Here is a 144,179-nt window from a genome sequence, read left to right as displayed (position 1 = left end):
AGGAGCAGTTAAACATCTTCCAAATCAACTGAAATTTAGAATGCCAACACAAAGAAAGCGGAAGGTGAGGGACATCCGGCCGAAAATGAGGGACATCCAGCGGCAACGGAGCAATCCCCTAAATGAATCGTCATCGATATAGGCTAAAATGAGCTACAGAGGCTTGCAAAAGTATTCATGCATCTTGAACTTTTCCACATTTTGTCACGTTACAACCACAAATGTTTTCATTGGGATTTTATGTGATAGACCAACACAAAACGGCGCATAATTGTGAAGTGGAAGGCAAAAAAGGAGTAGTTTTCAAAACATTTTACAAATAAAAAAACTGAAAAGTGTGGCATGCAAAAGTATTCAGCCCCCTTTACTCTGATAGCCCTAAATAAAATCCAGTGTAACCAATTGCCTTCAGAAGTCACCTAACTAGTAAATGGAGTCCACCTATGTGTAATCTAATCTCGGTGTAAATACAGCTGTTCTGTGAAGGTTTCAGAGGTTTGTTAGCGTGAACATTAGTAAACAAACGGCATCATGAAGCACAAGGAACATTCCAGACAGGTCAGGGATAAAGTTGTGGAAAAGCAGGGTTAGGTAGAACTGGGCAATATATCGATATCGTGATATGAGACTAGATATCGTCTTAGATTTTGGATATCGTAATATGGCATAAGTGGTGTCTTTTCCTGGTTTTAAAGGCTGCATTAGAGTAAAGTGATGTCATTTTCTGAAATTACCAAACTGTTGTAACTGTTTGCCTTTACCCACTTAGTCATTATATCCACATTACTGATGATTATTTATCAAAAATCTGATTGTGTAAATATTTTGTGAAAGCACCAATAGTCAACACTACAATATTGTTGCGGTATCGATATTGAGGTATTTGGTCACAAATATCGTGATATTTGATTTTCTCCATATCGCCCAGCCCTACATGGCTGTCCACCTAAACTGACAGGCCGGGCAAGGAGAGCATTGATTAGAGAAGCAGCCAAGATGCCCATGGTAACTCTGGGGGAGCTGCAGAGATCCACAGTTCAGGTGGGAGAATATGTCCACGGGACAACTATTAGTCGTGCACTCCACAAATTGGGCCTTTTATGGAAGAGTGGCAAGAAGAAAGCCATTGTTGACACAAAGCCATAAGAAGTCCCATTTGCAGTTTGCCACAAGCCGTGTGGGGGACACAACAAACGTGACGTCACAAAACATGACGTTGGGAGGAATGTGCTCTGGTCAGATGAGACCAAAATTGAAGTTTTTGACCTAAATGCAAAACGCTGTGTGTGGTGGAACTAACACTGCACATCACCCTGAACACACATGAAACATGGTGGTGGCAGCATCATGCTGTGGGAATGCTTTTCTTCAGCAGGGATGGGGAAGCTGGTCAGAGTTGATGGGAAGATGGATGGAGCCAAATACAGGGCAATCTTAGAGAAGAAAACCTGTTGGAGTCTGCAAAAGGCTTGAGACTGGGACAGAGGTTCACCTTCCAGCAGGACAACAACCCTAAAAATACAGCCAGAGCTACAATGGAATGGTTTAGATCAAAGCATATTCAAGTGTTAGAATGGCCGAGTCAAAGTCCAGACCTAAATCCAATTGAGAATCTCTGGCAAGACTTGGAAATTGCTGTTCACAGATGCTTTCCATCCAATCTGACTGAGCTTGAGCTATTTTGCAAACAAGAATGGGCAAAAATGTCAGTCTCTAGATGTGCAAAGATGGTAGAGACATACCCCAAAAGACTTGCAGCTGTAATTGCAGCAAAACGTGGTTCTACAAAGTATTGACTCAGGGGGGCTGAATACTTTTGCACGCCACACTTTTCAGTTTTTTTTTTTTTATCAAGGTCTCTTTTATTTTCAAATATAACAAAGATATACAATTCACACATGAAATAGTCAAGTCTAGTTCCTGTCCATACAAACAACCCAAACTACTCCCCAGTGCCCCCCACCCACAGGTACTGGGCCCCCAGCAAATTTCCATACATCCCGACAAGCTCAGATATGAGTCTACAGATTCATACATATATAATTCAAATATCTAAGTAAATAAAAGAAAAGACATCTTCAATAAATAATAAAAAAAAATAATTAATAATAAAATTATTAGAATAAAAATTAAAAAAAAAGTATGCTCACACAATTGGGTTACATGGAAATGTTAGTAGCTGCCGTGCCTTCTACAAAGGAAATACATGGCCGCCAAATGATATATAATTTTCTAGTGGACCCTCTTACAGTGTATCTAATTTTTTCTAAGTGAACATAACTCATGACCTCCCTAATCCATTGGCCATATGTTGGGGGGAGAGCATCTTTCCACCTAAACAGGATAAGCCTCCTAGCCAACAAAGAGCAGAAGGCCATCATGCCCAGGTGGCGCCCAGAAAAGGTGGCGTCCGCCGGAGCCACACCAACAGTGAAATCAGAGGAGATGGGTGTATTGTTCTTCCACATATTCCAGAGAATGCCTCAAAGATGGACTGCCAAAATTGTGTAACTTAGGGCACAACCAAAACGTGCAGTAGTGTGGCAGGAGCCTGCCTGCACCGATCACACGTAGGGTCAATACCCGCTTTAATCTTCGACAATCTATCCTTGGTCCAATGAAGACGGTGCCACACTTTTCAGTTTTATCTGTAAATTTTTTTTTAAAACCATGTATCACTTCCACTTAACAATTATGCGCCACTTTGTGTCTATCACATAAAATCCCAATAAAATACATTTACATTTGTGGTTGTAATGTGACAAAATGTGGAAAAGTTCAAGGGGTATGAATACTTTTGCAAGCCTCTAGTGTACCAAATAAATGGAGCATATGTAGCAGTGCAGTATATCAACACTGATTGTAGTCTGGATCAACAGAAGTACATTACCAGGATAAAGCCTGACAGACCTTCCTCCACAGCGCTGTGGAAATAGGTCTGGCAATGCGAAACTACACTGATTGTAACGTTTATTCATAAATTTAGGAAGTTATTAAGGTGATTTAGGTTTAGGTGTTTTGTTTCTCATTCTCATTAATCTCTTTTCAGCTATGAGCTCTCAGCTGCAGGTCTTCTCTCCTCCCTCCATCTCCTCCAGTGCCTTTTGCCGCGTTAAGAAGCTGAAGGTGGAGAGCAATGTTTGGGACGTGTCCACCACTGAAGCTTACAGCTCCATAGCAGGCCAGTCGGCATACACCTTTACCCCAGCCATGGCTGTGGCACCCTTTGTACCATCCCTGGTCTTCCCCCCTGTAGCACCTGGCTCCAGAGGTCAAGTGGTGGTGCGGGCAGCTGATAGCACTGGCAGCCTCCCCCGTGGAGCCAGTCGGCGTGTGGCAGAGCAGGCGACGTCTTCATCTTATGCCCATACTGAGACGTCTTCTGAAACAAGGGGGCACAGGCACGGGCAGAAAAGAAAGATTGAGGAGACCAATGAAAGCAGTGGGAGTGGATGTGGCAGTGTCCAAATATTGGAGGAGCTCTCAGCCCCTGCAGCAACTTACTCCACACGTACGGGTGGTGGTGGAGGAGGCACAGGACAGTCCATACCCCACTCAGCTCCAACCACCAAGAGCAGCAGCTCCAATGGTGAAGGGGATTATCAGCTAGTGCAGCACGAGATCCTCTGCTCCGTCTCCTGCAGCTATGAAGTGCTGGAGTTTTTAGGAAGAGGCACGTTTGGACAGGTGGCCAAGTGCTGGAAGAGGGGCACAAATGAGATTGTGGCCATCAAGATCCTAAAAAACCATCCTTCTTATGCTCGTCAGGGCCAAATCGAGGTAATCAAACATCTTTTTGTTGAGAAAAGATTTGTGTATCCTGCTTTGATAACCTGAGAAGGTTGTTAGAGAGCTTATTGTCCTACTGCAATGCTAGCAATGTGTGTGGCTCTATGTGAGATTTATATAGGCCCTGCCAATCTAGCTCGAGAAATGTTGAACAGTCGATGCTTCCGAAGTTATGCGACAATCCAACAAGCACTTATGCCTAACGGCAGCTTAACATCAAAGCTAATTTATTAACACTGCGTTTCCCTGTGTCAGAGGCTTCTTTTGTGTTAGAAATGGTCAGTTACACTATAAAACTAGGATCATAGTATTTTGTTCACATGGGATTCACTTTACCTGCAACCACTGTAACTGACCTACATACAATAGCATTATTGTGCACTTCCTTGTACTTGGCATTTTCTTGTTGTGCAACATAAGTGAACCAACTTTAACTGACAAGTTGCATGGCGTTATTTTATTTCTCTTTAATAGGTGGGTATCCTGAACCGGCTGAGCGCCGAGAACGCGGATGAGTACAACTTTGTGCGTTCATACGAATGCTTCCAACACAAGGGTCACACCTGCCTGGTGTTTGAGATGCTGGAGCAGAACCTCTATGACTTTCTTAAGCACAGCAAGTTCAGCCCACTCCCTCTACGGCACATCAGACCCATCCTACAGCAGGTTGGCAAATGTCTTGGCATTCATAAAACCTTTTTCAATTATTACTTTTAGTTTGTCATTGCTGCTATAAACCTTTCATTCTTAGTATTGCAGCCTGATTAATATTTGTGTGTTTTTATCTTAAGGTGGCTACAGCGCTGATGAAACTGAAAAGCCTTGGTCTGATTCATGCAGACCTGAAGCCAGAGAACATCATGCTGGTCGACCCTCTTAGACAGCCCTACAAGGTGAAGGTCATTGACTTTGGTTCAGCAAGTCATGTGTCCAAAGCTGTCTGCTCAACCTACTTACAGTCTCGCTACTACAGGTTAGTGGCAAGAAATCCAGCTGCATTTTGTTGATCTATATACATCTTTCCTTGTAATCTTATGAGGATGAGTGGTGACAAATGTGCTATGTTACTGTGACACAACTTTGTAACTCAGTTCTGGCACTAGTCCTTTAACCTTCTCTTTGCTGTCTAGGGCTCCAGAGATCATTTTGGGTTTGCCATTCTGTGAGGCCATTGACATGTGGTCTTTAGGCTGTGTGATTGCGGAGTTGTTTCTGGGTTGGCCTCTCTACCCTGGAGCCTCAGAGTACGACCAGGTCAGTACTGACGTTAGTGTTTCCCAGACCTTATATAAAAATGCTCAAATGCATGGGAAAGGCTAACCTATCAGATTGAAATAGAGGCCACATGTTGTTAGTTGAAAGCAGGTCATGAACGTACTGTAGGTGCTCCGTAGAACTTGTACTGAGAACTGCTAGTGTTGCAATAAGCCAAGAGATGCCAAAGTGCTGCAGAAAAACAAGCATAACTACAAACTATATGGGTATTGCAGGCAATCAGATTTTAGTCCTATCCATGGCCCTCACTGTTTTGTCTATCCTTTGATTCCTAAACTTGAATGTTTTTTTTTTCTGTTTCCAGATCCGTTACATTTCTCAGACTCAAGGCCTGCCTGCAGAGTACTTGCTGAGCGCCGGCACTAAAACCAGTCGCTTCTTCAATCGAGGACCTGACTCTAGCTACCCACTCTGGAGGCTAAAGGTTAATAAAACCTCATATTAATCCTACTCGGTATCGCTTATGTAAATGATTATTATAAGGATTATCAGAAAATGGCAATACATATAACAATATAAAGAAGTCTTGATGATCCTTCTGATTTGATTATTTTTTTATATTGAATTGCATCCGGATCACTAAATGTTTATAGTGATAGTTTAATGATAAACATAAATGGTTTCCATCTTACAGACCCCAGCAGAGCATGAAATGGAGATGGGTATCAAGTCCAAGGAGGCCAGAAAGTATATCTTCAACTGTCTGGATGACATGATGCAGGTAGATGGCTTTCTCTCGGAACATCTAATTAGGTTTTTGCGCTTCACACACAAACCCAATAAATCACATCACCTGTACCTCATATTGTTTGTTTGACTCATTTGGGTGTTATTTTGTATTCCAGGTCAACCTGTCCTCTCATTTGGAGGGGACGGACATGCTGGCTGAGAAAGCTGATAGACGAGAGTTTATAGACCTCCTGAAGCGGATGCTCCGTCTGGATGCCGACAAAAGGATCACGCCTACAAAAACTCTAGGTCACCCCTTTGTCACAATGAGCCACCTCATGGATTATCCCCACAGCTCACAGTAAGTGTGTGCTGTGAACTGTTCTTTTAGGCACTGCTGCATGCAAATGTGGGTTTGGTTGAGTCTCTAATTTAAATGTAATCACTAAAACACTGATGAACTCCATCCTCTCCAGTGTGAAGTCCTGCTTCCAGAACATGGAGATCTGTAAGCGTCGGAGCTCCTATGATAGTGGCAAATCCCTGTACTCCACCAGTGCGGTCCCCAGCGCTGCAGCGGGCAACCTCACTGTTACCTTCAGTAGCCAACTCAACCAGCATAACCAGGTATGACCCATATTTTCACCACTAATTCTTACACGTTTAAAGACTCCTCTAGTATTAATCCGATAATTTCTCTTAACAGGTGCCTTCTGCGGGGGGAACGATGCCTTTGCTGAACTACCAGCCAGCTCTGTACCAGCAGGCGACCATTAACATTCCTGGGCTTGCTCAACAGAGTGTCCCGATTCCAACGCGTCCTGCTGGGCTGTGTAGCCAGACAGAACCCTTCCAGCAAACTCTCATCGTCTGCCCACCCTCTACTATTCAAGGTAAAGGAAAAGGTTGCAATCAGACTGAAAAAAGACTGGTGTTGGAAATTAGCTTTGGCTATTTACACGTGTACAGTACATCAGACACAACTGTCAGTGTCATTCTGTATTTGTCCCTTTTATAAATAAACTAATGAATGAATAAAAGGCAAAAACAACACATGAGGTTGCGCCAGTGTGAAAGGTCTCTACCAACATGTATCAATATGTTATAATTTCCACATCACTTTAGTTAAAGGCATGTCTCTGCAGACAGCGATCATAAACCTTAGTTAGATGCTTACATGGCACATGTATTTTGGTGTTACTCATTGATATGCTTGTGTGGAATTGTTTTCCAGGGCTACAGCCATCCAGTAAGAGTTCCAGCTTCCCTGTGAGGATGGAGAACTCTGTACCCATAGTACCTCAGAACCAGTCTGCTCAGTCATTGCAGATCCAGCCAAGTATGCTCACACAGGTAAGAGTTTGTTAGGTATGTGGGTGTTTCATCACATTTCAAGATGTCTGTGAGGTGCTAACCTTCTGAATATTATTTTATTTAAATTAATTATTGATGTGATTTTACTGTGGTCCTCGGAGAAGAGACCTGATGCTTTGACAAAGATGGACAAAGAAAGCGTGCATGTATGACAGCGCGAGTGAATGGGCAGATTAAAAAAAAATGTGTATATATAGACCTGCGTCGTATATACATCTCCTGTAGAAATACTTCCGGGAGGTTGACTCAGAGAAAGGGATTTACCTTTTGTGAATACTGAGGTTTAAACTTTAATTTCAGCAATTCCATATGGATTTTATTGATGCAGTGGACATGAGCTAGACTGGGTAAACCCAGTCCGATCTGCTGGCGATTTGATTTCGCCCTGCAGCTCAGGCTGGAAACCTGTACGTTTATCTATCCTGCTTCCGTTACAATTTTGCGGGAACCAATCACAAACTGCCGTATCCACCTGGCGCGCTATTGGCGAGTTTAACACGATGACGATAGAGAAGCGACCAAGCAGCTTCTTGTTTACATTCAACATAGCGGCCACCGAAGCGCAGCAACCCGTTGATGCCGCCGTCGCTGCTAACGTCACCCAGATCGTTTTGGTTGAAGGACTATCCAATTGCGTACAGAGTCATTTGAACTATGCCCGTTGATCACACCACTTGTGCAGTAGAAAATAGAGAGCAGACTCCCCAGACTAATGTTCAATCTTGAGCTTTGGTCTGAGTCTGGTGATAGCCAGACTACACATGAGCACATGTTTTTATAATGTGGCATTTTGAAACCTAAACTTTGGGTTACATAAATCTGGCAACATCCATGAATGATATCATGTCATTAGTGCCAAGCTGAGAGCAATGATGCCCAGTTTTGCTTATTCAATGAAACACTGAGTGCATCCAAAAGGTATTTTCCTTTCATGTCCCCTTCTTATTTTTGCTGCCAGCAGAGCAAGCAGAAGTTTTGTGGGAAGCATGTAAAGACATTTTCTCCAATAAAGCTTTTCTCTCAGCGGATATGTTTGTTAAAATGTTTTTAGGCAACTGCTTTTTAAAATGACAAAATATTTGACTTCAGCAGCATAGTCCATGATGCTGCTGCTGCTGCTGCTGCTGTTGTATGTGTTTCTACTGATTCTCGCCTTAGATTTTTTTTCCAGGACTGATTGGGCTGCCACTCAGGGCCAGACCTTTCTTATTCCCAGTCTCCTATCTGGGATGAATGCCAGATGTTTAATGTGGGAGACTAATCTGGCTCGAAAAGCTACTTAATTGCCGTTTGCTAAAAGTAGGAATAATTGCTGCACACTGCAGAGGTCAGGTGTCCAGATGGCCAGTGGTACCAGTGTGCATCTCTTCAGATACAGCCTTTGAAGGACATTACTTTTCATCCTGACCCTAACACTGCCCTCCCCTATCCTCCCTCCCTCCTCCAGGGTTCCTGCACACCCCTGATGGTGGCCACCCTGCACCCTCCCTCAGCAGGCATAGCCCCCCAGTATTCTCTGCCCCTCGGGCTGGGCGCCGGGGTGGGTCGGCCCACCCTCCTGGAGCACACAGCCACAGTGCTGGTAAAGCAACAAGGACATCCCTGAAGAAAAAAATTCACATGCACACTACTTCTACCACTAACAATGCCATCTCTCTCCCGCGCCACTCCCCTTTTTCTTTTCATGCGTTTGCAATTTTCCCTCTACCTGTATGGGGCTAGTCTTCATTTTATCCATCATATTCCTTTATTTGGCCTTTTCACATGCAGACTTGTCAGAATCATGGCTCGGTGCTTATTCTTCACCTTTTTTGGTCTGGAATCACCATTTTCCGTCTTGATATTGATTTCTTTTTTTTTATTCCCCTTTGACATTAAATCAGAATTGACAAAATGTACAATCTCTTTCCACTCCAAAGGACACCCCCTCCCCACACCATTCACTCCCTCTTTCATTCCCTCCCCCACATTCTTTCCCCATAGGTGTGCTGAGGGCATGGAGCGCATGTGTTGCTGGGTTTGTCTGCGCTTTGCTTGCAGCTTCTCTTGTCCTGTCCTTCCTTGGTTTCAGCAAAGGAGGTTGCAGCTACAAAGTCCACTAAAATCCCTACTCAACAGCCTGACTCTGACACACATCTTTTGTTTCAGCCCCAGAAAATGTGGCATGCTTTTTCCCAAGACAGCTTATCAGCAGGACTGTTTGGCATCAGTGAACTAATCTTTCTTCAGTATCTCCTTTTTAACAGGCACCATGGTCCTGTGTATACTTTAAACTTGATTTGACTGTTTACAGTGCTTCATTGTTCGTGCTTTGCATGACATCATCTTGTGCATTTGTTGCAGGGCAATGCTATAATAAGGGAATGGCTTGGGAACGCTTATCTTTTTGTGCTTTTGCCTGTAGAAGAGATTGGCCAATTGGTTTGTCTCTTTGTCTTTGGTCCTTGGATTTATTTCTCAGCATGGCTCAGTTTGTCTGGCCCATTCCAGAAATCATATAAATTGTGTTGACTCGTTTAATATCTGATCCTTGATATTACATGTACTGAAGTGCGAGTGTCTGTTGTTTCTCTCAGCAGGCCTGGCCCACTGGCACCCAACAGATCCTCATTCCATCGTCATGGCAGCAGGTCCCAGGTGTGGCCATCCACAGCTCTGCCCACCAGTCAAATGTTACAGAATCACCCCTGGAAACGCTTCACGCCAATGCTTCCACGCAGCAGGGACACAGCTGGAGGTGGGTCAACCAACGACTGTTAAGTCCAAGCAATTTGATAATAGTTTCACAAATGTGAACTAGTATCCTAAAATTTGACATTTGAGAGATTTCTGTCATTGACATTACAATGCAGATGTGTATTTTTAAAAGATGCATTTTTGCTAAGTATCTTTTGTTAAAAGTGCACATTTTTACAGCACTTAATACCCATCATCTTTTTGGCTCATATGACTGATCATGATCATTCATATGAAATGATCATCTCAGTCTTACATTGACTTATTAGGGATAAGCACATAATGCACTGCAAATGTATTCTTGAATAACAGAGGAACGTGATTGTTGACCTCCACGGTAAACATGCTGTAGTTTGGTGATAATTTTCTGGCACAATGCTAGAAAAGTAAGCTTTCTTTGTGGTTATGTTTCGTGTTCTGATTATGCCAGTGGTGTCCACCTCTGAATAGTTTGATCTTTGGCCCTCCATAGGAGCGCAACTCAAGCCAGGACCCAGCAGGAGAGGAAGAAGGTGAAAGCCAGACGTGGAGAGAACAGAAACAGGTTGGTAGAGTGCTGAAGGGTTTAAGCTGTCACACCAACATGACAGATGCCTAAAAAGAACTGATGTCACACCAAAAACACACCCAGTAATGTGCATGACTTAAAGCCATGTCTAGAATGTTCACATATGTACTCCCAAATGTAGCTATTTATTACTCAGGACTAGTTAGTTTATCACTTTGCAACACATATATAAATGCATATAAAGATTGATAGAATGGAATATGAACTGTTAAAACAACTCAGTTTTGTTCAGGCAATGCAATTTCTGATGGTAGGTTGTAGTTTTATTTTTCTCGAATGGAGCAAGACTTTTGCACATTACTTTTATGTTGTGGTTTCTGTTTATCACAGCTGAAATCACATTTGCTTTGGGTGGGAAATCTCAACATTTGCTATTGTTTCTCTGTCTAGGGGTATATCCACTGCATCACTACTCTGCAGCAGCGGCGTGACCCCACCCAGCGCCAGCGCCACGTTGTCTCAGCCAATCGTCATCTCCGACACGCCCAGCCCAGCGGTCAGCATCATCACTATTCATAGTGACACCGACACAGAGGATGAGCGCAAATTCCATCCCTCCAGGTGAGGACAAGATACTCCACTGCACAATTTGACAGATCTGTGATTTCTAAAAGTCCCATTGGTGTCATACTTCATCCATCTTTGATTCAACTGCGCAAGTCTAATATTTGTAGTTCAAAAACCTATATGCTCCCATGACAATTTTAGTGGAGGATTAATGGGAAAACGGTGCGTTTTTGACTCTAAGATCAGACTAGTGCTTTATTCAGTTAGACTGAATAAATTTGATAGACCGTTTCTCATTTTCTTGTGAAATAACACGGTTTCTCTCATTACGTAGCGTTGGTCTGAGCCAGCGCGCAAACGTCATCAGCTGTGTGACGGTGCATGACTCGGACTCCTCTACAGCCAGTCCCCTGACTCCTCTGCCCCGCACACTTAACCCAGCTAGCACCATGTCATCACGCCAGGCCAAGTCTCTGGCAGTGGTGGCACCTTCAATTAAACCCCAGGGCTCTGAGAGAGGAGCCGTTTCACGTGGCCGCCTGGAGACCGGTGAGAGTCCCTCATCTACCTGCTGTCTGTGTGCTATCAGGAATTGTTTTTATTTTTGGTGTGAACGCAGTATAATTTAATACTTAAACTTCCTTTTTTAATTCACAGTGAACTACATGAAGCCTAAGAGATCATCCAACCGACAGCCCTGCAGCTCAGGGGTGAGCATGGAGCGTCACGGATTGGTGCCAAGCCAGTCACACCCCTTAAACCTCAGCCAGGTGAGGCTTCTTTTGTGTTTCACAAGCTTTGATGTCGCCGTTCTAACTTTTATTTGATTTAATTAAACTGTAGTGACAAGTTGAGGAAGCATTCCATTTATTTGACGGAGACAAAGAGACAGTAAACACTTCATGGGAAAGGGTGTGCACTCTTCAGTATCTTTATTACAGTGCTATAGAGAGAGCGTGCATTTAAATTCCACTGGAGGTGAAAAAAAGGACTTTTTGCTCTTCATTGATTTGTATTGCGTGAAGGTACCTCCTCGTCAATTTCGTTTGCTAGCAAACAAGAGAAAAATGCCTAAAAGCTGCTGTGTGGTGATATTCACTACCAACAATGTAAAGAACCCATAACTTAAGTTTTTATAAGCTGCCGACCTGAAAAACTGAGCATCACGATCCCACAGTCTTCCCATTCTTCCTGCTGATTCCTCACGTCTATATCAACTTTTGTCTTCACAAAAGCTCAGTTTTTCAGAGTCGGCAGCTTATAAAAACTTCAGTCATGGGTTATTTACCCTGTTGGTAGTGAATATCCCCACACAGCAGCTTTTAGGCATTTTTCTGTTGTTTGCTATCAGACGGAATTGACAAGGAGGCCCTTTCACGCAATACAAGTCAATGGAGAGCGGAGAATTGTCCCCCCCGCGGCAAACTGCAAACATAAAGGCAGTGGGATGTGGAAGTCAGGATCAGTGGTGGATAGGGTGTATGAATGCAATGAACAATGTGAGAAGCATGTTGTCAGTGTTAACAAAAGAAGCAACATAACAAAGGTGAACTCAGGCTGGTGCAATGCTTCTGACGATCTGGTTATTAAAGAGTTACAAAGTGTTGGAGTTGAAAAACAAACTGTTCATTGAGTCTGAAGTGCTCTCTGCTGGACATACAATGCAATGGCAGATGAGAGGTCGTAAACAAGTTTCGTTTTTTACACACAGGCCAATACGAATATATCTCCGATACGAGAGATAAATCTAAGGGGTCGCAAGATGATGAGCAGAATAGGAAAGAGAAAAAAATAAGCATTTCTGCTTCATATTTTTTCCTGACTTTTTCTTTGCTTTTTTTCTTGTGAAATAGTGGAGAGTTTTACCACTTTAGGACAGAGGCAATCTGAGAAGGAAACCATTTTTTATGTTTTATGTTACAGCTCTTAAACATATGCAATAGAGACAAGAGGTCATAAGGCATGAATTGGCTGGAAAGGTGTTATGTTTTTAATACGTAGAAGCATTAGCTGCTTCATCTTTTTAAATGTCACTAACCCACCAGTGTGTTGGTCGGTACAAATTCATGCTGTGCAGTCAAACTTTGCCTAAACCCACAAAGCTTTATTTAGCATTTTTACATAGATACCATAAATATCAGGCTGAATTTTGTGAAATGTGTCTAAAACAATGTATGATACATTTTTGAACGTTTCCATTTGAAGGACTAATGCAGCCATAACAAACATGCAGTCCAGGCTTTGAATGATATAAAGTGCAAGTCTAATCTAAACAAAAGAAACTGACCAACATGCTGTACAAGTAGGGATGTAACGGTGTGAAAATTTAACCTCGCGGTTATAGTGACCAAAATTATCACGGTTTTCGGTGGTATCGCGGTATTTTTAAAAGTGTGGTCAATATGTTCAGAAAGCACTGATAGGCCTACACAAGCTGAAATAGTTTCAAAAAGTGTAACAGTGTTTATTATATTACAAAAATATAGGCAAAACCTTATCAACAGTGCAACTTTTAACATCAAAGGAACAAGGGTTCGGCATGTAAACAGCTTATTTGTCAGGAACATTTCCAGTAGTGCAGGTTTAAATTATACAAGTCCAAACATTCAAGCTAAGACATAAAGAACAATATGTAAACAAATCAAAGAAACGCCACTAATTATATACTTGTTTTCTTCATAATCAAAATTAAAATATAAAACTGTACACATAAACACTTTAAAGTCAAATTAAATTGTCACGGTTTTCGGTATTAAAACGGTAATGGTTATCAACATTTTTATCACGGTTTACCATTACACCGGTAATTGTTACATCCCTATGTACTGACGTTCTTCCTTCTAGTTGCATATGCAGTTGCATGTATACTGAGTGTTGTTTCGTTTTTAGGTTCAGCCTGTGGTTTCTTCATCTCAGGAGCGTTCCCACAGTGACTCGTCTTTGCGTCGCCAGCCGACATTCCCTCCGGCCGTCTCCTCTCACTACAACTTCCCCGAGGTGTCAGCCCTGGCCTCCGCCGCGGCCCCTGGCCCCAGCCTGTACGCCTACCCGGCCTCCACCGCCCTCTCCTCAGCTTCTCAGGCCATGGAGCAGCTGCTAGGCCGTGGTCTCGCCAGCCACGGACACTCCCCCTCCGCCTATGCAGCAACGTACACCTCATCGTCGGCCTCCAGGAGAGACTCGGCCAGTCGTAAGGATTCTGTCAGTAGTCTGCTGCATGGCCTCCCCGCAGCCTACCAGCATCAGTTTGCCACTGGTTCTCCCTACGTTAGCGTGACGCCCCGGGCCGAGGCTTACAGTGCCTACCAGCTAAGCCCCAGGCGCCTCACACAGTACCCATACCTATAGGGAGTCTCACACACACTTTGAACAAAAAAAAAAAAAAAAAAAGAAAAATCGACTTCCCCACATACTATCTCAAATGAACATTTAAACTGTATTTCTAGTAGAATAACTGTTGGTCACTTATTTGTTTTGCTGCTTTAGACTCCAAAGCGACCAATCACCCAAACTCATTTAATACTCTTTAGGGTCGTTTTTGTGTTTTTAAAAATGTTCTTTGATATGTTTTTTTTTCCCTTCCCTTAACAATATTGTTTATAGCCTGTATTTTATCCCCATCTTGTCCAGATGTATAATTAAGGCATTGTGGTTCATGTATTTTACTCCTGTTTATCTTGAGGTTTTGTGTGAAGAGAGATTATCCTCCTGTCACAAGTTGCAACGACACTTTAGGCGAGCTTTTGAGACGCCTGACTCACAAGGCTAGTGAAGGGCTAGCTGACAAAAGTTTTTTGTTTTTTTTTGGCATTTCTGCTTTGTTGGATAGTTATAGCTTGGGGATAGACAGGAAAGGCAGGGGAGAGAAAGAGGGGATGATGGGCTGGAATTGAACCCGGACCGCTGCGGTAAGGACTCAGCTTTGATACAAGGCGCGTATGTTCTACCAGTTGAGCTACCGGGACGCCCGCTGTCTGAAAAAGTTACAAGTTATTAGTTACTCATGACCCTTGTTATGAAGTTTTCACACTAATCCAGTGATGCCCTGTGTTTTTAGCTAACATAATAATGACTATCTGTTAACTCACAAATATGTCTTTTACCATGTTTTAAATTATGTTTTTGTCAGTGTGAGAAAGGAAGAGGAAGGTTCATGATGTCTGTTAAGAAAAAAGATGTGATGGATACATGTTAATTTAAGTGCACATGTGATAGTCTGTTAATGTAGTGACAGTGTTTAGGCAGGATTAATCATGTCCTTAAGCAATAGAAACCTTTTTTTTTTTTAACTGCATCAACTGAGTGCTGAATGTATTTATGAAGTGAAGAAAGAGGGGATCACCATCCTGAGTAATGACGTGAAAAGCTTTTGTTTCAAATTGTTTAAAAAAAAAAAAAATAGAACCTTCTTTCCTACTTTTCTCTTCTTGAAATATAAAAATATCCAGTTTCACATGTAGAAAATATTCTATATCTGTGAATTCCAATTATGTAGGACCTGCTCATTTATTAAAATGGATTCATGGCCAGTTTTTACTGTTTATATGGGGGGGGGGGCAGAATTGTGTCCTGTTTTCTCCCCATGACACTTTAGAAATGCTCGCTAGTAAGTTGTACAAACTACCCACACCGCTGTACAATGACGAAATAAGATCATGCAATCTGCAATAGGCCTTCTGCTCAGTTACACAATGTCTGATGAGCCACTTTAACAGTCAAATGTGGTGCTGTCCACTAAACATAGTGTATTTCCCACTCTCAGAAAATATGCAGAAGTGGCCACATTGGCTTTAGTCTTGTCTGAATATAATATCCATTGTTTTTCACATAGATTACTCCAGTGTCTGAATACAGCTGATTTGTGGCTTTTCCTGCCACCGTCTTGTAGTTGAAGGTGAATCTCGAGGGGGTTTCTGTGGGTTATGAAAGCTTTCTAGTAAATCCTTCCCCGTTGTGTTTGCATCAGTTTTGTGTTGTAATGTCTGAATATTTAACTATTTCATCTTAACATAGTATAGTTAAGAGGCTATTTGGTAGAACTAATTCAGGGAAAAAGGTTTCAGCTCAAATAATCCACTGTCACTGTTTTCAATAAAAATAACCATAAATATATAATGGTTTGTTTCATTATTCCTCACCCCCTGTTCCAACATTAAACTCTGAATTAATGACTTAATTTCCTTCATTATTGGCCGGCATGAGCATAGACAATAAAACTTAAGATAGAGGCTATTTGGGCCTTTTCCAGGGTACATAAACCCAATGGGTCAGGTAGCATATTTTGTCTCTGCCTACAAAACAAGGAGCATTTGCAGAGAACACAGCGTGGGAAGGTTTGTCTTTCTGTGCGTTCATGGGCATGGACATTTTTCCCAGTGAAAACCATTCACGTCCCTTCCTGTGGGAATCAGAGGTGGGAAACTGCTAGATTCATGCTGTGTTCATAGACATCGGAAAAACATTTTTCCCAGTGAAAACGTCATCATTCACGTCCCTTCCTGTGGGAATCAGAGGTGGGAAACTGGGGCTAGATTTTTTTTTTTTGGCTTTCAAAAAACTTTATTATTCCAGTACAGAAACATACAAACATTGAAAACATTAAATGCATACATACATACATACAAACATGGAAAAGGGGCGCAAGAAATTTACATCAGGCATTGTAAATGTTCAGAGTCCGGATGGCTTTCTTATGTCAGTCCTTTTAAAGTTTCAAAATATAATTTCACGTCATTTTTAAATTGGTGAATATTCGGTTTTCTTTCAGACCATTTGCACTTATGGATATAAAATTTCTCAAATAAAATTAAAAGATTCAAAATGAAAATATGGCATTTATCCAAATCATTTCCTTCATAGTAAAAAATAATGTCTCTACTTTGTAATTTTATCTTAGAGCCACACAATACATAAAATACATCCTCCACATCAATCCAGAACAATCTGACATAAAAACATTCACAAAACAAATGTGCAATCGTCTCTGTCAAAACCCCACAAAATGTGCAGGATTCAGAAAGTTCAGGTTTATATTTCTTTAAAATTTGATTTGTTGGGTAGATGCAATGGACAATTTTGAAAAATACTTCCTTAACTTTATTACTAACAACATATTTATTATAATAGGTTCAAATCAAGTTCCAATTGATATTCCCAAAGTGGTTATTCCAATAATTTTTGCATCGAGCAACTGTGGGGCAATGTGTCAAATGTCTAAAATATCTATTATTGCACTTTTTATCCTTTATGTCTATGCCATTTAATAAGACATCCATTCTAAATGTTGACTGATCATTTGACACATTACTACTCTGCAGCAGTCTTATATAACCCGTGGGTATAGCATCAAACACTATGCTATATTCTCGTGCAATTATTGGAATATTAAACTTCATTCTGAATATGTAAGTAAGTGACCATTGTCATTAATCAGCTGGGAAATCAATAAAATGTTGTTTTGGACCCAATTGGGATAAAATATTGACTTGTTCTTACATCTTTATTATTCCATATCACATGTTTGTGGGGTGAAAAATTGTGTTTATAATAGGGCTGTCAAACAAATTTTCTTAATCGCGATTAATCGTTGAATTTCTATAGTTAATTTCTTATTATTTATTAGTTAATTTTTATCACATGATTAAAATTCTATTATTTTGCATTTCAGAACTGTTTTAAGTTCATATTAACAATGGAAAGCCATTCTTACCAGTATATCTTGATTGGGAATCAAATGAATGCAAAGAAAGTGACTTTATGAACTTGTATTTGTTTATTATTTATTTAATCTAGTCACACATATGAATTTAACAACAACTTTGAATGCACCACGAGGCTGTAAATTACCAGTTTTCATTGAAACTGTCTGTGTTTTTCCAACAACAGCAGCTGCAGATTGTTACATCCCGGCGTCAGACTTTACACCGTTTAGCGTTAGCTGTCAGCATTTTAACCGTGTTTAATCCAGCTACTAGCTAGCGGTAGGCTAACGTTAGCTGCTGTCGAGTATAGTGTTAACTAGAGTCACGTGCAGCGATGTTTCTGTTGCCTGTAACGTCTGTTTCAGAGCATCAGAGAGAAGTGCAGACATATCAGTGGCACCAGAATGAGGCACCGAAATCCGCGTTGCTATTCCTGCAGCAGCACGATGTGTTACGAGGAAATATGGCAAAATAGTAGCCTGTTAGGCACGACGCAAAGCCGAGTGAAGTGAAAATACATTAATAAATGACGGCATGCGATTAATACGATTAAAAAAATTAACGCGTTATGCTCGACCCTTAACCGCATCACGATTAACGCGTTAATGCTGACAGCCCTAGTTTATAAATAAGAAGCCGTTGTTGATAACTGACGTACAGAAACATGGCCGACGATCGTTCAAATGTGTTCAAGGGTGAGAAACTTTTCCTAAATATAGAACATTCACGCATGCATGTAATATATATTTGCCAACGTCCACAATGTGCTATCGATTTAGGTTGTAGTCGTCCATTGGTTTCAACAGAGTAACTTAAATTAGTTATAAAAGTTGTGTGCTAGTGCTATTGCCAGTAACAAGTAAACCAATTCAAGTCAAGTAGGCGCTCGCATAAGAAAACAGAAAAACAGCAGCAAATCTTTGTTATTGTGGCCTCTATGTTTTCACACACCTGATGCTCTAGGCTACGCCCAACAGTTGGTGGCAGTCATGCAACAAGTTGGTATGCCAAACGCCAATATAACAGAAGAACACGCATAGACAGTGAAGCACCCATAGACAGTATATAAGAATGGACCAACAGATCCCGTTGCTCTGGACAGAGACCAGTGAAGGATATTAGAAGCACTTTTCCGGTGATGGCTGAGCGTTACTGCGCAGCCTCCAACTGAGAGAGACGACGTAAATGTGCCGTGAGCAACCTGTCTGAAAGTTGGAAGTCTTCTGGTAGCTGTGCCAAGAGAAATCTCAATCATTCCCAATCTTGCAGAGACGGAGAGCGTAGGTATATGTAAGGAGATAACATGGACACAGGCTAATTATTGCTAACTAAAATGCTAGTTAACATTAGTAATTAAACTTAAACAGCTAATGTAAGTCCAAACTGCCTGCGAGCTTCTCCTGTACTATACGGTAATTCCTCTACTATGCGACATGTCGCGTGGTTATGACACATTCGTTAGCCTATTTTTACAAAAACATCTGCTACGGAGCCATAACGTGAGGTACAAGGTAATGGAGCCTTTTATACATTGTCGTGTTTCTTTAGAAATAAACAATGCACAAACAGAGTCTTTAAACGCTTCAGATGTAAAGTTATTCGCTGTCAAAGTGACGTCAAAATGAATGGCAGTCAATGGAATGCTAACGTTGGGTGATGGCTTTGTAGCATCAAAATGGCGCCATAGGAGGTTCGAGCTCTGAAGCGAACCTACCCCCTTGAAAGCACCCTATGTGTGAAGCACATGAACGCTGGCAGTCGGAAAAACAACCTAATCATGGGGGCGGTCCCTGATATTCCCAGGTGGCATGAACGTCAATGACGGTTCATAATCTGTTTTAAGGAATAGAAGCTTTTATGAGCTTTGAACTAAAGGCAAAGCTTCATAACCAAAGCGACATCAGTCACACTGAACCATATAGTCATCAGTGTTGATAAACAATGAAAACTGTTAGTTTAGTATATCTAATCAATAAAAAAGTGAAGTGAAAAGCCGCTATTGGATATCCGATGACTTATATACCTGGCCGGAAATAAATGCTAAACTACACTATGGGGTATACAATTAAACCAGTGGGTTTAAAAAATGTTTTCAGCTGACTTTAAAGTTTCCTTATAATGTTTACATTCAACAAATCAATTAAAATCGTTTTTTTATTTTGGGTGAAAAACATTTAGAAATTTGTGAAAAACCTTCACGGGATACGGATAAGGTCAAACTTTTGGTAAATGTGAGAAAAAAATTTGTTAAATGAGAACAAAATTCTTAATTGTGACTGTTAAATAGGGGTGTAAGAAAAAATCGATACACTTCAGTATCGCGATATTTTATTTAGCAATACTGTATAATTTTTCAAAAACGCAATATCGATTTATTTTAAATTTTTTTAGTTTATGTGCAAACATTTTCATGTAAGACAGTGGTTCATGTTTATGTTGTGTTTAAACCCCCTACCGCTAGATGCTGAGATGCACCACTAGTGTCCTTGCCTAACAGTGCCTAGCAGTGCCTGACTTTTTGCTAGAGGCTAACAATGTAGCTATGGCTGAACTTTGGCCTACTTTAGCATATACAAATTTGCTCACTAAGAAATTGTGAACCACAATCCCAAACTGGCAGTTTGATTTTCTGTGTAGCCTACTGAATTGTTTACCTAAAGTAAACTTCTTTGACTTTTATGCACATCATGTCTTTTTTTAAATATTAGTTTTTCTAAAATTATACTTAACAAAAAATCCCAATATATCGCCTTACGCATAGTATCAAAATATATTGCAATATATTGAATCCTGACCTATATATCGTGATACATAGTGTATCGCCACATTGTTGCCAATACACAGCCCTACTGTTAAACATGTTAAAATATATTTGAAATTCAGTATTTAAGGATTATATTTAAGCAAATCCAGGAACATTAAAACAGAGAACGTCATTCAGAACGTCATGTAGGCTATGACATGAAAATATAGCTCATAAGGTTCACACATCACTTTTCATCATATTTTATTCAAAATATTAATGGTATAAATAACACAATATTGATCGTTAAAAACACCTGATAAAATAACAAAACAGTAAAGGTTCTTATATGCTGTTATATTATCAGGATTTTAAAAAAGCTTGTTCCACCAAAAATACTGTACTTTCAATTTTAAATAGCAGAGCCCTGAATTAATGTACAACAGAAATATAATACATTTAAAAGGCTCATATTTATGATTTATGATTTCTGACTGAATGAATGAGAAAAAACTACTCTAGCCAAGAGAAACAATGAACACAAGTCAAGAGATACTTGTAAACAACTTTATTAAAAAGCTTCACATCTTTGGTTACTAGAACAATTTTCTTCATGTCCCCAAACAGTAACACTTTATTCACAGACGATTAAGCAATATTACACGAGAGGGTTTGATTTAACGTCATTATTGGCACAAGTGCCTCAGTCCTAGCCGCATCACTGAAGTGACATCACTGAAGTGACATCACTGAAGTGCCAATAATATGACTTTAATCAAACCCTCTCGTGTAATATTGCGATTATACAACAGCGGTTACCAACAAAATAAAAGTAAAACCTGTATTCATATTGTGGGGCAATTCACTCTCAAAATAAATAAAAAAAGCAACAGAGGGGGCGCCTGGGTAGCTCACCTGGTAGAGCGTGCGCCCCATGTACAGAGACTTGGTCCTCACTGCAGCTGCTGCTGGTTCGACTCCGACCTGCGACCCTTTGCTGCATGTCATTCCCCCTCTCTCTCCTTTCAAGTCTAAGTTGTCCTGTCAAATAAAGGCCTAAAAATGCCCCAACATTTTGTTTTAAAAAGCAACGGAGACGATTTCTAGTCCCTCCCTGTTTAGTCAGCCAGTCAACTTAAGCTAACGATAGGTTTGTAGAGATCATGGGAAACACACACACACACACACACACACACACACACACACACACACACACACACACAACAATAATTTACATAGCATCCCTTATAGCACTGAATTCATAAATATCCTTTGAATCAGAATAAGCTCTTCACACTTAAAACACACGTTAGCTGGGTATAGAAGTCAGCTTTGGGAAACAAATCAGAATTGATTGAATATTGATTTGTTATTTCACAGTTACTCTTAACAACAAATTCACAGATCAAAACTTCCAGTTTTAAACCACTTCAGAGTTCAGCATGAGGCTCTCATCAATTATGATAAAGAGCCTTGAGATGATTGTTTTAAACCTACAAAACCTCACACAAAGCTCTTCAGGTCCTTCGCTCCTCGCGAGTGTCCAGCAGGGACCGAGACGCAGGCCGCCTGAGAGGTCTGTCCTTTAGTAAGTTAACTGTGGTCCTGCAAACTGCAGGCGTCCTGCGCTGCAGACGCACTGCTACATTGGACTGTCAAGTTAAACATGATGCGAAAGGGAGATGCCGCTGCCATTTCTTCTGCTGTTAAACTGTCAGCAGGTGTCCATCTCTCCTCCTTGCAGCAGCCCACAGCTGAACATTTTTTGGAGTTTAGACATGAAACCAGAGCGTCTTGAATTGGGGCTAAAGAGGGATGGAGAGAGAGATTTGTTTAGATATAAGGCTTGCATAAAATAACACTGCAGCTACAAGTTTCTCTTACAGACATAATTTATTAGAATAACAACTGAGGATACACTTAGTTTTTTTTTTACATTACTTTAAAAAATACATTCAAATATACAGCATATACTGCAAGTTGACAATTAATCCAATGTTCAAATTCTCATGTTCAAAATAAAAAAAAAGATATTTTTACATTCAATTTGATATTATGATTGGTTTTACACAATATATAATGCATAATTTGAGTCCAAAAAGTAATTGAATGTATACAATGGTAAAATAAATGTGTTATAGATTCTGGTTGATAATTGCAAAAACTGCATTTGTTTTCAATATTTAACAATTTAGAAAGATGTGGCTTTGTAGGATATATATTGTGTAAAATGTAGAGATACACCGATTACAACTTTCTAGGCCGATTCCGATTTCTGATTTTCATTGAGTTAGGTCAGCCGACACCGATTTTAGCCGATTCCGATTTCATTTTTTCTAACCACTTTACAGCACACACAAATATTTATTTTCTATCTTTTCTTTAATAGAACATTTTGCACAGAACATAGAACATTTTTGAATGGATCACTATAAAATAGAACTATATAAATTACTCCTGCTGTGGGAAATTCACACACATCTAAAGTGCAATGTTAGAACCATTTCCTTCTTTTCACATCCAATATCCAACTAAATTAGATTTGGGTTTTTGTTGTCGTCCCTCCACGCCCTACTTTTTCCTTGCAGGTGTTGCATATTGCAAACTTGTCATCTTCTGCACACACGCTGAAGAATTTCCAAACAGCTGACATGTTGCAGGTTAATTCACGAGGTTCCCTACATGTTCAAGAATAGCGCGGACACGCGCTTCACACCGCGAGCGGGTATGCGCGACACACGGCGGAAAAGTTGAGAGAAAGGAAAAAGAGACTGTGCTGTCGCGTCTGTGTGTGTGTGCGTGCGTCCTTGAGAACTGTAACTCGTATAACTTATGTTGTCAGTTAATTGTAGCATTGACCGGCATGAAATCGGCATATGTCAGACTGACCTGCCGGTCGCCGGTCATGGCTGAGCACGTGAAAACCGGCCAATTCCGGTCACCGGCTGGTCTATCGGTGCATCTCTAGAAAATGTTGACGTGTTCTTTTATCTTATCGATAATACAGAAATGAAATTGTAATAGCTATGCCCTTTGCCAATCAGTGCCACTAAAAATGTTACTCCAAAAAGCTTTTCCTCTAGGAGTAATTTTCCGTCTTTCATGAAATGCATTACGTATATGTTTATTGTTAACATTCAAAATGTTAACACCATTTATCATCAAATGAGATTCTAACCTCAGTGCATCTTGGAATAGCAGATGATTTTTCATTCGACAGAATAAACCCGCTAGGAAGAGCTTTCGTTACATAATTAAGTTCTCTGCTTGTTACAGGAAAGGATTTAACCAGAAGGAATTTTTCATAACTAAACATACACTTACAGTGTTGTCTCAATGAGTTGGGTCTTTGTGATGTTGAAATCCTCCACAGCGTCTTGCTTCCTCCACTGCTGCTCCTCTAGAATCTGGTCCCAGATGTCCGTGTTGACCCACAGGGCCCCGGACAGGGTCAGGCTGACTGGGGTGCAGGTAATCCAGCGGCACAGAGGGCAGGAGACACAGCGTATGCCCCCATCCAGTTTGGACATTTTCTCCAGGCAGGGGGCGCAGAAGGTGTGGCTGCAGTGGAGGACCCGCGGGACCCGGTCGCTGCGTGAGTACTCGTAGCAGCACACGACACACTCGAGCTCTTCGTTTATGAACATGGTGGCTGAATGGTGTAGAGAAGATGTAGCACAGACTGGAAGCAGAGTGTCTCACTTCACCAGACAACCTGCAGCACATGACAAAAAGAAATCAGTAAAAAAAAAAAAAAAAAAAATTACATCAAATATTCAATATCATGAAGAAATTCTTTTCCTGATAATACATATTTACAATAAAATAAAACAATACAAACACATCTAGCAGCCCTTTTAGAAAAAGACTTACTTGCAGGATTGATATGATAGACTGCTTTACTACTGAAGGCAGTGTGTCTGCTGGGCTGACTGATGACTGCCTGGCTTGGGAGCTCTTAAAAGCATTCATGTAGATGACGTTGCGTGCAGATAACACCATTTCCAAAGAAGCACCGTCAGGTAAACAAGTTCTGGGGAACTCCACTCTGAATGTCACACAAGTAACACGTGCTCATAACTTCCAGTGTTATATAATCAAAAGAGTATAGCCTTTGTGAGCAATCTCGATTTGATTAAAATGACGTTTTTATTTTAAGAAAATAAAACTCTGACCTCATTATACAACAACTCGCTAAAATGTTTATGGACATATTAACAGTACGATTTGTCACAGAAACAGATTAAAGCGGGTATAAGTTAGCAGCAGGTTTGAAATTCGCCGGATATTCGTTTTCGACTCACCCCCGATTCAGTTTCTTCAATAAAATTCCACTACATTACGAGTGTAGTATGTTGAGGACAGTTTAGGACACTGTATAAAAAAAAAATGATAATGGTATTTCTCGTTGCTACCGATTTACGAGCGAAAACAGCACTTCAATCTACGTTCCGGCTGTTGGCTGAGTTAGGGACCGTCTACAAATTACAGTGCTCAGGCTGGTGACATATAGACTTATGGGATTCTTTCAGGAAAGAAATCACCAAAAATCATCTTTTGTAATTCTGATTACTGTAGTAGTAGCCAATGGTGGTCTGCTAGTTACTACAGGTCATATTTTTGTCATATGTCACATTATAGTGAAACAGGATGGAATTAAAAGTTTAAAATATTCACCAAAAATCAACAAAGGTACATTTCCTCATTCTGATTGCTGTAGTAGTTGCCAAAGGCAGGGTGCTACGTACTACAGGTCATATTTTTGTCATATGTCACATTACAGTGAAACAGTATGCAATTAAAAGATTAAAATATTCACCAAAAATCAACAAAGGTACATTTCCTCATTCTGATTGCTGTAGTAGTTGCCAAAGGCAGGGTGCTACGTACTACAGGTCATATTTTTGTCATATGTCACATTACAGTGAAACAAATATTCACCAAAAATCAACAAAGGTACATTTCCTCATTCTGATTGCTGTAGTAGTTGCCAAAGGCAGGGTGCTACGTACTACAGGTCATATTTTTGTTTGAATAGGGAGTAACTTATACCCACTACAGATTAAAAGGAAGGTTTCCTAAAATGCCCTGCCAAGCAGGGTAATTTATTTGCATTTACTATGAAAACATACAATGTCACACAAGATTAATTTGGGCATTTGCTGTACACAAATGCACTCCCATCATCATCGTCTTTTTTTAAGATGGTGCCATAAAAAGAGCTATAGAAAGGCAAATCTTCTGCTTTCAGACAATTTTTCTGTTGAAACAGATACACAGTAGAACCATCTTTACTAAATGCAATGCACAACAGTAAATTATCAGCAGTTACGTGAGCCGAGGAAAGTCTGTGCTTGTGTTTGCCCGCACTGCCCTGCTTAGCAATCACTAGACGTTTCCTTAGAATGATTACAGATAAGTACTACTACTTTTATTACATTGTTTGCAGTTGTAACCGTCTTTGTCGGTGAGTGCTAATGAGCTTTGACCTTTCATGGGTCATAAATCAGGTTACAAATCTTCCGTTACACTTACATGGAACACAAGGCGGTTCCTATGAGCTTCCATTTGTGCTAACAATACGCAGACATATTCTTGGTATATATAAAACCTCAAAGATTTTAGGCATGTCAACAGGGTTCGAATTACGATTTCGTCTTTGTGGGGGTCTCTTAAAAAAAAAAAAAAGTAGTCTATGAGCAGCAAATTTTGAGCATTAAACATTTCATTTCTTGTATTCTGGTGAATTGTTATGCACCTATTTACCTTTTTCTGAATCAATGTATGCTGCAAATATCTTTATGTAAAGGGAAAAATAGATTACAATCCAAATATAAAAACATAATGGAATATATTACAGTAAGGCTCTCAGGCATTGTGTATTGCTATGTATTCTCCTGTAGATCGACTTTTCTAATTATATCTCAGTCAGCACACATGTAGCCTAGATGCATCATTTACTCCTCCCTCCTCTTTTGCGTCTTTTGTTGAGGAAGTAACCTCCTTAAATGTGCATATGACAATTATTCACCTCAATGATACATGCATTCATTTTAATGAATTAATAAACTCCTGGACTGTAATATTTCAGATGTGTTTGAGCAAGATTTCTGCTCATGTTCAAAACTTTGTGCACATTCAAAATATAACTCATCCCATCTGTACTCTCTGTGATTTGGAGGAGTCGTGATATTTTGAGAAAAATAAAGTGATAATAGGCTATTACAAGAATAAAGTCACTATATTTCAGAAAATAATCTACCTGTACCATAGTCCGCTGTGCATTATGTGATTGCTCTGCTGAGACGGTAGATCTTGTGTGAAACACAAGTCACAAATTAGCGCAGAGTGATTTGTATCTGCAAACACAATTCACAAATGAATGCACAGCGATTTGTATTCGTAAATCTGTGTTGTATCTGTGTCTCTAATTTGTGACTTGTGAAACACAAGTCACAAATTAATGCAGAGTGATTTGTATCCGCAAATGTGTATCTGTGTCTGTGCATCTAATTTGTAACTTGTATTTCATCATTTGTAAATGAACTTAGTATTTTTCAATGAAAATATACGTGTAAATCTCCTATGTGTGTGGGTACTTTTGAGACTGTTTTTCCCGTATACAGTATATAAGAATGGACCAACAGATCCCGTTGCTCTGGACGGAGACCAGTGAAGGATATTAGAAGCACTTTTCCGGTGAGCGCTGAGCGTTACTGCGCAGCCTCCAACTGAGAGAGACGACGTAAATGTGCCGTGAGCAACCTGTCTGAAAGTTGGAAGTCTTCTGGTAGCTGTGCCAAAAGAAATCTCAATCATTCCCGATCTTGCAGAGATGGAGAGCGTAGGTATATGATGTATGTTGTTTTTGCAATAAAGGTTTCCTAAATGCCATGTATACATGTGATGTCAACTTACTAATTGATTGCGGGTTTTGTGTAGATTTGGACTTGTATACGTTTATTCCACTTTGTTTAAACGGCGAAGTGGAGAGGCCTCGTTCACCTGTTTAGAGCTGGCTGGTGAATGTGACGCCTTGCTGGATACACCGTGACTCTGTTTGTGGATCTACTGATCGCTGTGGATTACTTTTTTTTCGTGTCATTGGATTACGGCAAAATACGGATCTTTTTTCTCAACGTGTCTTAACGTTTTATGGTGAGTTTGGAGAGGCATCTCAACAGACTGTAGGTCCAACACTGATTGCTCACTGTTACATTTTAGTTGAATTTAAGCATCTGTCTATTGCGTTCCAAAACAGCCGTGCCGCGATTGGATTTCATAAGGGCGAATTGTTAAATTGTTACAATGTAATTTAAAATCTGCTTTAAAAATAAACATATATGTTTTGGAATATAATGTTCAGCTTCGGCAGCTTTATCTATGTGCTAAATATACGACTGAGGAAGCCTAGTGACGAGTCCATAGCAACCAGTGTTGAATTGGTTATTTCCCAGCGTCCTTTGCTGAATGCTGTTTTATTTCATATGAATACTAGTTTACTAGAGGAGTAACTTAGTATCTGAAGTAATGCAGTAATGCAGGAAGTGTGCATTTAGTTTCCATGCTTATTGTGTTTCCACAACAATGTTAGTGAGTAAATCTACTGAAATGGCCACCACACCATAACAGAGGAGTGTGATGTGTAAGATGAGAATGCAGAGGTTAACACATGTATGTCATGGCTATAAAAGATCAAATGGCATCTGTATGTCTTTGCTAGGTACAAGCTAGCACATAAGGGGAGGGTCATGCTTCTTTTTCAAATCATTTTGGAGGGTCATAGAAAAATGATTACTGGCGAGGGAAGGGTCAAGTCTTTTTAGCCTGAAGGTCCCAAAACTCCTCCAGTGGCCCCTTAAATAAATAACGAACAGTCCCTTAGCCTAAAGAAGAACTCAGCAGGAGGACAGTCTGGCCTAAGTAAATCCCTCCCCCCATGCAGCTTTGACGTATGTAAAAGCTAACTTTAGAGTTTGTAAGTAAGATTTTGCAAGGGAAAGTTTTGCATAGCCTCGGGGCTAAGCCCCCCCCCCCCCCGTCTTTCAATCCCACGTCCCTGGTAAGTGGTGTTAAATAATGTTTTCTGTACCGCTATCGAGGCTTATCCATAGGCAGTATATAAGAGGCTTATCTAGCGAGGCTTTGCTAGCTCGAATAGCATCCGTTCCGGGGGTTTCAAAATAAAAGCATCCAGCCGTTTTGTTAGTTGGAGGCTTTAAAGCGTATCATAGATAACAGGAAGTGTTGTCTGCGTTAGCGGTAACTTAACAGATGGGCGAATATGTCTGAGAATCCCTTAATAAGCGTTTGAATCCTTTTCTCTGCTTACATTATTGGAGTTTGAGATATATAGCCATATTCCGACTATTGTTTATATTATGTTTGGTAATGTATATTACTGCTTAAGGCGGAATGAGTGTATACATACAGTATGTTTCCTTTATTAATTTGTATTATGTTTCTCTCTTTATAGGAACCACACACACTCAAACTCAAACAAGAAAGAGGAAGAAATAAAGTGGTGTTCTGGCCAACATACCTGAGTGAACCTGGTGATTAACCCAGAACTAGCACCTAGACTGAGTGTCTACCCATTATCTTCACTACACTCCTTTATTCAAGACTAAATGTATGTGCAGTTGTACACCGTGATAAAAAATGATAGCCTAGTTCAATCTAACCCTGAATCTGCTGTTTTACTGATCTGACTGACCACTGATGAGGTGTACTTGGACCCACCAGACTCTCCTCTAAGTATGAGAAACCATCAGGAGGAAGTTATTGCTCGACAGGCGTCATACTTCTCAACTGCTCAGTAACTAAAGTATCAACTGCTACTGTACTGTGTCCATAGACATTGATCAGGCTGTGTGAAAGGGACTCTTGTTTCACAAAGTAACTAATAGATTTTCACTTGAAGTTTTTATCCGTCCATTATATTGATGCTGTGAAATGTTTTTCAAGCTGCAGATTAGATTTAATACCCTTTTCAAAATACTTTCGTTTTATTAATATTGTCATTGTTATGGTTTTGGGTTATTTCTGTTACCAGTTTGTTCTTTTCTGTTGTCTTTATTGTTTATTTGTGCATTTTCCCTGTGTTGTATATTTATTCTGTTACCTGTTTGGATATTTCTTTTGCCTTGTTTGTAGATTTCTGTATGTATCTTGTTTTGTATATTTCTGTTGTGTATATTTGTATTCCCTGTTCATTGTGTAGTTTGTTTACCCTGTTGACTGTTCTGTTCTCTGTGTATATTTCTGTTTCCTGTTTTATTTTGATAGTCTGTTTTCTGTCATGTCTAGTTTTACTTTTTGCCTTTGTTGATTGTCCTGCCCCGCCCTGATGTGTTTCACCTGTCGTGTCACCTGTTCCTCATTTGTTCATTACCTCTTGTATTTAACCCCTGTGTTCCCTTTGTCTCTTGTCAGATCGTTTTGTATTCCCCCGTGTCAGTGTGTGTGTGTGTGTGTCTGCGTCAGTCTCTCCTTTTTGCTCCCTGGTATTAGTTTTTGCCTGCAGCTCACAGGACTCCTTGATTGATTTTTGTTTTTTGAGAAAATAAATCTTTGAGTTTCTACACTGCTCCTGCCTGCCCCTCTCTCTCTGCGTTTGGGTCCTCTATCTTCCGCATCACAACAGAACGATCTGACCAGCCATGGACCCAGCGGAGAAGCTTCTCCTTAAAAAGAAGGTTTTGGAGTTTGGCTGGACCGTGCAGTGTCTGCGTTGCTCTGCGCCGGACCAGCACCCTCCTCTTCTGAAGAAGCTCACCATCCAGCAGCAGTGGTTGTCGGCGAGACCGTGGGTGAGTCACTTTGTTCCCCAGTTGGAGGCGATTAAGCACTGGCTTAATCACTTTTTTCAAGCCACCTCCAGTGACTCACCCACCAGCCTGCTTCCTACCCAGTCAGCGTATGCCCCCAACCACCAGCCGTCCTATGAGGGTACCCGCCTGGCGGTTTTCTCTGGGACCCGCGGAGGTCGCAGACGGGGAAGAGGAAAACATGGCTCCCGTCACAACGCCTCACTCCTCACCCCAGAGTCCTCGTTCCCTAGTGTCCCTGAGCTGACGTGCAACCCTTCTGTTCCCGAGCTGACGTGCAACCCTTCTGTTCCCGGGCTGGCGTGCAGCTCCCCTGACCCCGAGCTGGCGTGCAGCTCCCCTGACCCCGAGCTGGCGTGCAGCTCCCCTGACCCCGAGCTGGCGTGCAGCTCCCCTGACCCCGAGCTGGCGTGCAGCTCCCCTGACCCCGAGCTGGCGTGCAGCTCCCCTGACCCCGAGCTGGCGTGCAGCCCCTCTGACCCCGAGCTGGCGTGCAGCCCCTCTGACCCCGAGCTGGCGTGCAGCCCCTCTGACCCCGAGCTGGCGTGCAGCCCCTCTGACCCCGAGCTGGCGTGCAGCCCCTCTGACCCCGAGCTGGCGTGCAGCTCTCCTGACCCCGAGCTAGTTAGCAGCCCACCTGAATCCGAGCTGGCTAGCAACCTCCCTGAGCCCCGGCTAGCTAGCGATCCCCCTGAATCCAGGCTAGCTAGTAGCCTTCCCGAGCCCCGGCTAGCTAGCAGCCCTCTTGAATCCAGGCTAGCTAACAGCCTTCCCGAGCCCCGGATAGTTAGCAACCTCCCTGAGCCCCAGCTAGCTAGCAACCCCCCTGGTTCCCTGCTAGCTAGCATCTCCCCTGAATCCAGGCTAGGTAGCAGCCTTCCTGAGCCCCGGCTAGCTAGCAACTTCCCTGAGCCCCAGCTAGCTGGCAGCTCCCCTGAATTTAGGCTAGCTAGGAGCCTTCTTGATCCCCGGCTGGCTAGCAGCCTCTCTGAGTCCCGGCTAGCTAGTAGCCTTCCTGAGCCCCGGCTAGTTAGCAGCCCCTCTGAGACCAGTCTAGTTAGCAACCCCCCTGAGTCCAGGCTAGCTAGCACTCTCCCAGATCCCAGGTTAGCTAGCCGCCCCCCTGATTTAGCCTGGCTAGCAGCCTCTCAGAGCCCCAGCTAGCTAGCAACCTCCCGGAATCCTGGCCACCTAGTAACCCCCCTGACTCCAGGCTTGCTAGCAGGCTTCCTAGTGTCCCCAAGCTTCCCAGTGTCCCAGCACTGCCCAGTGTCCCCGAGCTTCCTAGTGTCCCCAAGCTGCCCAGTGTCCCAGCACTGCCCAGCATCCCCGAGCTTCCTAGTGTCCCCGAGCTTCCTAGTGTCCCCAAGCTGCCCAGTGTCCCAGCACTGCCCAGCGTCCCCGAGCTTTCTAGTGTCCCCGAGCTTCCTAGTGTCCCCAAGCTGCCCAGTGTCCCAGCACTGCCCAGCTTCCCCGAGCCTCCTAGTGTCCCCGAGCTTCCTAGCGTTCCCGAGAGTTTCCTAGAGTTTCCTAGTGTCCCCGAGTTTCCTAGTGTCCCCGAGTTTCCTAGTGTCCCCGAGTTTCCTAGTGTCCCCGAGTTTCCTAGAGTTCCCGAGTTTCCTAGTGTCCCTAGGTGGTCCTTTATCCTTGATCCCTGGCTGACTAGCAGCTTTCCTGATCCCCGGCTGGCTAGCAGCCTCCCTGAATCCAGGTTAGCTAGCAGCCTCCCTAGTCCCCGGCTGGCTAGCCACCCTCCTGAATCCTGGCTGGTGTCCAGCCCCTCTGAACTGGCTATAGCCGCCCCTGAGACCGCCCCTGAGACCTTGCCGGTCCCCGGCACCCCTGTGACCGCCCCTGAGACCGCCCTTGAGACCACCCCTAGGACTTTGCCTTTGTTCTGCCCCCCTGAGACTTTGCCCGTGGTGGTCAGGCCGACTCCGGCCCCTCGTGTCCTGTCGGCGGTCATGCCCACTCCTGCCCCTCGTGCCCTGTCGGCGGTCATGCCCACTCCTGCCCCTCGTGCCCTGTCGGCGGTCATGCCCACTCCTGCCCCTCGTGCCCTGTCGGCGGTCAGGCCCACTCCTGCCCCTCGTGCCCTGTTGGCACCCCAGTCAACCGGTTGCCTGGCCGCCTGACTCCGGCCCAGCTGACCCGTCGCCTGACTCCGGCCCAGCTGACCCGTCGCCTGACCCCGGCCCAGCTGACCCGTCGCCTGACTCCGGCCCAGCTGACCCGTCGCCTGACTCCGGCCCAGCTGACCCGCCGCCTGACTCCAGTCCAGCTGACCCGCCGCCTGACTCCGGCCCAGCTGCCCCTTCACCTGCGCAGCCTCCCAAGGGCTCCGCCTCGGCCGACCTGCAAGGCCCCCGGAGGGGCGCTGCCCTCGACGTCCTGCCTGGCCGCCTGAGTGCCCTCGACGTCCAGTACGGCCACCTGAAAGATTCTGCCTCCGTCGCAGGCCGCCAGAGGGATTCTACCTTCGTCGCCGGTGGCCAGAGGGATTCTGCCTTCGTCGCCGGTGGCCAGAGGGCTTCTGCCTTCGTCGCAGGCCGCCAGAGGGATTCTGCCTTCGTCGCAGGCCGCCAGAGGGATTCTGCCTTCGTCGCAGGCCGCCAGAGGGATTCTGCCTTCGTCGCCGGTGGCCAGAGGGATTCTGCCTTCGTCGCCGGTGGCCAGAGGGATTCTGCCTTCGTCGCCGGTGGCCAGAGGGATTCCGCCTTCGTCGCCGGTGGCCAGAAGGTTTCTGCCTCCGTCGCAGGCCGCTAGAGGGATTCTGCCTTCGTCGCCGGTGGCCAGAAGGTTTCCGCCTCCGTCGCAGGCCGCCAGAGGGATTCTGCCTTCGTCGCAGGCCGCTCGAAGGTTTCTGCCTTCGTTGCGGCTCTCAGTCCCCTGTTGCCGAGGCCCCTCAGTCCCCTGTTGCCGAGGCCCCTCAGTCCCCTGTTGCCGAGGCCCCTCAGTCCCCTGTTGCCGAGGCCCCTCAGTCCCCTGTTGCCGAGGCCCCTCAGTCCCCTGTTGCCGAGGCCCCTCAGTCCCCTGTTGCCGAGGCCCCTCAGTCCCCTGTTGCCGAGGCCCCTCAGTCCCCTGTTGCCGAGGCCTCTCAGTCCCCTGTTGCCGAGGCCTCTCAGTCCCCTGTTGCCGAGGCCTCTCAGTCCCCTGTTGCCGAGGCCTCTCAGTGACTCTGTTGCCGAGGCCTCTCAGTGACTCTGTTCCCTGTGCCCCAGTGACGCTCTGTTTCCCTCTGAGTGGCCCCGCTCTGTGTTTCCCACCGAGTGGCCCCGCTCTGTGTTTCCCACCGAGTGGCCCCGCTCTGTGTTTCCCACCGAGTGGCCCCGCTCTGTGTTTCCCCCGAGACTCTCTGTTCCCTGTCCCGAGTGGCCCCTCTGTTTCCCCCAGGCCTCACTGGCCCTCTGTTTCCCCCAGGCCTCACCGGCCCTCTGTTTCCCCCAGGCCTCACCGGCCCTCTGTTCCCTGTGCCCCAGTGACGCTCTGCTCCCTGTGCCCCAGTGACCCTCTGCCTCCCCCGACTCTAGTCGCCCTTTTTGGGTTGTTTTTTGTTATGGCCGTCTGGTATCCGCCCTTGAGGGGGGGGCTCTGTTATGGTTTTGGGTTATTTCTGTTACCAGTTTGTTCTTTTCTGTTGTCTTTATTGTTTATTTGTGCATTTTCCCTGTGTTGTATATTTATTCTGTTACCTGTTTGGATATTTCTTTTGCCTTGTTTGTAGATTTCTGTATGTATCTTGTTTTGTATATTTCTGTTGTGTATATTTGTATTCCCTGTTCATTGTGTAGTTTGTTTACCCTGTTGACTGTTCTGTTCTCTGTGTATATTTCTGTTTCCTGTTTTATTTTGATAGTCTGTTTTCTGTCATGTCTAGTTTTACTTTTTGCCTTTGTTGATTGTCCTGCCCCGCCCTGATGTGTTTCACCTGTCGTGTCACCTGTTCCTCATTTGTTCATTACCTCTTGTATTTAACCCCTGTGTTCCCTTTGTCTCTTGTCAGCTCGTTTTGTATTCCCCCGTGTCAGTGTGTGTGTGTCTGCGTCAGCCTCTCCTTTTTTCTCCCTGGTATTAGTTTTTGCCTGCAGCTCACAGGACTCCTTGATTTGATTTTTGTTTTTTGAGAAAATAAATCTTTGAGTTTCTACACTGCTCCTGCCTGCCTCTCTCTCTCTGCGTTTGGGTCCTCTACCTTCCGCATCACAGTCATCTGTCAAAACAATAATCAGTCAGATCTGTAAAACATGGCAGATTCAGTGATTAAACTCAGTGTACAACTGCACATACGTTTTGTCTTACAGGAGAAGCATGTATTTAACCCAGTGTGTGGCAATTACTGTACTAATAAACATGGTTACAATATGTCGAGCAAATGTTAAATTTAAATTCTTTATAGTTTAACTTACATCATCGATTGATTCCTTAGATCATCTAGTTTCATATGATAGGCCTACCAAATATATTCACTAGCTTTACAACTGGGCCCACTAACAGTTTAAGCAGCGCTTTATATTTCAGACTGCAAATTCCTGACTCGCTATTTGCCGTTAGCACACTCTAAAAAGTAGCAAACTGTCACTGCCACCATAACACCACAACGCAAATTGTAAATGCACTGCAACAATGATGCTTAAAACATAAATGTAATTTATCTGACGACAAAGTCCTAATATCAACTCACCTGGAGGAACGTCAAGTAGATTCTATTGTCTATGGCAACATGAAACATTTGACAAGGCTTCTTCATGTAGTTTAATATCCATAAGTGTTGCATTACTGCCATCTATTAGAGAGTGCTAGGATTGTCACTTAACACCGTCATCTACTGGAGACTGTTGGAATCGTCACCAGAGACACAAATATTTTCTGACCACAAACGGCACGGAAAAACAGTTTCAAAAGTACCCACACACACAGAAGGTGATTTACACATATATTTACATTGAAAAATACTAAGTTAATTTACAAATGATGAAATACGAGTTACAAATTAGATGCACAGACGCAGATACACATTTGCGGATACAAATCACTCTGCATTCATTTGTGACTTGTGTTTCACAAGTCACAAATTAGAGACACAGATACAACACAGATTTACGAATACAAATCACTCTGTATTCATTTGTGAATTGTGTTTTACAAGTTGCAAATTCTTATGAGACTGTTTTAGCACCATAAGAGTGGACACTAAGCGACGCACAGGTCTGCTTCAGAGCTCCGTGTGTTTGGGAAAAGTGCTTTATTTGTGATTTAAATAATGGTGCTGATGATTTTTAGAGACCCCCACAGGTGTATGATTTTACTGCTTTCATGGGACCTCATCCTCTCTCTATGGGAGCTCAGCTCCCACTGGCTCCCACGTAATTCGAACCCTGCATGTCAACTTTTAACAGGGGTAGTTGGGGACAGGGATGTGTGTAATATCATGAATGTCTGTATGATTGAATGTTCTATTTTATCTGGAGATCAACACATTCCACCTTTACCCAGTGGCGTGTGATGTAGTGAAGGCAGATAATTGTTGGTAGTGAAACCAGTTCTTGAGCTGCAGCACAGGTTATAGAAACCTGATGCCTTGATTCTATTGCATGGAAAGGCATAACAAAGAAAACTGACTCCAATGCCAAAACTGACTGCGATTCCCGAAGCCGTGGTTTAAATTAGGTTGAAGACAACATTAATTAAAATAAGCAGTACACATACAACAAAATAGAATGAAAGGAAGACAAAGTGCGACCATAGACAAAAACCAAACTATGAATACATTATAGAAAATTATAAAAAAGGAAAAAAAAAAAGAAAGAAAAAGAGACAGTGATGCACAGACCCTTAAGTTTACAACCTTGCCTATATATAGGTACAGTATTCTATCAAAATGTATCCAGTCATATTTTCTAGTTAAATGCTATGTTTATGAGTCGGAACGCCATTAAATGCCCAAAGTGTACGAGTGATACTCCCCCCATTTCAAGTTGTACACCTCCACTTTGTCAAGCAACCTATAGGACAGTTGTTCAAGGGCAGCCAGCTGACCCAGAGCGGCGCGCCACAAATCCAGTGCAGGCGCAGAGGGGGCTTTCCATTCTTTGACCAGAAGTTTGGCCTAACATGAGGACAGTCTGGGTCCAGTTAGAGAGCGGAGGGGTCAGGTCACTTAATGCAGAGGGGTCCCCCAAAATAAACAGGCTAGGGGTGAACGGGATATTCTGGTCGACAATTTTCTCTACGATTGTATGTAGGGAAGACCAAAATGCCTGAATTTCTGGGCAACTCCAGAGCATGTGTACTAGGGTACCATTTTTGTCCCGACACCTCCAGCATTCAGAGGCATCAACCAAACCAACCTTATGCAGCCTGGATGGAGTCAAATAGATTCTATTCAGTATTTTGAATTGGATAAGTCGCGTTCGCAGTTCCCTTGACATTTTTTTTCCCATTTCTAAGAATTCTGCCCCATTCAGCATCTGTGAAAGACACCTTTAGGTCAGTTTCCCATGTCATTTTAAGGGACAATATATTAGAGTCCGAGGCCGTAAGGAACATAGCGTAGTAAGCCGAGGCTTCATGGCCGCGCCCAAAAATTGTTAGGACCTTCTCTAACATGTCACTGCTCGGTGGGACTAATGAAGGGGAGCCGAAGACCTGCACCCAAGGGCGTAGGAACCGGGGGGGACGGAGGGGACGTGTCCCCTCCAATATTGGAGAGAGTCGCATCTGTCCCACCCAAAAATTATACCGCGGAGGAGAAAAATATTTGATTTTGAAATCTTTAACTTGCATGCTTTTATTTTGAAAGCGCAACACAGCGTCTTGTCACCGGCCCACCCCCTCAACGGCTCAGACTGTTTGGGAAGCGGGGGTCTGAAGCTGGCGACAGGTAGTCAGAGGTTAAGATGAAAAGACAGCAGCAGCTTAGTTTAAGTGATTTCTTTCTCATGGGGAAGAAAAGAAAGAAAGGAAATGTGAGTTGGTAATAATTTTGTCCAGGAGGATAATTATATTTTCTGTCTAACGTTAGACTTGTTGATGTTAAGCTGATGTTGTGATTCAACATCTAGCTAACTAGTACACTCTTGTAGGTAAACGTTGTCACTATTAACGTTATTAGCCAACGTTGGCTGGCGAAAATATGAGGGACTTTCCAGTAACGTAATGGACAAAAGCGATTTACACTAAAAACAGTATTTAAGATGATTGTAAAAGAACATGATTTTTCTATTAACTTAACCCATGTAACTTGAAAACGAGCAACGTTACACATCTCCCACATCTAGAAAGGAGTTAGTCTGTCTGTGTGCTTTTCGCTTGTTCATGACATTCCCATCAGTATTTTTCTATACCTTATCCATCTCCACTGCTTTCATATTAGAGATCAGATGAAGTTCAGCTGGAAACTAACAGTGGTGAGGGTGATGCAGGGAGAGCCAGCACTGCAGAGTTGCAGGTAGGTGTTAGGTGTTATATGAAGGGTGAGGTGATTTTAGTTCGTTGAACATGATAAGAAGTGAACACAGTTTAACTTAAACAATAATATAACAAACATGATTTTAATATTGCACTAGCTTTCCCATCAGTATTTTTCTATACCTTATTCATCTCCACTGCTTTCATATTAGAGATCAGATGAAGTTCAGCTGGAAACTAACAGTGGTGACACTGGTGAGGGAGATGCAGGGAGAGCCAGCACTGCAGAGCTGCAGGTAGGTGTTATATGAAGGCTGAGGTGATTTTAGTTTGTTGAACATGATAAGAAGTGAACACGGTTTAACTTATCCCTTGTGTTGTCTTCCCTTCAACCTTGAAACCTGACATTTGTGACGCCTTTTTTTCATAATTTGTTTTTGCTTTTTCCAACGTTTTAAATTTTTAAATTTTTCTTCTACACATTTTCAGCGCTTATTTCTACGTCCAATATTTTTTGATGTAAAACAAAAATTTAAAACGGGCCAATGTGACCTGAAGTCAACACAAGGGTTTTAAACAATAATATAACAAACATGATTTTAATATTGCACTAGCTTTCCCATCAGTATTTTTCTATACCTTATCCATCTCCACTGCTTTCATATTAGAGATCAGATGAAGTTCAGCTGGAAACTAACAGCGGTGAGGGAGATGCAGGGAGAGCCAGCACTGCAGAGCTGCAGGTAGGTGTTATATGAAGGCTGAGGTGATTTTAGTTTGTTGATCATGAGAGGAAGGTTTGAACATGATAAGAAGTGAACACGGTTTAACTTAAACAATAATATAACAAACATGATTTTAATATTGCACTAGCTTTCCCATCAGTATTTTTCTATACCTTATTCACTTATTAAAGGGTTAAGGTTAGGGTGCTTGTAGTAACTGCAGTCTTGTCGCATTGTGTGACATTGTGACTGTTTTCCTTTTAGGGTGTTCAGAGCAGGGACAGACAGCTGAGAGACACTGAAGTCAGGGGACAGAGGACAGAGTCATATCAGCCACACCCAAAACTAATTGACACTCAAGTTCTGTCTAACAGAACTCTCTCCTTTCAAGAGCGGTGGTACAAGGACTTTCCCTGGCTCCATTATGATGCAGTGCAGAAGGGGGTTTTGTGTTTTTATTGCATGAGAATTTACCAGGACAAACTCACACCATTTGCTGTAAAATCAGAGCCCGCCTTTATCACTTCTGGATTCAAAAATTGGAAAAAAGCTATTGAAAAATTTAAAGCACATGAAAGTAGTCATACACACCGTCATGCTGTCTCTGTGACTGCACAAGAAAATCGTCCTGTAAATGCACAGTTGTCCAGTGCTTTGGCGAATCAACAAGCAGACAACAGGCACTGTCTGGGGAAAATTGTCAGTTTCATCAAATATTTGGCACGACAGGGACAGGCCTTGAGAGGACATGAGGATGAAAACAGTAATTTTTATCAACTCTTGAAAGACAAGGCAGAGGATGATGTCATTTTAGCCAAATGGTTGCAGAGGTCCCAGAAAGACTACATCAGTCCACAGATCCAGAATGAAATTCTGTCTAAAATGAGCAACAACATTGTTAGTGGAATAGCTGCTACAATCAGAGATCTACCAGTTCTTCAGTATGCAGTTATTATGGATGGAACACAAGACATTTCAGGGCAAGAACAAGAAAGTATTTGCCTGCGTTATGTTGACAATGACCTGGATTGCCTGTAGAGGTACGTAGACTATTTGGGCAAGTGGAAAACCTGGTCAGGTTGCTTTTGGTAGTCCCTGTGTCATCCTCTGAGGCAGAGAGAAGTTTTAGTGTCCTCCGCAGGCTCAAAACTTGGCTCCGTTCCACAATGACTCAAAACAGACTTAACCATGTTGCTGTTTGTCATGTCCATCAGGATAAACTTGACTTACTGGACAAGAAGTCAGTTTGCAAGCAATTTGTGGTTGCAAATGACAGGAGGAAAAAACATTTTGGCTCTTTTGCCTAGGCCAGTGTTTTTCAACCTTTTGTGTGCCACGGCACATGTTTGACACTGGAAAAATCACAGCACGCAAATTATTGAATGCAGGACTGTACAGTGCTATCCAACTTTTATTTGTAACAGAAAACTACAGAGGAATTGATATTTATCAGTTCATTACATCCATTCTAATGTCTTTTTCGTTTACCTTCACACACCAGTTAATTAGTGGAAATGTGGAAGGATATCACACTCGAGAGTAAAAACAAGTTGGTTTATATGTTAAAATTCTTGATGCTGTTTTTGTCTTTCACCTTAACCTTTGCATGTATCTGTGTCTGTTCATTGAGGCATAAGATACAACTAAGAAAAGAAAATGTATTCAGAAATTTTGAATTCAAATGTTAATCAATATGTGTTATTTATTAATCTACAAAACTGGATGATTAGGCCTGCAATTAAATAATTGATTTGTCAGTTAATTACTGCCATTCAAAATGTGTTTTCTTTTATCTTTACAAATGTATCTTTTTAGTAGAATACAGTATGTTGGTGAATGTTTTGCAGTGTAGTTAATTTATGACATATTTCTGTTCAAACCGTAACGGATCTGTCAGGTTTCCGATATGTGTCCCCCTCAATGTTAAACTCATTCCTACGCCCCTGCCTGCACCAGAAGGTGTTTTAACTGAAAATACTTACATTGTTAATTACGTGGTAAGTCAAATTCCTATCTAAGTGCCTCAAAAGATTTTAGTGTCCCATCATGGTACAAGTCTCCAAGCACCCTAATCCCTTTTTGCAACCAGAGCTTCCAAAGGAAGGGAGATTTATTTATACAGAGCTTGGGATTTTGCCAGATCCCGGCAGACTGGTGCAGATACGAATCAAATTTAAAGATCTTAGCTACTCTCTTCCAGACCCACTGAATGTGTGACAAAATGGGATGTGACTGATTCTGTTGGGCTAATTTAGCTGTGATGTATGCTATGGGTGTGAGAGGGGAGGACACCGCGCTTTCGAGGTGAAACCACGGGGGGGCTCTCTCCGGGGCAAAGACCACTGTGCCATATGCCTAATGGTGAACGCATAATGGTAAAAGAGCAAGTTGGGGACACCTAATCCTCCTCTGTCCACTGGCCTCTGCAGCTTTCGCAGGTTCATCCTGGGGCATTTGTTATTCCATAAAAATGTATTACAAAGTTGATCAAATTCTTTGAAATAGCGCAAAGGAATTCGGACTGGGAGAGCCTGTAGCAAGTAGTTGAATTTCGGAGCACAATTCATTTTAATGATGTTTGCCTTGCCCCACATAGAGAGATAATGGAGCACAGGGAAAGTAAAAACAATGGAGACCACCGCTCTATATCAGCCCACAGTTTGTCCAGTAGGGGGTCAAAATTTGTTTTGATCAGATCCGTCAATATGGGGGGGGAATGTTAAACCAAGATATTTAATGCCTTTCTTAGGCCAGGCAAAAGTGCCCGACCGGAAGAGGGATTTGGGACTTTCTAAACTATCTTTTTAATAAACTGTCTGCACATTTACAATGTTCTCAATGCTTCAGTTAACATTTAGGGACCCTCACTATGCTACCATTGGAATTTGGTGATATTTTGAGCCCTTTTAGTGGTATAAATAGCGATTTGTTTTTACTTTCCCTGTGCCCCGAATACTAGCGTTGTAAGCTAATCAGTGGTCCGCGCTAGCTTGTTTCAAGCTACAAACACATTCGATTAGCATGAAAACATGTCCCAGAGAGCGATCGAGTGGGTACACATCTGTTAATAACCCCTAGGTTCGTTTTGCGCCGGAATTGTCCTTTAAGATTGAGGCTATTCAGGCCTTTTCCAGGGTACATAAACCTAACGGGTCAGGTAGCATATTTTGTCTCTGCCTACAAAACAAAGAGCATCTGCAGAGAACACAGCGTGGGAAGGTTTGTCTTTATGACGGTTCATAAGAAGAAAAAGAAGCTTTTATGAGCTTTGAACTAAAGGCAAAGCTTCATAACCAAAGCGACATCAGTCACACTGAACCATATAGTCATCAGTGTTGATAAACAGTGAAAACTGTTATTGTTACTTCAATAAAAAAGTGAAGTGAAAAGCCGCTATTGGATATCCGATGACTTATATACCTGGCTGGAAATAAATGCTAAACTACACTATGGGGTATACAATTAAAAATGTTTTAAAAAATGTTTTCAGCTGACTTTTAAAAGTTTCCTTGTAATGTTTACATTCAACAAATATGTAAAAATTGTTTTTTATTTTGGGTGGAAAACATTTATAAAAATTTGTGAAAAACCTTCACGGGATACGGAAAAGGTCAAACATTTAGTAAATGTGAGAAAATAATTTGTTAAATGAGAACAAAATTCTTAATTGTGACTGTTAACCATGTTAAAATATATTTGACATTCAATATTTAAAGGACAATTCCAGCGCAAAACGAACCTAGGGGTTAATAACAGATGTGTACCCACTCTGTCGTTCTCTGGGACATGTTTTCATGCTAATTGAATGTGTTTGGAGATATATTTTCTAATATGTGAAGCTTGTAACCTGTAGGCTCCTCACTGTGCATAATGTTATTTTGTTCATGAAAAATTAATATTAATAAAAGAAATCAAGCCACAATATCTCACTTTATTATAGATTTTTATTCAAAAATATTAATTTCTCTGCTGTGGAAGGACTTAGCCTACTTCTTTTTTTACAGATAATTTCTCCAGCCTTTGAAAAAATCCTCTCACAAGGGACACTTGTTGCTGGCATGCAAAGATATTTTTTAGGGCATACAAATGAGGAAAGATTACTGCTCTCTCTTTCCAGTAAGTTAGGGGATCATGAGTTCTGGGAAAAAATGCATCGTTGAGGTATTTTTTCACTTCCACTGTGGCATCAGCTGTAGCATTGTGTATTATCTGGGTTTCACGGATACGATCATCAAAAAGTTCCCATAAACTGTCCTGTGTTTCTACTGGTGTTGATGTTGATGATGATGATGATCATGATGGGCCTGATGTTGACATGTGTGGCTCTGAATGAAAATGAAAACAGCAATTAGTAACAAATCCTAAACTGACGGCATATATGAAGTATAAATTACATGAATCAGATTACATAACATAACATAGACTGAAACTGCTCACCAGGAGTTGTGTTTGAACGCATCAGCGAAGCACACTCCAGTGTGATGTGCTTTTCAGCGTCCTGGGCTTTGGCAGGATTTCCAAACACCACATTTTTTAACCTTGGGTCCAGCAGTGTAGCCAGTGCCAAGGCTCTAAAAGTCTCATACCCTCCACATCTGGACTGCAGACCTTCTTGCAGATGTGAGCCTATGAGCCAAAACATAGAAAACCATATTAATTATAATAATGACAACAATATGACAGTTATGGCCAATTACATAGGTAGTATGGTCATTGTGGCCTACCTAATTGTACAGTTGATTCCTGCGTTGCATGTCCTTTTTTCTGTGCAAGCTTGTGCTGCAACATCCTGTACAGTGGTATAAGCTTTGAAGCAGACACTCTCTGTTCCTCTGACATCTCTGTTGTTGCTAGTTTGAATGGTTGCAGTAGTGACAATGATTGTTGAATAATGTCATACTCAAAACTTGTCAGGGAAGCAGTATCACTGTTTAAATTGGAAAATGCAGCACCCACTGGCTCACGTTGCTCATACAAGCATTGTTGCATGTCGAATGTGCTGTTCCATCTTGTCTCAACCTCCTGTATCAGTTTCAGAGTTGGTCTGGCCATCAAGCCCTGCATCTCCACAAGCTTGTCCTTTGCTTTGCAGCTGGATCTGAACAACCCCACTATCTTTCTGGCTTTCTGGCGTATTTCATTGATGACTGGGGTTTGATCTAGGGCCTTTTTCACAATCAAATTTAAATTATGAGCAAAACATGGCACATGGCGAAGGTGGAGTAGCTGGGCGCTTAGGATCATGTTGTTTGCATTGTCAGTCACCATGCACTGAACTTTGGAGGTTATTCCCCACTCAGCCATTAGCAAGGCTTTAGCCTCCATGATATGCTGGGCTGTGTGGGTTTGGTAAAACCTCCTTACACCCAGTACAACAGTTGCCATCTTTGCCTCTGGTGTTATGTAATGGCAAGTTACACCAAGATATCCGTCCATATTAATGGGAGGACCACATGTCAGCCGTAAGGCTAACAAATTCGGCCTTTTGTAGGTCCTCCATTGTCTTCTCCTTGGTTTTGTTGTCTGTTGTTGTTGTTTGTTGTTTCGCTGACCAGTGTTTTAAGCACCTTCCGGGATGGGAGGACATAGCTTGGATCAAGCTTGTTCACAAAGGCCCTGAAACCCTCATCCTCCACGATGGTGAAGGGCTGCAGATCCTTCACCACCATGTTTAGAAGAGCCTCATCCAATTCCCTCTGTCTGCCTTTTAAAAAAGAAGATAAAACATACTTTCAGACAAATACATTGAAAAAATACAGCTTCAAATAGTGCACAGCTATCAAAAGTAGCCTACTGGTTTATTATTTGGAAACCTTCCTAAACAAAGTTATGTTATGAACGTTTATGCTCAGTGTGCAGAGAAAGATAAAATGGAATGTAGAACTACAACAATTAGGAAAACCAAAATGATGCCTTCACTGGCTGTAGATTGGGTACTCATATGTAGACCTATAAAATGTATATTCACAAAATATTATATTATATTGACAACATATTCACAGTGAAGCTGTTTTTTAACATGATTGGCAGTTGTGATTGGGACGTTAGGTTGTAGGGCTTAGGTTGACACAGGCCTATGGACTTTCTAAACAGTGTCCCAACAGTTTGTTATTATATTTCAATTATAATTATATTTCAAACAATGCATACCTTGCTTAGATGGCCCAGCAGTGTCAGTAGCAGGCCTAGGTACAGGGGGAATGCTACCATCCTCTGCACCCTGCAAAATGGCAGGATGAGTGCTCCTCAAATGGCGCATCATGGATGATGTATTGTTGCAGTAGGCTAGCTGCCGATCACAATACATATATCTCACTTTATTTGGGGTTTCCAAATGGAAATGCTCCCACACCACAGATGTACGGCATCTCTTCTGTGGAGCCTCCATTTTTATCTATCTATCTATCTATCTATCTATCTATCTATCTATCTATCTATCTATGTATCTATCTATTAATCTATTAATGTGTCACTATATGTATACTCTGTCTGTCTCTAGCCTATCAGTCAATGTGTAAATTTAAATGTAAGCCTAAATATAATTAAACAAATCGCACTATAAATGTCACTATATCACCAAAAATCCGCTATCTCAAAATCAAACTCCTCTCACAAAAACCCACAAGGTCAAGATGCGTTGACTTCACTTTTATACAGCTGTGTGATTGTGTGGTCTGTTCCTGACCCTGTCAATCAAACGCTGATTCGAAACACTTGTGAAACACTCCGAAGCTTCATTTAGCTGTAGTCACGTGACATGGGTGTTTTGAATCACGCTTCGGATCAGTGTTTCGAAACATCTGCGCTTTGGGATCTCGACAAAGTTTCAGAACGTCAGTTTCGCGTCAGCCATCCCTACCCTCACTATGCTACCATTGAAGTTTGGTGATATTTTTAGCCTTTTTAGTGGTATAAATAGCGATTTGTCTTTACTTTTCCTGTGCCCCGAATACTAGCGTTGTGAGCTAACCAGCGGTCCGCGCTAGCTTCGTTCAAGCTCCAAACACAATCAATTAGCATGAAAACATGTCCCAGAGAACGACAGAGTGGGTACACATCCGTTATTAACCCCTAGGTTCGTTCTGCGCCGGAATTGTCCTTTAAGGATTATATTTAAAGGTCCTATGACATGCTGCTTTTTGGATGCTTTTATATAGGCCTTAGTGGTCCCCTAATACTGTATCTGAAGTCTCTTTTATATAGGCCTTAGTGGTCCCCTAATACTGTATCTGAAGTCTCTTTCCCGAAATTCAGCCTTGGTGCAGAATTACAGCCACTAGAGCCAGTCCCACAATGAGCTTTCCTTAGGATGTGCCATTTCTGTGTCTGTAGCTTTAAATGCTATTGAGGAGGAGAGGGGGGGGGGCAAGGTGGAGGGTGGGGGTGTGGCCTTGACCAACTGCCATGCTTCTGTTTTCAAGCCATGATGTCTCTCTCTTTCTCATGGGCGGGCCAAATTCTCTGGGCAGGCAAAGCAGAGAAAGGGGGGGTAACCTTCCTCCTTATGACGTTCTTTATATGCTGTTATATTATCAGGGTTTTAAAAAAGCTTGTTCCACCAAAAATACTGTACTTTCAATTTTAAATAGCAGAGCCCTGAATTTACATTTAAAATTTAAAAGGCTCATATTTATGATTTATGATTTCTGACTGAATGAATGAGAAAAAACGAAACGAAAGTGAGAAACAATGGACACAAGTCAAGAGATACTTGTAAACAACTTTATTAAAAAGCTTTACATCTTTGGTTACTAGAACAATTTTCTTCATGTCCCCAAACAGTAACACTTTATTCACAGACGATTAAGCAATATTACACGAGAGGGTTTGATTTAACGTCATTATTGGCACAAGTGCCTCAGTCCTAGCCGCATCACTGAAGTGACATCACTGAAGTGACATCACTGAAGTGCCAATAATATGACTTTAATCAAACCCTCTCGTGTAATATTGCGATTATACAACAACGGTTACCAACAAAATAAAAGTAAAACCTGTATTCATATTGTGGGGCAATTCACTCTCAAAATAAATAAAAAAAGCAACAGAGGGGGCGCCTGGGTAGCTCACCTGGTAGAGCGTGCGCCCCATGTACAGAGAATTGGTCCTCGCTGCAGCTGCTGCTGGTTCGACTCCGACCTGCGACCCTTTGCTGCATGTCATTCCCCCTCTCTCTCCTTTCAAGTCTAAGTTGTCCTGTCAAATAAAGGCCTAAAAATGCCACAACATTTTGTTTTAAAAAGCAACGGAGACGATTTCTAGTCCCTCCCTGTTTAGTCAGCCAGTCAACTTAAGCTAACGATAGGTTTGTAGAGATCATGGGAAACACACACACACACACACACACACACACACACACACACACACACACACAACAATAATTTACATAGCATCCCTTATAGCACTGAATTCATAAATATCCTTTGAATCAGAATAAGCTCTTCACACTTAAAACACACGTTAGCTGGGTATAGAAGTCAGCTTTGGGAAACAAATCAGAATTGATTGAATATTGATTTGTTGATATTTCACAGTTACTCTTAACAACAAATTCACAGATCAAAACTTCCAGTTTTAAACCACTTCAGAGTTCAGCATGAGGCTCTCATCAATTATGATAAAGAGCCTTGAGATGATTGTTTTAAACCTACAAAACCTCACACAAAGCTCTTCAGGTCCTTCGCTCCTCGCGAGTGTCCAGCAGGGACCGAGACGCAGGCCGCCTGAGAGGTCTGTCCTTTAGTAAGTTAACTGTGGTCCTGCAAACTGCAGGCGTCCTGCGCTGCAGACGCACTGCTACATTGGACTGTCAAGTTAAACATGATGCGAAAGGGAGATGCCGCTGCCATTTCTTCTGCTGTTAAACTGTCAGCAGGTGTCCATCTCTCCTCCTTGCAGCAGCCCACAGCTGAACATTTTTTGGAGTTTAGACATGAAACCAGAGCGTCTTGAATTAGGGCTAAAGAGGGATGGAGAGAGAGATTTGTTTAGATATAAGGCTTGCATAAAATAACACTGCAGCTACAAGTTTCTCTTACAGACATAATTTATTAGAATAACAACTGAGGATACACTTAGTTTTTTTTTTTACATTACTTTAAAAAATACATTCAAATATACAGCATATACTGCAAGTTGACAATTAATCCAATGTTCAAATTCTCATGTTCAAAATAAAAAAAATATATATATAAATATATAATGCATAATTTGAGTCCAAAAAGTAATTGAATGTATACAATGGTAAAATAAATGTGTTATAGATTCTGGTTCATAATTGCAAAAACTGCATTTGTTTTCAATATTTAACAATTTAGAAAGATGTGGCTTTGTAGGATATATATTGAATCCTATCTGCTTGTTACAGGAAAGGATTTAACCAGAAGGAATTTTTCATAACTAAACATACACTTACAGTGTTGTCTCAATGAGTTGGGTCTTTGTGATGTTGAAATCCTCCACAGCGTCTTGCTTCCTCCACTGCTGCGCCTCTAGAATCTGGTCCCAGATGTCCGTGTTGACCCACAGGGCCCCGGACAGGGTCAGGCTGACTGGGGTGCAGGTAATCCAGCGGCACAGAGGGCAGGAGACACAGCGTATGCCCCCATCCAGTTTGGACATTTTCTCCAGGCAGGGGGCGCAGAAGGTGTGGCTGCAGTGGAGGACCCGCGGGACCCGGTCGCTGCGTGAGTACTCGTAGCAGCACACGACACACTCGAGCTCTTCGTTTATGAACATGGTGGCTGAATGGTGTAGAGAAGATGTAGCACAGACTGGAAGCAGAGTGTCTCACTTCACCAGACAACCTGCAGCACATGACAAAAAGAAATCAGTAAAAAAAAAAAATCAAATATTCAATATCATGAAGAAATTCTTTTCCTGATAATACATATTTACAATAAAATAAAACAATACAAACACATCTAGCAGCCCTTTTAGAAAAAGACTTACTTGCAGGATTGATATGATAGACTGCTTTACTACTGAAGGCAGTGTGTCTGCTGGGCTGACTGATGACTGCCTGGCTTGGGAGCTCTTAAAAGCATTCATGTAGATGACGTTGCATGCAGATAACACCATTTCCAAAGAAGCACCGTCAGGTAAACAAGTTCTGGGGAACTCCACTCTGAATGTCACACAAGTAACACGTGCTCATAACTTCCAGTGTTATATAATCAAAAGAGTATAGCCTTTGTGAGCAATCTCGATTTGATTAAAATGACGTTTTTATTTTAAGAAAATAAAACTCTGACCTCATTATACAACAACTCGCTAAAATGTTTATGGACATATTAACAGTACGATTTGTCACAGAAGCAGATTAAAAGGAAGGTTTCCTAAAATGCCCTGCCAAGCAGGGTAATTTATTTGCATTTACTATGAAAACATACAATGTCACACAAGATTAACTGAAGCATGGAAATTTGGGCATTTGCTGTATGATCACACAAACGCACTCCCATCATCATCATCATCATCATCATCATCAGTTTGTCTTTTTTTAAGATGGTGCCATAAAAAGAGCTATAGAAAGGCAAATCTGCTTTCAGACACTTTTTCTGTTGAAACAGATACACAGTAGAACCATCTTTACTAAATGCAATGCACAACAGTAAATTATCAGCAGTTACGTGAGCCTGGGCCGAGGCATGTCTGTGCTTGTGTTTGCCCGCACTGCCCTGCTTAGCAAACACTAGACGTTTCCTTAGAATGATTACAGATAAGCCGAGGCAGTTTCTATAAATAAGAGAACAAAAATAGAAAATAATATACAGAAACAAAAATGTTGGTTCTCTTCATGAGTCTCTTCACTTGGACCTATATAGAGTGCTGCTATACTGGTCAGCTGAGCCAATTTAAGGAAGGTCCTGGTCTCTATTTACTTCTCTGTAGACACTGGGCTCACTGCTTGGCTCATGGGTTGACAGGAGAGCACGCCTGGACTCACATCAGACTCTGACCATGTATCAGTAGCTCTTTCACAGACTGGCAGGCCAAGTTTTATGCTTTTTATGTATACATTAATTAAGATACAGATATAAATACACTTGTCAATACTGTTGATGACTTTGTAGGTTGACTTTCAGCGCTGTTTGCTCGGCCTGTGATGCCTCATCAGATGTTAAGCTTTACTACAGAAAATAGATCCTATCGATGAAATACACATACAGACAAGTGCATAAGGTTCTACTTTTATCACATTGTTGTGTACTTTTTGCTGCGTTTAGATTGTTTTGTCCGTCTTTGTCAGTGAGTGCTAATGAGGTGCTAATAAATCAGGTTAGAAATCATCCATTACCCTTACATGGAACACAAGACGGTTCCTATGAGCTTCCATTTGTGCTAACAATACGCAGACATATTCTTGGCACATATAAAACCTCAAAGATTTTAGGCATGTCAACCTTTGACAGGGGTAGTTAGGGACAGGGGTGTGTGTAATATCATGAATGTCTGTATGATTGAATGAATGTTCTATTTTATCTGGAGATCAACACATTCCACCTTTACCCAGTTGCGTGTGATGTAGTGAAGGCAGATAATTGTTGGTAGTGAAACCAGTTCTTGAGCTGCAGCACAGGTTATAGAAACCTGATGCCTTGATTCTATTGCATGGAAAGGCATAACAAAGAAAACTGACTCCAATGCCAAAACTGACTGCGATTCCCGAAATTAGGTTGAAGAAAACATTAATTAGGAGAACCACACAACTGGTCTTTATGGCACTCATTCCCTCTTGATGAAAGCAGCTATGAAAGCAATTTCTCTTGAATTGAGCAGCATCAAGTCATACGCTGAGGAGTCTCTACGACATAATGAATGACCAAGAAGGGAAATACTTGTAGCAGTGATGGGCAGGGGAACTTCTTCTTTGAGAACTACCTACTTAAATGTTTAAGAAACAAGCTTTTATCAGTAATGTTTTATGATATTTAGCATCTTTCTGTTGTTGGGACCTGGCTCCAGCACAGTGCAACAAACCATGTCCTCAGTTCTACACTCTTCAACAACCCATGAGCCAAGTTTATTCCTACTGCTGACATAAACCACTGAAACACAGAGTGAATCGCAACCGTTTTAATAAGCCCCTCCAATCCCCCGGCCTTAATGCCACTCCCATCCACTCCCCCACCTCCTCCTCCCCCTCTCAATCCTTCCTGGGTGGGTGGGCTTTGAGTTGCTGTCTTCCAAAGTCCACGGTAGTGGTAGTGGTGGTGGTGGTGGTGATGGTGGAGGGGTTTAACCCAGGACTGAACATCCCTCCCCCACATAGTGTTTGTAGAATGTGGAGTCCACTAGCTGGCTCACCTGCAGGGGGGAGCATCGCCCTACAACACCGGGTCCTCTCACTCCTGGGCTATGCTCCTCAGCACGTACTTGACTGTATAGGCAAATGCTGCAAAGCCTACAATCACAAAGAGGTTGGCAAGAGCCCCACCTAGAAGTCCATGGTTGCGATTGGCCTGCTGCAGGCCGGGGACGTGGTTTGCACCCCCGAGGGGGGCGGGACCTCCATTGAGGGCGGGGAGGCCATAGTGGGCGTGCTGAGGGTCGCCGTCGGGTACCACATCGGGTAAGGGGAGGGGCTGAGTGCGGGCACTTAACTCCTCCTGGGCCTTCTGTTTCTGCTTCATCTCCTATGGAGGGAAGGAAAGAAACGGGAGATTATTAGGCCAACAAAAAGAGGAGAGAAGGAGGAGAGACAATTACAAGAAGTTAGAGAACCCTTTCGTACATACATCGACTACATCAGGAAACAGCTCACAGAACACTTTATCCTTGAGGTTGAAGGCCAGGCTTTGGGCTGACAGCTGTCTTTTCTGGGGGGGAGGGGAGATAAAAAGCACATCAAATATTTGAGACATCACAGGTGATTTATCACAATGTGCTGTACACTTGTCATTTTGTTTACACTCACTGTGTAGTCAGAGGTCTCAATGCTGCCGAGGGTGGGGCCTTTCTCCACCATGAAGCTGAGCAGACCTGTGAGGATGGTGGAGACGGACCACGCAGGGTTCCACGTGTCTGGATGGAAGTCTGTGATGGACAAACATAACCTGTGGAGGAAACAAGTAAAGTTACACTAAAAAAAGCAAATAGCAAACACGTTCTAAAAAAAATGACCAAAGAAATAATAAAAAAAAATGACCAAAGTAATTAAAAAAAACAAAACAGTTTAAATCTTTAAAGCTATAGTGCGTCGTTTCTGTCTCCCCCATGAGGAATTCTAAGTAAAGACAACAAAACTGTTGGTGCGTCCACATGATACAAGCCTTCCGTGACCGCTCTCCACAAGCAGAAAAAAAGAGGAGCTTAAAACGCAACTTGCTGGTTCAAAGTTAGGACTAACAAGTTAATTAGCAGTTAAGAAATATAGATTGTAGAGTATAGCCTATTTACATTTTTATAATGCAAAAGACGTTTTTTAAAACTTTTTTTTTGTAATTAAAAAATGCAGTGTCCGTCGTCGAATCACAAAAATCGTTATTGAGGTAAAATGTGCAATCAATCGTGATTTCGATTTTAGGTCATATCGTGCAGCCCTACCAGACGACACAATCTTCTGAACACAGCCATACTGAGAAATACAGAGAGAGTTGTGTGGAGATGATAGTCTTAATTAGCTTTGTAGCAGGTCATTTGGCAACGGCTTGAATGTAACAGACGTTCATTAATATCAAAAAGCTTTAATTCTCATTCAATTTATAAATTATAAAACCACATTCTTACCTTGTATTACACTTAAATCTCCCATTTGGTGTTATCATATAGATACTTGGTGGTTTAAAAGGAAATTCCCGAGGAAATATGAGTTTTCCATGATAATATCCTCCTAGGAAAAACAGATATGACGTGAAGATAAAAATAAAAAAACAAACACAAACCACAAAGATGAGCAGTAATCAACTTGCCAACAATGTGACCATTAACAGAAGCTACTAGAGTAGATGCGTGTCAACTTTCAGTTTTACCTTCATATGGAGTTTTCTCAGGACCTCTGACTACATAGTGCCTAAGAAGACAGGAAAGATTTCTGTTAGTGCTACATTTTCCAAATTTTAACAAAAATAACATATTTCAAACGAAGATTTTTTGGTTAAATATCCATCCTCTAGACCTGCATTAATGTGCTAGCAATGGCCTAGAATTGAACTCTACTGACTCTACTTCACTTTAGTGCCTCTTTAAAAAATGTTTTGCTACTTTTCCCATTGTCAAACGAGAGAGGCAACTACTGTCAACGGAGAGAAGCGAGGGATGAAAGGAGGGAGAAGGAGAGAGAGGCAGAGCGAAAGCAGCGTCACATTTTGTATTGTTTTTGCGAAAGTTTTAGTATGTGTGACTAATTTTTAGGAAGACATACGAAAAAACGCATACGAAAATTTCGGACTCAGTGTGCAAGGACCTTAACAGCAAGGTCAAATGTAAGGTTAAAAAATAGGACGCTTGGGGTGTATTTATTTACATATCAAAACAGATACTAGGTCATGTTCTCTGCCCCAAACACCATTGCCATGACTTAGGTGTGCTGTCATCTGTAGGAAAAAAATACCTTCAATTTAATAAACTCACAAGTAGTGAAGGTTTAGGTATAATTAAGGTGTAGCTAGCATGTGGATATAAATAAATGGCTGTTTGACAGGAATGACAACAGGAAACTGGAAAGAAAGCCAAAGAATTAACAGTGGTAGTGATGCTTAAAGGAACACGCGACTTATTGGGAATTTAGCTTATTCACCGTAACCCCAAGAGTTAGACAAGTTGATACATACCCTTCTCATCTCCATGCGTTCTGTAAGGCTGTCTGACAGCTCCAGAGGCAGCAGCCCATCACAGTACATGCAGGTGAATGGTTCCAGCAAATCTACTGCTCCCAATAAGTGACAAAATAACGCCAACATGTTCCTATTTACATGTTGTGATTTGTATAGTCACAGCGTGTACAAAAAACAACGTAACATGAGACACAGCCAGTAGATTTGCTGGAACCATTCACCTGCACGTACTGTGATGGGCTGCTGCCTCTGGATCCGTCAGACAGCCTTACAGAACGCACGGAGATGAGAAGGGTATGTATCAACTTGTCTAACTCTTGGGGTTACAGTGAATAAGCTAAATTCCCAATAAGTCACGTGTTCCTTTAAGACTTGTATTGTTATGACATGCTCTGCTGGAGGTCATCGTCTTAATAAAAACATGCTAATTATCTTTCTTTTTTTTAAGACAGATTTTCTCTGGATGCTTTGAAAGAACACACCCAACTGTTGAACTACTTTCTACTGAAGAAATAGTTTGTATCACATGGTTAATAGTACGATGTCAGCACCAGTGTTGGGCAAGTAATTAGTAATTAGTTACAGTTACTAGTTACTTCTTCCAAAAAGTAACTAAATTAGTTATTCAGTTACAAATTATGAAAGTAACTAGTTATTTCAGAAAGTAACTATTGTGTTACTTTCAAGTACATTTTTAAATGCTCAAATGTGACCCTACCTCCACCTCTTTAATGGAACTTAAAATACATGCGCATGTTCAATCATTTATGATAAATCTGAATATTATAATGAAATGGACACTTAATACAATACATTATTAACAGAAACAATGTACACAAATCTAAACTATTTTAATGTTGCTGTGGGACAAAGTGAGACTAGCCTCCAATCAAATGCCATGTATGTAGATATTATGTTTATATAGTGGATCGATACAAATAACACAACACCTCAACAGGCCACAACTGGGCAAAATTAAATTATGCTTGTTAAGCACTATACCAAAAATAAATAACAAATATATACACTCTTTGTAGTGCAAATAACGTGGCCTGATGTTGATACTTGTGCGTGTGTGTGTGTGGGGAGTAGGTGATAGAGCGAGGGAGAAGTGAGAGAGTGATGGCGATTAGCTTTCGAGCGAGTACCGACTCTAGAGTCATATAGTGAGAGAAACAAAGTGTCTCCTCTGTTCTTTCTGACCACGGTGGAAAAACTGGAGCAGGAAAAGTTAACACTCTCCTTGATTTCATAACGCCATACCCGTCTCTCTCTTGTTGACTGACTCGCTTGTGTTGTTCTTGTGTGTCTGACTAGCGTGCTTTCGAACACCCGCCCAACTCTACCTCTGATTGGCTTACCATGACATTTTACTCAACCTCAGCCAATCGTCAGCATTTATGCGTTTGCGTCGTCCACTGCCCACTAACCAAGGAAGGACAGTAAGTTTAAAAAAAAAAAAAAAAAAGTATTTGCCTCTCGGCTCAGACTCAGATCTAGTTGGTCTGATGAAAAAAAAAAAAACAGCTTCAAATATAGTAACGCACTGCATTTTTTGGCAGTAACAGTAATGGCATTATTAAGATGGGAAGAGTAATCAACTCGATTACTCGTTACGGAAAAAAAGTAACGCTGTTATTTATAACGCCATTATTCCCATCACTGGTCAGCACTAAATCTGCATAGGCATGTTACTGTTGAATCTTTGTTACTGTTCACTGTTGTGGGCACAGCTCACAGTCTCAGAGATAGATGTATTGAAACGTAGGTAGATAAGCCAAAACAAGTGTAAATACAGTGTAAAGTATCCAGTATTTCGCCAAAAAACAAATGCATTGAGATAAAAGTCACAATTGTGATTTTCCTTTTGTTATTTTATGAATCCTCTTGTGACGCCTCAGATTTCTCTTGAAACCCCTTGGGAAACAACTGTTTTAAAACTTTATTTCCCACACACCAAAAAGCTGTTAATACACTGACCCCTGCTGATTTTTATTTTTTTTATAAGAATTAAACCGTTTTTTAATCATTTAAAATATTCCGATTTTATTATTATTATTATTATTATTATTATTATTATTATTATTATTATTATTATTATACATGATTCACAGATTTCTCTGGAAAAGACCCCTAGTGACTTAGCGTCAGAACTAGTAAATGTTTGAACTGGTGATTGGACTGCATTTATATTATGTCACATATTGGGTTCAGGAGGAGGTACAGTGGGTCGTCCATTAATCACAAGGTTGGCGGTTCGATCTCTGGCTCCTGCATGGCTGCAAACTGTTTTATGTAACGTTAGCAGCACCGCGCTCTCTCTCTCTGTTCTTTCTCTAGCTCACTCCACCGCTTTGTTTTATCTAACGTTAGCACCACTCAACATAGCGCTCTGGCTAGGATACTGTAGCAGTAGTCAACCTTTTCTTGTCAAAAAAGACGCCAAGTGTGAACACAGCCTTAGAGCACTGAAATGCAATGTATTGCCTTGGTGATGATGATTCCTGACGGTGGGCCTTGCCAGGATTAAGACCTTACCATTCTAGGATGTTGGAGGGTAGAGGTTCAGCACAGATGTAAGGCACAGGGTCTTTTTTTATCCTGAGGTAATCCTGCTTAAGTCGCTGCGTCGCTGTGGTTGGAGCTCTCTTATTCCCGTTGCTGTTCATCTGAGGATTTAGAGGACATGCAAAAAAGACTTTTGAAATGTATCTTGAAATATGTTACTGATACACAGAGGCACTGTGTATCAGTAACATATTTCAGGTTATATTCCCTTGCAATACTAGGTCAAAGTGTAGCCTTTCTTTACTGCAGATATTTCAACTTTGGAACTGTTCTGCTTTCTGGGAATTTAGCGCTTTCCCAGTTTACGGGTTCTACAGTTTCTAAAATTATCTTTTTTATTTTAGAAATAATTTCCTCTACAGTTACACAGATATCATGATGAATCATTGGTAGGATTGCCAGCAATGAGGATTGTACATAACATATTGTGATAAATCATATTGGCCAGTGGAAAGCTTCAACTGCAGTTTGAAAAACATTACTACAGCTTCAAGTGGAGCAGATGAGAAAACTTAACTGTCGCATGATTGTTGATGGAGATTAGTGGGTGTTTGGTAGAGATTTGGGTTAAAAACCCTAATGATGGCAACTAATTAGGGGTCACTTTAGCACAGTATTGCTGTAATGTAACCGTTCCAGACCTAGTTCCTAATTAAAACTGTTGACTAGGACTGTGGATTATCTAGATCAGAGATTCCCAAAGTGTGGTCATTCTGAAGACTAGTCCCTTAACCCTCGTGTTGTCTTCCCGTCCACCAGGAATTTGTTGTCCTTCCGGGTCATAATTTGAAAATTAATTTCTTTTTCCAATGTTTTTGGCACTTTTCTCAATGCACTCGACACTTTAAAAAAAGTTGTTGTCACTTTTCTCAACACTTTTTTAAATTCATGGTCAATAAACCTAATTTATATGACATTATACCTAATTTTTTAGTTAAAAAAAAGCAGAAATTCTGAATTGTTTTGACTAATAGTTAAGATCAGAGGATGTTGATTGGATCACATTCAAGTATCTGTCAAAGTTTAGTCAGGGTACTGTTCTGAAACAATTTCAATATTTTTTTCAAATGCTATAAAATTGAATAAAACACCCACAATTCAATAAAAGTAATCATCAATTGTACCTGCGAAGAATGTTGTATGGGCTCCATACAACGTGCATGCATCAGTGTTATTTTGGGTAATTTGGTTGTTAAGAAACCCATATTTCTGATATAAAAAAACTTTAAAAAACGGGTCAAATTTGAGTGGGAGTGCTAGGGGCAAATAGCTATTTTTAAAACACTAAGAAGGCTCAACACAACATGAAACTTTGCTCGAAGTATCACTAGGGGCTCTACACCTTAACGAAAGCATTGACAACATTGTTTGTGTACCTAGGGTTTACTAAAAAGAAAGGTTTTGAACAACTCACTGTAGGTCTTGTTGTTTCTGGCCGCTACCACCTCGGCAGTCAAAACGAGTCGATATCCGAATGCGAATGAACGGACTCCATATGAGGCTCCTTTTTCATCTACGAGGTTATATTGTTTTTCAATAACGACAAAACAAGAAATAATCCGTGCATTTATATGGAACTAAGCTTTAGGAGCTTTCCATCTTTACTCTCCTCTCGGTTATGTTGCATTCGGAAATTGATTGTTTTTGACTGACAAAATGGCTGCGGCCGGAAACAACCAAGGGGGTAAGCCTCTTCTCGGACCGCGAAGCCATTTTAATGCTACAAAGCGATCACCTCCCGTTAGCATCCCATTGACTGCCATTCATTTTGGCGCCACTTTGACAGAGAATAACTTTACATCTGAAGCGTTTAAAGACTTTATTTGTGCATTGTTTATTTCTAAAGAAACACGACAATGTATAAAAGGCTCCATTACCTTGTACCTCACGTTATGGCTCCGTAGCAGACGTTTTTGTAAAAATAGGCTAAAGATTGTGTCATAACCACGCGACTTACTGTCGCACAGTAGAGGAATTACTGTATAGTACAGGAGAAGCTTGCAGGCAGTTTCGTCTTACATTAGCTGTTTAAGTTTAATTACTAATGTTAACTAGCATTTTTGTTAGCAATAATTAGCCTGTGCCTATTTTATCTCCTTACATATACCTACGCTCTCCATCTCGGCAATATTCGGAATGATTGAGATTTCTCTTGGCACAGCTACCAGAAGACTTACAACTTTCAGACACGTTGCTCACGTCACATTTACGCCTTCGAGCTCAGTTGGAGGCTGCGCAGTAACGCTCAGCCATCACCTGAAAAGTGCTTCTAAGTGGCCTTCACTGGTCTCCGTCCAGAGCAACGGGATCTGTTGGTCCATTCTTATATATGTCAATGGAAACAACAAGACCAACGGTGAGTTGTTCAAAACCTTTGTTTTTAGTAAACCCTGGGTACACAAACAATGTTCTCAATGCTGGAGTTCATGTGTAGAGCCCCTGGTGATACTTCGAGCAAAGTTTCATGTTGTGTCGAGCCTTCTTAGTGTTTTAAAAATAGCTATTTTGAGGCTAGCATAAAAGTGCCCCTAGCACTCCCATTCAAAAGGCCATTTGACCGAAAAACGAAGATACGGTAAATCTTAAAAGTGGCGATTCCGTCATAATTATGCTTTTAAACGAAAGTTTAACTTGGGTACATTCACAAAAAGACCCTAGGTTGAATTTTGGCGAGAGTTACGCTTTAACTAGGCTACCGGTGGGGAATTTAAACTACAGCAATAAATCAATTTAATGAGCTGATCACCCGTGTTTTGCTTGGAATTGTAGAATAATAATAATCTACTAATAATACTACTAATAATAATAAATACAGCTATTCGGAAGCCACAAATTAATTTAAATGTATGGCCATTTGTTCATATCCCTCATAAAACTAACTTGACTGTGACCTTTGCTCTATTTTATTTCGTTTTAACCATATCTTATATTGTTTTTAATTATAGTAAAATCCCGAGAGTATACATATAAACTTGCCATGCCTAGTCAAGTAAAAAAAAGTGCATTATTTAATTTTAAAACATAGTGGAGTTAAAGTATTATTATTTAATATGGAAATATGCAAGTCCTAGTATTTTGAAACCATACTGCTAGATGTATGGGCAACACGAAGTGTGGATTTAAATGTAACATTACTTTTAACTGTCCTTGCTTCTCAACCCATTGAATTTAAGATAGCTTCCCTATCAGCCAACTGCACCACACTGTCTGCTGACCCAGTGTCATTTGGCTAGCCGACAATATAACGCTAATGAGTTGTACAGTAGCTGTGGAGGAGGGTCTGGCAAACGAGACTAGTTGTACAGTAACTGTTAAAATTATGTCAGCGACGTCACTTCCTAATAAATAACAGGTTAAGTTACTTAGCTAGCTATCGTTAACGCAGTTTATGTTAGCTGAGGCTAATCAGCTAACGTTCCTTGACAAGCTAGCTACACTACTGATAAATCTCTAGCTAGCTAACCGAGCAGACAGTTACCCAACCACCTAACGTTACTGTAAACAACAAACTGCTGATCAACTTCAAACTGCAGAATGACATCATATGTGACTGCCGACAGCACACGACAGCGAATCAATACTGTCCGCCCAGGCAGGCTAAATAAAGCTAGCATGTACAACTGGTATGTAAAGTCCTGTCTGTATGTACGTTATTATTATATGGCGTGTGACGTTACTGTGTTGGCTACTAAAGGCTAGCTAATGTTAGCCAACGTAGGCCGGAACTATGTTTGGCTACCTAGCGTTAGCGGCGGCTAGCACAAACAGTTTTGTTACAACCGAGAGCTAACCCACACATCTCTGACATTTACAAACTAGACGGCAAAAATACATACCTCTCCGGAGAGTCCAGTTAAAATTGCTCTTTGTGGCTGTACACGAAATAAGGCTGCTGTTTCTGTTGTCAATCCCCAAAACGATAAGACGATGACACCAACGTAGCTTTAGCTATCGCCAGCAGGAGGAAAAATGACGCTTCCGGTTTTATTCTTCTTCTTTGTGTTATAGCGGTTGAAAAATACATAAAAAGCGCATCACTGTCACCAGCTGATCTGAAATATAATGCCTAATTATAATCTTTCGAACAGTACGATCATGTTTAATTAATAACCTACTGTTACTCTGGGAGATATGTATTTATAGTCACAATACCCATACTTACATTTGTAGTCTATTAATCATTTTAATCAGTTAATAATACATGCCTGACACATTAAAAAGCCATATGCGTCTACTGGGACCATACTCTTTTGAACAAGCATATACAACAATAGATGTGACATGTCACTCAGACTTGCCATTCCGGGATGGCAAATTTATTCTCCTAGGATGGCATGACCCGCTCTCTCCTTCTGATTGCCTACTCGTTGCCTTCTCTTTGGTTAGGGTTAGGGTAGCGCTGCGGAGGAGGCAGAGTAGGGACGGACACATTTCGCTGTAGAGCTGGGCTTGCTTAATTGTAACCTATTGTAAAAGAGGCAATTGTGTTGTCTTTAGATTCCTTGTATTTCTCTACCAATAGGCTTACATCAATACTGTTCTATTCAAAGTAGGCCTAATGACCATAACATAATGAGCACCGCCCTGACTCTCTCCACACTCCACCTCTGGCTCTACATGCCACTGTACTCAATCTGCTGTACTGCACTTTTAATTTTAATTTTAATTATCTTATTTTTAATACATACTGTGTGTGTGTATATATATATATATATATATATATATATATATATATATATATATATATATATATATATATTTTTTTTTGTTCAGTTTAACCTCTTATTTTAGAGAATGTGTGACATGCACCTACAACACCAAAACAAATTCCTTGTATGTGTAAAAAAAAAAGTACTTGGCAATAAAGCTTTTCTGATTCTGATAAGACAACTGTGCCTGTCTAGAATGAACGAAAATAAAACAAAACAAAAATATTATAGATTATTATAGCTCCGAGAACAAATCATGCGTTTAACCATGAAGATGATCTCAATTGTGCATTTATAGGCTATTGCAGAAAATAATTGTATTTTTAAAATGTTGCCTGAACTTAATATGTAAGAACTTAGGCTACTACATTAAGCAATATTTTTTATGCAGAACTCCAAATAGATTCAGTATTATGGCATATAGCAGGTAGTTAAAATCAGACAGACAAGAGATACAACAGTGATATATTAATATATTTATTAATGTCTTAAATTGTACATCATTGAATCCAGATTTATCTTAGATGCTAGCAAAGCAACACAGTAGAGAAAATAAGCACAGCAGAAATCATCAGTCATTTGTCTACCCGGAAGTGATTTTTGTGTTAGTGCAACATGCTTTTCCTATGTCTAAAAAATATACCAGGGTTATTTTGGCTTGGGCCTGGAGATTAGAGCTGGGCGATATGGAAAAAAATCAAAACAGCAGGAAAACAGCTAGAACAGTCTGGTAAGTTCAGAAAACTACATCACTTTGCTGTAATGCAACCGTTAAAACCAGGAAGAGACAACACTTGTGTCATATAGCGACATTACGATATCCAAAATCTAACAAGATATCAACAACACCTGTGCAAAGGAACTGTTTGAACCATATAACATTTTGACATGACAAGGTTTATTATCATGACCTTGACTAAACATATTTACAAGAGCAATTGAGAACAATTACAAGCCTGCTATAAAATAGCTTCAAAGGGGCTGTACTCCATATTCAGATAAAAAAAGTGGTTTGGAATTGCCTCCACATGGATCTCACAGACTGTTCCTAGCTCGTCAATACTGGTCAATACTGAAACTCGCGGCTGTACCGGCTATCAAAACAAAGAACAGAGAAGCTCGGATTAAAACACACAGAGGGAGTGTGACTTCATTCTCTGCTCAGGACACCATTACTCCACTATGTCTTTACAGAGAAAATATTTGTCTACTTTTATATTAATGCTCTGAATATTGAGTACAGCCTATTTAACTGCTTGCAGGGTTTTCATTTTCTTACACCCGCAGCACTCACTCCCCAGCATCAAAGCGTCTTTTTAATGGCATGTGGCTGCCTCCCTCTTGATTCCGAAGTGACTGAAACGTGGTCGGTGGTCACTGTGGCTTCTTGCAACGACTGAACTGTATGCTCCTTCTCCTCAACTTCTCGGGCTGGAGAGATGCGAGGAGAGAAAACTCGCGAAAGACACCAACACAGTAGATGTCACCTGCAACAGGGAATACTAAAGTCAAATAGGGGTGGGGGCTTTGTCCCACTGCAGGGCACTGTGGAGACTGCAGTAGGCCTAACCAATGTGCTGGTTTTTGCTTAGGCCTACCTCTAACACCAGTGAGTAACACACCCACACTTGTTTAATGACAACATGACATAAAGGCAATAAGCCAGCAAATATGGCAATCTCCAATAACCACTTTTCACCATTCATGAAGAAAGATAGAGCAGATAAACCTCTTCATGAAAGAACAAAGCCCCCAAAAGCATGGCCTCAAGATCGAGGAAAGTTCCTCAGTCCACCTAGGTCAGGGCTGTAGACAAGTCCAAGACCAGGACTAGTCAAAACCGAGTCAAGACCAAGTCCAAAGAGGTTCAAGTCCAAGTCAAGGCTGAGTCCAAGAATGTTTGAGTCCAAGTCAAGACCGAGTCCAAATGAGAGACAGTCAATACCGAGACAGAAAAAAAAGAATCCTCTTCAAGACCACTTACTTACCTGTTTATAATTTATGTGATGTGAGAGACAGTAGATTTTCTATTTTAAGATGATAATTTTTCTTTATTATTTGTAATAATCAAAAAGCAAGTGCAGAGTAACACACTATAGGATCAGATTAGGCCATATTATTTACTTAAAATATAAGATGGAAATGTTTCCATTCTTGAACTTATTACTTGTCCTGAAGAATTCATACTACAAAGTGCTCACTGACATTGTGTCTGTGGCCAAAATGAAAATGATTGATACCTGATGATTAAGGTAGCCTACTGTATATGATGCAGCCAGGTGTATACCAGGCGACCAATCTCGGTGCCCGTTCTAGATGGATTTTGAATTAAACTAATACCTGTTTTCTGAACGAGCGCGCTTCATCTATGGTTTTGTTTTGAAGGAGGAAGTTACTTTAGAACAAAATCATATAGTGCTGGACTCAGTTGAGACCAACTACAATATTTGGCGAGTCCAATGGCTGAGTCAAGTCCGAGTTCAAATACCAACGAATCCAAGACGAGTCCCAGACAACAGAAAAGCGTCTTGAGTCCGGACTCAAGTACTACAGCCCTGACCTAGGTGGTACCTAGACAGCCATTCCTTCAGGTACAGTGCTATAAGTTACTCTTTCTTCTATAAAGCATCTTTTGTTTAACTAAGTAAATGCTTCCCCTTCTCTGGGAGTCTTGGTTAGTTTGCAGAACAGAAAATCAGGAACTTGCAGGAAAAGAGCGGTGAGCATCCTGTCCATTTCACTCCCACATACTCCTGGGATCCTTTTTCCTTTCGTACATAATCAAGTCACAACCAAGTTATACCTGGATTTATGTGCTTAATATACTAATTCACATTTCATAATATGAAGTGTACTGTACTTACCCATTGTCTTTGTATATATACATTGAATGTTTGAACATTTTGGGAGTGTACACTACATATTTCCAAATGTACGTGAATGCTGCATTATTCTGGGTTCTAGAAACAATACACCTCCACAGAAGATTTCTGTGTACTGAATGGCTCAATGCTCTCCAGGAGACTAAAAAAGTTCCCAACATCAAGAAAGCTGCAAATATTTCCCCAGAGAGTGTGTGTGCAATAGAAAACCCACAGCCACCAGAGCAGAGAGAATCACGGTATCACACTACTCCCTTAGTAAGACGGCCCAGGATGCTTCACTCACTCTATCCCGAACATCCTTGGATTTAACTCTCCCGCTGCCCGTGGCAACCCCTGTGGTAACAAAAGCAATGACATGTCAATCAGTGTTTATTTCCTCAAGTGGACATGTGCTGTTTGCCTGAGGGGTAAACCGAGCAATTAGACATTTCTGGCATGTGAGAAAAACATTTCTGTGATGGTGTAACAATGCTTGTGAAATATGATAAATGTTTTAAACACTGGAGACACTGAGTTATTCAAGGCATGTTGTTGCTGCTGCAGGCTAGAAACTGAGATACTATTTGAAACACATAAGACCCTAAACACTGAAGTGATCTTTAAAAAGTGTGTTGACATTGACTTGGCAGTCTGGAGATGTCCAAGTGTATACCTCCTTTATACTGTATTTGTTATCATGAAGGAAACCATTGCTCTGAATAAGCCAAGTGCTACCCAAAAGTTTGTTATAGACCAAAAGACATACCAGACCAGATTGTCAAAAACAATAGCATTCTCCCAACATCTGACAACATTTCTACATAGCTATACTGTATTTCTTCAAATTAAAACAATACGCGTTTTATCAATTGATCATTAGAGCAACTATTTTCTGTAGACCTTTTCAAACATATTGCTGCAATGTTGAGAGAATGTTATGCATAAGTGATGAGACAGGAAACAGAAATGAGAGCAACAAGCAGGAAGCAGGGTTAGTTCATCAAGAGTTTCTCAGATTTATTGTATGCATTTTGTTTTCTTTTTTTCCCCTCAGTGCTTTTAAAGACAAGGAAGAAAGTATTCCAAAGATATCCAAACGTCAGTGAACAGAAGAACGCCTCCAAGGTTGTTTTTTGTAAGAAAATAAAAATAAAAACATAAACCAGATCAGACAGTCAGGATCCGTGATAGAATGCTGAGAGGCAGGAAGTTGGCATTAAGTTGAAATACACAAGTGTACTATTTACAGCAGGTTTGCTTTGAACAGCACCTTTAACCACTCCTATGTCAATACACACAATAGACACAACATTTAATACTTCTTCTAGAGCGAGGGCTCTAAACAGTTTGGTCACAGTAGCTTCACATCACCTGGTTCTACTTGCAGTACATTGAACTATTGCAGATCAGCACCTGCCGTATCAAAATCTCTGTCACATTTCTTCAACCTCTTATCAACATGTGAGTTCACCAACAGTGTTTCTACCACTCTGTCACTTCACAAAGCATGGCAAAACTATGCTGTATCTACTCTGAACAGTTTCAGTTAAAAAAACAAAAAAAACGGTGATATCATACAACAATGTCAGACACTTTCCCTTTAAAAAGTCTTTGGCAAAGAAAAATAAACCACAACATTACAAAATAAAATGACTATTTGTAAGCTTTTGTGGAAACCAAAAAAAGAGAGGAATGAGGAAGTCACCACAGGTTTGGTCTGTGGATGGAAGAATGGCACAGAGGTGCAAAAAGTAAGACATTTCTGACACCAGAGGGGTTATGGTGGTACATGCTTATTTCACAGGACTGCACTGCACGGCGTGATCAAACCATAGGAAAATATTTTATCATGCTCAGAATACAAACAATGTTGAACCTCCCAAAATCAATTCTGGCAAAGCATGCAGAGAATACGGCAAGCATTGGCCAGTGAGGGAAGCCAGATATACAAGTCCTTTTACCCCAGAAGTATTTAAACTGTTCTAAAGAAATGTGCTCCTTTATCTCACCACAGATACTGTAACGTGGATTATTATTTACAACAAAATGAAGGTGTGATGATTCACATTTGTTTTTTTTTTAAGGAAGTGAACAGACGAGTTGTTTAAGAGTGAGACATAAATCCAGTTTTATATACTCCCTCACTTCTTGCTGCTCTGCTTTGTCTGCACATCACAATACGTCCTCATCCTCACATAGTAAACAACAAATGACTGCAATTCATTTGAAAAAATGGTACATTGTAACTACAACTTCCACAGATAAGCTACTAAAATCTCTTTCAGTGGTGTGTTTGAATGCCAATAATTATAGCAATGTAAGGCCGTTCCAAAGGGAAAGTGAATGCAAAATGTCTTTTATGAGTGCTAATACATAATGTAATCTAAAGACTTCCTGTCATGAATTCCAAGTAATGCTTTCAGATTAAAAAGACAATCATTAACAGAAATGCAGATTTAAACTGCACCCAAGAATGCATTGCACTGGTCCTCTGGGGAAGATAAACATAAATAAAAAGATAGAATAGAAAATAGATAGATAGACAGTAACTTGACAAGACAAGAACAATGTAAAAACTAACTGAATGAAAAATTATAATATTGTAGATGGGAAAAGTGCAGTTTTTTTAACTTTACATAATGTATCATATCATATTATTTAACTCTGTCTCTCAGTATTCTTTGACACACCATCACTCATATACTCTACTGTCCACTCACTCACTCACTCACCCACTCGCTCACTCACTCACTCGCTCACAAAGTATCTTACAAAGCAGGCAAGGGTCTCTTCTCCACAAGCCCTTCAGTATTTTTGTCACAGTTTTACATTAGATTTCCCTTCCTGATCCCTCTTTATACAAAGTAAACTACCCTGCCTCTACTGCAGCTTGTCAGTTACTCTTTTTCTTTACGTAATGGAACAAATACCATTTTTTCACCTCACGCCACAGCACATAGTTTAAAGATTACCCATATAACTTCTAAGTACGTATATTTAGATTAGATTCAACTTTAGACCAAGTCTAAAGTACATCTCCAATTAAGAAGAGATGGGTAAGATGAATGTCACAGATGGTCTGGATAGATATAAAGTGTAGGGGGATTAATGCAGCGAGAGTCTTCAGAGGTAAGAGCTGTTAGGCAACAGTAAACTCACACCCCCACAACAGAGGTTACACCACATTATGATAAGTTAGAGGATAACCCTGTTAGCAAAACACCAAGAAGCAGATGTCATTTTTACTGTGTCATGTAGCTAGCATAGCATGGGTGTTGCAGAGTAATGGCAAGCAGAAACATAGTGGTGATGCAGAAAAATGGAGGTGGTGACTGTATTGTCAGTAGAGTTAAAAAGGTCCATCAGGGGTTCCCTATAACACAACGCACCCCCATATTGCGCAAGTGGTACACTCCTCTCTCCTCAGACACTCCTAAGAAGTTGCCTGTAAACCTAGATCTATGTAAGTAACAGACTTGAGATCAGTGTCAACGGGCAACTTAGTCTACACAATTATTTAGGTTCCCATTCAAGAGGAATATACTGTGTATATATATATATATATATATATATAAATATATATATAGAGAGAGAGAGAGCACAAGCTTTGCTCCTGGATACAGAAGTGACCACTAGCACTCTTCTATGGTGAGGCAGATGAATTCCTGGATGCACTTCCTATACTGCTGCTCAGTGGGGCTGCTGCTGGGATATTGACCTGGTTGACCCAAGGGAGCCTCCGCCTCTCGCATCTCCTCATTCATCCGGGCAAGACGCAATCTGGAGGAGAGAAGAAAACGACATAGGCAGAGGGAGACAAGTGATAGAAAAGAGGGGACACGCATGGAAGTAGAAATGAGAAATGGGATAGTAAGAGGACGGGAGGCAGGTGAAAAAGGAATAGGGAATGAAAAGATTAAGATGTTAAGGTGGGATGAGACCATGAGAATGGAAATGTGGTGAGGTGATAAAGATAAACCCCAATGGAGAGAAGAGGACGAGAGGAGGGAGGGAGGGAAGGAGGGAGGGAGAAAAAAGAGAGAGTAAAGACAACAATGAGGAATACAATTTAGACAATTAACCATCACCCTTCATAATTAAAACATAATTCAATCCTATTTAACAACTTTTAGATCTTTAAATGTGCAGGTTTGTTCTATAACTTCCAGGGCTTTCAACCACATCTCAGTTGAAAGCTCCAGTTAGAATACTTTAAGTGAAGATTATTTCGTTTGTTTTATCATTTTTAGTGCGTTCCAAGCAGTCTAATGCTTTAGTGTGTGTTATTGCTAACATGGAATGTTAACTTTAATATCTGAAAAACCAGAATGTCAGATTTCCAATTTCAAAACATGGGGTTAATCCAACAAAAGTCACGCCCCATTTGACTTAATTAAATGAAATGGTGTTGGGGGCAGCTTGTTACTTGTTGGAACAAAGGATCAGCTACTTATGATTAGCCAATGAGTTATTTCAACCAGCAATGTATACATGTGTATTAGGAAGTTGTTCATAAGTAGCTTTGTTATAAAAAGAATTAGGATCACTCACAGGGTGACGATGTCTGCGTTGGCAGCCTGGACAGCGATGCTTAGGGGGTCATGACCCTGCTCGTCCACCTCCGTCTGTGATGCTCCTCTCTTCAGGAACAGACACACTTGACTGTACAAAACAAGACGCAGACAGAAAAAAAAAGAGTTGAATACAGAGTGACAGACACCACCATATAAACTGATGGGTGTGGATGGATGCCTAGTTAGGCAAACTAACTACCTTTTTTATCATGCGTTTATCTTTCTACTCCATGCTTTATGCCGCGTTCTATTTACCTCGGAACTCGGAAGCCGGAACTGGGAATGACGTCATACCGGAGTTCAATGCGTTCCATTTAAAAGTCGGATTTTCATTGTTTTCATTAGCTCTAGCCCGGTTAGCTATTGTTAGCAATACCAGTTGATAACAACGCATTACGCCGTTTTCTGTGCATGCAAACAGCGTAACAACATGACCACAGATAGAAGTTGGACATGCCTGTGTGAACGACTGATTTAGTGACACAAATAAGACAGAAGTGCTTATAACTTTATGTTACTGCAGCTTTTCACAACTGTTTATACAGGGGCCAGCCACGTTGGATTTTGAACTCGGGCTACTGCGAGTTTGTCTGAGTTCCGAGCTCATAAATCCGAGGTCAGGGGGCGTGTTTACGACTTTGACCTCGTTAAAACCGAGTTCCGAGGTAAACAGAACGCGGCATAGGTCTCCAGTTACAGACATGCTTTCATGAGCAATTTAAGAAATCCCAAAGATGTTTTAAAATCATTATTATTCATGATCCTGTGGAACAACATTTTGTGGGGCCCACTCTGTCAGAAGACGGCACATAAATCTTGTGAGTGATGTGTTGTCTAGTTTTTAATTGCTGACGCTACACATGTTCCATTTATAAGAAAGGGAAGATCAAGAATTATGACCTGTACAAAATTGGGCTATGAGTAGTTTCAGTAAGTGTTTCAGAGAAAAATGGTTACCTCATACACCTGAGGAATTTCACTGAATACCTTTGAAAGGTTAATCCCTGCCTTTTATTTCTATTACATTCAAGCTGAAACTTGAATCAGGAGTCACAAGGAAGCAGAAGGGGAAGCAGACTACTTGTAAAAACTTCCTCCCACTTTGAGGCATTTCTTACCCAGTGTGTCCCAGGTAGGTGGCGTGGTGCAGCGGGCCTCTGCCTCGCATGTCCCTCTGGTTCACATCGGCTCCGTTCTGTAGCAGGAACTCACAAGCTATCAGAGAGCCCTGATAGAGAGACAGAGTTGTTTATATGAGTTCATTTGCTATGATAAGTCTAGTTATTGGTATTTTAATATTACTGAAGCCAGTTAGTGCCTCTTAGTTTGTTTAGCATTTAACAGGTTTTGTTTTCCCCTACTCAAGGGGAGGGAGAGTCACGCAATTCATAGCAGCAGCCATTATGTTCATGGAGCAGATTTTTACCTTGTTTTTAATCGCTTATGGCTGTGTTGATGCTTACATAAAATCTGGGTCTGGCATCTTCATCAGATTATCTGTTTTTAATATTTAACCCAGTCCCAGTCATAATGATGTAGTATCTTAACAATAGATATGGCAATTAAATCAAATAAAAGTTTCAGTCTAAACTACTTTGTGTTCACACCCCTCACACTTCCAGCTAAATCTAGATGATCTAACAGGCTGAACAAACAGTCTCACCCCGACCACGGCCTGAATGAGTGGCGTTCTGCCCTCCTCCTCCTCACTTGCGGCGTGTACGTCCGCACCGTGTGCTAGTGCCTCCGCCATGAGTGGCAGGTTGTGTAGACGGGAGGAGCGGTGGAGGAGCGCCCCAGGGTGGAGCTCCCTCGGGTCTTCGGGGTCCGAAGACACTTCCTGTTCGATCTCCACCTCACCACTGGAGGACTCCTCTGACTCCTCCTCTGAGGGTAGGTAAGGTAACAGGACGATGGCAATGATGGAAAGAAAGAGGAATGATGTTAACAGGAATGTAGTGGTTTATTTAGGGGATGATATATCAGTGTTCTTTATGTTAATTGTTTAGGCTGCTAATGTCTTTTACACAATTCCTGTCAACAAACAATGCCAATTTTATGTAATATCAAAAACAAATAGCTACATCTGCTAACAACTAACATTGATTGATTATTTCCAGTTTCTTACGATTTATCCTAATTATATTGTCCCCAAGGTAAGAATCTGTGCCCTTTCAGTGAACCAGAGAATATTGCAGGCTGTTTGAATGGACCTTCTCTTGGACCTCTTGGATAGATTGGATTGGACATCACATCCATGTCTTCTTTAAGCCAACTTTTTTTAGGTAGGGCAGCAGTTAGTTTCACGTTTTGATGATGATGATAATTTGTGATTGGGAGGATATAGGAGCTTTTCCTCCAGTCGTAAATGAGTTTACTGTAACTGTTATTGACATCCGTTTTCTCCTTTACCATAAAACACAACACACATACCTTCTTCTGTGACACTGTCCACCACCGAGCCAAAAACCAGGATGTCTGTGCTGCCATCAGTACTTCCTCCCAGACCACTGTCGCTGCTAAGACCTGCGGGGCCAAGCATTGCCAAGCCACGGACACGTTAATCGTTACACAGCACAACTGGTAGGATTGCGCAAATGATAGAAACCATGTCAGAAATTGCAATAAAAACTTTCTCAGTTTGTGAGTTTTTTTGTCACATTAAGGAAATCTTACCTGCATATCTATATTCTATCTATCTATAGTAATCTTGCAAGTGCAGTGTGCCTGTATGTACTGGCTGTTTAGTAGACTTACTGCGAGGACCAGAGCCAGTGTCAAAATAGGAAAATAGTGAATCCAGCTCATCTGGACAGAACAGGGAGTCCCGGCGAAACTTTGCTGCAGCTGCTGCCAAAAGGACAAAACATTACAACAATATTTCAGTCCGGGCAGAGTGTATTAGTAGACTCTATATACAAATATCTTGATTTCATGAGCCCTGTGCTACTACAGAAAAGTTATTTCTCTGCACTGACCTGCTGAAAGGTTTGCGGGTGAAGCGCTGCCCGGCTCGTAGCGATGGTATTTCCTGCGGGCCTTGTTGGGGACCCGAACAGAGCTGTTGTGTCGCCGGCACTTCTTCACCGTCCAGGGCCGGGACTTCCTTTCACCCTCCACCAATGCCTCGCTCCCACTTATTTTCTTCAGGAAGCGTTTCTCCACGTACTTAGACTTGATCCAGGCCTCTTTCTCCTGTCTTAAGGTAGATGATCACAAACTGACAATTTTAGATAATTGGAGACATGACATACAGATAACTGGTTGTAGATTGGATTGAGTCATGTAGTAAAAATAAGATGGTGGAAACTGAGAGACAGGTATTACTGGACACCATACAGATAAGATTTAACCTAACTGACTTAAGAGTGGCATTAAACCAATAGCAAACAGCATCTAACAATGATATGTACAGTAGAAAATGTTTTTCTTTCCTTTTTGCTTAAATGATTTTTCCCTTGTCAAATGCTCCTCCTGGAGTAAAAGACTCACCTTGAATTGGACGGTCCAGGTTTTTTTACTCCCAGCTCCTCGCAGGCTCCCTCATAAATATGGTTGATCACAGTGTTCCCCAATTCACACATCAGCTAAACATGAGAGAATAAGGAAGGAGGACAAAGATGGAAGACAGAGACAGAAAAAAAAGAGTAGTTCAAATTTTTTTGCAGTGCACTAAAGGAATAATAAATGCAACTCTAGTGGGAGAGAGAAGAAGCTGTAGGGAAAATGTGTTGGGGATACGCACCTTAAGTAATTCTGGCTCCCATGAGTCTAACGTCAGTGAACGCACTTTAGAGCAATGGACGCCTAAACTCCTGAAAGTAACAGGAAGAAAGAGAGATTATATTAAGAAAGTGTAAGGAGAGTTTCTATCTAACCGCAAGATTTCAGCACATTTTTACTCTTTCCCCTTTTATCACAACTGCATGAAGAGGCAAACTTTTTCTGTCTCTCTACACTTAAAAGACTGAAAATCTCAAGAGCAAAACTAAAAACAGCCTTCTCTAATTACTTGAACATCCACACTGGTGACTTTAAATCCAGTTTGCAGATTGTTGCCTTGTTTTTTCCATAAAATATCAGTTTCACACACCCATATTTTTTTACTACATCTAGTGGCTATCTGGATAACTGTCGCTGTATCTTTTCTATCACAATAGAGCTTTGATTGATGAGTTGATGTAATGGAAAGTGGAACTGTGTTTGACAAACACGAGCATATCAGAGGAGACAACTGCAACGTTACCTGCATATAATATGTAATGCTTTAAAGGTATAATATGCAAACCTTTCGGCCCCGTGTGGATGTGTAAACCCCCAGGCAATAACAGCATTCTCATTTCCAACTGTCGTTTGCAGTTTGCGTCTCATACCGACAAACACGTCTAACTGACACAGAAACCAACAGGATGAAGCTCTGCATTCACTTATAATTGGACAATGTGGCACCTTCCCGCAGAGGTCTGTGTGTGTTTATTTGTGCTTTAGAATATAACCTCTGCGAGACAATGAGAAAAGAGCTTTTATTCCTCTGTTTACTGCTTTGTTCAGTGCTCCCACTCTTCATTCACTCTTGAGCTCGCTGGACCGCTGCTGCACTCTCTTTCTCTGGCGGTTGAGCCGGGGGGGGGGCAACTTTGAACACTTTGTGTTTACAAACAGTAGGCCGATACTCATCACATATTCTACCTTTAACGCAGATGTTTGTTCCGGTGAGTTGTATGAATAAAGCAAGCAGAAAAACAGGACAAATGTCACTCAGGCTGACTGTGACCAAGGAGGTAAGCCAGTCTCCACAAAGCGTAGCTCCTGTGGAGCCATTTTGTTGCTAACAAGCCATCACCCGCCGTTAGCATCACATTGACTGCCATTCATTTTGGCGTCACTTTGACAGTAAATAACTTTACATCTGAAGCGTTTAAAGACTTTATGTGTCCATTGTTTAATTTTAAAGAAACACGACAATGTATAAAAGGCTCCATTACCTTGTACCTCACGTTATGGCTCCGTAGCAGACGTTTTTGTAAAAATAGGCTAACAATTGTGTCATAACCACGCGACTTACTGTCGTATAGTAGAGGAATTACCGTACAGTACAGGAGAAGCTCGCAGGCAGTTTCGACTTACATTAGCTGTTTAGTTTAATTACTAATGTTAACTAGCATTTTAGTTAGCAATAATTAGCTTGTGCCTATGTTATCTCTTTACATATAGCTACGCTACGGTCTCCATCCAGAGAAACAGGATCTATTGGTCCATTTCCTTTACTGTCTATGACGAGTGAGGATGAAGGCTTGGAAAGATGTTTTGAGCTGGCTAAATTCCTGCGACACCATGCTATAGATTGTTATTTCACACTCACAAAATCAGGTACGTTGTTGTCTTCACCTCTCAACAAACTCTTGTACTGTGTACTTGTAAGTGCAGTTACCTGTGGATCCCCGAGCACTCGATGCAGAGCAGCACTCCTAGGTTGATGGAGGCCCAGCAGGGAGCTGTTTGGCCGCAGTCACAGCATAGCTCGTTGCCCGGCAGGCTCTGTACCCTCTGGAGGAGGCTTTCCCCGCCTCCCCGAACTCCCTTATCAGCCCTCTCCCCTCTCTCTCTGGGCTCGCTGGCAGAGTCGATGCTGCTGGTGGAGGGCGAGGCTGTCCGGTCCAAACGCTGCAGAGACAGGTGGACAGGGCAGAGACAGAAATTCTAAAGCTAACCGGGGGACCAATTTGCAATAAAAAGAAACAGAACTTGTGTGCTATCATGTCACTGTTGCTGTATGTGTATATGTGTGGGTTTTCGTACCTCAATGTAGTAATTGTCGGCGATGTCTTTGTAAGCTGAGGCGATGCTTGCCTGGACTGTCTGGATCCAAGCCTGCCGCAGCTTCTCAGACTCAGCCTGCAGCATGCAGCTCCTAAAGGTTTGTAGAGGCCAGTTATATAAAACCTGCCCACAACTACATGTTATTTGGCTCATTAGTAAATTCCAAATGTCAATAATGTAACAACTAATTAGCACAATGAAAATCTGAAAAGATAAAGTTTTTTTTAGAAAGGTTTAGTTTGGATGAAACTTTATCCTGTTGGTACAAACACACACACACACACACACACACACACACACACACACATACACACATCACTCACTTAGTAGGTGAAACCACCTCGAAGCAGAACCTCCTCTCATTATCTTCGCATAATTTGACAGAGCACAGCCTCAGGTCTTCCACCACCACTGTCAAAGAGTCCTGTCATCGGCAGAGAGGAGTGTCACAACAACAACTCAACTCTATTCCCCCTTCAAAAATGTTTAATTAAAATGTACAAATCAAACTGTACCTTGAGTTTCTTTTGGTAGACCAGCTGGCTGTTTTGTATAGAAAACCACCGCCTTGAGGAAGGGAGAAGGTATGAGTGAGTATGAGTTAGACAGTTTCTTTGAGAGAAAAAAAGATTAACAGACCAGACCTTTTCCTTACAAAAGATGTATTTTTAGTGTTATGTTATTTTATTTATACCTATAGTGCATATGTACTGGTTATTTCATTAACTTTAATTATTTGTGTTGATTCCCTCTCTGTTATGCTCTCCCTCTTCACTTCTCTTGTACCTGTTCCAGGTCTTGAAGGCGTTGCTGGCCCTCTTAAAGAGATAGCCCTCCATGACCACACCATTGGTAGCATCCACATTGAATTCCAACTTGGGGTCATCATAAGAAAAGTCCTGTAGGAAGAACACATGGGTGCACAAGATCAATGCATGATTTAATTTTAACAGAGTGCCAATGAACTGCCAAAAACCGGCGTACTGCAACGGCCATGTTTTTATGATTTAGTTGTTCTTTCTCTGAAAAAAACAACAACACTAGTGTCTTTAAAAACAACAGGCATCGTTCCTTTCCACCCTTTTGTTCAAGTCTGTCTTAAAACATTACTAGCATGCTCATATGCACATAAGACATATTAAAGAGTTAGTGGTGGCTGTAATCATTTCTCCTGCCCATACCGGCCACAAAGAGTTTCCTTTCGTAAAGCGATTCCAATGTAATCAATGGGGGGCAAAATCCACAGTCCTTGTTCTGTGTAGAAATGCATGGTAAAGTTCAGCTAAAGCTAATACAAGGCTGAACGCACTGAGGTGACACCGTGGAGCAATATGTGTAAAAGTCCACCTAATCATAACAAGGGAAAACAGAGATAGCGCCTTATCAGCACCACATACAGTAGCTGTGTGTACACAGCGGAACAATTCCTCTGTTATGTCTACCTTCTTTTTCTAAAAGGTGTCTGTGTTCCTCCACAAAAATAAATGTCTATCTTCTCTCCACCATCTGTTTAATAGTTTACCTTTAATTTAAAGAATATGTCAAATCTGCACCTCTCTACCTGTCAGCAATAAGAGATTCTCTAATCCCTAATCTGTTTTATCCACACAGAGCAAACAAACAAAACAAACAAACAATGATAAAAGAAAAATTCATGAAAACTGACTGAAGAAAACTATGAGACAAAACGATACGTAATGACGAAATGACGTTCCTCACCAGTGTATAGTCCAGCCTGCCAAATATCTTCATCTTAATCACACTGACATCCAACAGCATCTCAAACTCAATAGCCTAATAAAAGAATTAAAAAAAATAGTAGCCTAATAATTAAATTATGCAAAGATGCTTGTCAGAGAGAAAAGAGCATCTCTAAAAGATCCCACAGGTTATTAAGTTGGAGCAGCGGACGAACCGGACGAACCGGTAGAAACACACGCGCATCCCACACGAGCCCAGATGAGAGACTGTCAGCCAACAGCAGCGCGCTCATGTCGTTTCTTCACTCAACGCCACCCAGACCGCGTGAATCTGGCGCGAGCGCTCATTATCATACAGCTGTCCGCGTGCCCCGATGACCCCTTCGCGGCTGCCGGAGATCAAACATTTCATTTTTACAGCGGGGGCCCGCGTGAGCGGCCGTACCGTGCCTCCTCTCCGCCCCAGACCGCGATTTAAGGCTCCCCTCTATGTATTCTAAAGCCCGGAGGCCGGCAGGCACAGTTTTGAAGGAGTCAGCTTTCCATCTGTCTGCGGCTCTTAACACTATTCCTGCTTAATCAAGCTGACATTATTGCTCCCCAAACACCAGCCCAGATCCCCCTCTTCCCACCTTAAATCAGCCAGGACCATGGAGGATTGCAGCACACAAGTGTCCAAAGGCACAGGAGGCCGCAACACAGCCTATATTTAAACCAGGGGCCAACAAAATATATTTATATTGCAGAATGAATTGATCATTCTTAAATATGTTAAAATACCTATGAGACTGTGTCAGAAATGTTAATTCAATTAGGCTATATTGTATTTTTAGGTGATGTTGTATGTGTGTCCGGTATGTTGTCCACTGGGTGAACAGACACACCTGTTCAATAATAACAACAAAACCAACAAAACACTGGCACAATACAGCCTCATAAATATCATATGAGTAATGTGCTGCATTGAATTACATAGCCTACATTTTATAGGTGCTTATATCTTTGTGTTCACCCCTAGTCATACTGTATACAAGGTTTAAGGAAGTGAAATAATAGTGACATTAAATCACTGCTTCTGTCTGGGATACAGTTTGGGACTAGTTGCCATGCTTTAACTTATTTATTTAGAATTTTGGACTTTATTCTATAATTTAACATTGGAGACAGACAGGAAATGTGGGGAGAGACGGAGGAAGACAGCATGCAACAAAGGCTCCCAACTTGAATCTAACTGAAGATGTGATGGTATGTTTGGACCATTATACAGCTGCCATGTTTTAACACAAATGTATTTAAAGCCTTGATGTAATACTGTATAGGCTACAAACAGTGTGCATGTACACTATAACACAGTTACTGTGAATGAACAGATTAAGGTTATAGTTTAGTTCAACCATTGGAAAACATTGGAAATGTAGTCTACATTGCAATAAACACATTTGGTTTATAGACTGTTTCCTCTCCCACTCACTACAGTTTTCTTACAGCACTTGTATATTTTTTTCTATGTTTTTGTCCATTTCTGACTTAAAAACTTGTACAGCAGCCAAATGCTGTAACAATGGAGGATGAGAGAGCTGAGGCGACAATCCCCCTGGGAGCCACAATGAAGTCCTGCACACATAAAATACATGCTGTGAAAGAATAGAGAGAGAAGAAAGAGGGAGCATGTGGAATATAAAGAAGGGGAGGGGGTAGTCGAGACAATGGCAGATTTACCAAGAACTGTGAAAGTAAAGGCGAGGTTAAGAGCAACATAACAAGGACAGGAAGAGATGCGAAAGATTGTGAAGAAGAACAGAGATGGGATGATTAAAGTCATTTCTCACTGCTGACAAGGTTGTTGTCCCAGCTTTATGTTCGCGAGAATGTCATGAAAATGTCTTGACTGTCACAGTGGATTTCCACTTTACTTCATGTAACTCTGCATTTCTCTGTTATCTGTCTTCCTCCCACTGAAAAATGACTTGCCCAAAGTGACATTGATTTTAGTCTACATTCATGATGAAGCTATCTTATTCTCGTCTGAGTATGACTACTGCAGTTACTTAATGGTCTATTAATAAAGGATGTGTACCATTTATAATTCACAAACTGCTGTCTCGTTTGCTTTGCTTCCTGCACACGCACATTTGCATACGAGTCGACACAGGCAGTGTGTTTTTAAAAAAAGAGAAAGGGAGAAAATCTGAAATGGATCATGGCAACTTTCTCTCCTGAATCGTTTCATGCTGCCTGCCTTTTATCTTCTTCTTTCTATAGGCTTTTTATTTGTGAAATGTTTTTTTTTCACAGATTCAATTATAAAGTAAGGTGGTAGGAGACAGAAGAAAATTTGACTTTCTAGTGCATTATCACTGATTGGCTTTGATAATCGACCAATGAAGATCTGTGCGTCTGGTTTCCCATGATCCCCATGCGGATGACTCTGTGGAAAATGTTTTTCCTCATAGGCGCAATGTTTAGTCTGCTTCTGCTCATGTCATTTTGGAAAATTATTAAACTGAACAGGGATAACGAAGTTAATTCTTTACATCAAGGACATTTACTCTATAGGAAGTGACTACAGAGACTGCGTCTCTTCTTTAGTTTTATTTTGTTTCATGGATCTTAAACTGATCTCCTTTTTTATGTCTTTTTCTCTTTTTATCTTTCCTCTGCTCTTTGTCTTTCATTCAACCAACTATTGTGTGCTGTAATGCCATCTGTTGACTTTGGGTGGAGCTGGCAGTGGACGGAGGAGGAAGTGGGTTGAGGCAGGCATCATGAACAACATCAGAGAACAGAGCCAGCTGAGCTCAGTAGGCTTATTTCATTAGATTAAATTAATATTTCTATTTTTTTTATATTGACTGAAACGAGGACTGTGAGGATATGACAACCTCAAGATAAAAGTAATAGAAATCTGGGGCATTCTGGTTAGTTTGAAATATTCCAACATGTATTATATAGTATAATAAGAGCTGGGGAGCCTGGATAGCTCAGCTAGTTGAGCGTGCGCCCCATGTACAAAGGCTCAGTCCTTGCCGCAGCGACTGCAGGTTTAATTCTACTTTCAGCCCTTTGCTGCATGTCATTCCCCCTCTCTCCCCATTTCTTATCTAAGCTGTCCTGTCTAATAAAGGCCTAAAAAATGCCCAAAACATAATCTTAAAAAAAAAGAAGTGCACAGAATGTGAAATGTTCCAGTAAAAAATCTCCTCACAAAGCTTAAATAACCATCCTTACTCATACAAGTACCAATTACCAATACCTGATATACTGTATACAAGCTATACTGCAGGCATACTGCACAATATTGCTAAACACACACAAAAAGCATCATACTGTAGCTAGGAAACTAAGCAACTACTTTGACAATGATATCTTCTTAACCGGCTTGCTGACAAATGCTCAGGGTTCAATCTTCAGATGAAACAAATTAGAACAGCACAAAATAGCATGAGGATATTTGGGAGAGCTGTTTTCTTCAAAGAGAGGCACAGGCAGGCGAGAGGGAGGGTGAGAAACTGTGTGTGTGTGTGTGTGTGTGTGTGTGTGTGTGTGTGTGTGTGTGTATGTGTGGGGGTGTGTGTGTGTGGGTGTGTGTGTGTGGGTGTGTGTGTGTGTGTGTGTGTGTTTGTATATGTGCATTTATGAGACTCAAAGGAGTGTTTGTTTGCCTCCATGCATGTGTGCATGTTAGGGACGAGAAAAAAATAAAAATGAAGGAGAAGCTGAGAGATCTAGAACAAGAGAACAAAGACAACATCAAATGAGAGACAAAAATACACTTGAAGGCTTTGTACAATAAAAGTTCCTTAGATGAGTATTACAGGCAGGGTGAAGAAAAGTATCACGTGTCGGGGGACGGAAGGTCTTTGTGAAGAGGTGAGTCTTGATAGACACAAAATCATGACAAGTAATGAAACACACAAGCATCTGATCACCGTGCACAAACAAGCTGACGCTGGCTTGCCCACACAAGCAAGAAAAGATGACCTGCGGACACACAGTAGTTCAGTGGAAGTATGTAGACTCACTATGGCACGAGCAGCATTAACAGACAATGTTTTGCTTGCGATGCTTCCAGGAAACCTCTGACTATTATTGCGACACTCATTTCCTAGAACTCAACGTTAAGAAAATGAAAGAACTAGTAATTGATTACAGGAGAAATAAGATGACAACTGAGGAAGTGGAAATCAAAGGTTCAGTAGAAGAAAGGGTGGGCTAACATGGTCTGATCATGTTGACTTATTGATGGAAAAATTAAGTCCACGTGTTTATTGTATGAGGAAGTTGCAGTCTTTTAAGGGTGAATACTGATGTGGTGAGAATGTTTTTTATGTCAGTGATATTTAGTGTTTGGTGTTACTGTGTGGTGGGTTGGGGTGGGAATGCTGGGGCAACTGAGAAGGCCAGGATTGATAGAGTAACTAAAAGAGCTGGAAAAATGGTGGGAGAGTGGATAAAGTATATGGATAAAGTATATGATGACCGCCTGGCAAAAATGACACAGAAAATAACAAGGGACCCTGGTCACCCTCATCATGGTAATTTGACTGGTAGGGTTATGGAACGTAGTGGTAGGCTAAGGCCTCCTGTGACACGAACTAAGCGGTATGCTCTCTCTTTTATACCTCAGGCTATCAGACAGCACAACAAGCACTTTAAATGTACATGTGTATAATTTCTGTACTGTATTTATGGTCTATTTGTATTGTATTTATGCTCTATATTTTTATGGGCATTAAGGTGGGTATGAGCACTGTAATTTATATTCCTATGGATGAAATAAACTTGACTTGACAATCACACCCCTCCCGCACACACATTCACATTGACTCTATACACTTACATGTGCACGCGCGCGCGCACACACACACACACACAATGTCTGCACTAGAGCTCCAAACAGCCTATTGATTCCTGCGATAGGAGCCAGCATGGCATGGCCATAAAACTCCATACATCAATCACTCAATCTGTTCTACATTGCTAGACAACTATCACACACACAGACGCGCACACACACACACACACACACACACACACACACACACACACACACACACACACACACACACACACACAAACGCCTTTTAAAACCTCTAAAACTTGACAGGATTGTCATCATGGCACTGCAGTACATGGCATGTAATGTGCAGGTTGTGGAAGTTAAGGCTTCAGATAGAAGTGCAAAAATATAAACTCACCTGCATCAGAGTCTGGAGGAAGAACGTGGGTGGAGAGAGAAAAAGAAATCAAAGTGTTAATACAAGATCACCACTAATTGAATTTCACTACATGAAGCCAAATATGTTGTTATTATGAGAGATCAGGTCCAAATCAATGTCCAAAAGGTCTTTTTTTACATAAGTAGTAATTAGCTTGTTAGTTCAGAGTGCTCCTGAAACACACAAGGCCTCCAGGAAATAGTTGTTCTTTATCTCATTAGAAAATCCCTGACTTTTTAGCGAAAGCACCGTAGACATGAAGCGTGTTCACCTTGTTGTTTAAGTACAGAATAATCAAAAATAAAGTCAATGGCATCACTCAGTGCTAGGTTTTCAGATTAAAGTTGAAGTGTTGCTGAAAGGCCATTAGGTCGGCACAGAGCTGTGTGCCGTGTCTGGCAGGATGCCTCCACTTGGCAACTAAATCGATCAGAGGGAAGGGTCAACTTGGGCAGAAAAACTGCCATGTTTTTGGCATCTCTTCAGGTAACAGATGGACAATTTTTGTGCATCTGTGCATGAGTGTGACTGTTGAGCAGGACAAGGGTTTGAAAGAATTGGTTTTATTCAGCTGAGCGACCCATAATATAAAAATATCAAACTTGTCTTTGTGGAAACTGCTTTCCTACATTAAACTCTTCATTTGAGCCTAAAGAAAAAACTACATGTAACACTTATTCAACTTATTCTCATTGTTTTTGAAAGGCTTTTGGCGCCTCTGTTAATAAAAATAAAAAAGAAAGGAAAGAAAACAAGTCACAAAACCGACGCTGTAAAAATAATTCAACGCTTCCACAGAAAGGCTTTTTTTAAAACATTCAAGCCATTTGATGTTGACATAAGATAAGTTTTTGTTATGACAATATCTATTTTAGATTCCAGACAGACAGAGATAAATATGTTTTCAAACCCCGTCTTTTTTATTGAGCTTCTTCCACTGAAAAGGGAAAATGCTATGCTAAGTGAGAGTGAAAAATGCTGATAGGACTTTTGTGTCGGGAGAAAAAATCTAGTTCAGCAACAATTAGGAAACTTATCTAATTTCCCACTGACAAGCATATAATACACCACTGTGACACCTACTCTTAGCATTTTAGATTCCAAGATAATGTATTCATCAAAATTGCAAAAGTGTGAGAAGAGTTGTGTTGTTGTCTCACTCTCTGCTGGATGATGGCGTGTTTATGCTCCAGCTCCCTCTTCTCCATGGCCGAGTCAATGACCAGCTGATCCAGCTGCACAGAGCATACGACAGCAGAGTCAATTAAACAGGTAAACTAAAGTGTGAGCGGAATAAAAGAAACACAATAGGCACACAGACAGAAAACTATGCACACACATTTGTACACGCTGTAACATTTACATATCCTTGCTGTGTGTTTTTAGATGGTCATCTTATAACTATTTTATTGTAGTCAACAAATAATAAATATATTATATCTATTTCATTTTTTTTGTATGCACAAGGCCTAAATGTCTTTAAATGACCAGAAAGATCTAACTGCGTGTCAATCACGCACAACTCTTCATTCTCCCTTGTGGGGGGAGGGACTTAGGAGACCGTTTTGGGTTTTAGCAGAAAGGGGGGAGGGACTGAGAAGTTGTCGATGTTCAAAAGTCCTGGATCTTCGCAATCCTACCTACAGCACCTTCAACACTTAATCGTATGTTAAAGGGAAAATATATTTTACAAAACTGATAATGGTAAAGAATTATTTATTTCAAGGGCACGTTGTTCGGCTTGATAGAGTATTTCTCTATGACTAAACAAACCTCTATGAACCTAAATCTAGAATACTGTATAACTTCGATATGAAGTTTTAGTTTCTGCTGTAAGACATTTTAATGCATTTAATTAAAAAACATCTAAAACTCTATGACCACAGATACTTAAATGATATGTCACTGAAAACCAGACTGCACTGATTATTCCAGTGTGTCTATTATTTGGCAAAAGAGTTGTTCAAAAGTTGTTCATAAGGGGGTGCTGAGCAAATACAGTAACAAAAGTGGTGGAACAGTGCACACGTATGTCCATGTATTTCCTCTCATCTTACCTGTGCAGCCAGTTTTTTCATATAGGGGTCAATCTCATCCAAGATGTTGAAGCCTTGTTGGAACAGAGTGTACTGGGCGCGCATGAAGGACAGCATCTGCAGAAGACACGCAGAGACAATGATGGCTCTAAATCAACCGTGTTACTAATCCTTCTCACACCACAGAGACACATGCACATATTTGACACGCATATGTATAAAAAACAATACAATAATGTTAAGATATGAATCAGACATTAGAGGATATATATCTGGGCTACTAACTGCATCCAGGATTTCAAACTTCTTCTTGGCCTGAAGAACATTAATCTGAAACAAAGAGGAAAAGCAAAATGCAGATATTAGGCTGCCTGTTTGAGATTATATATGATGTAATCACTTTTTAAAGCCACCAAGTGTTTCCTTTTCTGCATTCAGGAGTGTTGAGAATTTTGTGTCGGGGCTCAGCAGTAGTTGAGTGTCAGCGCCACCTAAAGGACAGCACTGGTAATATAATCTGGTGTGTGTTAGTACGTATGTGTTTTTCACCTGTAGTACGTAGTCTAGTGCCAGGTGCCTGAAGGCTTTGCGGCTGAGTATGAGGGCCTGTGTGGCCTCTTCAGCCTCGTGCACCTTGTTCCTGGGTGCCTGGGCGTTCTTCACCTGGGCCAGCTCCATATCCTCGCGCACACGGTCAAACTGCTTCTTGGTGTCCTTGAATTTACGCACATCCCTGAAGGAGGCACAGCAAAGTAGAGACAAAGAGTTTAATTTATGTCCATGTCTATTCCAAATCACGAGAGCATGTGGGTCTTTTATTTTGAAATGCATGATTTGTGTTAATAGCATTTTGGGAGACAGTCACTTTCTGCTGTAAGATGTCCATATTCATCACAACACCAGTCTTTCCTCATTATATATATAAACTCAAACATGTGTTACATCTTTCTTTAGAACAGCAGGAGGAAGTTACTTAAATAATTGTGATGAGATACTCACTCTTTAATGAAGGTGTGAAGCTGCTGCTTGATTGACCTCTGAGCCTGGTCAAACAATATCTGTGCATAGAGAAGGAAACAGAGGTGTGAAACATGAGCATTTAATATTAGAATATGAGCTACGGTGCACAGCAGTTAAACAATTGGTACAATGACTGGATTAAGTCTTCAAATCTGTAGTTGCTACATCTCGCCACAAGATGACAATATGAACCCTTCCACATTATTGCTGTAGCAGATTATGCCACAGGCAGAGGAGAGGACAGCAAGTGAGAGAGATGAGGATATACACACACATGTGCACTCAGCTGCTGCCTCAACAGATTTTTAGCCTTAAAGGATCCCAGAATACTTTTCCTGTGGGATTTCCACTTCTCCTCTTCCTTCTTTTATCTCATCTCACACTTCTGTCCTTCAGCTGTCCTCCGCTTCCTTCTATGTTGTTTCCCGCTTTTTCTTGTGCATGGTGAGCAAGACAAGGGTTTCTCTTCTATTTTTATATTTCTGACCACACTCCATATACTGTATATTGAACCCTGAATGGCTGCTGTTGAGCAGACCATCCATCTTTATTAAGAAAATGTGTCTTGTGTACGTGTCTCGCACACACACACACACACACACACACACACACACACACACACACACACACACACACACACACACACACACACACACACACACACGGATTAGAATGTGATTGTTTCATAGCCAAATACACAAACAATGTATAGAATAATCACTGTTGGTAGACTGTGGATTACATGTTCCATAGCAATCCGTAGTTAATAAACATACACATTGAGGATTGCCAGCTTAGTATGGGAGTGTGTGTGTGTGTGTGTGTGTGTGTGTGTGTGTGTGTGTGTGTGTGTGTGTGTGTGTGTGTGTTTGTGTGTGCGTGCGTGCATGTCCCTCCACTTTTTCTTGTGCATGTTGAGCAAGACAAGGGTTTCTCTTCCATTTTTATATTTCTGACCACACTCCATATACTGTATATTGAACCCTGAATGGCTGCTGTTGAGCAGACCATCCATCTTTATTAAGAAAATGTGTCTCGTGGACGTACGTGTCTCGCACACACACACACACACACACACACACACACACACACACACACACACACACACACACACACACACACACACACACACACAAAATGCACTTGGATTACAATGTGATTGTTTCATAGCCAAATACACAAACAATGTATAAAACAATCACTGTTGGTAGACTGTGGATTACATGTTCCATAGCAATTCCTAGTTAATAAACATACACATTGAGGATTGCCAGCTTAGTATGGGAGAGTGTGTGTGTGTGTGTGTGTGTGTGTGTGTGTGTGTGTGTGTGTGTGTGTCCCTCCATATGACTTTCCTCCAGAGCCTGATGACTTCACAGGCTGGTACTGTGAATGTTTGCTTTAGATGGCAGTTCACAAATTTTCACAAATGTACACTGCACTCATTGTGGGAATATAAATCATCTACTACTCCTTTTTAAACGGGGCAGGAATTACAAGTAAAACGTGTGCTGTGCAAAATGAAGGACTGGTAGTTTCCAGGGTGGTACAACCTATCGGCCAGTTCTACAGAAAATAATTAAATCTAAATCAGTTTCATCAGATTGACTTTGGACCCACATGTAAACTAATCCAAATGTTCCACCCAAACCAGTTCTGGATTATGGTATCCTGGGTATGACCCACACTACAGCACGTCTACACTCAATTCCCCTGCACTTTTGGCCCCAAAAGATCTCAGCTTCTAAAATCCTCAATGTCTGCTACTGTTGAAGACCCATCAGTCATCTCTCTTGTATCTATTCTGCACGAGAACTGCAGAGACACAACCAGCGTGTTGATTTTGCAGAAAGAAATTCTACCACAGCAGAGAAAGTTGCACTAAAGTTAATTGGGCACTATAATTTCACACAAATATGTTCAAATCCACAGTGATATAATTCTCAATCTGTTAAGATTAAGGGTACCAATTATTAGGGATGTCCAGATCCGATCACATGATCGGAAATCGGGCCCGATCACGTGGTTTCAGACTCGATCGGAATCGGACGTTACCTCCCGATCAGGACTCGGATATATATGTATATATATTCTCATTATTTTTTAACACATCTATAGTTATGCGGTGGCACAGAGTTAGACCCTTTTGACTCCACACAGAAACAGCAACGCGTGCGGCATGACATCACTTTGTTGCAGAGACGTTATTGGTTAAATGCCGGCAAAGTAGAACACGGAAGCAGCTTGAAGAGGAAAGCGCAAGTAGGTCTGCGGTCTGGTGGTATTATAAAGTTGGATTATTATAGAAGTATCGGATCGGGACTCGGTATCGGTAGATACTCAAAATCAAATGACTCGGACTCGGACTCAAGGGCAAAAAAACCTGATCGGGACATCCCTACCAATTATGTATGTTTGGAAGTACACACATTTACTTTTACTGGGATATTTATTTTCCTAGTTGAATGGCTTCTTTTGTGGCTGACGAAAGCTGAGAAGGTGCAGAAATAGGCATCAGTGGGTGGTCAAACAAAGACAGATTTCCTTTCACTATAATGTCTTTCCCTCCTCTCCCCTCCCTCCATCCCTTCTTTCATACTGTCTGCCAGACAAGCTATTAGTGTAATTCCTGGGTGTTAGAGAGGCGGAGTGGGACGCCTGTGGTAAAGGGTAAGTGACGGGGGGGGGGAGGTGAAGAGGGTACAAGTAGGATGGATGGAGAGGTGATGGAGGGGCAGAGGAAGAGAAACAGGTGGTGACAAATACAACACAAAACAACAACACAGAAAGTAGCCTATCAGCATGGCTGCAAGCTGCATTGCCTGAAATGTTTAATGCTAGTGAGGGTTAAAAAAGGCTTGACACAGTCAATGAAGAGGGGGCATGAATGTAAAATATGGCAAAAAGAACTAAACAATATGGAAGGATCAACATTTTTTTAATTGTATTCAATGGTGTACTTGTTACTTACGTTCTGTGTAACTTGTAGGTCTTTACCTAGAGAGCAGTGTTTGAATGCCCTTCAACTATCGTTACTTAGGTCGAGCCCCGATCTAAGGCTTGGAGTGTGACGGACAGCATGATAAAGTATTGTAGCACATGAGTGCATTTAGATAATGTAGCAGACGCGTAGCAGTGCAATTGTAAAATCAGAAAGGGGAAGATAAGAGTCTCTGACGAGGTCAAAGCACAATATAGAGGTGAAAAGGGAAGATAAGAGTTGCTGATACGCGTCTATTATACACCCACAGCACAAGAGACTGAATAAGTCACAGTCTGGCAGAAAGAAGGGAACAAGCCATACAACTTTTAAAAATCATAATAATAAGAAAACAAACATACCAAAAAAAGAAGGATAAAAACCGGTGCATGGCTTTACTATGAGAGGGTCTCTGTTAAAAAAAATCTGAGTTTTGAAGTCCTATTTAAGAGATGTGGGTCTTGTCAAACATACAAGCTTTTAATTAAAAAAATCAGCAGAAATTTGAAGCTTTTTGCTATAAAACCAAAATGATGGCACACCACAAAAAAATAATTGAGAACATGAAAAATGTGTCTAAAAGAGAAAACCTGGATTTGTAGGCACTGTTGATTGATTTTCTGTTTATTCCTTTTTCCCCTTCTTTTCTCCCATAACCCTCTCTTTTCTCGAGCTCACTTTCCTTCCCTCCCTCATGGTCCAAACCATGATTCCACCTTTCTTTTTGCTGAGTTTGTTCACACACATACAATTGTGTGTGTGAAGAAACTCAGACACAGACAGGAAAACGCCACAAAACGAGTGTGTGTGTGTGTGTGTGTGTGTGTGTGTGTGTGTGTGTGTGTGTGTGTATTTCTGCATTATAGCTGCTGTACACATCTACCGAAGCATATGGTTTCAATCAGACACACACATGTGGACTGGCCTGTGTGACAGATTCACCGTCACTGAGTGAGGTCACAGTTAATTTGTGTGTGTGTGTGTGTGTGTGTGTGTGTGTGTGTGTGTGTGTGTGTCTTACCATGTGGTAGTTGACGATCTCCTGGAGGCTTTCTCCACACTTTTCAAGGCATTCCTGCAATGTTGACGACACACACGCACATATAATTTAAAGGGATACTTCACCGATTAGCATTAAGCTTTGTATCAGTAGAAACCCGGTAGTATTTTCGAATGACCGTGCTTCCCTCCCTCATGTCCCCCTGAGACTAGATTTCTTTGTATTGTGGGTCTGGAAAAAAGCCTCCGATGAAAAATCATCATTTAGCGTCATTTTTTGCCCAGAGTCTGTGGACTACAGCCAGCTAGTTCCGCATGTTTTCTACTCGCCCATAGGGGGTTGGACTGTCGTCTTTACCCGAAGCGAGCCGAAGCGAGTCGAGTGTCAGCCATCTTGGAGCTAAGCTACAGCTCTCTCTTTTCAGCAGCAAACTTTACAACAATTATGTGCATTCAAACTACTGCACATGTGTACCACCAGGATACATTGGTACAGATCGGAGAATATGCAGGAAACTTTATTACAGACGGAATACTCGACACACTACGCAAGATTCGCCTGCTAGGGAGACCAGCACCTCAGCCTGCGGTCTCGCTCTATGCCTTTAGCCGGGTAAGGGGACATCCAAAGCGGTGAAACGCGGAACAAGGGCAGGAGTATGAGCTAGGTGGAAAGCTAACGCTAGCCGGCCACCTGTCTCATCCATCCTGCTTGAAAGTGTCCGCTCATTAGACAACAAACTGGACTACATCCAACTTCAACGAAACTCCCAACGCGAGTTCAGAGACTGCTGTGTTTTTGTTTTTGTGGAAACATCGCTGAACAACAGTGTACCGGACTATCCAGCTACCAGGCCTGCTAGCCCTCCGAGCAGATGCTGCTCTATTGGGTAAGACTCGTGGAGGTGGGCTGTGTTAACACGGACACGGACTGGTGCAGAAATGGGGTGCTTTTATCCAACTACTGCTAACCGCTGGTGGAGTTTGTGACTGTTAAATGCTGACCATTCTACATTCCACGCAAATTCACGGCTGTATTTATACTCTGTGTTTACACTCTGTGTTTACATCCCACCAAGCGCTAATGCTATGTAGCCGTATGTCGTTTTTATATAATGTCATTTTTATATATTTTAAATGTGTAACACCACTTGAGCCATGGTGAAACGTTTCGTGTATATGGTTGAAATTATAATAAAACACATTTGAGTTAACTTGACTGTCTCATTGTCTATTATGTCTGTAAACGGTAGGCGTGGCTTGGGAGTGGAGTTGTAGGGAAGCGAAGCAAGTGCATTCTGGGAGTTGTAGGAGGCATCAACTTCTAAAAAAATTTCACATTTCTACTACATAAATGACCCAATTTAATACATATTCATCTTTCCAGCAGTAAGCACACAGGTTGCCATATGAACATAAACTTCTTTTTCACACAACAATTTTAAATCCTGAAAAAACACTCTTCTAAACTGTCCACAAAGCATGATCTGGACCTATAGCTTAACATTGATTGTGAAACAATTGTGTCTATACTGCTTCACCCAAAGCTACCAGGGCGACACCCGTACTGACAGGAAATCTAGTCCAAATGTTTTTCTAGAAGAAAACCAAAAAACAGGTTTCATGTCTCTGCTTTGAGCCATGTAAACTTTCAGCATAAACATCTCCTGTCTGCATGTGGTCACATCTGTCATGTTTAAAACAGCTGGATGACTCTGTGTCTGGACAATACTGTTTATCCTACTCTACTATTATTATTCATGTGGGGAATCACAGGAATGTCCAAGCAAAAATAGATGAGCGCTCATTTGTTTAAGATGCTGACCCTCAAACATTCCTTAGTAAATGCACAGATTTGAGGTCAGTTTTAAAGACAGTGCGACCTCCACTCACCGATATCATCTCCTCTTTCTTGCACTGCTGGGACAGGTCCTTTATGCCGTTAACAAAGAGCTTGTTGGCGCTGACGTAAGCCCTGCCGGCATCGATCATCCCACTGCACAGCTTCACCAGCTAGTCGGGACGGAGAAACATAAAAATCATCACTTTAGATACACAACAAAGGTATAGTCTATTTAAAAAAGAGTCACATGTTTAAGCCAGTGTGATGCAATGATAGTATTAGTTACAGTGATGACTTAAAACAAAAGAATTTCTGGTCACATGCAGAATCCTAGCCTGGGAAAACCCTGACGAACTTCCGGCAAATTTGAGATTTGCTCTGCAAGTCCGTCAGGCCAAGAGCCCATTCAAGCCCATTTCCAATTTTTCCAAATTGAGGCACCAATCACAACCGTTGAGGCGGGCTTTACACGATGATGATAGCGCAGCGACGACAAGTAGTTTTTTGTTTACATTCAACATGACGGCCACCGAAGCACAGCAACTCGTTAATGCTGCTGTCGCTACGTCACCCGGATTGTTGCTCTGATTGGTTGAAGGACTATCCAATTGCGCCCAGAGGCATTTGAGTGGCGTCCGTTGGTGAAATTGGCTGTGAATGAACCTTTCTCAGACCCTTCTCAGTTACAACTGAGAAGGGTCTGGTGTCAACCAGGCTAGCAGAATCCACTCCCTCCATAGTAAACTCTTAATAGTTTACTCAATAGTGACACTTCAAGCAATCAATCATCACCATTTTGCACCACATCACTTTAATATTTGAATTGAATTCACTGTGTTAAAACCCCTTGTTAAATATGCCAGAAGCCTCATCTCCAGGAAGAAGATTTTAGATGCACCTTTGCCTCAAATCTATAGCAACTATGAAAGGTAAATGAAAAACAGAAGCAATGCATGTCATGTGTGCATGTTCCAGTGCATGTTCTTTGTCCCTAAAAAGCTAATATAAGTTAAGTTAATTTTACTTCTAAACCAAGCTAAAGAATTACATTTAAACATTTAGTAAAAATGTTTATTAATTGTTTATTTTAAGGTCAATATCATATTCAAATCTGCACACAGACTACACATGACCCTTTTGATAGCGCTTGATGAAAAGTTAAGGGATCATCAAAGTTATTACAAGTCATCCTGAGGGGAACATGAATGGCTGTGCCAAATTTCACCATCCAATAGCAGTTGAGACATTTCAGCCTCATGGTGACACTATCAGAAAAGTGAGGAGATCACTAAAGTTAGTAGAATTTGTCATGTGGAGCCAGGAATGTCTGTACAAAATGTTGTGCCAATCCATGTAGTAGATGTTGAGATATTTCACAGAATAAGGATACAACTTTGACGCCTGGTGGTGCTAGAAGAAACGTCAGAGGTGCAAAGTTATTAGGATTTATCCTCTGGGCACCAATAATATATAAACCAAATATAATGACAATCTCCATAATTATTGTTGAGAGATTTCACGTAAAACCACAAATGTAAACCTGATGCTGGCGCTAGAGTAAAAGTGAAGAGATCAAAGTCAGTGGCATCCTCTGGGGACCATGAACGTCTTTTCAAACTTTTAAAGAAATGAATTTAATAGTTCAGATATTTTAGTCTGGACCAAAGTGGTGGACGACCGACTGACAGACCGACATTGGTATCCCTAGAACAATGTCGCTAGCATGACTAGAAATCACAAATATAGTTCACATACTGTATAGCGTGGTAACAAATGGATTTTGATTTGAGACCCAGCCATATGAGAGCAAAAAACCTAATTGTACACATTAATATATAATAATATATTACCAGTTTCAGACAGTTTACAGCAATGGTACGTACTCTTTTAAACACCACATGAACTGGCAACCGCTGCACTTTCCCACTTTATGGGTTATATGATAAGCTACACAGTGGTACACTGTCATTACCACTGCACTGATGCAGCTGTGTCTATGACAGGATCAGAACATGTGTGTGTTGGTAAGGGGTTATGCAGAAGAGAGAGCCCAGTAAACCCTTAATTATCTCATGTGGTGCAGGAGTTCCCAAGGTTGTCGCTATGTGAGTGTGGTTTTCTGGGTAGCTGGCAGGCCAGAGATGAGAAACCAGGGAGTGAAGACCGATAACTGCACGATTTATGACAGCATGACTAAAAAAAATTAACAGTTGGAATATATATGTGAACATTGCTGAAATGAGCTGCTGGCTCAAGATGTGTGAGTGTGAATCGCAAAATGTACAGTGTGCACACTGTGTAGACGTAGCTATCTGATGTGCAATACACAGTATACATGTTTAAGTTCACATGTACATGACTGACGCTGTTATGAATCCAAAAGACAAGGCAGCATAATTCCTGCCCTGCTGCTGCTACCAGGCTTGTCTGACAACATATCTGTCAACAAATCGGCCAATATGGGGGAATCTGATCTCATCATGTGCTGTACAGAGCCCACAGGGTCTGAGCACAGCCGTTAAAGGCACAGTATTATGTGTCAGGATTTGTTGATAAATGGGCTGGAAGAACCACGGGGGTCCACTCGGAGTCAAAATGCCACATCTGGTAGCACATGACAGACCTCGCCCTGTTAATTGACTGAAACAGTTATAGTGTAATGAGGTGTGGGATAGGCATTTTAAATTTGGGGAAAATTATAAAATGGTCTATGGCAGTGATGGTTTTGCTAGTTGTGGTTTGTGGTACTATAAGAAATTGTAAATGAAGTAAATATTTTATTCCAGTACACTAGTACGCTGCAAAATCTAGCTAGCAGGGATTGACACCTTTTACGATGGGCAGCATTGAATGTTTTCATACCGGTCAGAACGGTCAACATCAATGCAGGCAGGTTCAGCCATCATCAATCTCATAAATGTTTTAAGAGCCTTCATTGCTGCCAGAATGTCCTCAGGAAGCTTTAGAGCATCCTAACAGGGCAGTGTGAGGACCCCTGCTGAACAGAACAAATCACTCTGATGGAAACCCCCCCTCCGACCCTGCTCATCTTTTCATGGTGTTCAAACGGAGCTCAAAGTTCAATGGAAGGTCCTGACCTGTTGGGGCAGGAATAATTTGTGTGTGTGTGTGTGTGTGTGTGTGTGTGTGTGTGTGTGTGTGTGTGCGCGCGAGCGCAAGCGCGTATGTGTGCGTTTGTGCGTGGGGTGGAGGGCATGGACATTTGTTTAAAATGTCAACGTGTCGCCTGTTGGTTCGCTAATTTAAGAGATGGGGTTGTAACAACGTGGACCTATTCAGAAACCTAAGATAGACTGCAATGACCAGGAAATGTTACAATCATCTAAATAACCACTTTATCACTTTACAAAGGCCATTAATTAGGTTGCACAAGATGGACTGTATGCTTGTAAGTGACCTCGATTTGAATTTGTGCGAAGACGCAGATTGTTTTGGACATGAGTAGAGTGTGCAAGAGTATAAAACCCCTGAAAAAACAAATTGAATCAAAGGGAGATAAAAGAAGAACTACATTAACACTATCCATCCATCCATCCATCTTCTTCCGCTTATCCGGTAACGGGTCGCCCGCGACCCGATTAACACTATCTCATCCTGTAAATGCCCTCTGAGTTACAAGTCTATTAGTTTATCTAAAGAGGCATTATCTCAGCTCATAGACTTAGTTAGCCATCAATTTATGCTGCTCTTACATATATATATATATATATATATATATATATATATATATATAATGATTTAGGTAAGTGCAGCTTTTTTTTAGGTGAGTGCAGCTTATCCATATTACCTCTTTAAGCTTTTACCAACCACTGTTTCGTTGTAAAAGGATGTAGATCTTTGACAGACTGCTAGTGCTATACAAAAAATTGTGAATATGAACATGTAATATGTGTATGAACAAATAAGACACCCTTTTTTGAAAATAATCCAGGTACAATGGACTGCAGAGTAATTCAAACCTTAAACATATGTCTCCATGGTGGAGGGTGTTAAATGAGCTTACAGTAAATAGCTTCATTTCATATCTTACAAACACTAAGAATTAATGATAAGCTGTTGTTGTATTGCTTGTAGCATTTTCTCTAGTTAAACAGACAAAGACATTGCATGCTCAGATAACAACACAGGGCTGCTCTGTGTGATGCTTTCATACTACAGAATATAAACCTGCCTCTGTGACTTTAATCAGTGTTTGCTTACCGTCTGTGTGTGTGTGTGTGTGTGTGTGTGTGTGTGTGTGTGTGTGTGTGTGTGTGTGTGTGTGTGTGTGTGTGTGTGTGTGTGGCAGTGCATGAACCTATTAATATAATAATACCAATTCTGCAGTGTTTCCTGGTTTAAATAGACTTGACATTTAGATAACAGAGAGTGAGAGAAAGACAGACACACAAAAAATGAAAAGAGAAACACAATTACAGAGAGAGCAACATACACACAGACAGACAGACAGACAGAGGGCTCTATGATCAGTTTCACAGTGTCTAAAAAAAATACTGTTTATAGACAACGTCAACATCTGACAGCGTTTTTCCTTCAAACAATGTGAATCAAATCCAGAACGTCTCTTTTTTTAGTGTTCTAACAGTGTGCAGTATAATGCCTTTGTTTGTGAGTAATCTTTACTAGAAATGTGTTGTAAGAAACACAATTCAACACCAGTTAAAAGCAACATAGACATGGAGTATATCGCTCAAGTTGAGCAGCACAGTCTACAGAAAGGACACATTTGCATAGTTCATACCTTGTCGAGCTTTGCCTCAATCTCCACCACGTCCGTCTCCACATCATCAATGCCAGCCCTGCAGAGAGAACACAAAGCCACACAGTTAATCAGATCTGCTCCTTAATTATGCCAGACTTTGTAGAAAAAAACCAGACACCATTTCTGAGAAGAGGAACCACAATATTCAAACTCTTGTTTGGGAGAGATTCTTGGATTAGTGGTACGCCGCCACAGTAACAGTAACAGTGACTAGTAACAATAACCATGTTGGTGAAATCTTAAAAAGCAGACAATGTGGACAAAAGGGAGTGAGAGATGAAGAAGAAAGTAAAAGTACCAAACTGACAGTGTAAAGGTATATTGTACTGTACTTTCTGTGCATTCAAACATGAGCCACACCATCTAAGCATTAATAGTATCTGTATTTTACCCCCAATGAAAATTAAGCTGCAATCAGTCACAACACATCACAGTCTCACAGACTCGAAACATTAATCCTAATGACTGGATCGACAAAGGCATCGCTCTGGAAGATTAGTGGCCAGGGTCCAGCTGCAAAATCAATGAATGACATCATGCAGAGACATAGGCCTAGACTGGCACTTAAGTATCTTAAAGTGAGCGGTTAAAAGAGGCATTAGCAACACAAAAGGTTTTTTATTGGGTACCAGCAACTTTAATAAACAACAAAAGCAATAATGTAGTAAAGTACTCCAGCTGTAGGTGTTATTTTATGTTTTTTAAATCTATACAAAAAATATACATAAAGCGACTTGATGTCCCTCAGCAGGGTGTGTGTCTGTGTTTGTTTCCGGTGGTTTGGGTGGACGAGTAGCCTTTACAGTACCATCCTTGCCTTTGGGATCTTCTTCCATTAGTATGCAAGCTCACACATACACTGACACACTGTTTCCTCTGACACATGTACCTATACACACCAAAAAGGCACATTAGGCTCAAACATAAGTCTGTAAAAGAAAATTACACACAATATCTCCTAAAAAAAAAGAGGTTTATGCCTCGACGCAGAGGTGCAGGGTTCGAATCCGACCTGTGACGATTTCCTGCATGTCTTCCCACTCTCTCTCTCCCCTTTCTCACCTAGCTGTCCTGTCAAATTAAAGGCAGAAAAGCCCAAAAAATAATCTTAAAAAAACAAGAATGAGCTGGAGCTCATTAGAGACAATCTAGGCAAGGATCAGCGTCACACCCTGCATGTGCTGGAACATGTCGACCGTAACCCCAAAACTGAAGAAAATGATCTCATCATACAATCTCAACCGCACCCTCATCTCCAACTCTTTACGACAGCGAAAACAGCTGATCTTTTACATCATAGCAGATATTCTGTGCAGAGTTGGAGGAAAGAACATGTAAACAATTAAGCAACCTGCTCAACTAGTTTATGTTATAAGTTTATGTTTCTGCTTTAGAGAGGACGTACAAAGCAGGAGGAGCTGAGATGTCAGTCTGCAGCTTTAGAACCTGCTCTTGAGAATAACATTCCCAGAATTCCTTTCTGCTCCTGAGCTTTCTTGACAATGCTTGCAGATGTTCAGCTAATTCTTGACTTGTGTCTGTCCTGCACTTGTCTTCTTCTCTCATCCAGAACGCACACTGTTTATACAGACGGCACTTTTCTCTACCACAACATGCCACTGACACAGCAGGCAGACATGTGTGTGGTCTGCACAGAAGGCTGATTTATATTGTTTCAAAGAGAAAAAAAGAGAGCTGGAAATCAGAGTTGAGAGACCTTACATTAAGCCGTTTGAGTAATTTGTTGCACTTGAGTATTGTTGTTCTGGCATGCAGTTTAACTCATCAAACTGGCTTATAGTTTCTGCTCTTTAGCTGCATGTCAATTAGAAATACAACACTGCACATCCAAGCTCCACTCCCAACAGCATAATTTTCTCCATTAAGTCACTGTGAATCAAACACATTTAATGTCAAACAGCTGTTCAATCTAGAGGATAAGCTCATTACAAGCTTGTCGTGTCTCGGGCAGCACACGCTGCCAATAAACGGTGACTGACATTTGATGACGAGGATGCACAGACAATGTTTAATACAGAAGCGGCCGATTCCCTTTTGATCCAAGATTTCAAGTTCAACACAGGCTTCAGAAACTATGAAGACTGTGGTATTTGTGCTTTGTATTGCAGGTTGGATGCATGTAGTGTTTTGTCCCAGTATGCATTTAACATGCATGTTTGTGCGTGTATGTGCATTGGGAATTATTCAGAGCTTTGAAAATCAATACACTAAGAAGATTGTCAGCTCTGGCAAGGTTAAATAACAAAGAAACAGCACTACAGAGCCAAATCTGTGTGTTTGCCAGTGGGTAAGCTTGTCAATCTATGTTTGTCCTTTTCAATACCTCCTACATTGTTCAGTATCTCAGCTATTACTGTGTTTCCAAAACTAAGTGCACCTGACAGTTATGAGATTAAAGTGAAATGGAGAAAGATAGACTACAAATGAGGATTATGAGTAATGCTGCAAGACACGATGGCTTCATAAAGATGCCAAGGCAGCAAGGAAGAAGATGAGTGTGTGTTTCAAAATTTGGTCTCAATGACACTTGCTTCTTGTTTGTGTTCACTGTGTGTGTGTTTAAACGCTGGAGGAACACCCCAAAGCTGCTCCACTGATGATGATGCAGCCCAGTTATGAAGGGGGATGGGCTTATACTCGCTGCCAGTGGTAGCATACTGTACACAGTCTGACATCACCAGTGAGGGCGGGGGAGGGGATCCTCACGTGCACAAGCTCCACGTGCACTCCCATAAGCCCAACAACCATCCACACTAGCATAAAGAATCTATTCTTGTCCCCCATACCGTGTGTGTACTCTAGCATGAAGCTTGCATTGCTATCCTCTTGCATCTCTTCACACAAGAGCAAAGTGCACACACACACACACACACACACACACACACACACACAGACACACACACACACACACACACACACACACACACACACACACACACACACACACACACACACACACACACACACACACACACACACACACACACACACACAGCCTCCAGCCCAGAGACATGTCTGAGCTCCCCATGTCTTCCAGACTCAATGTGCCGCATCACATCCACATCAGCATCACTTTAATTCCTCTAATACCAGACAAGCCCGGACTCCAATGGCTAAAATACTCACATGCAACTAGACATTACTGAAGATATTCACTGGTAATGACATGATACTGTGTAGAGTATGATACAAGATGTTAAACAAGAGGACAGGAGCAACAGGAAACAAGCTATGACTGGAAAACATCTACCTTAGAACTGAAAGTAAAAATGCAGCATCTCATCAAATGTAATGGAGCATCAATGCAAAATGTGTGTGTGTGTGTGTGTGTGTGTGTGTGTGTGTGTGTGTGTGTGTGTGTGCACATGTGTGCCCTGGATAAATCTTTATTTACTGTCAACCTCTTCTGTGGTGCTTCCTAATCTGAGCTAATCTGAGTGTGTGTATTTGTGTGACAGATGTGCATTTTGTTTATTGAATACAATCATACTGTACTTTACTAATATATCGCAAAAGTTTATTGTATAATCAACAGTATCTCATGTTATTCCGCCTGCAGCTTTTATTTGTGTGCTGACTCAGCAAATCGGCTGTGATGGGCAATGACCTTATTTTCTATTGACATCAGGTGGAGGGAAAGCAAATCCACTAAATGTGTAGTCTGCACACACACACACACTGACCCAATAAACTACTAAATACATGGTTTTCATCAGAAGACTCTGCTGTGACACCAGCCAAAACTACGTGTAAAACACTTAATCTGCCAAATTTAGTTCCCTCCACGTGGACGGGTACCTTAACTTCCTGCTATTCAAAGAGAATGAATAAGTCATGGCGGTCTTGCTGCTGTGTGAACAATTGTTCACTAACAGCTGGAACATTTATCTAAAACAACATTTTCCTGCCTCAAAGAAGATGAACGGCAGTGATCTTAAAAGCATAACCATGCATGTTTTACTGTAGTAATTGTTGTCTTATACGTATGCATGCATGCCTTATGGCGCTGTGCCCTCAAGAAACACACAAACACACACATATATACATATATAATTAAACACTATTATCCTCGACATCACCAAGAATAGACATGTCAGACATGGCACATGCGTGGAAGATATAAGGAAGATAAATGCAAATTTGTCAACCGTCTGATATAAAGGAAGTTGTACCAGTTAACAATAAGCAGGGCTTCTTTATGGAAACATTGGATGTTTACAGTATATGGATTATAGCATCAATATAATAAAGTCTCTTGATTTGCTCAGATATTTAACTCAGTGGATTTACAAAAAAATGGACATTCCTGTCAGTTTCTCAATAGATTTTCCAGAAAATGTACAATATCATGATAGATCACAATACAATTACATTTACCAATGATAGACATAGCATGTAGCACCATAAACACTAAAACATTAAAACCTTACCATAGGCAATTAACACAGGCCAAAAAGTGGTTATTTTTTTACTTATCTTAATATAATTTTGTATTTTGTAAGTTAGATATTTAGGCTTATTCATGATTTACTGTAGCGTGCATTGTAATTCTTTGTATTACTAAAAGACAATATAAACAGGAGAGGGTCTTGTTGTTATTAAGCCACCTATCCTGTAAGTAAGTCTCATTTATAATGTATACACGCTTTCATCATCCTCCACCCACAAGTTCAGACATACACACACGTAAAAATATCCCCTTCCCAGAATTCCAAGTAGCGAGCTCCATGGCAACCCTTTATTGACCCCCAATCACCATAGCAACAGGCATCAGAATTACACACGCCAATTTCCTCTGTCTGTCTGATGTGTCCGTCTCCCTTTCAGTCTTACCAGCTTCCTCTTTTACAGAAACACTAATTTTCCAGAGAAAATCAGCCAAAGCAAAACAACCTGCTGATACAATCTTTATCACGGACAGGCCAGTGTGTTACGGTGGTGAGTTAGTGGCTGTAGTGTGGCTTGTGGTGCATCTGCTCTGCAGGGAAGGCTGCCATGGGCAAAGTGCCCTTAAGTAGAATACTGATGCCTAAAAGCTACAAATGCTCTATGGTCAGTCCTGCTCACTGCAAAACGAACAATCATAAGATGTCTTTCTCTAATTCAAGTCCCAAATGTATGTCTTAGTGTACATTTCAGTGGGTTTAGATCTTTTTACTTTTTTTCTTGAATAAAGAGACATTTCCTTAATTCTAATGATGTGACAATCAGCATTATTGTCCCATGTTTCTACATACCATCACTTGTTGTAAGAAAAAGTGTACACTGGAAACATAAAATCAGCTCACTGTGTTTTGTCGATTACAAAAAAAAAAAGATTTAAAAAAATAAAAGATTTAAAACATAAAAGCGTAAATAACATGTCTGGTTGTCTTTGTCTGACAGTGAGCAGGCGCAGGTGGGTTTGAGGTGGGGACAGTAACTGCAGCCCATCCTTCATCTCTTTGTTCTCACATTCTAAACCACACTTATCCAGCCCCTATATTAAAAAACAATTTTTGGTCACCTCAGACAAACATTTGCAGCTTTTACATCAATCTACTGTGAAAGGGTTCTCTACGAGTCTGTGTCATCATGTTGTTAAATCCTTTCAGTGCTTTGCTCTAATTTTTGTCCAGAAGAGCTTTCTCCCCCCAGAAATGATCTATTCCCCCATCTCTCTTTGTTTCATTGATGCCTCCGTCTATCCAATTGACAGTGTCTCCCTGCTGTCTATCTGTAACCCTCCTTCATTAGCTGCTGGCGTGAAGCTGAGGACTGTGTGTTTGAGAGAGACTGTATACAAGTGTACAAAAAGAGAATTACAAATGCATAGGTGAACATATATTAATTTAAAATGCTCCATTTCCATAGCAGAAAGTGTCCAAGCAGTTCAGTCATCCACGTAACAAGATGCAACTTGATTCAAGTCAAGCGAGTCAATAGCACTATTAGCACATGCACGTGCACAGACTCTATCAAAAGAGCCTCCAGTAAATGATCCTTTCACAAAAACACACACTTGCCTAAACAGACTGCCTTTTCACACCAATAACAAGCCATACCAAACAAGTGTCTTATGTGTGGCTAACAAAGACGCCTTCACTGCTTCCCCTAAAACCCCCCTCCCAACAAACATCACACTCATTCCCTGAAAAAACATTTGCCTGTGCCGAGATGGCTGATGAGACAAAGAGACCAAACATGATGCTGACAAAAAGGACCATTACTTGTGTCTTTGATGCCTCAGTTTAATGGCGTTAAACCAAACTGGGCCAACTGAGATAAAGTAATGTGCCGATCCATTGCATTCAGGGATGTGTTATTGAACTATTCTGCTGAGATAAAATTATACTTAAAGAAAGAAAATACGTTGATTCTCTTTCTTGCCGAGAGTTAGTCTAGAGATCGATACAACTCTCATATCTGTACGGTAAATATAAGTCTACAGCCAGCAGCTAGCTTAGCTTAGCATAAAGACTTAAAACAAGGGGAAACAGCAACCTGGCTCTGTCCAAAGAAAACAAAATATGCCTACTAGCACCTCTAAAGGTCACTAATTATCCAGGAGACCAGAGAAGACTCATAAAACCACAAGGTGTCTTTTTTATACTTTGGTTTTTAAACAAACAAGGTTTAACGTCTTTATTGGTGAACTTTACAGGTGTTGGTAGAGGGGTTACCTTTAGGACAGAGCCAGGCTAGCTTTCCCCCTTATTTTCAGTCTATATGCTAAGCTAAATTTGATATGATACAATATCTCTCAGAAAGAAAGTGGTTTATGATTTAACTTTTTCACAGTGTCTGCAATAAACAATTACAAGCAATCAATCTATCACCTACGTTTTTCTTCAATTAACCGATTATTTGTTTCGTAAAAAAATGCCCATTACAATTTTCCTAGAAGGTGATCTCTTCAAATGGCTTGTTTTCCACACTATATTTCATTTAAAATCTTATAAAACAGAGAAAAGCAGCAAGTCTTTACACAACCTGCTTATTTTTGTTTGATACATTTCTTAAACAATGAATCTATTGTCTGTGCTTTAATGCACATTATTCCAACAGAGGGCATGGCTGTCCATGCTGGTGGATTCTTGTATCAAACTGTCAGAAAAATCTGTCAGGGATATTTGAGTTATGTACAGTACGAATGATCTTATGAGCAGCAGGGGGTAATGTGGCTTACAGTGGCTGCACATTTGTCTGTGCAGTATCTATATAGTAATTCAACAAAGCATACTACAAACACACTATAGAAGTCAGTAGATACAGTTGCTCTGCTTTCCAGCAGCTGTCAGACCACCTGCCTGCTGGCCTCGCTAAAGCCGACCATAAGCCCAAATGTGATGCATCTTTGTTATCATTACTCATAAGCAGAATTTTTGTACACCACTCTCTATAAACACAATGCATATAAATATGTCTGGTCGAGCAGTCTGGGATGTGGGAACGTCATTATATCATACCAAAGAACATTCCATTAACAGGCCAACAGGAAGTGTGTTGGAAGCTTCAGAGTGCAAAGCTGACAGAAATTATTTCTCTCCAATGTATTGTAACCGCAACTGAAGCCAGGTGGGACTTCTTTTTCTTGGAAAATACAACATATTTCTCTCCTCACTTGCCAAGAGAGAAGGACTGAGAGTGAAACAGGGAAAACTCAGTGACTCTTTTCCACAGGAAGTCGCTCTGCTGACTTAGAGAAATGCAACTTGATTACATCATCATCAAGTTACCATAATTGTTCTGTTGCCAGAGAGTCTTAAACCTGTGTGAGCATAAGATACAGAGGGTTATGCATTTATAAAACCATGATCTGCTGCACCAAACTCTAAAATGTCCTATATTAACACATACAGTATATGCAGACACACATATACATGCTGTTTAAATTTCAGCACATTTTCATCTTAAATTATTCTGATTACCATAAAAGAAAATCCCTCTTAATGTCGTTCATGGTGGACCGTGGGGGGCTCATTTCTATTTCCACTGCATCCTCACAGCAGGAGGCAACAGTACTGATCTCCAATATTATGGCTTTGTTTGGTGATCAGTAAAAAGTAATCTAGTTGTGGCAATTATTCACCTCTTTGAGGTTGGCAGATTTTAAAAATTGCAAAAGAAGAAATGGAAGAAAAGATGCAACCACAAGTTGATGACAGGCACCTCAAACATCTGGAATGTCATCCAGATAAGATTTAAATTTGATAAAAGATAGCACACGTTGAGCCCACAGAGCCTTGTGCCCTCCGTCCCAGGGGAGGAGAGCTGTGGCCTGGGTGGAGTTGGGAGTTTTTTGGTGTTGAACCATTTAGGGCTTGAGGGTGCGTTTGATCATGATCCACTCACACTCTGAGGAATGTGCACTCACAGACTCACTCCACACAGAGTTTAAATGATGGGCCTCATCTTCACAAATTAGGGGGTTAAAGAAATAGTTGAAAGATGAAGAGATGGACAGACGAATCTGATCAAACACAGGAATGTCGAGATCACTTTATGCAACATGACAGCAACACTCCCTGTGTTGAGTGTCTTTTTTGTGATTTTTGTGAGTTTAAAAAACTATGATGGCACAGGCGAGTTCTGACCACTGACTGAAAGCAACGGGAAGCTAAAAAAGCATGAATAGAGGAAAAGGGCTCACTCCATACTCCAACCTCTTTAACCTCCACTGACCTCCCAGTGGATTGTGAGCAGCAGATAACACGCACACAGACGCAGCTTGCATGAGAAACACAGGGGAGGAAGAAGACCCCTTGTAGTGTGTAAGCACTTCAGTTCCCAGGACTCTTTTGCTTCTGTCCTCTTTGCATCCATCCCACCCAACAGCCAGCTGATTGTGAGGAATGACAGAGGAGCAGTAGAGTGTAGAAATGGAGTCACACTGGAAGATTATCCTCTCTACAGTCCAGAAAACAAAGTGTGGGATAGACAGCAATGACTTGTATAGTATATTGAGTCTTGAGTTAGCTAAATAGTTACATCACATCTATGTATAATTCTGAAAGGGAATGCATGTATGTCTTAGTGAGACTTTTTTTTTTCAGACAGACACAAGAGGCTATATGTAGTGGATACAGTAGCTCAATCGGCTATTGAACACAGAGAAAAAGAACAGTTCATCTGGGCTGATGATCTACAAAGGATCAGTAGGCTATCAGTATACAGCTCACAGTATATGTCTTTACATTGTTGGTAAGCCATGAATTGAAGTTACTGTGTCTTTTGAATTTGTATCCAGCTGCCTCTTCACATCGGAGGAATCAATTCACCCATTTATGAGAGGAACATGCACAGAAAAATGCATCCATATGGAAAAAGAATGATTTTCAATGTCATTATTAGCTTTCTGTTACTAAAGTGTCATAATATCTTAAAAGCAAAGTTTTATAGTGAAAACACACTTGACATTCTTGCCATACACGGATGACTTTACAAAGCTCAACAGATATAATGATGCTGTATTGCCAATGACTAACCCAGCTATGTATCACAACCCCCACACTTTCACCATGGGATTTTAAGTACTTGACGTCGAGATAATGCTTGATGCTTCGATGGTAAAAATGACAATATTATTGTAATCTATATTGCCTACCAATGTTGTATTGATGCTGTTTGGCAGTGACAGTTGTGAAAGTACAGTACATGTATCCTAATTAGTGCATCATGCATAATATGGATGATGAGACTAAATTTAATGATTTTCTACTGATTTTTCCCAAAGTTTCTATCAGTCATTTGCCTTTTTCTCTTCAACGACAAAGGACAAATATTACCCATAAGTCCTCCAAGCAAGAGGTTTATGTTTGCCACACTTAATAGGTCATGGCTTAGTATGGACACAGTATGTGTTAATATTTGATTATATCCCTCTTCCCACACAAACCTACAGTAGCGGAGCTAAATATAATATGTACTAAGTCTATTTATGGCTCTGTGTGATGTGAGAGAGAAGAGATGCTGCTTTGAACCAGAAGAAAGAAGTGAGCGTTGCACAACAGCCTCCTGTTATCTTTGGCCGTCCTGATTGAACATCAGTGGAATAAGTCTCCTGCTGACACCGCAGTCAGATCTGCCAAAGAGGAAACAACCACCGATTTACACTTTTATCCATCTAAGAATGGTCCATCAGTGCCAGAAACTCAGGAAGAGGCACATTCTGGCTGTCTGGTTGGCATTAGGTAATCATCTAATCGTGTACATTTCACTCACGCAATGTGATCAGATCTTCACAAAAAAGGAAATCTGAGGTCTGGTTTTGGTTTTCTGGATTTAGCTGTGGTTCACTAATATACAGTACTGCACTTGCACATACAGGACTTTTTTCTGTTATTTATTATACTCTGGAGGAAACCGGTTACTCATGTAATTTTAGGTTTATGCATGCAAGTGTCATAGAGTAAAATAATTACAAAAACACCATTAAGTTTGTAGTTCTGTAATGAAAAAAAAGTCTATATTGTTGCATCTAAACCCATTACTCTTTTAACTTAATAATAAAACAAACAGTGACCATATCTCAAAATCCTAAACGACCCATCAGCACATTTTTAAAAGGCACGCAGACCCAAATGTTTTCAATGAATGGCTGTTCAATAAAGCACTCACTTTTACACACATACACACACACACACACACACACACACACACACACACACACACACACAGTCCCTTATCTTCGAGTGTGTGTGTGATGTAAGAAAGGAAATGGAATCTGCTGAAGAAGCCACGTAGACAATCTGGGACACAGCTCACATACCAGACAGCATTTAGTTTGGGATAACATTTATACGTCTAATGAACACTAGGACCATACCACAAGTTCAATTACATCTTGAAATTGTGAATGTCCAGTTTCTGTTGGCATGATTTGGCGAGTCATTCACTCCAACGTACAGCCTGTATCACTGAATGTTGGATTAAGGATTTACAGTTGAGGACAATGGCCAGATTTTCATTTCCAAAGCTGAACATCAAGCACTTTCTCAGTCAGATTCCCATGATGGCTATCAATCATTTATGTCTTACACCATGTAATATGATTGTGAATTGATGTATTAACTAATGATTATATGGACGTGTGGTATTGGTGAGATGGCAGAAAAGAGAGGCTGGATGGAAAATGGAAGGACGGTTCAGGGGTTGAGAAAGAATGAAGAGACAGGTTTACATTAACACAAGAGGTGGTCTTATGCAAGACCCCCGCACACTGAGACAGCTAGAGAAACAAATCATGCAGGACAGAGAGCCGGGGTCTGGAACATGTATGCAGTTACACTCAAAGTGCACGTGTGTATGCATGTTTGCGTATAGTGTACACATTGTTACAGTGTGGTTTAGCTTGGAAGGATTTTATAAAATAGTGCATCTGAACAAGAGCAAAAGAAACAAATAATTGTTCCCAGGTTATCTTACATGAGATAAATGTAACATTAGGTAACATTTTATTTTAGAGGTCCCATAGTTTCCTAATCATTTTCTAGTAAATTTCCTGAAAAGTACTATGTAAAATGGTGCTAATGATAGGGTAATTAGAAGCAATTTTCTGAGACAGGTGATGAGTTGAGTTTACTTAGTTGCATTGAGTTTAGAAGCAGTTGTTAATATTTAGGATTTAGGATTTCCTTGAAACAACTGCTAAAATTTCAATGACTGGAAAACTAATAGATTGACAAATTTTACATTTTGTGCACTCAATAGAAACTCCAGATAACATTAGAAATTAATTGGAATGAATTACTTGGATGTGAATTAAACAATCTCTCTAGTTTCCCTATAATCAGTACCAAATTGCATAATCCTTTCCAGGAACCTTCTTTGACATTTACAGTTACATGTCAGTTACCTTCTAGTAAATCGTATGCTAGCCAACAGAGGCATTATTGTTGTGCAAGAAAATCACCTGCTGTTAGCTAACTCAAGTTGCTTCATTCCTTTCTTGAGGAGTTATAATGCTACCTTTACAATTTTACACAAATAGTTTCACAACTGCAGAAGAATATGTGTGAAAATGGAGACTTAACTGCCCATGCTCTGATATGTTTTATTATCCAAAGTAAACCGCAAGTTGAAGTCCCCATGAAACTTTCAGTTATGCTTGTTTCGTACACCGTTGAGCCTTAATCTCCCTTCTCTCCGGTCAAACTCTCTCTTACAGAACCCCCCTGTTCTGCTAGCTACACACACACACACACACACACACACACACACACACACACACAAATTCCCACCATGATTCTACGCTCACACACTAAAGCTATGGTATATTGAGCATGGTCATCCTTCCTTCCTGCTGCAAGACATATAGTCCATTATTGAGCAGTGACTTTGCTTCAGCTGTTCTGATTTTTTCCACTTGTATGCAATGGGCAATCCATCCAACAAATGGAAGGAGGCATTCCCCATGCGAAAGAATGCATGTGTGTGTGTGTGTGTGTGTGTGTGTGTGTGTGACTTTGTGGGGCCGGGAACGTTGGATCCAAGCAAGTGTGGGACTGCTGACACGGCAGATGGGAATGTTTTCATTTGGTTGCAAGGAATTCCATAGAGATCTGAGGTGAGGATGCACTGAATAATGTAACAATGGGGAATGTAAAGGGATTCCATCAGTTTTTAAGAGAGCAATCAGTGTTCCTGTCTTTACTCATGTCTCCATGGGAGATTGGCCTGTCAGTCACACTTGTGGTTTCAGCACTGCTCAGTGAGGATCAGGACTGGTGGGCTGCCAAATGCACAGTGAGCCTGTGTCAACAACCCGTGAGGGATCGATCGATGATGAATGTCTCAAAACACTGTAGCTGGGATTAGAAAGGAGCAACTGAGAAGATGAAACAAATCAAAAAAGTTTAAACAAACATAAATGGTGATAAATGGTGGTGTTTAGTAAAGACACTGGAAGTTAGTCAGTGGTCCAAAATTCTAAAGCAATCCTGTTTAACTTCCTCCATAGAGCCACACATTCACCCCTGGGTGACAAGAACGTGGGTGGAGGAAGAGAAAGAGATGAGTGAAGGGGTTGAAGAAGGCACAAGAGTAAACAGGAAGAAACAACATGAAAAAACTATAGTGCACAAAACTAAAGCCCGTCTCACTGGCCAAAAAAAACACTAACATCTGTTTTTATCTTTTGTGGGAAAGGTTACAATTGGCATTCATTCCCGGGACAAATTACTCTGCAGTATTCACGGGTATTTATCGGCTCTAGCTCCGATCTGCAGTGATGGTAACATGACACCGGGAGGAAAATTTGCGTTTCCTAGGATGGCAAAAGCAAGACCCACCCTACCCTGCCTCTGATTCGCTAGTACTCGTTGCCTTCGTTGGTTGGGTTGGTTAGATTTAGGCATGAGGAGTGAGATTGGTTAGGGTTCGGGTAAGAATACCAGGGTAAGCCAATCAGAGACAGAGTAGGGCGGCTCATGCCTTTGCCATCCTAGGAAAAGAAATCTCGCCACCCGGGTGGATACGCCAACTTTGGGCCCCTTTTCCGGCACAATACTATGACATGCATGTCGGTGACTTCTGTCATCACGGCCAAAAATTCTGTCCATTCTGCAGAAGCAGCGCCCAGACATTGTTCCAAAGCACTGAACTTGAAAAAGAGACAGATATAAAAAACAAAGCAACCACCGTAACATTGTCACTGGCCTAGGCATACTCGTCTACTGGCAATGGGAAAGAAAAAAAAACCCTGCATATAGTATACATGCTAATTTTGGTGGAATAAGGGTATAAGAGAGCAGAACTAAAGCAAAAAAGGCAGAGAAAGTTGAGCCAAATCTGAACCATCTGCTCAACTGGATCCCAGATGTGAGAGAGTGGGAGTCAGCACACACACACACACACACACACACACACACACACACATACACACCCACCATCTTGCCTCCTAGTTTGCATAGGATGGCAATGAGCCAGAGTGAGCCGCATGACTATTTCATTTGTCACCTCAGGGAAGCTGTGTCCGAGCATCAACCGCCATTTGACAATACAGCTGTTCACTTCCTCTACTGGACTCAAGCTCTGTCCTCTTTCTTTTTGTGCTAATTTACCAGCAATGTGTGTTTTCATTAATGCTTTGCTGCCAGGATGTGTGTCCAGCCCGCAATGCAACTCATGACGCATTCAGTGCATGAAATATCAGGCAGGTTACCAGGACTACAGTAACGGTGGTGACCATTAATCCTTCTTCACTCCCTGTCTTCCATCCTCTACCCTACATCCACCATCAATCAATCAATCCATCCTTCTGTTTCTATGCACCTTCTCACCATCAATTACCTTCCCTATCCTGTCAGCCATCTATCATTCCTCCAGCCATACAGCCTTATTTTCCTGCATCCTTCTATTAGACAGACAGACAGACAGACAGACAGACAGACAGACTCAGGTTATCTACTGAAACCCAACCCGCCTTGCTACTGCAGCCTTGAAATTTAAGGAAGGAGAAAAGGAGGAGGAGGAGGAGGAGAAAGAAAGGTAAAAGGGTGAGAACAGGACATAAAACCTGTAGGATAGATGTCAAAAGAAAGACAAATGTGTGCAACTTCCGCAGTGAAACACAGAATCACTGAGAGTAAGAGGTTGAGATGACAGTGAGATGACAGATGTTGACAAAAGACCTCTCTTTTCTTAAACCAGTTGGGTTGTTTTTTGATGGCGAGCAGGGCTCGGCGACAACACATAATACCCACATTGTGTGTGGATAACAAACATCCACTTGCGGCTAAATGTTTCTTTTTACAGGAAGAGGCAGGGATTTCTTTGACCAATATGATCTTGAACAGAAACAGATAAACAACTGAAGAATGTGTGTGTGTGTGTGTGTGTGTGTGTGTGTGTGTGTGTGTGTGTGTGTGTGTGTGTGTGTGTGTGATGGACAGACAGTCTTGTAGAACTGGCTTGTCCCAATACATTTCTAAGTTTTGACGTGAGCCACTTGAACAGGATGTAAACAACGAGGATTGCAGTTGATATTTCATGGTAGAGTTTAGTTTTAAAATGGTTTACCGTTACCAAAAAGTGCTTCAGGATGAGAAGTGATATACTGATCATTCACAGAAGTGCAAAATTGTGTATGAAAAATCCAAAACAAACAGAAAGCCACCATGAAGTTGAAAGTTCTGTTTCTGCAGACAAAAACCTCACTGTATGGAGACATCATGTTCTCCTCTAGGACCTTTTGATTCTATAGTGTAAGAACCCATTGGCTGATTGACCCTTTCACTCTGCAGAATACGGCCATATAAATAGTTATGTGACACTATAGCACCTCATGTATTTAATGTGTGTGCTGTATAGGCAGCCACACATGCTGCTACATGTTTAACAGCTTTGTGCACGTGTGCATAGATGTACTAATGTCTTGAGAGGGGTTTATTCATGCATGGCTAAATGTGTGGCAGTCAGCACAAAAGTCTGGCTCACCACAGATGCATTCCACATATTACACACCGGCTGGTCCTGGTTGTTTCCGCCAAGTTTTGGGGTTCACAGTTCCGACATTTTGAGCGTTTAAACTCTGTCCGGCTAAACCAAAAGTCAGTCTGCTTATTTGTCAGTCAGTCATTATGACAAAAAAGATACCAAACCAGCAAATGGGGTTTTTGAAACTGGAAAAACCTTGAAATCTGCAGTTTAGTGAAGACAAAAGAAGTATTTAAACTGGGCAGGACAACCAGGGATAGACAAAGTTACCCACTGAGAAAATACTATGTAGTGCCAAGATGAAGAAAGCAGCCCAGGAACAAGATGCAGGCAATTTACTTGTTAGTCTTGATTCGAGTTTCAACAGGCCTTGAGAGATTTGAACAAACTCCCCTCCAAATCCTGATCTCAGTGAGGATGAATGATTGCACTTAAACCTGTGAGAAGGTGTAATTTGTGCAACATTTTTCACTCCTGTATCCCATGAAAGGAATCAAATTTGTTCTGGGATAGGACCGCTACATCTGCCGCAAGCCTAACTGACTGTGCCGACACAACAGTCACTATCACTTGACAACTGGCTGTTGATTTGAATTGCGGAGATATGTTAAATTGGCAAACTTGTTTGTTTCTGTTGTCATTTTAAATCAATCATCATTTTCTGTACTGTGTTGCTTTGCTAGCATCTTTGAGCCAAACCAAATCTAACGTTACGAACAGCAACATCTCTCTCGGACTAACAGCTAGATTTGGGTGGTGTCATTTTCTTAAGTCTGTGGCCCAAAAGGTAAATTAGGTCTACAATGTTGACATATGAAAGCATCAAACACGCATTTTAGATAAATGAGATGAGAGTATGCTCAGCGCCGCTAAATTATATGTATTGGATGCAGGAGTTTTCACGGAAGTTATTGTAAACAAACATTGTGATTGGGTCTATAAGGTCACTTTATATTAATACCCAGAATCCCTTTCACAATGTCTGATGTCCCTGAATTGAGCTAGATTGACTGGTGAGTAATGTAAGGGACAAATACTCAAGCTTTCTTTTCAGTGCATTCTCCTGCTGATGATGGTAAACCTCTTTATTTAAGAAGTCATTACTTTAATTAGGATTTTCAACTAATTGCGTATTACCCTTTAGTCTATCTGAAAAGCAATCATTGCTCTATAATTGGAAAACTGAGTACAGAGGCATAACAGTTGTGACCATTAAATGAACGCTAGCTAAACCTCTCTCCTGACATATACCTATTCAGTCATAGCTTAGCAACCATAACATTTTAGGCGAGAAGTATGCAATACAGTAAAAGAATATTGGTTTATATTTGATCACTGCCTACTTTTACGGAGAAGTTGGCGCTGACAAAAGGGAGGAAAGTTTACTATAGTTCATTTACACATACTACCCACATTGTTATGATGCAAAGCTGGTAGAAAATCGGCAAAGTATCCCTTTAATCTTGAAAAATCAGAGCAAATTCTAAACTGTACTGTGGTTCACGCATCCTCCTTTGAAGCATGATTTGTACCATGAGGACAAGTCTTAAAATAACCCAGGCTAGATGAGGTTAAAGGTCAGATTGATAGTATGGATAAACCCGTAAAGCCATGGCGAATGCTACCTGAACTGGCAAAATATTAATATTCCCCAACAAGCATAGAAGTCCTGCAACAGATCGAAGACTCACAAGTCCTTTGAACTGCAATAAGGCATACACTGTGTCAAACTAATATCTGCAATTCTACATTATCCTTCACACTGCTGCTGAATAGTGAGGGAAATTGTATTGAGGTTCTCAGGATAAGAGGCTGATAGTGTGTGAGCTTTAATAGGGTGTGTAGGCTATCCAGTTGATTTAATCAGAGAGCGTGGTTACTGATAATCCTATTTCATATATGGGCCCCGCACTAAGTCCGTCGGCAACACGTGCAGCAGAGCCGCAGAAAATCTGCTGCACCGCTGATTGTGTGGAAGTGTCCACGTGCTGGACTGATGCTCTCTCCTGAACACGTCAAACTACTGTATGCCTGACAAGCAGGAAGAGACAGGAATATGAAAATATGATTAGCCTATGTGCACACATGTATGCATGCACGTGTAACACAAAAGCATACCTGATAAAGACAGTGAAAACCACATATAGGGTCCAATTACTGCACTTTTTACAATCATCATTTGCTAAAATTTGGTCAGTGCACATGAACGTACTAATTAAAATCATGTATCAATGTTAAAGTAAATTTGACTGAGGGATTTGCTGCATGTAGTGTCTCCAAGGATCAGTACCAGCAGCGCTGATAACAAAAATAGCCTTGATTCTTTTTTAAAGCACAGTTGTTAAAAATTGGTAGTGGGTGGAGGGGTTCTGATAAGGCAGAAATCCCTGTCAACCTTCTTGATGGATTGTAGGCCTAATTCAATCAATCATCAGTGACAGGAGAACCACAGTGTGACAAACCTGCTCTTATGTGAACTATTTCCTCTTAAGTCTACATGTGGGTTATTATTATATTATTTGAATTTGGGCTTCTGTGTGAATGATCAATCTGGATCAAGCCATCAGGTTATGTGTATTGGTAAATACTTGATCACATTCCACATTTGTAAGCAGAGAAGGAATCGCAATCCATGCACTGCACACCATGTTTCAAAGAACAGGTCAGCAGGCACACAACATGCTGTGTGAGCAAATATGCAGCTTGCAAGCTCTGGGGCTGTCAAAAACTCTCAATTACTTCCTGAAAAATGATTACTGGCTCCAAGATTTTTCGATTCAACAAACATCTGCAGACAGCTACTCTGCCCTGCAAAGGCAAAAGACAGTAACTTCGTTTTTGGTGGAAAATTAGTTATCATGTGGATAAGTATCTTGAGTCAATTTTGTTGTTTTTTCGAGAAAATAATGGGTTGTCTTAACAGTAACTACCAAAAGCCAAGGAGAAACCAAGGCAGAACACCGTAACACCAGCTACCACTCTTTGACTTTTTTTTGGAACGCTCAAATTGAGTTACGGTACAGGATAGCAATAAGTAGATGGCTATAAGTAATTGTAAATCATCAGATCACATGATCACTACATTTTATAGACGTGTTACTATAATGATTCTGTAAATGGTGTCAACAACCAAATATTGATAATGTGGAAGTTACTGCCTTTTGCCTAGGCATGACTTCTCACTTTTTGCATGCAATACAAAGGCAGAGTACAGTAACTTCAGTTCCACACTAGCGAGTTAAGGTCTTTGTCTTTGTAGGGCAGTACTGTGATCTGCCTTTTCTCATTCAAACCTCTTTAGGGCACACATGATGCCACATGGCTCTACTTTACAGAAGCAGTGTGCTCATTTTATCTGATATCATCGAGGGCCATCGATTCGATACACACATGCTTTCAAATCAACAAGGGTGGGGCTGACCTCTTTGTTCACTGTCTTTCGTTGTTGAGGAGAGAAAGCACACCACAAATCTTTGTATTAGAGGGTTAGACAAGACATAGATGCTGGAGTGCCTTAAGGACCAAACCTAGTAACCCCTATTTTTCTGCCCACTAACACCACATCTCCACTGAAACAGCTCCTTTGAAGTAACCAACATTTTTCATGCTTCTGACATGAAAGTGTTTCATGCATTTCACAGTCAGCGCGTTCCACCAAGGCCTCTACCTTTACACACACAGTGGGAACTAAAATATTTATGTGAACTAATGGGGGATGTTTTTACGAGCCCTGATGCCCTGCGTTGTCTTTTTGTGACACTTGTAGGTTACGAGTGTTTAAAAGGTCAATCGGTGGTTAAATGGTGGCTTCCCTGGGGAGGATAGTTACTGATCTCACCATCAACATCATCAGGAGTTTACTAAAAACTATCACTGTCTCCCTGATCCTCGATCTACTGCAGCCCAACCTGTCAGAGCGTGTATCCCAGAATACAGAAGTGTGTTAGTAGCCAGACTTGAAGTCATTTAAAACCGGTGCATTAGGAATATCGTTACAACCGGTATTAACATATAAATATGAAGCACAGTGTTGCTATCTTAATTACTGACTGGATACTTAATGTTGAAATGTATAGCACTGAAATATTTTACTTTAAAAACTATCTGTCTGAATTTATGTGGTCTGAATTCCCCTCTTTGGAAATTTCAGAAGTCAATTTAAAAAAGAAATCTAGTGTGTATATATTTAGGGTGCACAAATTCAGATATAAAATAAAGTCAATCAAAGTTTTTATTCTGCTAAGATGTAATAGTCTATACCACACTATCTGTTTATGCATCTCACAATGGCAAACATGTATGTAACTGTAAGTGAATTTAGCAATTCTTTATATTATTTGCAGTTGGCTGCATTGTCCAGATTAAAAACTCACCATATAGATATTAAACCTACATAAATAAATCCTCTGTGGAACTAATTCGAGCATACATAAATTGTTTGACCTTCCTATACCTTCAAAGAAAAGCTTATTGCAAATCCCTCAAGTTAAGTTCCAAATGCAAGAGATTTGCTTGCTTTTTTTGGTGTTTGCCAGTAAACACTGATAGAAGCTCTGGGGTTAGAGAAGAGACATCATTGTCAAGCAGAGCAATTTTGTTAAAGTCATCTTCGGCATAACAAAAAACAGGACTGATAAAAGCTTTAACATGGATGGAGAAGCTCCATATATGGAGGGTAATAGGATAGGGATTCTAAGCAAGCACGGTCATTTTCTTTCTGTCAGAGCACATCTCCTGCGTATGCGGATGCATTAGGGAGAGTGGTTGGGAATGAATGTCTTGACATTAGCAACTTAATGTGAGTGGTCTGGAATCTTTCTAAACATTTTGCCAAGGACTTGATGTTGCAGAGAGCATCTATTTCTGGTTAAGTTCAGAGGGTCATGGTGGCTCTGAAAGAGGTTTTCTCAAGGACAAGGACATTGGGTGAAAGCTGGCACTTCATACTTTTACGGCTTTGGTCTGGGACACTTTCCAGGCATCATTGCATTAACAAACATGCAATACATCAATGTCAGCCTACTTAGGCAACAGGTAATCTTATTCAGCACTAATGCATTTTTTTCTACTATAAAATCATCTGCACTGTTTCAATGTCACCATGTACCATTCCATTTACTCTGCAAAAAAGATATCAGCCTCTCATGTCGGGAGAGGCAGAATGAGAGGTCGTTGCCTTGCTCGCCAGAGCAGCTGGTCACCCTTGGCAACAGCAATGATACTTTCCTCCCTCTGACAAGAGAAGGCAGCGTGGTACATATTTACATATTTCATAGGCTGCTGACCAATAGGAATGCATTATCTCAGCAAAATGATGATGTGTGTAAAAGGAGGATTATGGGTGATGATGACGCAGGTGGGGTATAAAACTCCAGACAGTTAAAAGGAACCAGGGCACCAGACAAATATCTAGAGCATCAAAAAACACTTTAATCTGCCAGTAAATGGAGACATGCTTTTAAAATAATGTAGGAAATCACATATAAAATGGGCCAAAAGCCCCTTTTTTACATAGTGCTTTCAAATCTCTTACTAAATCCAGTTCACTACGGAGTTATATAAACTTAAGTTGTTCTTGAACCTCCTTTATCTAAGAAGATATCATGATGTGCCGACTGTCTCTCTCTAGATTCTCAATAGAATTTGATAATGAGAACTCTTCAAGGCTACAGATTTAACTTGATTATGGAACTTAACGAACTGGGACTGGAAAAGCTGCACAAGCAATAACATTGTGTATGTCTAAGTAAGAGAAGGTGCCAAGGAAGGGAATGATAAAGAATCGCTTTGGATCAGTCAACATAATAAGACATACCTAGTTTGTTTGCCTTTCCCACATAATGTGGGGTTTAGAGCTGCCTCTATCAAAAAGAGCATGCCGACTGCACTGGCAGGTTGTGACCTCCTATATGTTATTCCTGCAAGTAACCATGGCAACCACAGGGGAAGTACACACCTGACAGGAGCAAAATATGTGCTAAAGATATCAGCCAGTCCTAAAATGTCCCAGTTAGATAATAAATGCTGTAAACATATTCTTTGTAAATCTTTACAATCATTCCCCGAAGGTACCAAGCAGGTCTGCCTTATTGCGGATTTTCAGCATGTAGCTTGCTAGCTCAAAGTTTTTTGTTGTTTCCCACAGTGAAGGGATTTTGATAACGGCAGCACACAGAGAGTGGAAGGCAAGGGGCAAAGCCTGACATCCAGCGCATGGCTTTCTTCCTGGAAATGTACTTCCATTGATCCAGATTATATTTTTGGTTATTAAAAGGTAGAATATAATACTGTTTTATGTTGAGTAACACATTTGCAACATAACATTCTTTGTGTCTACTTTGCCTGAATCTTGTTGACTCACTCACTCAACCTGTCTTGATAGCATGATTCTGTGTATTGTATGTGGGTGGGATAAAATGACAGAAAGAGGCCGACAGGTGCGGCTGGTTCTCCGGATCTGTAAACCCCCAGCTGTAAACTCATTGACCTGAGACATCCATCGCTAGAGACAACATACAGTATGCTCTTCCATATCCAGTATTTTCATTTGTTATTAGTCTATATGACACTGATGCCTTCATGCATTGGAGACACACCTGCAGCAAGCTTGATAAATATCGCTAAGTCAAAGATTCAACATCTGACTCTGGCTCCTCATCAACTCCACCAAGAACCACAGTTACTTACAGGAACTACACTTATAACTTTAATAAATCGAATTACTAATGACATTACTTTTACTTTGAAATGTATCCAAACCTCTTCTCTGTATGAAAAATTCAAAGTAATGACGGTGCCTATTTAAAGCACCCACTCTCCTCTTCCATTCTTAAATTCTCTGTTCTCTTTTCTCCAAGCTCCCATTTGTCTCACAGCAGCGGCTGCTAGGCAACAGCTTACACCCACATATGCATATTAATACTTATACCATAACAATGTCGTCAATGAAAGCACTAAAAATAAGTTATAAAAGGATCATGTAATATTTGCCTTTAGCATCACTAGGTCGATGACTATAAGGTGATTTACAAAAATGAAATAGTATATTACACTTGTTTGTGGATGGGTAAGAAAATCACAGTAACACACTATGCCGAGCATTGCTCATCAAAATATCATGTTCAAGTCAGTTGGTTTCAGTTTCCAATAATGACCTTGTTGAAAACTACAGTTCTGTTCTGCCATCAGAATAAAAGCACGAGCATGATAACGTCTCTAAACTCTCAGTGTAGATGAGCCAAACACTGACCCAAAGTGCCTGAAGGGAATCAGATTACAACCATTTAGTACAAACAACTAAAAGCAGGTGCATATGGCTTCACCTCAGGTATTGTTACAGAATGAATGAACAAATGCAGCAGGTGAGTGCTGAATAAAAGGCAGGGCAGAGAAGAAGAAAAGACTTCAGGATACAGTGCGACTGAGATGGAGACTGAACAATAAGATGTGTTTTAAAGATACCCAGACATACCTTAAAAATTCTTTCACACTCACCCAATCATGCATACGCACATACAGGACTAGCACAAGTTCAGACCTGCAGTGAGAGGGTGTGTGTGAGCTGTTTAAGCACCATGTGTGGGAAGACAGACAGGTCCAACTTTCTGCTCTTCCTACTTCTGTTTCTCCAGAATGACACAACAAGGAGAAGAAAGAAACCTGGGATACTGGCCACTTTTTCTGCAATGATTAAATGGCAGTTTATAGTGATGGCTGCGTCACATGAATTTGTCATATGAACAACGCCTTCTGCATTTATTAGTAGTTGTTTAGGCATTTCGAATAGCTCTGGATATTTTCATCCATATATCAGGAGGTAAAACTGTGCTCTGGTTTTAACTTTTACTTTTCTTTTCTTTTTGCAGGAAACAATGGGTTTGTTTAGATGCACACAAGTATCCTGAGCCCGAGTGTCCAGTCGGGCTAGAAACCAAACCTAACAAACGCCTGCACCGACAGATCAGAAAAATCTGAAACCTGGATAATTTCATGTATACAGGGGAATAAAAAAACAAGTTATCTTATTCTCTCAAATATGATCCAACCCACGATAAGGAGTTTCATCACCATCATCATGATCACAGTATTGCGCAACATTACATTTCCCCTACTGCTTGTAAACACAAGGAAACATCAACTTCCTTTGTCAATGTTGGGATTTTCCAAATAACAGTCTTTATAAGACCATGGGAAAGTGAACCAGGCAGAAAATGTCTCCTCCTGTGACTTTCGATCACTGAGGTGGGATTTGAGCAGCAAATTTAATGTCTGTCTCTCTCAGCTGTCTTTCTTTCATTCCACTGTGTGCTTTCTCACTCAAATCACAAATTATCTATGAGTCGCACAACATTCAACAGACAGGACAAAAGTTGTGTGAGAGAGAGGAAGAGGGAGAGGGAAGCAACAAAATGACAAACACAGAAAAGAACAAACAGACGCTGACATGGAGAAACAGGCAGAAGACAGAGATATAGAGAAAACAGAACAACAATATTTGTCTGTATACAGAATAAACACTCTGCTCCTTCTCAGTAAAACATGGACTAAATGGCACAACCAGCCCATCTCCCTGGCATAATTAACAGGAGATCCATGGCCTACATGAATCTTCTCTGCTAGTTTCCCATCGGCCTGCACAGGAGTGCCAGACTAGCACGTGGACCGAGTGTGGCAGGCAAGAGGCCGAACAGCTGGATCTGACAAGCTTTGTCCCTGCAGAGAGAGAGTGTGCTCCTCTCCCTGATGCCTCTTTGTCAGACAGTCCAAAGCTGCTGCTGCTGCAAGGGCATCTCATCTCCAGTCTCCTACCACCACAGGGTGACAGGGCCTCCTCCAAGAGCAAATGAAAAGACTGCACCCAACCTACAGTATATGCCATGCTGCAACACTCATTCACACACAGGAAGGACCCATCATACACTCTCACGTGTTATAAAGCCACATTAAAGGAGTGCAACGTTGTTGGTTAAAGTATTCTGAAAATCCCTTATCATTTTTACACTAAAGCAAAATGGATCCTCACTGTGCGTGGCAATGAGTGTCCCTCCTCTCACATGCACTGAGCTAACGTTACATCCCAAAAATCACATTGAAACTACTGACGCGTGTCTTCCAGCAAATGTATTACAATGCAACTAAATGTTTTAATAACCAACTAATATGACATTTAAAAAAAATCCAGGGAATATGATTGAAAATTTGATCAAAAATGCAACAAAAAAAAGACCAAAATGAAAAAAAAAAATCCCACCATGCTGTTGAACTCGGGAGCGAATCAGACATTAATCACCACATCTTGTATTATTTACACTGTTGATACCACCACACATTCTACAACAGCGGAAAGCGTTCCCTATCTAAAAAAAATCATGCGTAAAAGAAGGTGTGCCATTTTTGCGCACCGCTGTGATGTGACTGCGAGGAGCAGCCTTACCTGAATCGGGGTGAATCTTTTATACATTCTTCAAAGTCCACCGTCATTGTTGCGTTTTCTAGTGTATTCCCACTTCAGTCTGCCAATATCATTGCCCACGGCGCGATGTAGCTTGAACCGACCGGATGGTGACTGGTGTTCCCTGACGCGCAGCAGTCTGTCGCCCCTCTCCCGGTGGCACAGTGACACAAAATGCGAGCTCGGTGCGCGGCAGGCAGATTACTACTACACTGCTGCCACTGCTGCCGAGACAGGCGAGAGGCGTAGCTGCACCGTGGAGACTGAAAGAGGAGAGGAGAGCGCCGACTAGTTACAACCCGTCGTAACACCAACCATGGGAGGAGGAAGATGTACAGATCTAACCAGCTAGCTGAGACTTGAACAAAAGTCTCCGCACATAAAGTCAATTAAAACAATGTAGGCTACATCAATATTACAGACCATATAACACAAAAACCTAATAACGGTGATGTTGTCTGTTTCACAATATTTAGAATAGGGTTAACTAGTTAACCAATTTAAATGCAATCAAACGCAAATAAAAGTTCAGTAAATAAATGCCGTCACCTCCAAATGTTGGCTACCTTAATAATTTGCCCACGTTTCTATAAAATAGGCATTATGAATCTAAAACATTTCGCAGTTTCAAAACAGCAGAGTATCTGACGCTGGACATTTTGATAGTCTAACGAGTAATATCCTTTATGAAAGAAAATTGAGTTCTAAGATGAATCTCTAAATTATTTTTGTTACTTTAATCGAAATCAGACTTTAATAGTCAGATTAATCAGATTTCTGACTGTTAATTGTACAATAATGAAGAGAAACATAAGAGCAGTTCGGTCCGTGTAATTATCGTGCTAAGATTTTTTTTTTCAGTGTTTTTTCTTTCTCTTTTCTTTTTAATGTCCTAACCTCCAATGATCTTGAACCGGTCTGTTGCTCGTGTTGACTCTGTTTGCCTCTCTCGCAGCTGACCCATCTCCACTATATTATAGTCTCTGATCTCAGGGCAGATGGCTTTACGGCTGGTCAGAGGACGACGACGACGACGACGACGACGACACGCCCCCTCTGTAGATTAACGCAATCAAAAAGGGACCGACAATCTAGAGTCACGACCATTGGTCAAGACTGGAAGAATGAGTTAAATCTTTTGTGTAAGTCATTGAAACGGGTTAAGGAAAAAAAAGCCCTTAAATTAATTTATTTACTTGAAACTCTTAATTTAATTTGAGATAGCCCCTTCTACCCTTCTATTTATTTTCTATTTATTTTCTCTTATTTTATTTTATCCTTATGTCGATATGTTATATATACGCTCCTAGGTTTTGTTTATATGCTCGACCCGAGGCAAAAGTTCCTTTTTGAAGTGGATGTGTAAATATGTCTTGTTTGTTTGTATATTTGCATTCTGAATGAGTGAATTAAAAAAATAATAATAATAAAAAAATACCATTGGTCAAGACATCAAGAAAAAAGCCTTTCGCCTGAACATCTGTGTGGTTTAGAGACTACATCATGGATGTATTATGAGAACGCTCTACATGCAGTGACCATATGTCACATTTATAAGTGCATATGGCTAGACCTACATTAACTGAGACGCTGCAACCGTAGACTGTATAAAAAAACTGAAGGCTGCAACTCAGCTCATACTCAGAATATCAGAGACCCCAGTTGCAGTATGAGCATAGAACGCTCATACTGCAACTGGGGTCTCTGATATTCTTCCGGACTACAAAACCCGACCCGGAAATGCGGCTTGTGTTGATGTTCCGCGTGCTTCCGTCGCATTTGGTCAGTCCCTAAACACATGAGTGCTTCACGGGTTTGTAAAAATCGTCCTTCACTGACTCCCCATCAGCAACCATAGCCGCGGTGTGTGTCAAAGTTGTACGAGTTGTACCCGTAAAAAAGGATTTGTTTTTAAAATGCACCGTGTCATTTTTTTTAAAACGCGAACAATATGATCCATAACTGTCAAAAGACATTTGGAGAGACCATGCCCAACTGGGCACGTTATCTCATCTTTTTTCAATACATTGGAACAAATTACAGGTAACGTTTGGTTATGCTTACACTTTTAATGTGTTATTATATGTGTATTATTTGATTATCATTATTTCTGCAGGGGTGTCGTGAAAGTGCCTCCACATCAGCTGGGTAGGAAAGGGGTCCAGGACCACTTGGAAGTAAGTTTTACTGATGTTATTTACTGATATTATCGTGTTGTCTTATCCTCCAATACATGTTACCTCTTTCTCTCCAACATCAGTTATACTGTAGTCCTGCAAACCAGAAAACAAGCTACTGCTGTGTGAATTACACTCATGTAGACCTTTCTGAAACTAATCTACACAGTCCTGCAATAAATGCCTCAATGAAGGCAACTTATAATGTTCAGCTTTTGTTGAAACTGTTTTAGAGTGGTGTTGATTCAACTGTATTATCATTTTGGAGGCTGCAGTTTGTGGCACTGATAAAATGCATTGTGTAAATACTGGCAGGTGTTTCTATACAACCCATTATTCAGATCAGTCTGCATGTTGGTGATCCCTGTCACATGTCACTCCCCATCACCCCTCTCTACTGTCTATCTAATACTCTATTTCTAATGAAGGCATGAAGAGGGCCAAAACTTTATTAGAAGAAAAGTATACACACACACACACACACACACACACACACACACACACACAGGAGGACACACAACACAGCAAAGAAGATCACGCTTTCTATTCACGTCATACTGCTGTGCAAAGCTCTACTTGATATTCCTTTTTGTCTCTGTTTTGATGTAACTTATCTGTCTGACTATTTGTGGTAAGCTATGAGTGAAAGGTTTACATTCAAAAGTTTTTTTTAACAATGTAACGACTCAAAGTTTTTTGTATTCTTTTGTATCTGTCTGTCTGTGTACAGGATGCAATAAGTAGGCTTAGGCCGCTCAACCCAGTGTCTCTTACAGTCTCCAGCAGGACAGACGCAGGTGTCCACGCCTTATCTAACTCCGCCCATTTCGACCTCCAACGCAAGAACGATAAGCCGCCATTTACTGAAGACATTCTTGTTGAGGCTCTTAATTTCCACCTCAGGCCAGAGCAGATCAGGTGAGTCAGGACTCCTTAGATGCGTGTGACATTTCAAAAGTTCAACAGTAGAGGTGATCAGGTGATAACACAGGGTCATGCAAAGTGCACATCTAGTGTCCCATCTTCTCCTTTTCTTTTCTCACTGTGCTTTTCTTCACCTCTCTCTTTTTAATCCATCCAATCTGTATAGTCACTATTTTATGACTACTGTGGTTTGGACTGCTGAGACACTTGATGTTTGTGATATTTAGACAGCAGCTTTTCTGTCTGAGAGAGAAGAAGAGAAAGGAAGGAAAGAGACACAAACGGGGAACAAACAGGGCATGGCAAAGGAGAGAGATAGATAGAGATAGTGAGTGATAAAGGGGGGTGATGAAAGACAAAGTAGGAGCACCAAACATATATTGACACAGACTGAATTAAGACAGAGGAGTGAGAGTGTGCAACAGAGCGAGTCATTTGGGAGATGGACAAAGAAGAGGGGAGGAAAGGGAAGCTCCCAGCTCCCTGCTAATCCCTAAACCTGCAGAGAGAACGTTAGAAAGGATTATCCCTGCTCTGCTTTTTGGTCTATAGCATCCATTAATACACACACACACAGATACACTCATCTAGCTAAATTGAAATTACCGATCAGAATGTGAAACCCGCTGAATAATATATATAAACACAGTTTTCGTCCTCAGTATCTTCATAAAGCAGAATTATTTATGGCCTCCTAACTACCTTATATACACATTGCCAAAATATTAAACCACCAGTAATGTTCATACACACTCCCCTATATTCAGATTGGATAGAAGTTTTCATTCTTGGTCTGTCGTGAAAATACATTGTCTGATCTGGCACCCCAAACCGTCTTTTCACATTGTACTTGGATGGGAGAGGTAACCAAAAAGAGTTTTTGTTACAGCAACAATCAGAATATGGCTCCCGCCTCGTAGCTTTGGTCTGCTGCCTCCTGAGATAGAGTGCCAAAGCATGATTTAAACAAAGACCTGCACACTGTAAAAAAAAAAAAAAAAAAGGGCTAAAAAGGGCCTCCATACGCCTATAATAAATGGCCCTTTTCCAATAAGGAGAAACTGCTGAGTAGCTAAATGTTACCATGCCAAACAATGCCCAGTTCCCAAATGTGTGAGGCCATGCTTTGTACACTGCTAATGAAAATTTAATGTGTGTGTGTGTGTGTGTGTGTGTGTGGGGTTTAGGGGCCAGGCAAAAAGGCTGTCACTTCACATCGGAGCAGGCGCTGAAGGCAGACGCAAGGGTTTCCTCTGCCACGTGTCGCACCCAATCTCCCCCCCTGGAAACATAACCTAGTTTCTCTGACTGTGCACTGGCACACACATACTGTATATAGACTGTACATGCACTGCTGTGTCCAGAAAAACGGGATGCCCGTGCACATACATGGGATGTGTACTGTATATTTGAGCATTGTTCTCATAGTTCCATATACCCATGCATGCTAACCCCTTTGTCACCTTCCACTTTCTCTAAAACACAACACACTTGCACGCATGGATGAATGCATACTCTTTGTACATGCACAGGCGTGTGTAGACAAACACTACAGGGTGCTAGGGTGGTTTGTGCGGTCACAATCACACTAGCACAGCTGGCTGCAGCTCTTTGTTCTTTCAGTTTACAGATGTAAGCATTAAAGATTCCCCACTCGTCACTCTATTATTACTGTACAATTAAATACATCTCTTCGTCATTGAAGGGAGATAGTGTGGAGTTTTACTTTCTTTATCGACCATGAACATATAAAGAATGATAGTGAAACCAGCCAGTAAAAGACAATAGTTTGGTGTTATGTTGCTTAGTTATAATTTGGAAATGCTGCAACAACCGCATCTCTGATCCCCTTCTCCCTTACCTGGAAGCCCGGAGGTTATGTAACCCATATATTTCTTTAGATTAAAGCTCTAAATGTGGGCATACTGTATTTATAAAGACTGGGGCATGTTTTTTTTTTATTGTTATTGGGAATTCAGATTTACTTAGTACAATACCTTTTACATTGTAATATTTTCATCTACATGTACATGTAGTTTCTATTTGTGAGGCTTTTGAATGTTTGGTTAGTCTGAATATGCTGTAATTTATTTAATTTGATTGAAAACATAGTAAATTGTTGCAGCAAAGAGTGAATGTGCCATATGCCCTTATAACTTTTTAGAAATAATAGATTTCAATAAAAGCTCTCAGTAGGCTATGTTGATTGCTGTAGCACCAGCCATGAAGATAACTGGAATTCTCACTTAATCACTAGTTACAGCCAATTATCGCAAGAGCTTGAACAGTTTGAAAAGTTAACACAGCCAAAAACTGTATATTCAATCCTTTTTGGGTCAAAGGAGCTTGGCTATTTGGGGTTCTTGGCAGCCCTTAGGTGTGCTCGTTTGTAAAGAGCTGTAATGTTGGCATTTTGGACAATGACTTTCACAATTGTTCTTTCTGGCAGTACAAAATGAGAGTATTAACACCATTCTGTGTCTGGAGACTGCTTCAATCTGAGGAATGAATGAAACGCTGATGTCTGGTTGTTTAGTTTTTGTCTAAACATCCACCAGAATTCAAATGTTTAATATTATTTTCTGTGATTTTTGAAGAAATTACTGCTCATTAATCATATAACATTTCCAGCTTTTCAGGCCTTAATGGATGTCAGCTTTCACTCTAACGACTCTATTGTCACTCGCCAGGATCACCAGTGCACTACGCGTGCCTGATGATTTCCATGCCCGTTTCTGTGCCCAGTCTCGGACCTACGTCTACCGGATCGCCCTGGGAATCTCCCACCACTCTCTGCTTCCCCTCACAGACCATAATCTCTGCTGGAACCTCCGCAACACGTGAGTTATATTCTCTCCCCCCGCCCCTTCATTCACTCATCCTTCATCCTTGTGTTTGATGATTTCCCTTAAGAAAAAAAAAATCATGCTCAGACTCAATCCAAGTTCAGTAGGTCCAGACACACACAAACACGCAGACACACCCTCAATAAACTCATGCCAAGCCTTGCAGAAACAATGGCACGTTAAACACATGAATAATCCACACGTACCAAGCCAGAACTGCAAATTAGGGCCAGTCAAACAAAGTGTTTTATCTGAGCTGGCATCCCAAAAACAAACAAAGGAGAAGGAGAGAGAGAAAGGAGACGGGGAAAGGATGGACAGAGTACAGAAAGAGAGAAAGAAACAGAACGCCGATGGCCTCTTTGCTTAGAGGATGTTCTTTTAGCTGTAATTGGAAGGAGGGAGTGTGAAGAATCACATTTCAGAGAGCGTATGTATGAGCATTTGTATGCTCTTCTCTTTCCATTATTTTTGGGGAAAAGTAGGGCAAGATAAGCTGGGGGCTTATATGCATGCAGAACAACACCCACGCACATTAACCTGACTTTCCCTCTCCCATCCTTCTCCTTCTCTCTACTACACTTATTTCTCCTTCCCTCCCTTTTTCTCTCTCTGGTGTCTGCTTTTTTCCTTCCTTTATCCCTTCTCTCATTTTCAGCATCCATCTTGTCCATCCACCCCTGAGCGTCTCTGCCTCACACAGCCTCTCTCCTCTCTCTCTTTGATCTGCCTCTCCCTCGTCATCACACACACTCCAATTAAATATTAAATCTATAAAATGTCTGAAAACGGTCAAAAAAAGGCCTGCCTCATTTTGCTCAAGCCCAAGACAATTGTTTGTTTTGTCTGACCAACACTCGAAAACCCCAGGATATTCAAATTAAAGGGATTTTATAAAGAGAAGAGCAGGACATGCTCACATTTAACAAGGTAGAACCACAGAATATTTGACAGCTTGATAATTAACTTAAACTTGTAATGGCATTTCAACATTTTTGCAGATACATTTTTTGTTGGATGACTGGTCAATTAATTGATCGTTCAGCTCTGATCTCCACAAATAAATGGATAAAAAAAAAAAAAGTTTTAAGAAAAAAAATAAAGATAGACATAAATTAGTTAGCTAATTAGATAATTAACACTAAACACAAAGTACAGCTGATGATGCTGATGGGAATGTCAGTAGTTTCATATGTGTTCTGTCATGAACCAAAGTACTAAATAAATAAATAAATCAAGTTGAATCTTGAATATTTGAATCATATATATTTTCGTTTTATGCTTCAGTTGTCAGACACAAATTACTTATTACTGTATGCCATTTTCCAACTTTCCCTTGGAAGATTTTAAGCACTAAGTTATGAAAGGATAAACTGTAGGCTGACTTGATCTGGCACGAATCAAGCATTTCTTTAAAAAAAAAAGACACTTAAGAATAAATCAGCTGTCATTTTTTGAGCGCTCCACCATATCTTCATTCAGGACTCATGTTCAAGATTTTAAATTGGTGCATTAAGATTTTAATGAGTGAGTCACTGAGCCCATTTCCCTGCTCGCTGTATCTCTCTCTCTCTCTCTCTCTCTCTCTCTCGCTTTCTGTCAGATCATATTTAAGCAGTGACAGAAGCATGAGACTATACAGAGTCTGAGTATCGGGCCCACTTTCAATTCCTCTCTCAAATGAGCTGGTCGTCAACATGCTCTGCTCTCTCACGATGCATTGCGCGTCAGAAAACTTCATATTATATAAGACAACCAATACATTATTCTACTTTGAAAGCAGTAACATGGAGCCCTGAAAACCCATGTGTACACCACCTCCAGCTGCTTGACCTCGCTGTTCAGGCAGGTCACTTCTGAGTCAAGTTTCAATATCACAATGAGCCTGCAAAAGTGTATTTAAGAAGTCTGTTGACATCAGCTGCCTGTTCTTAACACCCATAGAAAATCAAGCATTTTTTTGTGATCACTTATTAAAGAAAAATGTCTCCTGTTTCTGTCTCTCATCAGGACTCTGGATGTGGGAGCCATGCGCGAGGCTGCCGCCCTGCTGGTCGGGACTCAGGATTTCAGCAGCTTCAGGGCAGTCAACTCTGACATGCCATTTAAAAGCCCTGTGAAGACGCTGGATGTGGCCAGCATAGAGCCAGGAAGCTCCTTCGTACACGCACACTTCCACAGGTAGGCCTTTTATATTTAGGTAGATCACATTGGCTACTAGCAGTCAGCGCATAGGCCAAGTTAAAAAAAAAAAACACAAAAAAAAAACAATTGAAGGTGCATACATTTTTTTGACCACTTGGGGGCAGACAAACAAGCTGTAAACACAACATTGAAATATCCTTGACTTACAAAGATGTTATTGTGAACATATTTACACATCCAGCAGACACGTAGCAACATTAGCATTCATTTTGAGTCGTGTTTGTTCACTCTTCTTTAGTTCTGCTGCCCACCAACTCCTGAGGGAAATATCTGGCTCTGTAGCTGCAAAATGCTCCACTATGTTCACCAGCTAGATGCTAACTTTGTCAGACTGCCGTTTGGTGCTAGGCAGCTAGTGAACAGCGTGGTGGAAGCAAACCAAAATTGTAAAGTTGCAGGCCGTAAAACCAAAACAATGAGCAAAAGCTCTATGTCAAGCTAGCTGCGGGGAAATACTGAGTTAGGTGATAATTCTGTGCAGGTTCGTCACTATGAGCAACCTCTTTTACCAACACATAGTCCTTTCATCCATCATTATTTTAGAATAGTAATTAGTGCAACTTTAAGATGAAATAATGACAATATTTTAAAAAGCTTCACAAATTCAAATATGATTTGTTTAACATTTTGGGAAATACTTTTACCAGTATTTGCCTTCTTGCTGAGAATTAGATGAGAAAAATCAATGTGAAAAGTTGGGGGCATAGCTTGAACCTCTGAGCCCAATGTGCTCTCCCAGGAAAGCTGATCGCTGGCAGGTGAAAAGAAGCAGCAGGCTCTCACAGAGATAGCACATGGCTTTCTGCAGCCTCCCCAGGCCAACAGTAGAGTTAGCAGTAACACAGGGGAACTGATTATTCCAGATTTGGAGAAAAAAAGGTAAGAAAATAAAGAAATGATGCATGTGCTTTTCCACTCCAAAAGGATCAATCTTGTGTTTCTCAATCTTGCTTCAACTGGTGCTTAAGAAGTTGGCCAAAGATTTGAATCATTTACAGTCCCTCCACTGCATGTACAGCCTTGAAAATTTCCCTTTCAAGCTTCAGTCAGACTCTGTGGCATGTTTGATATATATTATATACAGTATATTGTGATATTTAGGTGAATCACAGGTCAAGCAGACTTTGATCTGGACTCAAAACTAATCTTTTCCAATTGAAAGCTTTAGTTACTTTAGTGTAAAAAAAGAAAGGTGCATCAGTGTGGCCAGGATGGCTCAGTTGGTAGAGTGGGCGCACATATACAGAGGTTTATGCCTCGACGCAGAAACTCCAGGGTTTGAGTCCGACCTGGGACGATTTCTTGCATGTCTTGCCCCTCTCTCTCCCCCTTTCATTGCTTTCCTATCATTAAGGGCGGAAATGCCCAAAAAATAATCTTAAAAAAAATAAATAAATAAAAGGTGCATCATAGGAAGTACTGCTTTATTGTAGGAAAACTGATGTCCAGCTGTGAGTCATGTTGGATCATACAGGTAGAAGACAAGGATCCAACATAATCCATAGAAGCGATGGAGGTGGGGCAGTTGTGTGAGAGAGAGGGCCATGTGGGCTTTGGGAGATTACACGACCCCGGGGTCAGTCTGCATGCCAAATACCACTTCCATGGGCATTAATTATTTGCCCTGAAAATATGGTGCACAATATGGACATGGGCAGACTGTTAGCAGTTCTCAGAGTAAATGTCACACAGTCCCTTAACCCCAACCCACGTGGTGCATTAACAAGCTGTGAGCATCAGGGTTACAGATCTGTAACATAGTGTATTTGCAAATGTCCATGGTTGCATTTTTTTTTACCAAACTTGCCATTAATGAAAACCTGCAGTTGAGCTGTGTGTTTAATTTTTGATTTGGGTTTCTATTCTAAGTTACAGTGATAAAAGCAGAAGGAACTGAGTGGTGAGTTGTTGAAAAGCAAAAGGTTGAGCTGAATTTTTGATCCTATAACAAGGAGATGCAGTATGTGAAGCTGATTTCTGTGGAATCTGCTTGACATGAAAAATAAATAGATATTTTTTTTATCTCATTGTCATGCAGGATGCTTATGTTATACTCCTATACAGTCTCAAATGTGTGGGCAAGACATTGTCTAAAGTTTTCTTGTCTTTAGACATTGATAACTCCACAGTGGCTGAATGGATTTTTACCATTCAAACTGCATTTAAAAAAAATCCCTTCGTTCTTTTGCAATTGCGAACTGTGAAACTAGCCCTTACCAACCCTTTAACAATGTTAGTTTAAATCAAAAGACATAGGACCCTGGAAACATTGGGATGACCCCATCTAAACGGGACACCTTGCTTTTATCATTACACACACACACACACACACACACGCACATGCACAGATGCACGTGTGACTGTGCAACATAAGACACAGCCTTTGTCTATCCATATAAATATACTCACATCACCAGAGTCCTTGAGCTAAAACGCCTGCTGTATAAATCTGTCTTTGCAATCCTTACATATCAAATGTAATCAGACAGCAAGCACTGAGTCAAATTTGCATTTGACCCAATTCTTCCCATGTGCCTGCTTAGTTGACTCTTTCCTCCCCCAAATAGAAAGTCAGACCGTTTTTGGGGGGGAAATGGCTGCTGTGACTTAAATGTTAAAACAAACAACAAGAAAAATGTAATGTCAAATTGCAAAAGAAGCAGATTCACATTTCTTTTTATGGCATTACATGTAATCCTGTTGGGCCTAAACTGTTGTGGCGTATTCAGCATGTGACATTTAAACAAATCTGTGCACAAGGAGAGTCCCCGGCTCTATCTGATGTCTGGCACGAGCATGAATGTCACATCCGCCTCCAACTCTGTTCGCACAGTGGGGGAAAGCAATGAAATATCCAACAAAAGCGAGATAAAGGAGCGACACGTCTTAACATTTGCCCTTTTCAGTTGAAATGAATAATTCACTTTTAGAACATGGTTAGGTCTGGTGAAATACATGTTTAAAGAAATGTTTTCATTTATTTGTTTTCAATAGGTGTCATTCAGATCCACACTCCTCCCATATAGTTGCCCTTATGGGACTTTGTAATGCTATATTACATCTGACAACTATATAAGATATTGTTTTGCTTCTGAAGTGACACTTTAAAGGTCCAGTGTGTAACGTTTTTAGTTGTTCATTCTCAAAATCTGTGTTGCCCGTTTACAAACTTGTCCTTTTCATGAATATGTACCACCACCATCAATTCCAAGTATTCCTATTGGCTTGAAATTTTACATTTACATTTGCATTTGCATGAACTGGGGTAGACGCTCCATATACATGTGCCCTCTTTTATATACATTAGCCGGTAAGAGACATACAGGACTTACGCTCCGCCTTTCGCGTTTTTGCTGTCACATGATAAACTCACAGGTGCTGCTAATGGGTATCGTAGCTTCCCGGCCCCGGCAAGTTTGAAGAAGGAAACATGGAGGACCACACGGATTCAAAATCCAAATTTCATGAACAGGAGTCTTCTTCTTCACCAAGAAAAAGAAAAACGATATTGAAAAAAGCAAGAGACCATCTTTTTGAAGCGTGAAGGCTACCGTAGCTGTAATACGTACTTTGAACTGCGTGGTGCGAGAGAGTTGATTGCGATATATGATCTCAACACTAGATGGGACACATTGGACCTTTAACCCCAGTGGCAATATTTACCTTTCTTTAGTATGGCACATTCAGTCAGTGATGCTAAGTAGATGTTATCATTATAACATTTGATGAGAAGTTTTGGGAATGTGCCTTTAACCCTATGTGCACCTGTTTTGCCATATATGCAGACAACACAACATCTGTGATGTTTAATGATTGTATGTATATTGTTATATATATTGTATATTGTTGTATATATAACCAGTATGTTGTTCACACATTTGTGCAATTTTTCTTCCAGAGAGATACCATTTTGGGAGCTGACTTTCACAAGCAGATCTTTTCTCTATAAGCAGGTTCGTTCCTCTTACTGTCCTCTATTACCTGTAAATGTGTTGTAGTTCATTGTTAGTAAGTAGCACCATCTGCTGGTAAAGACTGGAAAATATATTGATCATAAATAAGGTTCATTCAGCATAAAGGGACCATTAAAATATCCAAGATAAAATGCATTTTGCAATATTTTCAGTATTATCAATGTAAAAATGGTTGCTTTGGCCGTGTGCTCCAGGTGCGGAGAATGACAGGGGCCCTGGTGGCTGTAGGACGCGGGCAGCTCTCAGTGACCCAGCTGCAGGAGATATTGGAGGTTCGGGACTCTCTTGCCTTCCCTCAGGGCATGGCTGCTCCGGCCCATGGCCTCTTCCTCACCAGGGTGGACTACAGACAGACAGGTGAGGAGGCTTAATTTGATTCAATATCAATTATCACATCATCATACTGTACTGTATCATATTATACATGTATTTATTCTAAAAGCAAAACATTTGCTCAGTGGATTGATTTGCTCTAAGTGTCAGTTAATGTTTGATGTGTTTGGTAAAAAAAAAAAAAAAAAAATTTCATGATTCATTTCATGATCATCAAAATAGTTGCCAATTTTCATTCGATTGACTAATAAAATATAATTGATTAATATTTTCAGCTTATTCTGCGAAGCACACAGCGTAGTGTAGTTTTAGTTTACACTGTCAGTAAGGTGTTGAATTTAGACATGCTTTCTCAGGCAGTTTATAGAAATATTGCAGTCCTTTTACTGAAAAGGTAATGTTTCACATCATGTATTACCTCTTCTTTGCCTCCTCAGACCTGCTGTTTTCACAACAGACATCAGAGGAGCAATTTATCTCCAGTGGAAACTCAGAGGATTAATTCTATTTCATTCAGTCATGGTGGTAAAACTATATTTCTATACTACTATATGCAGTGGTTGTAATAAAGTTTTATATTTATATGTACAGTATATTTGTTTTACTTACAACAGAACATGGCAGGTTCACTTTGAGTCAGTGCCCCCCCCCCCCCAGTAGTTTTTTTTCCCCCCACACTTAAACACAAAAAAATAGACATTTGACTACATACAGATGAACGTCTACATGTTCTTTTAATTCAACATATTAAGAATACATAACTGTGTCCATGAATGCAGCTCAGCTACAGAATACCACACACCTTGAACCTATCATTGTCTACACATGACCTCCGGGTTACAACAGACAACTTCCTTTAAGCCTAGTTAGGCAGTATTACTCCTATGTATACATGTATGAACTGGGTTTTGGTAGGTCTTGACAATTATCAAACAAGGTATACATGTGGAGAAGAGTGATAAGTTCTATAGCCAAAACTGCTTTGTGTCCCCACAGCTTACAGTGGTATTACATTGTGGATCAACAAAGTGCACACACTCTCACTGATAATGTATACATCCAAATGTCCAAAAAAAACTGCATACATTGGTTTTTAACCCGAAACTCTTCACAGAGCATTCTCGTGGATTTTCAGCACACTCACTTGCTTCTAATTCGGCTAAGTTGTCTGTAAACAGTCCATTAAAACCGGACGTCCACCAGCAGTCTTCTCGATGCCGGTGGGAGACAGGTGAGGTTTGTACAAGGTTCAGACTGACCAATCACTGCCCTTAATGTTCCAGCGCATTGATCAAATACACCAGACATCACACCGTTTCTATAATTTGGTGCAGTCATCCACAAGGTTAACTGATTTCTTATTCAAAGTGCTGCATCTATCAAAATTAAACCTCATGAGGAATGGTTTTTGCACTTCTTAGAAGTGACCAACTCAATAATTCAGTAACACTATTTCTTTAACCTAAATCTTTTTATATATGTACACAAGTACACGTTTTCTATTCATGCGACCATGTTGGAGCAACACAGTGAGTCTGATTGGCATAGATCAAGATAATTCACACCTCCTAAAGATGCTCATAATTCATTATATAATCAAAATTTCAAGTGTTTGCCAGAATATTAAGCCCAATGTCTTAGAAACAAAATCGTGTATATAATGCACTTGAGGAAGGCGGGTGTTTTTACTCACAATCCTTAATAACAGCACAGTCTGGTTGAAGAATGTAGCTGAGCTTAAGTCAAACTTGAGACCCTGATTGAAAAGATTGTGGGACAGTGAGACACAAAGGGAAACTGATCACATCAGACCTTAATGGCCACATTTTGAATTACAATTTTGTTTTACAATACAGATGAAGAAAAAAGATGAATGATAAATGCTTAGCAGTGGCGCCAAGCCTGTCCCGATAACAGCCGCAATCGGTTTTAAAATGATATAAATGACATGCATGGGAGATGTATGGTTGGCTGATGATTGATTACTGGCTAAACAGAAATATCTAAATGTCCACGACTTTGAGTTAGTAGTGTATCATCACTCTAGGCAGCCTGTTGTGGCATTTGACTACACACCCTGATGCTAAATCTGAGGTTAATTTCTGTCACGTGAATACAGGTTGATAGTATTTGAGAATAGCTATCACAGGTTGATAAGTTTGCATAGACCCTTGAAACCCAACCATCACCATCTCAATAACAATCTATGATTAAACTACTGCTTGGAGCAGCATACCCAACTTCACCCTTTGTACTGAGGTTTTGTAGTCAATAAAGAGCACAATAAATGCTGTAATAGTCTACATGATAGTTACATTCAATTATACTCCGTTAAAAAGTTTGTAGAACATAAAATTGTTATTTTTCCATTAGGGTTTTTAGTGAATCTTACACAATGGCTTGTATAATGCCAACTCTACAGCCAACACCAAAACATGTTTTTTAACGCCATGTGTGTTCAGTAAAACAGTCGCTTTTGCAGCACCACGATACACAGCAATAAACTTATAGACTTTATTCAAAGAAGTACAAAGAGTGAAATGGGGTATGCTCCAGAGACTTACAAAACACTCTGAGAGGAGACATATCCACATGTAAACATATGCTGTGTTTGTGGGATTGCTCTTTTCTCCGACTGCTAAAAAAATAAAAGCATAAAACACTGTAGGAGCGTACAGTTCTTGGAGAGCCAAGAGGGGAAGGGAAGTCCGGTCAGCGTCCTTCATGCGATAAACGCCATCCTCTTTAGCTGGCGATTTTCTCAATTTCATCCAGATCATCTGTGTCTAGTTTTTCAATTTTCTTACCTGCAGAGAGAGAAACCATTTTTTTTTTTTTTTTGTTTTTTTTAAAAACAACTGTTAAACATATTCACACTCCACCACAAATAGACATCAACTTGATCCTAAGAATGGGCCGGTATGAGATTCTGACGGTATGACAACCTTCAGCGAAAATATCACAGTTTCACAATGACAGCTATAAATGTATTATTTTTTTAAATGTCTGGGTAAAAAAAACCCAACTTTTTTTCCCATTGAACACAAAGTATTTTATTTTTAAACAGGCTGCACACTGGCAGGGAGAGGGATTTCTAAACTGCACTTCCTGTCCTTGAAGACTTTTTTTTAGTGGTTTTGAAACCGTGACTTTTTCAAACCTTGGTATACCTTGATCCAACGTTTGAGCGTATAAGAAAAGTGTGTGTGGCAGCTGCCGACTTACTGAAATGCTCCTGGATCCTGTTGAGGATGTTCATGCTCATCTTGCTGTCCACCATGTTGATGGCCAGTCCCCTTTTGCCAAATCGACCTGTGCGGCCAATCCTGTGCAGGTATGTCTCGTTGTCTGGGTTACCATCCTTGTCTACTGGCAAGTCAAAGTTGATCACCACAGAAACCTGCTCGACATCGATACCTAAATGTAAGAAAAGTGGAGAGAAATATAAAGTATTACAATTAAAGCAATGTCCCTGGGTAGTACTGTAATATTTCTATTTTATTATTATCATACGATAAAAGTTTTACACTTTTGGCCAAAGTGACATGCAGCCATTTGTTATGGACTGTTGTTTTTAACCATACAAGCAGTCCCAACCACCATCCCCCTAGTCACTGGCACAGAGTCATGAATGTTTATACCAGGTAGCACGAAGCTGTTTTTCAAAGTTGGATATAAAAATCAACACCTTACACCCACGTTTGTCACAACTTCTAAATCCAAACATTCACTGTGCTACACATCCTACCTAAGAGATCTGAGTCAAGTGCAAATCCGGGATACATGGCCTTTTCAATGCATGCAACAGCTTAATAGAAAGTCATATGACGAGATGATGTTGACTCTGCCTATTACCTCGAGCGCAAACGTTTGTTGTGACCAGAACCTTCTCCTTGCCATCTCTGAAGCGGTCGATGACAGCAGCCCTCTGCTCCACCTGCATCTCTCCACTAAGCAGCGCCACCTGGTGGCCCTCTCTGGACAGCTCCCCAGCCAGCCAGCCTGCAGTTTTCCTTGTCTGGATTACACAGTGGAGAGTGCTCTCACTACTTCACCAGCAAACTAGGTGCTCAAGTAACAAAGGACCAAATGTGAAAACACAACTTGGCAACACTAGCTGATTTACAGGAAGAGTTTGGGTGTGAGTTAGGTCCTGTTCTAAAAGTGTTGATAAAATAATCAGTAAGAAAAAACAGTAAGCCAGATAGTGTTGCCAAGTTATTTTCTCACATGAGCGTTGGTAAAAGTTGGAGTACAACAGGTTTGCTGGACATTCTGATGTCCCTTCTCAGAGAAACTTAAATGGGATACTTTTGTTAAGATGAACAGTCTTCCATGACACAAAGCTGGTTTAAAATCAGCAATATTTGTATGTCTTTATTTCTATAAAAAAATTGGAGGTCCAAGTTGAGAATCATTGAGTACGTTTACATGCACACCAATATTCCACTATTATTCCGAATATGCTAATATTCCCAATTTGATACAGGTAACGTAAACAGCATATTCCGTTTGGATATTCCGGATAAGGCCTTTTTCTGAATATAGCATTTTCCGATTAAGAGATGTGGGATATTCTGGTATTATTTGGGTTTTAAAGGCATTCTTTGTACATGTATACAGCGCATTCGGAATGTGTGTCTCAATCTGGGTTTTTACCGCAGGCTTACGGTCAGCTCTGTGCGTTGCTATGGTTGTTGCACACAAACCAACCAGCCAACAGTATGCAAGGCTGCAGACCCGATAAGAAAGAGAAGCACAGCTACTTTAAAACATTATCAAAGACCTTGATATCAACAGGTTTTTGGATATGCACACACATCGTTACGCCGACCTTTTCAAGAAGCTGGTTGAAGGAATGAAAGAGCGACGCTGTGTTCGCACGGTCCAACAAGTCCGCCGCCGTTGTTAAACTTTGAAAAAGTCATATTTTGCACGGCTACACGTAAACGGGAATATTAGTGGAATATTCACTTTCATTAGTATATAAACAGCTTAGTCGGAATATCGTCTTTTTCAGAAAAAGGGCAAAAACCAGAATATTATGTGCATGTAAATGTAGTCAGTGTTTTAATACAGACCATGTAGGCCTGTGCAAATTATGAATTGAATGAACTCACATGGCAGAAGATCATGGCCTGGGCGATGGTGATGGCTCCGTAGATGTTACAGAGGGCGTGGAACTTCTCCTCCCTGCTGTTGCACAACACATAGTACTGTTTGATGGTATCCAGCGTCTCCTCCTCTCTCTTCAACTTTATGATGTTGGGGTCAGGCACAATACGCTGGGCAAAGTTCCACACTGTCTCTTCAAACGTGGCTGAGAACAGCAACATCTGGCAGTTTTTAGGCAGCATCCTGTGTGTCGGAGAAGAGAGGAGTGAAGGGTCGGTAGTTGTGGATTAAAAAAAAAGGTCAAAGTGGTCAAAATGTGGAGATGTACGTTTCAGAAACTCCAGCTTATGTGTGACAGTGCATGATCTCATTATTAAGATTTTTCTCACACAAGTACTTTTCATTTAGTGTGTGCTACGAATGTTTTTTCTCAATGTCTGTTTATTCTGACCTCTGGATGCGGATGCTCTGGTCCTGGTGACCCTGTGTGGCAATCATGACGTCAGCCTCGTCGAGCACAAACACCTTGATCTTCTTGGGGTCTATGAACTTGAATTTTCCACACCAGTCCAGCATGGTACCAGGTGTGCCAATAACTATCTGTTCCTGCAGCTTCATGCCCCGCTGCACTGGAACATTCACAAGAAACAAGCACTCATCAACACACAGAGCCATCTGTCAGTCGCATTTAGGTTTTCATCATTAGGAACAATTCAAATACTAGACACATTTTTGAATTTGAAAATATTGATATGATCTATTATAGTGTAGATGTAGCACTGTAGAGAGCAGAGACGCCTTACATTTGTTTCCTCTGATGGCGTAGACTAGTTTGACCTCAGGATAGTGTTTGCCCATCTGCTCGATTACCTTGCCAGTCTGAAGTGCCAGTTCGTAGGTGGGTGACACACACAGGCACTGATGGAGAGAAATTAAATGGGTGAAAAAAGGATTTAGGAAGCGGAAAATGATCTCATCATTTAGTTCAAGTTATCAAGGACAATAATTATTGAGAGACAGGTAGGATGAGGCCCTCAGATACTCCTAACAGCTTGTAACACATACCAATTTTGAAACTCAAAGATTTTAATTACAGATCTTCTGCAACAGGGAGGGAGGTGAAAACCAACCTGGGGAAATCTGTTGTTGGGATCTACATGACTGAGCATGGCCAGGACAAAGGCAGCTGTTTTCCCTGTTCCCGACTGCGACTGGGCAATCAGATTCTGTGGACTGGAAGAAACAAAGAATTAGATAACAGGCAAAGGCAGCAAATAGTTATTGGTTCTACTTATTAGTAGTGATGGCGAACTGAAGCTTTCTGAACCAGTGAAGCTTTCAATCCAATTGTATCGAAAAAAGGTTCAATACTCGAAGCTTCAGAACTCTATGAGGACATCTAGTGGTGGAAGTTAAGGATAGCAATGTGTCACAAACTTTCACAGATATTATCCATGAATGTCTTTGAGTCGAAGATGAATACATTTTTAGTATGAATTCATGGATAAATAAATAATGCCATAAATAACTAAGCCTATTTGGGACTTTGCATAAGTAAAAATGTAATTGTCTTCTCCACAAAAAAAAAACAAAAAAACCCATAAAGTTAGGATTTTGGTTGTGTTTGTAAACAAATACATCAATTTGGGAGGGAAATGAATGAAGAACACATTGCACACACATTTCTGTGATTATATTGAGTACGTAGCCTAGACTAGAGCAACTTTCTACTCGCTATAAACTCTCTTTTATAAACTTTCTACTCGCTATAAACTTACTTACAATAAACTCTCTACTATAAACTCTCTACTGGCTATAATAATCGCTATAATAATCTCTCTATTAACTAACTTTCCTGACTGTTGACTCTTCTACTGCAACAACCCACAAAGACGCACCCAGTGAACCGCTTTGAATTCAACTTCGAAGCAGTCCCGTGGGGGGGTGTGAAACGAAGCTTCGGACGTCACTGGTCACGTGATTATCACAAAACGAATCAAGCTCCGATACAAAGCTTCATTCCAAATTGGTTCATTTCTTCGATACATGCCTCGAAGCAGGAGGTTCACGGGTAACATCACTACTTATTAGTACCTGGTGCAAGGGGCTATTCATTTAACTGTAAATGTTAAAGTTAATTAAAAGAGAGGTTTGATTGAATTAATTTCAAAGTTATATCATAGGGTGAGAGATTTCAGTAAGCCCTAAGAGACATATATCGTAATATCGTGATATGACATAAGTGTTGTCTTTTCCTGGTTTTAAAGGCTGCATTACAGTAAAGTGATGTACTTCTCTGAACTTACCAGACTGTTCTAGCTGTTCTATTATTTGCCTTTTCCCCGCTTAGACATTATGTCCACATTACTGATGATTATTTATCTAAAATCTAAGAGTGAAGATATTTTGTTAGAGCACCAATTGTCAACCCTAGAATATCGCCGCAATATTGATATTGAGATATTTGGTCAAGAATATTGTGATATCTGATTTTCTCCCTATCGCCCAGCCCTAGTACAAAGTATACTCACGGTTCGGCCAGCATCATAGGTAAGGCAGTCTCCTGGATTTTGGATGGTCGGTTGAAACCCATGCCGTAGACGCCCTGAAGCAGCTGTGGTTTGCTGCACACGGAAGAGAATAGTCAAATGTCACATCTTTAGCAAAGTCTGAAGACAAAACAGATCTTTTTGAAAACATCGCTTTGATATACTTCAGTGTGGATGCGCACAAGACTTAAAAGATCTACCCATAAAAGGGCAACAGAAGGAACCCTCCTGGAGCAGGTATGGTTTATATCTGGGTTTTGGTGGGAACATTTTGGCTCAAAAACATCCTTTCTGACTACATGCATGTGTCATTAACACTAGGCATGATAACTGATTAACTGATATCTGGTGGTGCTCTAAAATATTGTAGGGCAAAGAGAAAGAAGAATGGACGAATAGAAGATTCACTTACAGTCGCAACTCCTCAAAAGACTTGACAGAGTAGAGCGGAGAGTTGGGGTCCTTCTGAAGAACTTCCACTTGATTCGTGTTATTGACAAGATTATTCCGTATCAGCTTGTTCAATAACGACTGCGCCGCTTTGTCCTCTGGAAAATCAAGTTATGTTGCAATGACTGTTACTACAACTCAAGAGACAACCAAGCATCTCAATCAAAGACAATCAAGAATGTCAGACAGCGATAACAGAAGATTAATATTTCGGGGCATGTAAATAATTAAACGTCCCACCGTTGTCATCCTCTTCTGTACCCTTGTTTTCTCCCTCAACTTCTGACTTTGACGCTGCACTGCTGGAGTCTGTTGCATTTGCAGCCGTGCCTACAATAGTAAAAATGATACTCACATATACATCCAAAACATTTAGGAGATTACTGGTTTTCTTACGCTTAATGTTGCACACACGCACTTACCATTTTCCTCCGGTTTGTCTTTTATTTGGAGGCTACCGATCTGTAAGGAGAAAACATAAGGAAGTTTACAGAGTTGTTTAAAAGAAGAATGCTTGCTGTGATATAAGCAAGGACAGGCTAATACACGGTAGGGCACAAACTGGGGCAAAGTCATGGCTACTTCTTCATTGGTATAGCTATTTTAAAGCCTCTTGCAGCATTTGCTTGCTAGCCAGCTAACCGCTAAAGCTAGTAACTCATTGAGCACGCAGCATCTCAGTTCGAGCTAACGTTAGTTAACTTAGCTTTCACGACAAGCCGAAGCCACCCGGTAGCTTCGTTTTTAAGTTGATGTGAACGTTACTGAGACAAACTGTCACAGGAGTAAATTTATTCACGTGCAGCGCAGTCGTTGGACAGTTTCTGTAAGAAATGAGGCTGATTAGCTAAGTTTCGTTTATCCGAAAAGGCCAAAGCTTTCTCTAAACATGCTAACAACACCTTAGCTCATGTTGCGTAACGTTAAATTAAGGTTTAACGTTACCGATTCCGCCGCGGCTTCTTGCTCGTCCACTGCCTGTGCCCAGGAGTCCGTAGCCATTGTGGAACAGTTTCTTATTTAGTTATTATGCTCGGGATAACTCAACTAGATAAGCAAGCTCACAATGAGGAGTCAGTAATGTGAAAGTAACTATTTTCCACAATGGCGTGCCGAAACTGATTCTGGGCACCTGTGCAACCGCTTACATGTCCGGGTAAAATGCAAGAGTCCCCTGATAAAAGTTCCCATCCGATTTACAAAAAGCAGCAGGTATGACTGACTCTTTATTTCTACATTTCCACATTCAAACAGATAACTTAAATTATTTAAAAAACTTAATTTGAATTTTTTTGTTACGATTTGCGAGATTAAAGCATAATCTCAAGAAACACTTATCTACCGAGGGGTTAGGGTTAGGGTTGGGTTAGCCAGACGCCAAAACGTTCTGTACCCTCCCAACGCACGCAATCACACACACACACACACACACACACACACACACACACACACACACACACACACACACACACACACACACACACACACACACACACAAAGTATTGACAACAAAGATGATGCAGGTCTTTTTATGTATGTATTTTACAAAATGTAGTTATCATGCTTTACAGCATGCATTTTCCTAAATAAAGTTGAATGTAATCAAATTATCGCAATCTAATTTGGAGCTTTGGTGTGGGGGGATTTGAATATGAGCACTACACATGGATGGCCTCACAGCTCATGTTTGCACCAGGGCCCCCTAGTGGTTAATACAAGCCTGAAGACAGGACATAGTCATACAAACATTGAAGCACTGGGGGACTGCCTCAGCAGTCAGATGTACTAAAATTAATTGAGTGGAGCCCTATGGATTCATGTTGGATTTAAACATGTTTTCAGTGTGTCACTATTTACAGTATTGTGCTGTTTAAAGGCAAACGTGAATGTCTGTTGTATTGCTGTTTTTATTATTCCTCTATTTTTCGGAGAGACACATTGGAGGAATGAGGATCTCTCTTTTGGCATTGATACATTCTTCTCTTATAATCCTAGCATGGTTTCATCATCTCCCCCTTATTGAGATCACCATGCATTAAGAGGAAACCTCTAAGCGTTCACTGAGATCACTACAAACATTTTGGGGTCAAATGATTTTGTCATGTTTTCATAAAATAATTGTTGTTGTAAAGGCTTATTTAGAAGGACAATATCATCAACAGCCTTATTTTAATAATGATGAGGAAAACCCCAAACATCAAGACCAAAATTAAGAAACTCAGACAGACGATTGAACTTCTGTGATGCAATCCGTGTATCATCATCATTAAACAGTAACAGCCAGTACAGATTGAGAGACGCTGGATCCCATGTGGAAAAACTCACGATGTTGAAAGTGTGCGGTTTTTGAACTGCATGTATATTTTTGACCAAAAAAATCAGCATATAATTATTAAACCAAGTGTACAAGTTTTATAGATACAAATCTCTAAACTAGGTTTCCAAAAAGTATATTGAAGCACAAATGAGCCACTTAATAAATGTAGGTGTTTTTTAAAAATGTTTTAGAGAACCCTGAGATATTTGTAAAGGATCTGACACTTTATGAGTGCCAGTGATGCCTTGATTCTCCATTAGCTACTTTTCTATAGAAGAGCCAAGTGGGACTAATCAGGACTTTAAGTGTGTATTTGTGTGTGTGAGAGAGTATGTATTACGTTGTGGGGACATAGATCTGTTTACAAACAGTGTGTCTTTTAGGGACAAAATACAAGTCCCTATAATGTTAGGACTTGGTTTAAGGATAAGGTTAGGGTTAATGATAGGATGATAGAGTGGTATCGATCATCTCATTTAACTATGGGCAAGGAAGGAAATTAGCGTATTCCGCAAAATGTCAAACTATTTCTTGAAGTGTGCAGTACAGAACTGAGAGTTCTACTCTTGCTCTTTACCAAGGTATTGTGCTGCAGCATAGTTATCCCTGTTTGACGTTTTAGTGGATACCAGGCATTTTTTTTTATTATTATTATTTTTTGGGCTTTTCCGCCTTCTAAGTGAGAAAGGGGAGAGATAGGAGGAAGACATGCAGGAAATTGTCACAGGTTGATTCGAACCCTGGACCTCTGCGTCGAGGCATAAACCTGTCAGTATACATATATGTGCGCCTGCTCTACCCACTGACCCGGCCACACTGGCTACCAGGCTTTTAACCAGAGCTGGCCTCCACTCCATGGGACCATGCAGGAGCACAGGGGGTCACCTCTGGAGCCAGACGGCTGTGGCTGACAACTCCTTAAATGAATGCAGAATTGATATCACACATTTCCCCTGTTCCACTGGGATAGATAGATAGATAGATAGATAGATAGATAGATAGATAGATAGATAGATAGATTATGGCAGTGGCATTGGACTGTGTTGAAGGAGATTACATTGATCGCTGTCATCCAACGGTCAACGCCGCTCTGCGTGTGCATTACTCTAAGTTTATCTACATGTATGTGTGTGCATACATTAGTTAGTGTGTGTCAGCACGTGAGAGAGGATATAGGGAGTCTCTTAGATTATCAGTTTGGAGACAAATTTGTCAAAGGCTTGAAAGAGCGGCGTTTATTGTTGCCTCCAATCAGCTGCCTTGCCGGAGGTATCCATGGCAACTGAAAGAGTAAAAGTAAGGCTTGAGGTCTCCAGAGAATTGGAAGAGACAGAGAGAAGGACTTTGTATTTCCACATAAGGACTCATTTCAAGCGCTGAATATGGCATAAAAGATTTTAGAGTGGTCGCAGTAGAAATCGGTTTTCTATGTGAACAATCTGAAGAAAGGTAAACACTGAGCCCACAAATACATGATGTAAGATCGTTCAAACACTACTCCATGCTCATGAGTATACAGTATGTCACAGTTCATGTAGACAGTATTTACTCTTTTGCGCTCCATAAATGTATACACGAACACTTCAGCAGGGCTTTACAACAAGAGCTCATACTTGAAGATCTGCCTCCAGTTAAAAATAAAATATTATGCAATAAAAAAATAAAAACATTGCTAGATGAGAATGTAGACAGAATAAGAGGTAGAAGAGGCAAATATTTTTACTATTTTTTTCTTAGCATCTACTGTTGTTCATTAGTACAATTTAAACCTTTGAGTCTCTTTTTGTCAATTTATTTTCCAAAATTGTAAGTTATTTGTTCCCAACTGAGGTGTGTATTATTCCCCTTTCTCCTGGAAACTGGACATTTGTTGGTGTTGATGATTACTCCACTGTTTTTTTGGGAGACTTTTAATTAATTAAAAGACACTCACATTTGCAGATTAACTGCGAAAGGGTGAATGAGCAGGTGTGCCTTTAGTTAGGAGCCAAATGTAAAACATGGTGTTGTGTTGTGATTTTATTCTGAAAGCCCATCATTAGAGAATAAATGAAACATAATTGTGGACCATTCTTACACTATGTGATGGCCAACCACAGATGGTTTCGATTAGATACTGTATAAGGTTAGATGTAACATGAACCTAAATGCAGAATGAAAAGGCAGGAAATTAACAGTTTTTCT

General features: G+C 40.9%; 7 protein-coding genes and 1 long non-coding RNA gene across 16 annotated transcripts in view; 3 read left to right on the top strand and 5 right to left on the bottom strand.

The window, feature by feature from the left end:
• Positions 1-16,027, top strand: part of si:ch211-160o17.4 (homeodomain-interacting protein kinase 1) — an 18,209-nt gene extending 2,182 nt beyond the window's left edge. The window contains exons 2-18 of one of the 4 annotated variants that reach the window (XM_031323788.2): positions 3,050-3,780; positions 4,264-4,455; positions 4,581-4,762; positions 4,920-5,043; positions 5,369-5,488; positions 5,699-5,785; positions 5,910-6,094; positions 6,210-6,360; positions 6,440-6,626; positions 6,968-7,086; positions 8,555-8,689; positions 9,687-9,844; positions 10,316-10,387; positions 10,802-10,972; positions 11,253-11,467; positions 11,576-11,688; positions 13,808-16,027. In XM_031323788.2, the coding sequence (XP_031179648.1) occupies positions 3,052-3,780; positions 4,264-4,455; positions 4,581-4,762; positions 4,920-5,043; positions 5,369-5,488; positions 5,699-5,785; positions 5,910-6,094; positions 6,210-6,360; positions 6,440-6,626; positions 6,968-7,086; positions 8,555-8,689; positions 9,687-9,844; positions 10,316-10,387; positions 10,802-10,972; positions 11,253-11,467; positions 11,576-11,688; positions 13,808-14,266 (3,399 nt within the window). In that variant the 5' untranslated portion in view covers positions 3,050-3,051 and the 3' untranslated portion in view covers positions 14,267-16,027. Of the gene's footprint in view, positions 1-3,049; positions 3,781-4,263; positions 4,456-4,580; positions 4,763-4,919; positions 5,044-5,368; positions 5,489-5,698; positions 5,786-5,909; positions 6,095-6,209; positions 6,361-6,439; positions 6,627-6,967; positions 7,087-8,554; positions 8,690-9,683; positions 9,845-10,315; positions 10,388-10,801; positions 10,973-11,252; positions 11,468-11,575; positions 11,689-13,807 lie in introns of all 4 variants that reach the window. The other 3 variants (XM_031323786.2, XM_031323799.2, XM_031323794.2) reach the window with 3 other exon arrangements.
• Positions 16,028-21,738: 5,711 nt separating this feature from the next.
• LOC116067532 (RING finger protein 208-like) lies at positions 21,739-24,616 on the bottom strand. Its single transcript, XM_031324022.1, has 3 exons — positions 24,236-24,616; positions 23,687-24,077; positions 21,739-22,167 (listed from the first exon to the last, which is right to left on the bottom strand). The coding sequence occupies exons 2-3, from the start codon at positions 24,007-24,009 to the stop codon at positions 22,077-22,079; spliced, it is 414 nt and encodes a 137-aa protein (XP_031179882.1). The 5' UTR covers positions 24,010-24,077; positions 24,236-24,616; the 3' UTR covers positions 21,739-22,076.
• An 11,114-nt stretch (positions 24,617-35,730) lies between these two features.
• Positions 35,731-50,198, top strand: LOC116067580. Its single transcript, XR_004109255.2, has 2 exons — positions 35,731-35,859; positions 50,002-50,198. It is a non-coding gene; the product is annotated as an uncharacterized LOC116067580 (long non-coding RNA).
• LOC116067526 (RING finger protein 208-like) lies at positions 46,802-48,386 on the bottom strand. The gene is made up of 3 exons (XM_031324013.2): positions 48,276-48,386; positions 47,740-48,130; positions 46,802-47,283 (listed from the first exon to the last, which is right to left on the bottom strand). The coding sequence occupies exons 2-3, from the start codon at positions 48,060-48,062 to the stop codon at positions 47,193-47,195; spliced, it is 414 nt and encodes a 137-aa protein (XP_031179873.1). The 5' UTR covers positions 48,063-48,130; positions 48,276-48,386; the 3' UTR covers positions 46,802-47,192.
• ube2j2 (ubiquitin-conjugating enzyme E2, J2 (UBC6 homolog, yeast)) lies at positions 48,648-59,782 on the bottom strand. Its single transcript, XM_031323964.2, has 7 exons — positions 59,506-59,782; positions 55,640-55,770; positions 52,298-52,338; positions 52,056-52,158; positions 51,244-51,382; positions 51,065-51,145; positions 48,648-50,962 (listed from the first exon to the last, which is right to left on the bottom strand). Exons 2-7 carry the CDS (start codon positions 55,768-55,770, stop codon positions 50,672-50,674), a joined length of 786 nt encoding a protein of 261 aa, XP_031179824.1. The 5' UTR covers positions 59,506-59,782; the 3' UTR covers positions 48,648-50,671.
• A 1,220-nt stretch (positions 59,783-61,002) lies between these two features.
• Positions 61,003-119,371, bottom strand: acap3b (ArfGAP with coiled-coil, ankyrin repeat and PH domains 3b). 6 transcript variants are annotated; one of them, XM_031323815.2, is made up of 26 exons: positions 119,088-119,371; positions 94,196-94,253; positions 89,484-89,603; positions 87,613-87,666; positions 83,591-83,649; positions 83,141-83,324; positions 82,877-82,921; positions 82,613-82,708; positions 81,716-81,790; positions 80,535-80,546; positions 74,423-74,535; positions 74,152-74,203; positions 73,960-74,060; positions 73,616-73,727; positions 73,248-73,480; positions 71,562-71,631; positions 71,309-71,403; positions 70,795-71,015; positions 70,574-70,663; positions 70,250-70,351; positions 69,480-69,703; positions 68,935-69,044; positions 67,794-67,904; positions 66,961-67,022; positions 63,547-63,596; positions 61,003-61,865 (listed from the first exon to the last, which is right to left on the bottom strand). In XM_031323815.2, exons 1-26 carry the CDS (start codon positions 119,132-119,134, stop codon positions 61,797-61,799), a joined length of 2,565 nt encoding a protein of 854 aa, XP_031179675.1. In that variant the 5' UTR covers positions 119,135-119,371; the 3' UTR covers positions 61,003-61,796. The 6 variants fall into 6 exon arrangements, 5 of the variants coding, with proteins under 5 accessions (XP_031179675.1, XP_035858013.1, XP_031179669.1 ...); XM_036002120.1 differs by having other exon boundaries at positions 70,250-70,342; XM_031323809.2 differs by having other exon boundaries at positions 70,574-70,666; positions 119,088-119,370.
• Positions 119,372-120,860: 1,489 nt separating this feature from the next.
• pusl1 (pseudouridine synthase like 1) lies at positions 120,861-132,154 on the top strand. Its single transcript, XM_031323930.2, has 8 exons — positions 120,861-121,148; positions 121,222-121,282; positions 122,013-122,200; positions 124,897-125,046; positions 127,063-127,233; positions 131,156-131,210; positions 131,426-131,588; positions 132,002-132,154. The coding sequence occupies exons 1-8, from the start codon at positions 121,057-121,059 to the stop codon at positions 132,064-132,066; spliced, it is 945 nt and encodes a 314-aa protein (XP_031179790.1). The 5' UTR covers positions 120,861-121,056; the 3' UTR covers positions 132,067-132,154.
• Positions 132,155-132,279: 125 nt separating this feature from the next.
• On the bottom strand, positions 132,280-140,856 carry LOC116067439 (ATP-dependent RNA helicase DDX19A). Its single transcript, XM_031323878.2, has 12 exons — positions 140,624-140,856; positions 140,101-140,140; positions 139,919-140,008; positions 139,641-139,776; positions 139,211-139,303; positions 137,810-137,912; positions 137,483-137,597; positions 137,131-137,308; positions 136,685-136,922; positions 135,420-135,582; positions 134,790-134,981; positions 132,280-134,371 (listed from the first exon to the last, which is right to left on the bottom strand). The coding sequence occupies exons 1-12, from the start codon at positions 140,678-140,680 to the stop codon at positions 134,310-134,312; spliced, it is 1,467 nt and encodes a 488-aa protein (XP_031179738.1). The 5' UTR covers positions 140,681-140,856; the 3' UTR covers positions 132,280-134,309.
• Positions 140,857-144,179: the final 3,323 nt, after the last annotated feature.

This window comes from Sander lucioperca, chromosome 6 (genome assembly GCF_008315115.2).
Source record: "Sander lucioperca isolate FBNREF2018 chromosome 6, SLUC_FBN_1.2, whole genome shotgun sequence".
In the NCBI taxonomy this organism is placed as follows: Eukaryota; Metazoa; Chordata; class Actinopteri; order Perciformes; family Percidae; genus Sander; species Sander lucioperca.
This window is presented reverse-complemented; position numbering and strand designations above follow the sequence as displayed.

Bases quoted from the DNA above. Each gene is read 5' to 3' on its own strand.
- LOC116067532 (XM_031324022.1), bottom strand. From the start codon at position 24,009: ATGTTCATAAACGAAGAGCTCGAGTGTGTCGTGTGCTGCTACGAGTAC. The intron at 22,168-23,686 runs GTAAGTGTATGT...ATCCCTCTTTAG, and splicing joins CAACTCATTGAGACAACACT to CCCCAATTCAAGACGCTCTG.
- LOC116067526 (XM_031324013.2), bottom strand. From the start codon at position 48,062: ATGTTCATAAACGAAGAGCTCGAGTGTGTCGTGTGCTGCTACGAGTAC. The intron at 47,284-47,739 runs GTAAGTGTATGT...ATCCCTCTTTAG, and splicing joins CAACTCATTGAGACAACACT to CCCTAATTCAAGACGCTCTG.
- ube2j2 (XM_031323964.2), bottom strand. From the start codon at position 55,770: ATGAACAGCAACGGGAATAAGAGAGCTCCAACCACAGCGACGCAGCGA. The intron at 51,146-51,243 runs GTGAGTGTAAAC...CCTCCCCCCCAG, and splicing joins TTGAGACCTCTGACTACACA to AAAAGACAGCTGTCAGCCCA. The intron at 50,963-51,064 runs GTATGTACGAAA...TTCCCTCCATAG, and splicing joins TGTTTCCTGATGTAGTCGAT to GAGATGAAGCAGAAACAGAA.
- acap3b (XM_031323809.2), bottom strand. From the start codon at position 119,134: ATGACGGTGGACTTTGAAGAATGTATAAAAGATTCACCCCGATTCAG. The intron at 73,728-73,959 runs GTGAGTGATGTG...ACAAACCTTTAG, and splicing joins GAGGTGGTTTCACCTACTAA to GAGCTGCATGCTGCAGGCTG. The intron at 73,481-73,615 runs GTACGAAAACCC...CTGTCTCTGCAG, and splicing joins CCGACAATTACTACATTGAG to CGTTTGGACCGGACAGCCTC.
- pusl1 (XM_031323930.2), top strand. From the start codon at position 121,057: ATGATCCATAACTGTCAAAAGACATTTGGAGAGACCATGCCCAACTGG. The intron at 121,149-121,221 runs GTAACGTTTGGT...TTATTTCTGCAG, and splicing joins TACATTGGAACAAATTACAG to GGGTGTCGTGAAAGTGCCTC. The intron at 122,201-124,896 runs GTGAGTCAGGAC...GTCACTCGCCAG, and splicing joins CTCAGGCCAGAGCAGATCAG to GATCACCAGTGCACTACGCG.
- LOC116067439 (XM_031323878.2), bottom strand. From the start codon at position 140,680: ATGGCTACGGACTCCTGGGCACAGGCAGTGGACGAGCAAGAAGCCGCG. The intron at 137,913-139,210 runs GTGAGTATACTT...TGTTTCTTCCAG, and splicing joins CCTATGATGCTGGCCGAACC to TCCACAGAATCTGATTGCCC. The intron at 136,923-137,130 runs GTCAGAATAAAC...TCCGACACACAG, and splicing joins CAGAGCATCCGCATCCAGAG to GATGCTGCCTAAAAACTGCC.